A 114639-nucleotide genomic window follows, 5' to 3' on the forward strand; every position below is an offset into this window, starting at 1 on the left:
GAATTTACAGGGCCAGACAATTTCATACCACCTTACGTCCATGCCAATACCCCGCAGAATCAAGATCTGAGTTACCAAATAAAATCATAGAAATGTTGCAGAATTTAACAGGAAATTTCAGTTCAATTCGTTTGTGGTCATATTTTCGTCTTCTCATTACATGCGCGTTAGTTTATAACAACAATACTATTTTCATCGTATATCGCATTGTTTGAAACAATAATGATAATTATTTGAACATTACTCACTGCATTTTGATAATATTATACTTTTCAGATTTTAAGAGAAGCGATCGGAGCGAACAAGATGAAACTGCTAATATTGGGAATTAATTTTGTCCTGTTAATATGGGTTACTTCTGAAAGGGTTCAAATATGTTATTGTTCGTTTCAGTTAATTACTCATCTGTTTTGAAGTGTCAATGTTTACACATATTGGGTATTGTATATACAGTTTCACGAAAGGTTTGAATTTCAGTACAAGTAAAGACACTTACTCACGCAATTGATAATATCTTTTACAACAACTATACATGTCTGTTTTTCTTAAATGTTACACTCGAACTTACTTTAGTAATGTTTATATTTAGAAATACATTCTTACTTGATTATGTGATTTGTTTATCGTTTGTTATGATTACTGTACAATAGTGCAAAGTGCTTCATCATGAAATGCATCATTTGATATATTTTGTTTTCAGAAATAATAATTTTAATGATTTTTTTCATCATGTTAATACATTGTAAAATGTGTCTCTGTTACGAACACTTGTCAATATTGTGTTTTACTGTTCAAAGTGTTGCGACGATAAACAATTTTTCAATAAATATTTCTAGTGGAAACTCTTTTCAATGTGTGGCTAGTGAAATCACTTCATTAAAACATGTATTCGGTTGAGACATTTTTCTATGTGTCGTGATTATAAACACTTTACAAAATGTGTGTCTAGTAAAAGCACTTTGAAAAGTGTTGTGATAATAAGCACTTTTATACATGTTCCTGGTGGAAACACTTTAGGAATGTGTGACCAGTAAAAACACGTCTATATACATGTTTTTGGTGGAAACACTTTTAAAAACGTGTTTTAATGTGTTATGGGTAAAAACATCCCATGAAATGTCCGCTAAAAGTGTTTTCATAATATATATTCTCGCAATTATGCAGATTATAAACACTTTAAGTGTTTTTAAAGTGGGGACAAGCTTATAAACACTTTAAATGTTTTATCACAAAACAGTAAAGATGTTTTATTTTAAAACAGCAGTGTTGTTAATTAACTCATTTGCGATTTTGAGAAAACACTTAATGAGTTCAATTGCTAAATTATGTAAACGAGGAAAAGCTGAATGAAAGAAAGAACCGAGAGTCAATACATACAACAATGACTGGTGGCATAAAACGTATGATTTATATAGTTACATTAATATTCAAACAAGATGTAATGTGAGCCCATTTGATAGTACTGGGCAATAAGGATATACACGTGATTACATAATTATCATTTAATAATTTACTTGGTGAAATTATAACATTTGTCCGTACCGGCGCAATATCCCAGAAAAGTTGCCAAGTTGTTTTTTTGTTTCACTTTTTTTTAACGGTTAAAATATAAACAATTATTTTCAAAACGAAAGTTTCACTATGTTTGATGGGATGCTCAAATCTGAGATGAATGTTGTATATGTGTGATCAAATATTTTCTTGTGTTCACCACTAGATCTAAAATAACAAGTGATCTGAGATAAGAGAATTTGAATTTGGTCCAGCAAGGTCAATCTGTGTAGATGCTGCCCTCCTGAATCTGCAAAATGTACATGATCTATATAGATTTTGTTGAACTAAAATTTGTCAGATTTCTACGGTAAAAGGAAAATTGATATAGCGCTTTTCTTGATCAGTTTATTCTGGCGCCAGCTGTGATGTGTGTTACGATGTAAATGTTTGTGTGCAATCGCATTTCATTTGAATGCGGTCTTAACAATATGAATACATATACTAATGCATCGCCTTCTAAGCATCTGTGATACATCTTCTATTTATTGTGAGGCATAGCATGTCTTTTCCGTTTCTCACTTGTCAAAAACATGTGTATAGCTGATTAAGATATATTATTACTATATAATGGTCGTAGAACATGGGAAATTATAATTATATTATCAACACCTCTGACGACAGATCCGAAAAAAACTGTATATTCATATTAGTAGATTGTTTTGCCACAATTTAGCAATGAATACTACAATAGTGATAATCATTGTATATGTCACATTAATGTTGATTACTTTTGCTTGTGTCAAGTTTACCTTGACTACCTGGAAACAAGGAAGGTGGGAAAACTCTACACCAGGATGATCGTGGCCTCAGTCTTCAGATACAGATATAATAGAGATAATATTGATATATTCCATGCTTGCATAACAAATCACTCAATTTGCTTGAAAATATATGATCCACCTTGTTCAACATGAATACAAAATCTTTATTTTGATGAATATATTTCGTCGGTAATTGTTAACTTCACTGAAGACATACTTGAAGAACAGACTAATTTTTCAAGCATTATTGAAAACCTCTTAGTAAACGTTTATCGGTGAAAGGGGAATTATATAGTATTATCCCTCTCATTGCCTTCCTAATTAGACGTAAAAATACGTCAAGGAGCGTCATGTACATCTCTTTACTGTGCATTGACATGTAATTTTCAATTAGTGACGTCATGACAAGTATGTTACAGTTTATTTTAGTTTACCATTGCATAAAATATGTCCCGAACATGACAAACTGAAATTATAAGCGTTCCGCGGCAATGTGATATTTTTGAGTACAGAAAATCACGGTCGAAGAGAGTATGGAAAGATTAGTACGCTACACATGTGCATTCTCATGGACTGTGATCGTGTCTCGCCTGATGAAACACGACAGACATGTAAAAACAAGAATAAAGACGGCGAAGTAGTACAATAATGCGTTGATTATTTGCAGCCACAGGCTTTCGTCAAACAACATTATATGCGATTATCGTGTGTTCAATCGACAATGGTAAATATATTCTAATTAAACTGTTTTCAATTAAGACACGATCATAAATTGTCACGAAAGCACTGTTTCCAATTACTCTCGAGAGACAAATGAAATCAACAGTTGGCATTCGACTACATAACCACTAGTATAGACCATGTAATGTTTAGTTATTTTAGACGAAATCTGTATTGATGATTTGATAGTGCTCTATTACTTTACAAATACATGACAACCTAATTATATTCTGAATATACCTAATCGACTAGTAGGAAATATTGAATATATAGGTTACACATTTTATTTGCAAAATGGCATTCTACAATAATTATTTAAAATTAGTTTTAATGTTGTCTAAATAGTGCATTTTTTAAAAACCAGTAACCAGTACCAACCCCCTCTTTACCCCATCTATCGTGCTGACTTATTCGTTTTCGGAACCAATGCTGAAAGTGGAGACAGCGAACATTGATCTCTTTCGCCGTGCGGCTTAAAAAAAGTTATAATTATAGTATATTTTCAACCCGTTAGTATTTTATGTTGTATTTTGTTGCTACTAATTGTATATGGAGATTGCATTTGCTCGTTTTTACAGAATATTATGCGAATGTGTATATCTGGTTTATGTTTTTCACTGTCATCTGAGTTTGACGATCATACAAACAAACAGCGATACATAAATTCGTGTCCTATAATTAAATTATATCATCTTTTCTCGGAGTACGAAAATTATAAAAAAAAAACGGTTTGGCAGCTCAGTCGATGTTAATGGTTCATCCGACAAATAACCAGAATTTGGTTACTGACGATTGCACTTTACTAGTATTAAATGTGTGTTATGTCCTGTCACACGTTTTGCGAAATGCTTAATAGTTTTTTTTTTCTGTCTACAAAATAAATATACTGACACTCAAAGCTGCTGTCTGACTGAAATAAAATTAGGATTTTACGGATATGTTTTTCAAATATAAAAATACCTGTCAATTAAACTATTTGAAAACACATTTTATACTCAGACATTTTCAATTTCTGTATCGTCTTCTAAGATGCATATTACATCGTTATGACACACTGAACATAACATAGTTAAAAGGAACTGACATCTACAACGCTTAATGCCAAACAGCATCGTGAGAGGCAAGCACAAATACTATCTCGTGGTCGAAGTTCGTGGAACATTCCATGGATGGGGGCATGATATCATTTATGCTCCATTTAAAACAAACAATGCAATTTCAGTGATCATTACTGCTTATGATGTTTATTAAATAATGTTAATAACGAGTTTACATTGGCGGATTTAGAGGGGGCCGAGGGGGCCACCCCCCTATTTTTAACAACCATCAGGGCTTCGCTCCATCGGCGCTCGCGAACTTGGTTGATAAACAAATTATTACATTGATCTGCTATTATATTTGTAATATATTATAATACATTAATACTTTATTTCAAACCAAGAAAAACAATATTGTGATGTAAACCGTGTGTACGTCACTAAAACAAAGCAAACATTTGTACTTCAATTGCTAGTTTATTTATCAAATAAAAATAAATCTACACTAATATATATCTAACTTAATGTCGTTATTTATACACAACAAAATAAACAGGGTCCACACGGGTATAATCAATAGTATAACATCAAACTTAGTTTTCGTATATTTCTCTAGTATATTGAAATGATAAATTACATTACAAACATCTGATAGGAACTAAATTGGCCATCCAAGGCTACATCACATTGTTAACCTTGCCTGAAGGCGTTAATGCATTTTGAATGATTTGTGCCGAATATAACGAATGCTATATAACATTACAGCAAATACAATTGCCAAGGGTGATTAAGTTAGCAGGATTTCCTGAAATCCAAAGAGAGACTCGGTGAGTAGAACTATGCTGTTGCTATTTGGTTCTTCCGGATGTCGAGCATATTAGCTTTCAAGTCGTATTTTGATTTTGTGAGATGTACCCCTGTAGTCTCTATAACCTAGCCTGAAAAACAGACATGACCTTATTGTGATATTAAAAATGTTTTAAGAAACAGCTATCATTTTAGAAATGAAGGAAACATTAATTAGAAATATATACGCATTTATACTTCATGATGTATACTTTACAGTGATTTTGTTTGAGAACAAGAATAACAGTTGTTACGCCATTTGTGCTATCATTCATGTTATTTTCTTCATCGAATTTGTTTCATGACAAACAAACACAGTCTACTCGAAAAAGTGTTTTTCGAAGATTTCAGACTAAATGCTTCTTACAATAGTGTGATAGGTTTTAGACATTATTTTTCAATATTTTCTAGCAAAAATTCCATCCTGATAGTAACGTTTGATGTCAATTATTAGTCGTTACGGGAAAGGAACACACAAAGACCACTGTGTAAATATAATAATGTAGTATGCATAAAATATGAATTGACAAATCCATGTATGACAGACAATTATTGAGACTGAAAACTCACTGCTTCAGCAAATTTTCTAAATATTACAAGTTTGTATAATTACAATAGGCGGCTTTCAAAACTCTATATTCAGTATTATAGCTCTGTGAATTTACGGGTATTAACAATTGAAAACGGGTGGTTAGAAACTTGTGTGGTGTCATCGTATTTTACAATTCTATTACAATGATGTATATTTATGAACATTAATCAATTACACAAAATGATATTATCTGGTTCAATTTATTCGTTGTCTGCTTCGTCATCTATGACTTGTAATCGATTACTGTGGCCATCAGATGAATGCACGTATTGTTGGTTAACTGTGTCATCAGCTGCCGGCCGCTTTGAAGCATGTCGTGGTTTTCTTAGAAATGAAACTGCAGACGTAGTAAATGTACGTGTCTGTGTGATGCTCGACTGACTGCCGAGTCTCTGTGCTCGCACGTGTATGGTTCCACGGCGGTGTCGCAACATACACTTAGTACATCGTCGTACCAGGGCCTTTAAATCACTCTGAATTAGAAAATAACAAATAACAACAAAAGCATTTATTATGGAACTTAATTCGCCGAAAAATCATGAATGTTTTAATTTAGTGTTTCACTTACCCGGAAACTGTCATTGAGAAATCCATACACAAAGGGATTTACAAAACTATGTGCCATGGCAAACCATAATATGGCAGCATTGATGAGTCGCATCATGTCTTGGTACTCGTAGTCTGAATAAAGCCATGGGTAAAACAAAGTAATAACTTTGAATATGTGGACTGGAAGCCAGCATATGGCAAATATTAGCACGATGATCACCAGCATCTTAATAACCTACAATGAAAGGTCCTGTTTAGTTAGATAATAATATCACTGACGCAAATGGCAGCTGATGTCTCGTTCAGAGCGAGAGAACCACGCGGCTAGTTTTTTACCTCTAAAATAGCATTCCGTTTTCTCCCGTCGATCGCGTCTACTGGTTTATGTAGCGCAATGGAACACTAGCCTCTGTCGCTCTGAACAACATTTCGGAGTTTTCTGTTTGCACGTCTAATTTTTGTAAATGTCAATGTTAATACGTTAATTCATGACCTTATAACTCATATGTTTGTAGACAATGTGCGTCAACATAACTACGTCGAAATGTCGTATAATAGTGCTTGTCCATGGTAGAAATAAAAATATTGTCGAATTTGCTTAACAAAATTCGGCTTATGCACCACCTTCCCTGCTGTATCGAATTTACATATAAATTTCAATCAAACAAGATACATGGAGAGAGATATTGGTGTAAAGTTGAGATATTCAAGACATGTTGACAATTGAGGGACCTTGGGCAAAAATGGCCGCCGCGATCTCATTGACAGTAACAAGTGAACGCAATGACGAGATCTCGCTGACAGTAACAAGTGAACGCAATGACAAGATCTCACTGACAGTAACGACTGAGCGCAATGACGAGATCTTGCTGACAGTAACAAGTGAACGCAATGACGAGATCTCACTGACAGTAACGACTGAACGCAATGACGAGATCTTGTTGACAGTAACGACTGAACGCAATGACGAGATCTCACTGACAGTAACAACAGAACGCAATGACTAGATCTCGTTGACAGTAACAAGTGAACGCAATGACGAGATTTCGTTGACAGTAACGACTTAACGCAATGACGAGATCTCGCTGACAGTAACAAGTGAACGCAATGACAAGATCTCACTGACAGTAACGACTGAGCGCAATGACGAGATCTTGCTGACAGTAACAAGTGAACGCAATGACGAGATCTCACTGACAGTAACGACTGAACGCAATGACGAGATCTTGTTGACAGTAACGACTGAACGCAATGACGAGATCTCACTGACAGTAACGACAGAACGCAATGACTAGATCTCGTTGACAGTAACAAGTGAACGCAATGACGAGATTTCGTTGACAGTAACGACTTAACGCAATGACGAGATCTTGTTGACAGTAACAAGTGAACGCAATGACGAGATCTCGCTCTCGCTGACAGTAACAAGTGAACGCAATGACGAGATCTCACTGACAGTAACGACTGAACGCACTGACGAGATCTCCAGCTGACAGTAACAAGTGAACGCAATGATGAGATCTCGTTGATAGTAACGATTGAACGCAATGACGAGATCTCGTTGACAGTACCGAGTGAACACAATGACGATATCTCTTTGACAGTAACAAGTGAACGCATCGACGAGATCTCACTTACAGTAACGACTGAACACAATGACGAGATCTCGTTGACAGTAACAAGTGAACGCAATGACGAGATCTCACTGACAGTAACGACTGAATGCAATGACGAGATCTCATTGACAGTAACGACTGAACGCAATGACGAGATCTCGTTGATAGTAACGACTGAATGCAATGACGAGATCTCGTTGACAGTACCGAGTGAACGCAATGGCGAAATCTCCTTGACAGTAACGAGTAGACGCAATGACGAAATCTCACTGACAGTAACGACTGAACGCAATGATGAGATCTCACTGACAGTAACGACTGAACGCAATGACTAGATCTCGTTGACAGTAACGAGTGAATGCAATGACGAGATCTCGCTGACAGTAACAAGTGAACGCAATGACGAAATCTCACTGACAGTAACGACTGAACGCAATGACGAGCTCTCGTTGACAGTAACAAGTGAACGCAATGACGAGATCTCACTGACAGTAACGACTGAACGCAATGACGAAATCTCACTGACAGTAACGACTGAACGCAATGACGAGCTCTCGTTGACAGTAACAAGTGAACGCAATGACGAGATCTCACTGACAGTAACAACTGAACGCAATGAGATCTCGTTGACAGTAAAAAATGAACGCAATGGCGAGATTTCCTTGACCGTAACGAGTAGACGCAATGACGAGATCTCGTTGACAGTACCGAGTGAACGCAATGACGATATCTCGCTGACAGTAACAAGTGAACGCAATGACGAGATCTCGCTGACAGTAACAAATGAACGCAATGAGGAGATCTCGTTGACAGTAACGAGTAGACGCAATGACGAGATCTCGTTGACAGTAACGACTGAACGCAATGACGAGATATCGTTGACAGTAACGACTGAACGCAATGACGAGATCTCGTTGACAGTAACAAGTGAACGCAATGACGAGATCTCGTTGATAGTAACGACTGAATGCAATGACGAGATCTCGTTGACAGTACCAAGTGAACGCAATGACGAGATCTCCTTGACAGTAACGAGTAAACGCAATGACGAGATCTCACTGACAGTAACGACTGAATGCAATGACGAGATCTCACTGACATTAACGACTGAACGCAATGACTAGATCTCGTTGACAGTAACGAGTGAACGCAATGACGAGATCTCGCTGACAGTAACGAGTGAATGCAATGACGAAATCTCACTGACAGTAACGACTGAACGCAATGATGCGAACTCGTTGACAGTACCAAGAGAACGCAATGACGAGATCTCGCTGACAGTAACGAGTGAACGCAATGACGAGATCTCGCTGACAGTAACAAGTGAACGCAATGACGAGATCTCACTGACAGTAATGACTGAACGCAAAGACGAGATCTCGTTGACAGTAACAAGAGAACGCAATGACAAGATGTCACTGACAGTAACGACTGAGCGCAATGACGAGATCTTAGTAACAGTAACAAATGAACGCAATGACGAGATCTCACTGACAGTAACGACTGAACGCAATGATGAGATCTCGCTGACAGAAACAAGTGAACGCAATGACGAAATCTCACTGACAGTAACGACTGAACGCAATGATGAGATCTCGTTGACAGTAACGAGTAGACGCAATAACGAGATGTCACTAACAGTAACGACTGAACGCAATGACGAGATCTCACTGACAGTAACGACTGAACGCAATGACTAGATCTCGTTGACAGTAACGAGTGAACGCAATGACGAGATCTCGCTGACAGTAACAAGTGAACGCAATGACGAAATCTCACTGACAGTAACGACTGAACGCAATGAAGAGATCTCGTTGACAGTAACAAGAGAACGCAATGACGAGATCTCGCTGACAGTAACGAGTGAACGCAATGACGAGATCTCGCTGACAGTAACAAGTGAACGCAATGACGAGATCTCACTGACAGTAATGACTGAACGCAAAGACGAGATCTCGTTGACAGTAACAAGAGAACGCAATGACAAGATGTCACTGACAGTAACGACTGAGCGCAATGACGAGATCTTGCTGACAGTAACAAGTGAACGCAATGACGAGATCTCACTGACAGTAACGACTGAATGCAATGACGAGATCTTGACAGTACCAACTGAACGCAATGACGAGATCTCACTGACAGTAACAACAGAACACAATGACTAGATCTCGTTGACAGTAACGACTGAACGCAATGACGAGATCTCGCTGACAGTAAAAAGTGAACGCAATGATGAGATCTCGTTGACAGTACGGAGTGAACGCAATGACGAGATCTCGTTGACAGTAACAAGTGAACGCAATGAGATCTCGTTGACAGTAACAAATGAACGCAATGGCGAGATTTCCTTGAGAGTAACGAGTAGATGCAATGACGAGATCTCGTTGACATTACCGAGTGAACGCAACGACGATATCTCGCTGACAGTAACAAGTGAACGCAATGACGAGATCTCGCTGACAGTAACAAATGAACTCAATGACGAGATCTCGTTGACAGTAACGACTGAACGCAATGACGAGATCTCGTTGACAGTAACAAGTGAACGCAAAGGCGAGATTTCCTTGACAGTAACGACTGAACGCAATGACGAGATCTCGCTGACAGTAACAAGTGAACGCAAAGGCGAGATTTCCTTGACAGTAACGACTGAACGCAATGACGAAATCTCGCTGACAGTAACAAATGAATGCAATGAGGAGATCTCGTTGATAGTAACGAGTAGACGCTATGACGAGATCTCGTTGACAGTAATGACTGAACACAATGACGAGATATCGTTGACAGTAACAAGTGAACGCAATGATGAGATCTCGTTGATAGTAACGACTGAATGCAATGACGAGATCTCGTTGACAGTACCAAGTGAACGTAATGACAAGATCTCCTGGACAGTAACGACTGAACGCAATGACGAGATCTTGTTGACAGTAACGACTGAACGCAATGACGAGATCTCGCTGACAGTAAAAAGTGAACGCAATGACGTGTTCTCGTTGACAGTACCGAGTGAACGCAATGACGAGATCTCGTTGACAGTAACAAGTGAACGCAATGGCGAGATTTTTTCTGACAGTAACGACTGAACGCAATGACGAGATCTCGTTGACAGTAACAAGTGAACGCAATGACGAGATCTCACTGACAGTAACGACTGAACGCACTGACGAGATCTCCAGCTGACAGTAACAAGTGAACGCAATGATGAGATCTCGCTGACAGTAACGACTGAACGCAATGACGAGATCTCACTGACAATAACGACTGAACGCAATGACGAGATCTCGTTGACAGTAACGACTGAACACAATGACGAGATCTCGTTGACAGTAACAAGTGAACGCAATGACGAGATCTCGTTGATAGTAACGACTGAATGCAATGACGAGATCTCGTTGACAGTACCAAGTGAACGCAATGACGAGATCTCCTTGACAGTAACGAGTAGACGGAATGACGAGATCTCACTGACAGTAACGACTGAACGCAATGACGAGATCTCGTTGACAGTAACAAGTGAACGCAATGACGAGATCTCACTGACAGTAACGACTGAACGCAATGACGAGATCTCGTTGACAGTAACAAGTGAACGCAATGACGAGATCTCACTGACAGTAACGACTGAACGCAATGACGAGATCTCGCTGACAGTAACAAGTGAACGCAATGACGAGATCTTGTTGACAGTACCGTGTGAACACAATGACGATATCTCGCTGACAGTAACAAATGAACGCAATGAGGAGATCTCGTTGATAGTAACGAGTAGACGCAATGACGAGATCTCGTTGACAGTAACGACTGAACACAATGACGAGATCTCGTTGACAGTAACAAGCGAACGCAATGACGAGATCTCGTTGATAGTAACGACTGAATGCAATGACAAGATCTCGTTGACAGTACCAAGTGAACGCAATGACGAGATCTCCTTGACAGTAACGAGTAGATGCAATAACGAGATCTCACTGACAGTAACGACTGAACGCAATGACGAGATCTCACTGACATTAACGACTGAACGCAATGACTAGATCTCGTTGACAGTAACGAGTGAACGCAATGACGAGATCTCGCTGACAGTAACAAGTGAACGCAATGACGAAATCTCACTGACAGTAACGACTGAACGCAATGACGAGATCTCGTTGACAGTAACAAGAGAACGCAATGACGAGATCTCGCTGACAGTAACGACTGAACGCAATGACGAGATCTCACTGACATTAACGACTGAACGCAATGACGAGATCTCGTTGACTCTTACGACTGAACACAATGACGAGATCTCGTTGACAGTAACAAGTGAACGCAATGACGAGATCTCATTGATAGTAACGACTGAATGCAATGACGAGATCTCGTTGACAGTACCAAGTGAACGCAATGACGAAATCTCACTGACAGTAACGACTGAACGAAATGATGAGCTCTCGTTGACAGTAACAAGTGAACGCAATGACGAGATCTCACTGACAGTAACGACTGAACGCAATGACGAGATCTCACTGACAGTAACGAGTGAACGCAATGACGAGATCTCGCTGACAGTAACGAGTGAACGCAATGACGAGATCTCGCTGACAGTAACGACTGAACGCAATGACGAGATCTCACTGACATTATCGACTGAACGCAATGACGAGATCTCGCTGACAGTAACAAGTGAACGCAATGACGAGATCTTGTTGACAGTACCGAGTGAACACAATGACGATATCTCGCTAACAGTACTGATTGAACGCAATGGCGAGATCTCCTTGACAGTAACGAGTAGACGCAATGACGAGATCTTGTTGACAGTAACAAGTGAACGCAATGACGAGATCTCGCTCTCGCTGACAGTAACAAGTGAACGCAATGACGAGATCTCACTGACAGTAACGACTGAACGCAATGACGAGATCTCGCTGACAGTAACAAGTGAACGCAATGACGAGATCTCGTTGACAGTACCCTGTGAACACAATGACGATATCTCGCTGACAGTAACAAATGAACGCAATGAGGAGATCTCGTTGATAGTAACGAGTAGACGCAATGACGAGATCACGTTGACAGTAACGACTGAACACAATGACGAGATCTCGTTGACAGTAACAAGCGAACGCAATGACGAGATCTCGTTGATAGTAACGACTGAATGCAATGACGAGATCTCGTTGACAGTAGCAAGTGAACGCAATGACGAGATCTCCTTGACAGTAACGAGTAGATGCAATAACGAGATCTCACTGACAGTAACGACTGAACGCAATGACGAGATCTCACTGACATTAACGACTGAACGCAATGACTAGATCTCGTTGACAGTAACGAGTGAACGCAATGACGAGATCTCGCTGACAGTAACAAGTGAACGCAATGACGAAATCTCACTGACAGTAACGACTGAACGCAATGACGAGATCTCGTTGACAGTAACAAGAGAACGCAATGACGAGATCTCGCTGACAGTAACGACTGAACGCAATGACGAGATCTCACTGACATTAACAACTGAACGCAATGACGAGATCTCGTTGACTCTTACGACTGAACACAATGACGAGATCTCGTTGACAGTAACAAGTGAACGCAATGACGAGATCTCATTGATAGTAACGACTGAATGCAATGACGAGATCTCGTTGACAGTACCAAGTGAACGCAATGACGAAATCTCACTGACAGTAACGACTGAACGAAATGACGAGCTCTCGTTGACAGTAACAAGTGAACGCAATGACGAGATCTCACTGACAGTAACGACTGAACGCAATGACGAGATCTCACTGACAGTAACGAGTGAACGCAATGACGAGATCTCGCTGACAGTAACGACTGAACGCAATGACGAGATCTCACTGACATTATCGACTGAACGCAATGACGAGATCTCGCTGACAGTAACAAGTGAACGCAATGACGAGATCTCGTTGACAGTACCGAGTGAACACAATGACGATATCTCGCTAACAGTACTGAGTGAACGCAATGACGAGATCTCGTTGACAGTACCGAGTGAACACAATGACGATATCTCGCTAACAGTACTGAGTGAACGCAATGGCGAGATCTCCTTGACAGTAACGAGTAGACGCAATGACGAGATCTTGTTGACAGTAACAAGTGAACGCAATGACGAGATCTCGCTCTCGCTGACAGTAACAAGTGAACGCAATGACGAGATCTCACTGACAGTAACGACTGAACGCACTGACGAGATCTCGCTGACAGTAACAAGTGAACGCAATGCTGAGATCTCGTTGACAGTAACGAGTGAACGCAATGACGAGATCTCGTTGACAGTAACCAGTGAAGGCGATGACAAGGGAGAACAAATCACGACTCGAGGGTCTCGTGGTTTCCAAGTTTTGAAAGAAATCTGGGCGTCTATATGTGTCTAAGAAACATTACTTAGTATCTATTTGTCTGTTCTCTTACTTTCTTTTTAGCCTTGGCTTGACTTTGATCTCGTGACTTGTCTGCGTTTCCGGGTATTGTTCTTCCCCAGAGACGGACGCCAACACATGAGTATGTATAACATAGAATACATAACGGAATAGTATAGGTAGCCATCAAGAAGAATATTTCATATGCCTTAGCGAATTGGAATTCAGACAACCATTCACTGCAGAAGTATACTGTCTCGCCGTCGAAGTAGTTTTCTTCAACACGTACAAAGACTGTTTGCACCGTCGCCAGGGAGATAGCTATTAACCAGATGATGCTGAACACAATCTTTGTTCTATTCTTGGTGACCCTTACTTTCAGTGGATGCATTACTGCAAAGTATCTATCAATACCGATCGCTGTCAGAGTGCAGATACTTACGATGACGGAAATCTAGTGGGAAAAAAAACACAGAGACTTATGAAGCATGAATTTGCATATCATTATAACAATAATGAATGACACACAGCGCCATTTTGGATGAGAAGTCGATACAAGGCGAACATATATTTGAGCGCGGAATCTATTGTTATTATGATATCCCACCAATAAGTTAGAATATGTAGTGATATTGTTTATGTTGGCCTGCTTCACGACTCAAACCCGAATTATGTAGAACGTCGCAACCGCGCAATATGAACGCGAGTATCGCTCATGCAGACAGCACAATAAGTCGTTCCTAAACGAATGTTTGAAGTTGAAAAATGGTTTCCGTGAACCCTGACCTCTGGAAATACCTCATTCATAGAGTGCCATAGTACCAGAGGTCGCCGAGCACGGCCGTACAACGTAGTTTGCGACATCGCTACAGATGCATGCTAGCGGACAAGGGGGTTTCCGATTAAGGTAACCAAGATGGCATCGCAGAGTGCGTGATTTTACCGCGGTGTTTAAAAACAGCATCTCGTTGCCGATGTTTCTGTAATTTTCGGGGTATTTTTTATTTTTAATTAATCGAGCATTTTACGTTTGTGTATTTTGCCACTGAAAAGTTAGTTATCGATGACAGCACAGCAATGGTCTGAATGGTGTTTATCCACTACATCGCAATGCTATCAACACGGTGATCGTTACAGCGAAACGACAAATGTATAATTAGTCAGTTTTATAATGCCTTCGGAGAAAAAAAACGTGAAAACAAAAATATTTAACAGTACTCCACTGGAAGCTGCCAGGCTAGAAGTTGTCGACATGTTTGTAAGAAGTTTGCTAATGCTCATAATTAAAATGGCTGTAACAGTTTTAAATTTAAACCTATTATCGTTTTGTAAAAAGTTAAATACAGTGCATAATATGGAGATCCTGTCATTACTTTTTTTTTCACCATGTTTCTTTTTGATTATTTATGTACAGCCTTGATAAATCTTGCTAAGCATTCAAAAGAGAGAATGTTTGTACCTGTTTTCTATATTTTTAATCGTTTTTTGAGTATGTTCCACTATTCATAATGCTGTGAAATTTTAACAGTCTACAGCCAAGACTGTTTGGATAATAAAAAGCAAAAAAAAAAAAAAGAAAATTCACTCCTGAGTGCCCACGAACCTGCATCTATACCTTAAAGCGCATGTCCGAAATTCATGTAAATAAACAATGTATTTTACATGAGTTGTGTACGAGTCCCATTGAGAACAGGACGCGGCGCAACGACCACCGCTCTTTAAACTTGGTGATAGAAAACTATGCGAAATTTCAGGTGTTGCCTGGTTTGTGACTAAACATAAAAGCATATTTATAAAAAAAGGGAACTTAAACAAAGCACTGGAAACAAGCATCGAATTACAAGTCATGGAAGTGGTGGATTTGATATCAATATCATGACGTCATACGCATTTATAGCACGTATATATATATATATATATATATATATATATATATATATATATATATATATATATATATATATATATATATATATATATATGTCATCAGATACCGATGTTGTAATTGATCTCCTAGCATATTTGAGAACAGAAATTGTTTGATTGAAGTAATTTGATTGTAACTAAAGTCCCAGCTGTACAGCTGTAACGAGACATAACACCAACGCAATTGTCCCTGAATATCTCCCTATAATCCCAATATAACGACGGTACAAGAAAGATGACAGGTACGACTCAATAACGTGATTTGGAAAGAATTAAATGACATAAATGCCTGTAGGAATCAGTAATATAATCTACTGCATACTTGACAACATTCTGATTGTAATCCCTATCCCATAATAGCCTCAACGTCAAATCTTACAACTCATTGCGCGAATTGTAAAGATATTAAAAAGTTTAACTTCATTATTTCTTGCCGTTTATTATCGCGAGACTTTGAACGTCTACGAAAAATAGACTAACAAATTGGTATGAAGAGCTGTGGGCGTACGTACGGGTCAGTCTGCGCATGTCAGTTCCCTTGGTAATGTACTGAAGTCATGGAGGCAGCTAGTCAGTGATGACACATAATTTTGTGTCGTCTACGCATTTCTGTTTGTAATTCAGCATCTTGACGTATTTACATAGCGATTCGCCTGGCTATTATTGAGTGCACTGGTCAACTCTGAGTGACTGATTTGAAAGCTATGGTATAAAATAATGGCTACAACGGGCATGAATTATACTTATGGTAACGCGCCCATCCTTTGTTTCGTGCACATATAAATATATTATCTATAACACACCAACCAAACGAGCATGAGTAAAACATTTATCTGGAGTGATAACGGTATGTTCACTCAACCATAATAATTACATGCACTTATCTCTGAATGTGTCACCTAGATCAGTCAATGACAATCATATGGGATACAACAATCTACACTGAGCACCAACTAATTAAGACTATCTTTCTAACGTTCGAAAATGAAAATAAAGGTGATATGAACGATAATCATGTTGCGCTGAAAACTGTATTAATATTATTAAACGCCCATATTGGCAACGGGTGATCGCTGTAATTCAGCGTATGCTAAATAGTGAAACAAGCTAGGTTGTACGTTGCGTAAAAGCCACCTATTCTAGACATTGTCAAAATGTACCAGCCTTTTTCGCGTTCGTTTAATAGCCTGGGGGATGTACACTTTTGATTGTGTTGATATGTTCACCGGATATCAACACATCGAATGTTCAGCAGTATTGGAAATGCAAATCAAACCGATGGTCTGTTGATTTATGTGTGTGCACCTTCAAGTAAAATATTATAACAGTAGATGTATTTACATGCGAAATTGTTCTTTACTAATCAACATATTAATCTTTGACTTGAAACTTTACGAGATAATAATCAATAGAAGGCTGATTGACTTCCATGGATGTCTTACCAACACTATAAAAATTAAACACAAATTTACGCAATTCCCGCTATATAACGCCAGTTATATTGGTAATTAGGTTTGTTGGCAGTCATCCAACTTGTGTGATATTAATGTGTTTAGTCAAAGCCTCAAGTGACGTCAGCGGGTCTAAGCAGAAGCAGATTGTTTTATGACATGATAATGTGGATGGTGAGCATTTAAGGTCAAGGGTCAGTTTGCTATATGTTATGCAGTACAATCTATATCTTTGCACTGTGAAGTTATTACATTTAAACAAACACTACATAATACATCCAACATGGCGCCCGAATCTCGTGACTGATCCGCATAGTTTTATTTTGTACGCAGGACACATGAGACATATGTCCTACACAAGGAACAAATGTCAGAAATTGAGGTCATTTTTACCAGAAATCAAAGACGGCGCAAAACCATGTGACTTATCAAAATTATTTATATTTTTCTCGTAAGAAGCTTTGGTCACAAGTGTCACACACAAAATACTTCAGATTAAGTTACTCAGGAAAAACACTAATAAGTACCAAATACTATATGTTTAGATCAATCTTTTTCCAGAAATCCAAGATGGCGACTGAATGACTGATCAGGATTATGTTTCCTATAACAAGCTTCGGCCATACATGTCACGTGTCAGTTATGGAAAACGAAGACTGTAGTATAAAACTAATTTCAGTATAGATTAAATTCAAAATGAACTCCAAACAACGTGACCTATCATAAACTGCTTTTTATAGTCTACACATAGATGGCACAAATTCAAGATCAATTTGTTCGGTGGTTTTGAATAAGAAGATTTCCAGGCGTTTGCCATTTTTGAAAGAAAAAAGAAATGTCGTTAATAGTCGCGCGATCTCTAGATTATAGGTTGTCCCACTCACTTTTCTAAAAGTCGGGTGCAAAAGTTCACATTGGGGTGAAGAATTTAAGAATTTCAGATCATTACAATCAGCAATTTTCTAAAACGTCTTGGCAAAAAACGACAGAAGAAGAGAAGGGATAGTCTGAATGAATACAATAAGGCTCCAAGCTTGACTGGCCTTCAAGATATATAAATTAGTTCAAGTGCCACATACAGCTATGTGTCAATAAGTATGTAGTAGTTTTATGGCGCATATCAATCCTCATTGCTGTGATGACTAATTTGAACATCCTCGTGTATTTTAAATACTTACGCAGTATAGGAGTATAAAATAGTGTTAGAATTTCTTTAGAGGCTTACCTATCATGTACAATTTACTTGACGTCGAATCATTAGCCACAGAAGATTTCATAACGTAATATCACTAATCATCTATTGATATGCGAATAAATGGTCATATTTGTTTTAATTTACACATTAAAACAATCAATCAATTGTTCTTCCACTTTACTACCATCCTTATAATAGATATGGTACATATGATTATACCGCTTATATAAACAATAATCACACGGCGTATACCTATTGGTATGGAGATCGATTAATTATTAATAATGCAACGTTTACTAGTGTTCTGAAGATATACTTCAATTCACATTACATGTATCCAGTGTTCTAAAGATATACTTCAATTCACTTAACATATATCCAGTGCTCTAAAGATATACTTCAATTCACATTACATATAACCAGTGCTCTAAAGATATACTTCAATTCACATTACATATAACCAGTGTTCTAAAGATATACTTCATTTCACATTACATATATCCAGTGTTCTAAAGATATACTTCAATTCACATTACATATATCACGTGTTCTAAAGATATACTTCAATTCACATTACATATATCACGTGTTCTAAAGATACACTTCAATTCACATAACATATATCCAGTGCTCTAAAGATATACTTCAATTTACATTACACGTATCCAGTGTTCTATAGATATACTTCAATTCACATAACATATATCCAGTGCTCTAAAGATATACTTCATTTCACATTACATAAATCCAGTGTGCTAAAGATATACTTCAATTCACATTACATGTATCACGTGTTCTAAAGATATACTTCAATTCACATTACATATATCACGTGTTCTAAAGATATACTTCAATTCACATTACATATATCCAGTGTTCTAAAGATATACTTCAATTCACATTACATGTGTCCAGTGTTCTAAAGATATACTTCAATTCACATTACATGTGTCCAATGTTCTAAAGATATACTTCAATTCACATTACTTATATCCAGTGTTCTAAAGATATACTTCAATTCACATTACATATATCACGCGTTCTAAAGATATACTTCAATTCACATAACATATAACCAGTGCTCTAAAGATATCCTTCAATTCACATTACTTATATCCAGTGTTCTAAAAATATACTTCAATTCACTTTACATATATCACGTGTTCGAAAGATATACTTCAATTCACATTATTTATATCCAGTGTTCTAAAAATATACTTCAATTCACATTACATATATCCAGTGTTCTAAAGATATACTTCAATTCACATTACATATATCCAGTGTTCTAAAGATATACTTCAAATCACATTACATATATCCAGTGTTCTAAAGATATACTTCAATTCACATTACATATATCCAGTGTTCTAAAGATATACTTCAATTCACATTACTTATATCCAGAGTTCTAAAAATATACTTCAATTCACATTACATATATCACGTGTTCTAAAGATATACTTCAATTCACATTACATGTGTCCAGTGTTCTAAAGATATACCTCAATTCACAATACATATATCACGTGTTCTAAAGATGTACTTCAATTCACATAACATATATCCAGTGTTCTAAAGATATACTTCAATTCACATTACTTATATCCAGTGTTCTAAAAATATACTTCAATTCACATTACATATATCACGTGTTCTAAAGATATACTTCAATTCACATTACATATATCCAGTGTTCTAAAGATATACTTCAATTCACATTACATATATCACGTGTTCTAAAGATATCCTTCAATTCACATTACTTATATTCAGTGTTCTAAAAATATACTTCAATTCACATTACATATATCACGTGTTCTAAAGATATACTTCAATTCACATTACATATATCCAGTGTTCTAAAAATATACTTCAATTCACATTACATATATCCAGTGTTCTAAAGATATACTTCAATTCACATTACTTATATCCAGTGTTCTAAAAATATACTTCAATTCACATTACATATATCCAGTGTTCTAAAAATATACTTCAATTCACATTACATATATCCAGTGTTCTAAAGATATACTTCAATTCACATTACATATATCACGTGTGCTAAAGATATACTTCAATTCACATTACATATATCACGTGTTCGAAAGATATACTTCAATTCACATTATTTATATCCAGTGTTCTAAAAATATACTTCAATTCACATTACTTATATCCAGTGTTCTAAAAATATACTTCAATTCACATTACATATATCACGTGTTCTAAAGATATACTTCAATTCACATTACATATATCCAGTGTTCTAAAGATATACTTCAATTCACATTACATATATCACGTGTTCTAAAGATATCCTTCAATTCACATTACTTATATTCAGTGTTCTAAAAATATACTTCAATTCACATTACATATATCACGTGTTCTAAAGATATACTTCAATTCACATTACATATATCCAGTGTTCTAAAAATATACTTCAATTCACATTACATATATCCAGTGTTCTAAAGATATACTTCAATTCACATTACTTATATCCAGTGTTCTAAAAATATACTTCAATTCACATTACATATATCCAGTGTTCTAAAAATATACTTCAATTCACATTACATATATCCAGTGTTCTAAAGATATACTTCAATTCACATTACATATATCACGTGTGCTAAAGATATACTTCAATTCACATTACATATATCCAGTGTTCTAAAGATATACTTCAATTCACATTACATATATCCAGTGTTCTAAAGATATACTTCAATTCACATTACACGTATCCAGTGTTCTAAAGATAAACTTCAATTCACATTACTTATATCCAGTGTTCTAAAAATATACTTCAATTCAGATTACATATATGCAGTGTTCTAAAAATATACTTCAATTCACATAACATATATCCAGTGTTCTAAAGATATACTTCAATTCACATTACATATAACACGTTTTCTAAAGATATACTTCAATTCACATTATATATATCCAGTGTTCAAAAGATATACTTCAATTCACATTACATATATCCAGTGTTCTAAAAATATGCTTCAATTCACATTACATATATCCAGTGTTCTAAAGATATACTTCAATTCACATTACAGATATCACGTGTTCTAAAGATATACTTCAATTCACATTACATATATCCAGTGTTCTAAAAATATACTTCAATTCACATTACATATATCCAGTGTTCTAAAGATATACTTCAATTCACATTACTTATATCCAGTGTTCTAAAAATATACTTCAATTCACATTACATATATCCAGTGTTCTAAAAATATACTTCAATTCACATTACATATATCCAGTGTTCTAAAGATATACTTCAATTCACATTACATATATCACGTGTGCTAAAGATATACTTCAATTCACATTACATATATCCAGTGTTCTAAAGATATACTTCAATTCACATTACATATATCCAGTGTTCTAAAGATATACTTCAATTCACATTACACGTATCCAGTGTTCTAAAGATAAACTTCAATTCACATTACTTATATCCAGTGTTCTAAAAATATACTTCAATTCAGATTACATATATGCAGTGTTCTAAAAATATACTTCAATTCACATAACATATATCCAGTGTTCTAAAGATATACTTCAATTCACATTACATATATCACGTTTTCTAAAGATATACTTCAATTCACATTACATATATCCAGTGTTCTAAAGATATACTTCAATTCACATTACATATATCCAGTGTTCTAAAGATATGCTTCAATTCACATTACATATATCCAGTGTTCTAAAGATATACTTCAATTCACATTACAGATATCACGTGTTCTAAAGATATACTTCAATTCACATTACATATAACCAGTGCTCTAAAGATATACTTCAATACACATTACATATATCCAGTGTTCTAAAGATATACTTCAATTCACATTACTTATATCCAGTGTTCTAAATATATACTTCAATTCACATTACATATATCCAGTGTTCTAAAGATATGCTTCAATTCACATTACATGTATCACGTGTTCTAAAGATATACTTCAATTCAAATTACACGTATCCAGTGTTCTAAACATATACTTCAATTCACATTACATATATCCAGTGTTCTAAAGATATGCATCAATTCACATTACACGTATCCAGTGTTCTAAAGATATACATACTTCAATTCACATTACTTATATCCAGTTTTCTAAAAATATACTTCAATTCACATTACATATATCCAGTGTTCTAAAGATATACTTCAATTCACATTACGTAGATCCAGTGTTCTAAAGATATACTTAATTCACATTACTTATATCCAGTGCTCTAAAGATATACTGCAATTCACGTTACATATATCACGCGTTCTAAAGATATACTTCAATTCACATAACATATAAACAGTGCTCTGAATATATACTTCAATTCACATTACCTATATCCAGTGTTCTAAAAATATATTTCACTTCACATTACATATATCCAGTGTTCTAAAGATATACTTCAATTCACATTTTTTATATCCAGTGTTCTAAAAATATACTTCAATTCACATTACATATATCCAGTGTTCTAAAGATATACTTCAATTCACATTACATATATGCAGTGTTCTAAAAATATACTTCAATTCACATTACATATATCCAGTGTTATAACGATATACTTCAATTCACATTACATATATCCAGTGTTCTAAAAATATACTTCAATTCACATTACATATATCCAGTGTTCTAATGATATACTTCAATTCACATTACATATATCCAGTGTTCTAAAAATATACTTCAATTCACATTACATATATCCAGTGTTCTAACGATATACTTCAATTCACATTACATATATCCAGTGTTCTAAAGATATACTTCAATTCACATTACATATATGCAGTGTTCTAAAAATATACTTCAATTCACATTACATATATCCAGTGTTCTAACGATATACTTCAATTCACATTACATATATCCAGTGTTCTAAAAATATACTTCAATTCACATTACATATATCCAGTGTTCTAATGATATACTTCAATTCACATTACATATATCCAGTGTTCTAAAAATATACTTCAATTCACATTACATATATCCAGTGTTCTAACGATATACTTCAATTCACATTACATATATCCAGTGTTCTAAAAATATACTTCAATTCACATAACATATATCCAGTGGTCTAAAAATATGCTTCAATTCACATTACATATATCACGTGTTCTAAAGATATACTTCAATTCACATTACATATATCCAGTGTTCTAAAAATATACTTCAATTCACATTACATATATCTAGTGTTCTAAAGATATACTTCAATTCACATGATTTATATCCAGTGTTCTAAAAATATACTTCAATTCACATTACATATATCCAGTGTTCTAAAATATACTTCAATTCACATTACATATATCCAGTGTTCTAAATATATACTTCAATTCACATTATATATATCACGTGTTCTAAAGATATACTTCAATTCACATTACATATATCCAGTGTTCTAAAGATATACTTCAATTCACATTACATATATCCAGTGTTCTAAAGATATGCTTCAATTCACATTACATATTTCCAGTGTTCTAAAGATATACTTCATTTCACATTACATATATCACGTGTTCTAAATATATACTTCAATTCACATTACATTTATCACGTATTCAAAAGATATACTTCAATTCACATTACCTATATCACGTGTTCTAAAGATATACTTCAATTCACATTACCTATATCACGTGTTCTAAAGATATACTTCAATTCACATTACATATATCCAGTGTTCTAAAGATATACTTCAATTCATATTACATATAACCAGTGCTCTAAAGATATACTTCAATTCACATTACATATATCCAGTGTTCTAAAGATATACTTCAATTCACATTACATATATCCAGTGTTCTAAATATATACTTCAATTCACATTACATATATCCAGTGTTCAAAAGATATACTTCAATTCACATTACATGTATCACGTGTTCTAAAGATATACTTCAATTCACATTACACGTATCCAGTGTTCTAAAGATATACTTCAATTCACATTACATATATCCAGTGTTCTAAAAATATACTTCAATTCACATTACACGTATCCAGTGTTCTAAAGATATACTTCAATTCACATTATTTATATCCAGTGTTCTAAAAATATACTTCAATTCACATTACATATATCCAGTGTTCTAAAGATATACTTCAATTCACATTACTTATATCCAGTGTTCTAAAAATATACTTCAATTCACATTACATATATCCAGTGTTCTAACGATATACTTCAATTCACATTACATATATCCAGTGTTCTAAAAATATACTTCAATTCACATTACATATATCCAGTGTTCTAAGGTTATACTTCAATTCACATAAGAAATATCCAGTGGTCTAAAAATATGCGTCAATTCACATTACATATATCACGTATTCTAAAGATATACTTCAATTCACATTACATATATCCAGTGTTCTAAAAATATACTTCAATTCACATTACATATATCCAGTGTTCTAAAGATATACTTCAATTCACATTACATATATCCAGTGTTCTAAAGATATACTTCAATTCACATTACATATATCACGTGTTCTAAAGATATACTTCAATTCACATTACATATATCCAGTGTTCTAAAGATATACTTCAATTCACATTACATATATCCAGTGTTCTAAAGATATGCTTCAATTCACATTACATATTTCCAGTGTTCTAAAGATATACTTCAATTCACATTACATATATCACGTGTTCTAAATATATACTTCAATTCACATTACATTTATCACGTATTCAAAAGATATACTTCAATTCACATTACACGTATCCAGTGTTCTAAAGATATACTACAATTCACATTACCTATATCACGTGTTCTAAAAATATACTTCAATTCACATAACATATAACCAGTGCTCTAAAGATATACTTCAATTCACATAGCATATAACCAGTGCTCTAAAGATATACTTCAATTCACATTACATATATCCAGTGTTCTAAAGATATACTTCAATTCATATTACTTATATCCAGTGTTCTAAAAATATACTTCAATTCACATAACATATAACCAGTGCTCTAAAGATATACTTCAATTCACATTACATATATCCAGTGTTCTAAAGATATACGTCAATTCATATTACTTATATCCAGTGTTCTATAAATATACTTCAATTCACATTACATATATCCAGTGTTCTAAAGATATACTTCAATTCACATTACTTATATCCAGTGTTCTAAAAATATACTTCAATTCACATTACATATATCCAGTGTTCTAAAGATATACTTCAATTCACATAACATATAACCAGTGCTCTAAAGATAAACTTCAATTCACATTACATATATCCAGTGTTCTAAAGATATACTTCAATTCACATTACATAGGTCCAGTGTTCTAAAGGTATACTTCAATTCACATTACATATATCACGTGTTCTAAAGATATACTTCAATTCACATTACATATATCCAGTGTTCTAAAGATATACTTCAATTCACATTACATATATCACGTGTTCTAAATATATACTTCAATTCACATTACATGTATCACGTATTCAAAAGATATACTTCAATTCACATTACACGTATCCAGTGTTCTAAAGATATACTTCAATTCACATTACCTATATCACGTGTTCTAGAGATATACTTCAATTCACAATACATATGTCCAGTGTTCTAAAGATATACTTCAATTCACATAACATATAACCAGTGCTCTAAATATATACTTCAACTCACATTACATATATCCAGTGTTCTAAAGATATACTTCAATTCATATTACTTATATCCAGTGTTCTAAAAATATACTTCAATTCACATAACATATAACCAGTGCTCTAAAGATATACTTCAATTCACATAGCATATAACCAGTGCTCTAAAGATATACTTCAATTCACATTACATATATCCAGTGTTCTAAAGATATACTTCAATTCATATTACTTATATCCAGTGTTCTAAAAATATACTTCAATTCACATAACATATAACCAGTGCTCTAAAGATATACTTCAATTCACATTACATATATCCAGTGTTCTAAAGATATACGTCAATTCATATTACTTATATCCAGTGTTCTATAAATATACTTCAATTCACATTACATATATCCAGTGTTCTAAAGATATACTTCAATTCACATTACTTATATCCAGTGTTCTAAAAATATACTTCAATTCACATTACATATATCCAGTGTTCTAAAGATATACTTCAATTCACATAACATATAACCAGTGCTCTGAAGATATACTTCAATTCACATTACATATATCCAGTGTTCTAAAGATATACTTCAATTCATATTACTTATAACCAGTGTTCTAAAAATATGCTTCAATTCACATTACTTATATACAGTGTTCTAAAGATATACTTCAATTCACATTACATATATCCAGTGTTCTAAAAATATACTTCAATTCACATTACATATATCCAGTGCTCTAAAGATATACTTCAATTCACATAACATATAACCAGTGCTCTAAAGATATACTTCAATTCATATTACTTATATCCAGTGTTATAAAAATATACTTCAATTCACATTACATATATCCAGTGTTCTAAAGATATACTTCAATTCACATTACTTATATCCAGTGTTCTAAAGATATACTTCAATTCACATTACATATATCCAGTGTTATAAAGATATACTTCAATTCACATTACTTATATCCAGTGTTCTAAATATATACTTCAATTGACATTACATATATCCAGTGTTCTAAAAATGTACTTCAATTCACATTACATATATCCAGGGTTCTAAAGATATACTTCAATTCACATTACATATATCACATGTTCAAAAGATATACTTCAATTCACATTACACGTATCCAGTGTTCTAAATATATACTTCAATTCACATTACCTATATCACGTGTTCTAGAGATATACTTCAATTCACAATACATATATCCAGTGTTCTAAAGATATACTTCAATTCACATTACATATAACCAGTGCTCTAAAGATATACTTCAATTCACATTACATATATCCAGTGTTCTAAAGATATACTTCAATTCACATTACTTATATCCAGTGTTCTAAAAATAAACTTCAATTCACATTACATATATCCAGTGTTCTAAAGATATACTTCAATTCACATTACATATATCACGTTTTCTAAAGATATACTTCAATTCACATTACATATATCCAGTGTTCTAAAGATATACTTCAATTCACATTACATATATCCAGTGTTCTAAAGATATACTTCAATTCACATAACTTATATCCAGTGTTTTAAAAATATACTTCAATTCACATTACATATATCCAGTGTTCTAAAGATATACTTCAATTCACATTACATATATCACGTGTTCTAAAGATATACTTCAATTCACATTACATATATCACGTGTTCTAAAGATATACTTCAATTCACATTACATATATCCAGTGTTCTAAAGATATACTTCAATTCACATTACATGTGTCCAGTGTTCTAAAGATATACTTCAATTCACATTACATGTGTCCAATGTTCTAAAGATATACTTCAATTCACATTACTTATATCCAGTGTTCTAAAGATATACTTCAATTCACATTACATATATCACGCGTTCTAAAGATATACTTCAATTCACATAACATATAACCAGTGCTCTAAAGATATCCTTCAATCACATTACTTATATCCAGTGTTCTAAAAATATACTTCAATTCACATTACATATATTACGTGTTCGAAAGATATACTTCAATTCACATTATTTATATCCAGTGTTCTAAAAATATACTTCATTTCACATTACATATATCCAGTGTTCTAAAGATATACTTCAATTCACATTACATATATCCAGTGTTCTAAAGATATACTTCAAATCACATTACATATATCCAGTGTTCTAAAGATATACTTCAATTCACATTACATATATCCAGTGTTCTAAAGATATACTTCAATTCACATTACTTATATCCAGTGTTCTAAAAATATACTTCAATTCACATTACATATATCACGTGTTCTAAAGATATACTTCAATTCACATTACATGTGTCCAGTGTTCTAAAGATATACCTCAATTCACAATACATATATCACGTGTTCTAAAGATATACTTCAATTCACATAACATATATCCAGTGTTCTAAAGATATACTTCAATTCACATTACTTATATCCAGTGTTCTAAAAATATACTTCAATTCACATTACATATATCACGTGTTCTAAAGATATACTTCAATTCACATTACATATATCCAGTGTTCTAAAGATATACTTCAATTCACATTACATATATCACGTGTTCTAAAGATATCCTTCAATTCACATTACTTATATCCAGTGTTCTAAAAATATACTTCAATTCACATTACATATATCACGTGTTCTAAAGATATACTTCAATTCACATTAAATATATCCAGTGTTCTAAAAATATACTTCAATTCACATTACATATATCCAGTGTTCTAAAGATATACTTCAATTCACATTACTTATATCCAGTGTTCTAAAAATATACTTCAATTCACATTACATATATCCAGTGTTCTAAAAATATACTTCAATTCACATTACATATATCCAGTGTTCTAAAGATATACTTCAATTCACATTACATATATCACGTGTGCTAAAGATATACTTCAATTCACATTACATATATCCAGTGTTCTAAAGATATACTTCAATTCACATTACATATATCCAGTGTTCTAAAGATATACTTCAATTCACATTACACGTATCCAGTGTTCTAAAGATAAACTTCAATTCACATTACTTATATCCAGCGTTCTAAAAATATACTTCAATTCAGATTACATATATGCAGTGTTCTAAAAATATACTTCAATTCACATTACATGTATCACGTGTTCTAATGATATACTTCAATTCACATTACACGTATCCAGTGTTCTAAAGATATACTTCAATTCACATTACATATATCCAGTGTTCTAAAAATATACTTCAATTCACATTACACGTATCCAGTGTTCTAAAGATATACTTCAATTCACATTATTTATATCCAGTGTTCTAAAAATATACTTCAATTCACATTACATATATCCAGTGTTCTAAAGATATACTTCAATTCACATTACTTATATCCAGTGTTCTAAAAATATACTTCAATTCACATTACATATATCCAGTGTTCTAACGATATACTTCAATTCACATTACATATATCCAGTGTTCTAAAAATATACTTCAATTCACATTACATATATCCAGTGTTCTAAGGTTATACTTCAATTCACATAAGATATATCCAGTGGTCTAAAAATATGCTTCAATTCACATTACATATATCACGTATTCTAAAGATATACTTCAATTCACATTACATATATCCAGTGTTCTAAAAATATACTTCAATTCACATTACATATATCCAGTGTTCTAAAGATATACTTCAATTCACATTACATATATCCAGTGTTCTAAAGATATACTTCAATTCACATTACATATATCACGTGTTCTAAAGATATACTTCAATTCACATTACATATATCCAGTGTTCTAAAGATATACTTCAATTCACATTACATATATCCAGTGTTCTAAAGATATGCTTCAATTCACATTACATATTTCCAGTGTTCTAAAGATATACTTCAATTCACATTACATATATCACGTGTTCTAAATATATACTTCAATTCACATTACATTTATCACGTATTCAAAAGATATACTTCAATTCACATTACACGTATCCAGTGTTCTAAAGATATACTACAATTCACATTACCTATATCACGTGTTCTAAAGATATACTTCAATTCACATTACATATATCCAGTGTTCTAAAGATATACTTCAATTCACATTACATATAACCAGTGCTCTAAAGATATACTTCAATTCACATTACATATATCCAGTGTTCTAAAGATATACTTCAATTCACATTACTTATATCCTGTGTTCTAAATATATACTTCAATTCACATTACATATATCCAGTGTTCTAAAGATATACTTCAATTCACATTACATGTATCACGTGTTCTAAAGATATACTTCAATTCACATTACACGTATCCAGTGTTCTAAAGATATACTTCAATTCACATTACATATATCCAGTGTTCTAAAAATATACTTCAATTCACATTACACGTATCCAGTGTTCTAAAGATATACTTCAATTCACATTACTTATATCCTGTGTTCTAAAAATATACTTCAATTCACATTACATATATCCAGTGCTCTAAAGATATACTTCAATTCACATAACATATAACCAGTGCTCTAAAGATATACTTCAATTCATATTACTTATATCCAGTGTTCTAAAAATATACTTCAATTCACATTACATATATCCAGTGTTCTAAAGATATACTTCAATTCACATTACATATATCCAATGTTCTAAAGATATACTTCAATTCACATTACATATATCCAGTGTTCTAAAGATATACTTCAATTCACATTACTTATATCCAGTGTTCTAAATATATACTTCAATTCACATTACATATATCCAGTGTTCTAAAAATATACTTCAATTCACATTACATATATCCAGGGTTCTAAAGATATACTTCAATTCACATTACATATATCACATGTTCAAAAGATATACTTCAATTTACATTACACGTATCCAGTGTTCTAAAGATATACTTCAATTCACATTACCTATATCACGTGTTCTAGAGATATACTTCAATTCACAATACATATATCCAGTGTTTTAAAAATATACTTCAATTCACATTACATATATCCAGTGTTCTAAAGATATACTTCAATTCACATTACATATATCACGTGTTCTAAAGATATACTTCAATTCACATTACAAATATCCAGTGTTCTAAAGATATACTTCAATTCACATTACATATATCACGTGTTCTAAAAATATACTTCAATTCACATTACATATATCCAGTGTTCTAAAAATATACTTCAATTCACATTACATATATCCAGTGTTCTAAAGATATACTTCAATTCACATGATTTATATCCAGTGTTCTAAAAATATACTTCAATTCACATTACATATATCCAGTGTTCTAAAATATACTTCAATTCACATTACATATATCCAGTGTTCTAAATATATACTTCAATTCACATTATATATATCACGTGTTCTAAAGATATACTTCAATTCACATTACATATATCCAGTGTTCTAAAGATATACTTCAATTCACATTACATATATCCAGTGTTCTAAAGATATGCTTCAATTCACATTACATATTTCCAGTGTTCTAAAGATATACTTCATTTCACATTACATATATCACGTGTTCTAAATATATACTTCAATTCACATTACATTTATCACGTATTCAAAAGATATACTTCAATTCACATTACCTATATCACGTGTTCTAAAGATATACTTCAATTCACATTACCTATATCACGTGTTCTAAAGATATACTTCAATTCACATTACATATATCCAGTGTTCTAAAGATATACTTCAATTCATATTACATATAACCAGTGCTCTAAAGATATACTTCAATTCACATTACATATATCCAGTGTTCTAAAGATATACTTCAATTCACATTACTTATATCCAGTGTTCTAAATATATACTTCAATTCACATTACATATATCCAGTGTTCAAAAGATATACTTCAATTCACATTACATGTATCACGTGTTCTAAAGATATACTTCAATTCACATTACACGTATCCAGTGTTCTAAAGATATACTTCAATTCACATTACATATATCCAGTGTTCTAAAAATATACTTCAATTCACATTACACGTATCCAGTGTTCTAAAGATATACTTCAATTCACATTATTTATATCCAGTGTTCTAAAAATATACTTCAATTCACATTACATATATCCAGTGTTCTAAAGATATACTTCAATTCACATTACTTATATCCAGTGTTCTAAAAATATACTTCAATTCACATTACATATATCCAGTGTTCTAACGATATACTTCAATTCACATTACATATATCCAGTGTTCTAAAAATATACTTCAATTCACATTACATATATCCAGTGTTCTAAGGTTATACTTCAATTCACATAAGAAATATCCAGTGGTCTAAAAATATGCGTCAATTCACATTACATATATCACGTATTCTAAAGATATACTTCAATTCACATTACATATATCCAGTGTTCTAAAAATATACTTCAATTCACATTACATATATCCAGTGTTCTAAAGATATACTTCAATTCACATTACATATATCCAGTGTTCTAAAGATATACTTCAATTCACATTACATATATCACGTGTTCTAAAGATATACTTCAATTCACATTACATATATCCAGTGTTCTAAAGATATACTTCAATTCACATTACATATATCCAGTGTTCTAAAGATATGCTTCAATTCACATTACATATTTCCAGTGTTCTAAAGATATACTTCAATTCACATTACATATATCACGTGTTCTAAATATATACTTCAATTCACATTACATTTATCACGTATTCAAAAGATATACTTCAATTCACATTACACGTATCCAGTGTTCTAAAGATATACTACAATTCACATTACCTATATCACGTGTTCTAAAAATATACTTCAATTCACATAACATATAACCAGTGCTCTAAAGATATACTTCAATTCACATAGCATATAACCAGTGCTCTAAAGATATACTTCAATTCACATTACATATATCCAGTGTTCTAAAGATATACTTCAATTCATATTACTTATATCCAGTGTTCTAAAAATATACTTCAATTCACATAACATATAACCAGTGCTCTAAAGATATACTTCAATTCACATTACATATATCCAGTGTTCTAAAGATATACGTCAATTCATATTACTTATATCCAGTGTTCTATAAATATACTTCAATTCACATTACATATATCCAGTGTTCTAAAGATATACTTCAATTCACATTACTTATATCCAGTGTTCTAAAAATATACTTCAATTCACATTACATATATCCAGTGTTCTAAAGATATACTTCAATTCACATAACATATAACCAGTGCTCTAAAGATAAACTTCAATTCACATTACATATATCCAGTGTTCTAAAGATATACTTCAATTCACATTACATAGGTCCAGTGTTCTAAAGGTATACTTCAATTCACATTACATATATCACGTGTTCTAAAGATATACTTCAATTCACATTACATATATCCAGTGTTCTAAAGATATACTTCAATTCACATTACATATATCACGTGTTCTAAATATATACTTCAATTCACATTACATGTATCACGTATTCAAAAGATATACTTCAATTCACATTACACGTATCCAGTGTTCTAAAGATATACTTCAATTCACATTACCTATATCACGTGTTCTAGAGATATACTTCAATTCACAATACATATGTCCAGTGTTCTAAAGATATACTTCAATTCACATAACATATAACCAGTGCTCTAAATATATACTTCAACTCACATTACATATATCCAGTGTTCTAAAGATATACTTCAATTCATATTACTTATATCCAGTGTTCTAAAAATATACTTCAATTCACATAACATATAACCAGTGCTCTAAAGATATACTTCAATTCACATAGCATATAACCAGTGCTCTAAAGATATACTTCAATTCACATTACATATATCCAGTGTTCTAAAGATATACTTCAATTCATATTACTTATATCCAGTGTTCTAAAAATATACTTCAATTCACATAACATATAACCAGTGCTCTAAAGATATACTTCAATTCACATTACATATATCCAGTGTTCTAAAGATATACGTCAATTCATATTACTTATATCCAGTGTTCTATAAATATACTTCAATTCACATTACATATATCCAGTGTTCTAAAGATATACTTCAATTCACATTACTTATATCCAGTGTTCTAAAAATATACTTCAATTCACATTACATATATCCAGTGTTCTAAAGATATACTTCAATTCACATAACATATAACCAGTGCTCTGAAGATATACTTCAATTCACATTACATATATCCAGTGTTCTAAAGATATACTTCAATTCATATTACTTATAACCAGTGTTCTAAAAATATGCTTCAATTCACATTACTTATATACAGTGTTCTAAAGATATACTTCAATTCACATTACATATATCCAGTGTTCTAAAAATATACTTCAATTCACATTACATATATCCAGTGCTCTAAAGATATACTTCAATTCACATAACATATAACCAGTGCTCTAAAGATATACTTCAATTCATATTACTTATATCCAGTGTTATAAAAATATACTTCAATTCACATTACATATATCCAGTGTTCTAAAGATATACTTCAATTCACATTACTTATATCCAGTGTTCTAAAGATATACTTCAATTCACATTACATATATCCAGTGTTATAAAGATATACTTCAATTCACATTACTTATATCCAGTGTTCTAAATATATACTTCAATTGACATTACATATATCCAGTGTTCTAAAAATGTACTTCAATTCACATTACATATATCCAGGGTTCTAAAGATATACTTCAATTCACATTACATATATCACATGTTCAAAAGATATACTTCAATTCACATTACACGTATCCAGTGTTCTAAATATATACTTCAATTCACATTACCTATATCACGTGTTCTAGAGATATACTTCAATTCACAATACATATATCCAGTGTTCTAAAGATATACTTCAATTCACATTACATATAACCAGTGCTCTAAAGATATACTTCAATTCACATTACATATATCCAGTGTTCTAAAGATATACTTCAATTCACATTACTTATATCCAGTGTTCTAAAAATAAACTTCAATTCACATTACATATATCCAGTGTTCTAAAGATATACTTCAATTCACATTACATATATCACGTTTTCTAAAGATATACTTCAATTCACATTACATATATCCAGTGTTCTAAAGATATACTTCAATTCACATTACATATATCCAGTGTTCTAAAGATATACTTCAATTCACATAACTTATATCCAGTGTTTTAAAAATATACTTCAATTCACATTACATATATCCAGTGTTCTAAAGATATACTTCAATTCACATTACATATATCACGTGTTCTAAAGATATACTTCAATTCACATTACATATATCACGTGTTCTAAAGATATACTTCAATTCACATTACATATATCCAGTGTTCTAAAGATATACTTCAATTCACATTACATGTGTCCAGTGTTCTAAAGATATACTTCAATTCACATTACATGTGTCCAATGTTCTAAAGATATACTTCAATTCACATTACTTATATCCAGTGTTCTAAAGATATACTTCAATTCACATTACATATATCACGCGTTCTAAAGATATACTTCAATTCACATAACATATAACCAGTGCTCTAAAGATATCCTTCAATCACATTACTTATATCCAGTGTTCTAAAAATATACTTCAATTCACATTACATATATCACGTGTTCGAAAGATATACTTCAATTCACATTATTTATATCCAGTGTTCTAAAAATATACTTCATTTCACATTACATATATCCAGTGTTCTAAAGATATACTTCAATTCACATTACATATATCCAGTGTTCTAAAGATATACTTCAAATCACATTACATATATCCAGTGTTCTAAAGATATACTTCAATTCACATTACATATATCCAGTGTTCTAAAGATATACTTCAATTCACATTACTTATATCCAGTGTTCTAAAAATATACTTCAATTCACATTACATATATCACGTGTTCTAAAGATATACTTCAATTCACATTACATGTGTCCAGTGTTCTAAAGATATACCTCAATTCACAATACATATATCACGTGTTCTAAAGATATACTTCAATTCACATAACATATATCCAGTGTTCTAAAGATATACTTCAATTCACATTACTTATATCCAGTGTTCTAAAAATATACTTCAATTCACATTACATATATCACGTGTTCTAAAGATATACTTCAATTCACATTACATATATCCAGTGTTCTAAAGATATACTTCAATTCACATTACATATATCACGTGTTCTAAAGATATCCTTCAATTCACATTACTTATATCCAGTGTTCTAAAAATATACTTCAATTCACATTACATATATCACGTGTTCTAAAGATATACTTCAATTCACATTAAATATATCCAGTGTTCTAAAAATATACTTCAATTCACATTACATATATCCAGTGTTCTAAAGATATACTTCAATTCACATTACTTATATCCAGTGTTCTAAAAATATACTTCAATTCACATTACATATATCCAGTGTTCTAAAAATATACTTCAATTCACATTACATATATCCAGTGTTCTAAAGATATACTTCAATTCACATTACATATATCACGTGTGCTAAAGATATACTTCAATTCACATTACATATATCCAGTGTTCTAAAGATATACTTCAATTCACATTACATATATCCAGTGTTCTAAAGATATACTTCAATTCACATTACACGTATCCAGTGTTCTAAAGATAAACTTCAATTCACATTACTTATATCCAGCGTTCTAAAAATATACTTCAATTCAGATTACATATATGCAGTGTTCTAAAAATATACTTCAATTCACATTACATGTATCACGTGTTCTAATGATATACTTCAATTCACATTACACGTATCCAGTGTTCTAAAGATATACTTCAATTCACATTACATATATCCAGTGTTCTAAAAATATACTTCAATTCACATTACACGTATCCAGTGTTCTAAAGATATACTTCAATTCACATTATTTATATCCAGTGTTCTAAAAATATACTTCAATTCACATTACATATATCCAGTGTTCTAAAGATATACTTCAATTCACATTACTTATATCCAGTGTTCTAAAAATATACTTCAATTCACATTACATATATCCAGTGTTCTAACGATATACTTCAATTCACATTACATATATCCAGTGTTCTAAAAATATACTTCAATTCACATTACATATATCCAGTGTTCTAAGGTTATACTTCAATTCACATAAGATATATCCAGTGGTCTAAAAATATGCTTCAATTCACATTACATATATCACGTATTCTAAAGATATACTTCAATTCACATTACATATATCCAGTGTTCTAAAAATATACTTCAATTCACATTACATATATCCAGTGTTCTAAAGATATACTTCAATTCACATTACATATATCCAGTGTTCTAAAGATATACTTCAATTCACATTACATATATCACGTGTTCTAAAGATATACTTCAATTCACATTACATATATCCAGTGTTCTAAAGATATACTTCAATTCACATTACATATATCCAGTGTTCTAAAGATATGCTTCAATTCACATTACATATTTCCAGTGTTCTAAAGATATACTTCAATTCACATTACATATATCACGTGTTCTAAATATATACTTCAATTCACATTACATTTATCACGTATTCAAAAGATATACTTCAATTCACATTACACGTATCCAGTGTTCTAAAGATATACTACAATTCACATTACCTATATCACGTGTTCTAAAGATATACTTCAATTCACATTACATATATCCAGTGTTCTAAAGATATACTTCAATTCACATTACATATAACCAGTGCTCTAAAGATATACTTCAATTCACATTACATATATCCAGTGTTCTAAAGATATACTTCAATTCACATTACTTATATCCTGTGTTCTAAATATATACTTCAATTCACATTACATATATCCAGTGTTCTAAAGATATACTTCAATTCACATTACATGTATCACGTGTTCTAAAGATATACTTCAATTCACATTACACGTATCCAGTGTTCTAAAGATATACTTCAATTCACATTACATATATCCAGTGTTCTAAAAATATACTTCAATTCACATTACACGTATCCAGTGTTCTAAAGATATACTTCAATTCACATTACTTATATCCTGTGTTCTAAAAATATACTTCAATTCACATTACATATATCCAGTGCTCTAAAGATATACTTCAATTCACATAACATATAACCAGTGCTCTAAAGATATACTTCAATTCATATTACTTATATCCAGTGTTCTAAAAATATACTTCAATTCACATTACATATATCCAGTGTTCTAAAGATATACTTCAATTCACATTACATATATCCAATGTTCTAAAGATATACTTCAATTCACATTACATATATCCAGTGTTCTAAAGATATACTTCAATTCACATTACTTATATCCAGTGTTCTAAATATATACTTCAATTCACATTACATATATCCAGTGTTCTAAAAATATACTTCAATTCACATTACATATATCCAGGGTTCTAAAGATATACTTCAATTCACATTACATATATCACATGTTCAAAAGATATACTTCAATTTACATTACACGTATCCAGTGTTCTAAAGATATACTTCAATTCACATTACCTATATCACGTGTTCTAGAGATATACTTCAATTCACAATACATATATCCAGTGTTTTAAAAATATACTTCAATTCACATTACATATATCCAGTGTTCTAAAGATATACTTCAATTCACATTACATATATCACGTGTTCTAAAGATATACTTCAATTCACATTACAAATATCCAGTGTTCTAAAGATATACTTCAATTCACATTACATATATCACGTGTTCTAAAGATATACTTCAATTCACATTACATATATCCAGTGTTCTAAAAATATACTTCAATTCACATTACATATATCCAGGGTTCTAAAGATATACTTCAATTCACATTACATATATCACATGTTCTAAAGATATACTTCAATTCACATTACATAGGTCCAGTGTTCTAAAGGTATACTTCAATTCACATTACATATATCACGTGTTCTAAAGATATACTTCAATTCACATTACATATATCCAGTGTTCTAAAGATATACTTCAATTCACATTACATATATCACGTGTTCTAAATATATACTTCAATTCACATTACTTATATCCAGTGTTCTAAATATATACTTCAATTGACATTACATATATCCAGTGTTCTAAAAATATACTTCAATTCACATTACATATATCCAGGGTTCTAAAGATATACTTCAATTCACACTACATATATCACATGTTCAAAAGATATACTTCAATTCACATTACACGTATCCAGTGTTCTAAAGATATACTTCAATTCACATTACCTATATCACGTGTTCTAGAGATATAATTCAATTCACAATACATATATCCAGTGTTTTAAAAATATACTTCAATTCACATTATATATATCCAGTGTTCTAAAGATATACTTCAATTCACATTACATATATCACGTGTTCTAAAGATATACTTCAATTCACATTACAAATATCCAGTGTTCTAAAGATATACTTCAATTCACATTACATATATCACGTGTTCTAAAGATATACTTCAATTCACATTACATATATCCAGTGTTCTAAAAATATACTTCAATTCACATTACATATATCCAGGGTTCTAAAGATATACTTCAATTCACATTACATATATCACATGTTCTAAAGATATACTTCAATTCACATTACATAGGTCCAGTGTTCTAAAGGTATACTTCAATTCACATTACATATATCACGTGTTCTAAAGATATACTTCAATTCACATTACATATATCCAGTGTTTTAAAGATATACTTCAATTCACATTACATATATCACGTGTTCTAAATATATACTTCAATTCACATTACATGTATCACGTATTCAAAAGATATACTTCAATTCACATTACCTATATCACGTGTTCTAGAGATATACTTCAATTCACAATACATATGTCCAGTGTTCTAAAGATATACTTCAATTCACATAACATATAACCAGTGCTCTAAAGATATACTCAACTCACATTACATATATCCAGTGTTCTAAAGATATACTTCAATTCATATTACTTATATCCAGTGTTCTAAAAATATACTTCAATTCACATAACATATAACCAGTGCTCTAAAGATATACTTCAATTCACATAGCATATAACCAGTGCTCTAAAGATATACTTCAATTCACATTACATATATCCAGTGTTCTAAAGATATACTTCAATTCATATTACTTATATCCAGTGTTCTAAAAATATACTTCAATTCACATAACATATAACCAGTGCTCTAAAGATATACTTCAATTCACATTACATATATCCAGTGTTGTAAAGATATACGTCAATTCATATTACTTATATCCAGTGTTCTATAAATATACTTCAATTCACATTACATATATCCAGTGTTCTAAAGATATACTTCAATTCACATTACTTATATCCAGTGTTCTAAAAATATACTTCAATTCACATTACATATATCCAGTCTTCTAAAGATATACTTCAATTCACATAATATATAACCAGTGCTCTAAAGATATACTTCAATTCACATTACATATATCCAGTGTTCTAAAGATATACTTCAATTCACATTATATAGGTCCAGTGTTCTAAAGGTATACTTCAATTCACATTACATATATCACGTGTTCTAAAGATATACTTCAATTCACATTACATATATCCAGTGTTCTAAAGATATACTTCAATTCACATTACATATATCACGTGTTCTAAATATATACTTCAATTCACATTACATGTATCACGTATTCAAAAGATATACTTCAATTCACATTACATATATCCAGTGTTCTAAAGATATACTTCAATTCACATTACATATATCCAGTGTTCTAAAGATATACTTCAATTCACATTACTTATATCCAGTGTTCTAAAAATATACTTCAATTCACATTACATATATCCAGTGTTCTAAAGATATACTTCAATTCACATAACATATAACCAGTGCTCTAAAGATATACTTCAATTCACATTACATATATCCAGTGTTCTAAAGATATACTTCAATTCATATTACTTATATCCAGTGTTCTAAAAATATGCTTCAATTCACATTACTTATATACAGTGTTCTAAAGATATACTTCAATTCACATTACATATATCCAGTGTTCTAAAAATATGCTTCAATTCACATTACATATATCCAGTGCTCTAAAGATATACTTCAATTCACATAACATATAACCAGTGCTCTAAAGATATACTTCAATTCATATTACTTATATCCAGTGTTCTAAAAATATACTTCAATTCACATTACATATATCCAGTGTTCTAAAGATATACTTCAATTCACATTACTTATATCCAGTGTTCTAAAGATATACTTCAATTCACATTACATATATCCAGTGTTATAAAGATATACTTCAATTCACATTACTTATATCCAGTGTTCTAAATATATACTTCAATTGACATTACATATATCCAGTGTTCTAAAAATATACTTCAATTCACATTACATATATCCAGGGTTCTAAAGATATACTTCAATTCACATTACATATATCACATGTTCAAAAGATATACTTCAATTCACATTACACGTATCCAGTGTTCTAAAGATATACTTCAATTCACATTACCTATATCACGTGTTCTAGAGATATACTTCAATTCACAATACATATATCCAGTGTTCTAAAGATATACTTCAATTCACATTACATATAACCAGTGCTCTAAAGATATACTTCAATTCACATTACATATATCCAGTGTTCTAAAGATATACTTCAATTCACATTACTTATATCCAGTGTTCTAAAAATATACTTCAATTCACATTACATATATCCAGTGTTCTAAAGATATACTTCAATTCACATTACACATATCACGTTTTCTAAAGATATACTTCAATTCACATTACATATATCCAGTGTTCTAAAGATATACTTCAATTCACATTACATATATCCAGTGTTCTAAAGATATACTTCAATTCACATTACTTATATCCAGTGTTTTAAAAATATACTTCAATTCACATTACATATATCCAGTGTTCTAAAGATATACTTCAATTCACATTACATATATCACGTGTTCTAAAGATATACTTCAATTCACATTACAAATATCCAGTGTTCTAAAGATATACTTCAATTCACATTACATATATCACGTATTCTAAAGATATACTTCAATTCACATTACATATATCCAGTGTTCTAAAAATATACTTCAATTCACATTACATATATCCAGGGTTCTAAAGATATACTTCAATTCACATTACAAATATCACATGTTCTAAATATATACTTCAATTCACATTACATAGGTCCAGTGTTCTAAAGGTATACTTCAATTCACATTACATATATCACGTGTTCTAAAGATATACTTCAATTCACATTACATATATCCAGTGTTCTAAAGATATACTTCAATTCACATTACATATATCACGTGTTTTAAATATATACTTCAATTCACATTACATGTATCACGTATTCAAAAGATATACTTCAATTCACATTACACGTGTCCAGTGTTCTAAAGATATACTTCAATTCACATTACCTATATCACGTGTTCTAGAGATATACTTCAATTCACAATACATATGTCCAGTGTTCTAAAGATATACGTCAATTCACATAACATATAACCAGTGCTCTAAAGATATACTTCAACTCACATTACATATATCCAGTGTTCTAAAGATATACTTCAATTCATATTACTTATATGCAGTGTTCTAAAAATATACTTCAATTCACATAACATATAACCAGTGCTCTAAAGATATACTTCAATTCACATTACATTTTTCCAGTGTTCTAAAGATATACGTCAATTCATATTACTTATATCCAGTGTTCTAAAAATATACTTCAATTCACATTACATATATCCAGTGTTCTAAAGATATACTTCAATTCACATTACTTATATCCAGTGTTCTAAAAATATACTTCAATTCACATTACATATATCCAGTGTTCTAAAGATATACTTCAATTCACATAACATATAACCAGTGCTCTAAAGATATACTTCAATTCACATTACATATATCCAGTGTTCTAAAGATATACTTCAATTCATATTACTTATATCCAGTGTTCTAAAAATATGCTTCAATTCACATTACTTATATACAGTGTTCTAAAGATATACTTCAATTCACATTACATATATCCAGTGTTCTAAAAATATACTTCAATTCACATTACATATATCCAGTGCTCTAAAGATATACTTCAATTCACATAACATATAACCAGTGCTCTAAAGATATACTTCAATTCATATTACTTATATCCAGTGTTCTAAAAATATACTTCAATTCACATTACATATATCCAGTGTTCTAAAGATATACTTCAATTCACATTACTTATATCCAGTGTTCTAAAGATATACTTCAATTCACATTACATATATCCAGTGTTCTAAAGATATACTTCAATTCACATTACTTATATCCAGTGTTCTAAATATATACTTCAATTGACATTATATATATCCAGTGTTCTAAAGATCACTTCAATTCACATAACATATAACCAGTGCTCTAAAGATATACTTCAATTCACATTACTTATATCCAGTGTTCTAAAGATATACTTCAATTCATATAACATATAACCAGTGCTCTAAAGATATACTTCAATTCACATTACATATATCACGTGTTCTAAAGATATACTTCAATTCACTTTACATATATCCAGTGTTCTAAAGATATACTTCAATTCACATTACATATATCCAGTGTTCTAAAGATATACTTCAATTCACATTACTTATATCCAGTGTTCTAAAAATATACTTCAATTCACATTACATATATCACATGTTCTAAAGATACACATCAATTCACATTATATATATCCAGTGTTCTAAAGATATACTTCAATTCACATTACATGTGTCCAATGATCTAAAGATATACTTCAATTCACATTACATATATCACGCGTTCTAACGATATACTTCAATTCACATTACATATATCCAGTGTTCTAAAGATATACTTCAATTCACATTACTTATATCCAGTGTTCTAAATATATACTTCAATTCACATTACATATATCACGTGTTCTAAAGATATACTTCAATTCACATTACATATATAACGTGTTCAAAAAATATACTTCAATGCACATTACTTATATCCAGTGTTCTAAAAATATACTTCAATTCACATTACATATATCCAGTGTTCTAAAGATATACTTCAATTCACATTACATATATCCTGTGTTCTAAAGATATGCTTCAAATCACATTACATATATCCAGTGTTCTAAAGATATACTTCAATTCACATTACATATATCACGTGTTGTAAATATATACTTCAATTCACATTACATGTATCACGTATTCAAAAAATATACTTCAATTCACATTACACGTATCCAGTGTTCTAAATATATACTTCAATTCACATTACCTATATCACGTGTTCTAGAGATATACTTCAATTCACAATACATATATCCAGTATTCTAAAGATATACTTCAATTCACATAACATATAACCAGTGCTCTAAAGATATACTTCAATTCACATTACTTATATCCAGTGTTCTAAAGATATACTTCAATTCACATAACATATAACCAGTGCTCTAAAGATATACTTCAATTCACATTACATATATCCAGTGTTCTAAAGATATACTTCAATTCATATTACTTATATCCAGTGTTCTAAAAATATACTTCAATTCACATTACATATATCCAGTGTTCTAAAGATATACTTCAATTCAAATTACTTATATCCAGTGTTCTAAAAATATACTTCAATTCACATTACATATATCACGTTTTCTAAAGATATACTTCAATTCACATTACATATATCACGTTTTCTAAAGATATACTTCAATTCACATTACATATATCCAGTGTTCCAAAGATATACTTCAATTCACATTACATATATCCAGTGTTCTAAAGATATACTTCAATTCACATTACTTATATCCAGTGTTCTAAAAATATACTTCAATTCACATTACATATATCCAGTGTTCTAAAGATATACTTCAATTCACATTACATATATCACATGTTCTAAAGATATACTTCAATTCACATTACAAATATCCAGTGCTCTAAAGATATACTTCAATTCACATTACATATATCACGTGTTCTAAAGATATACTTCAATTCACATTACATATATCCAGTGTTCTAAAGATATACTTCAATTCATATTACTTATATCCAGTGTTCTAAAAATATGCTTCAATTCACATTACTTATATACAGTGTTCTAAAGATATACTTCAATTCACATTACATATATCCAGTGTTCTAAAAATATACTTCAATTCACATTACATATATCCAGTGCTCTAAAGATATACTTCAATTCACATAACATATAACCAGTGCTCTAAAGATATACTTCAATTCATATTACTTATATCCAGTGTTCTAAAAATATACTTCAATTCACATTACATATATCCAGTGTTCTAAAGATATACTTCAATTCACATTACTTATATCCAGTGTTCTAAAGATATACTTCAATTCACATTACATATATCCAGTGTTCTAAAGATATACTTCAATTCACATTACTTATATCCAGTGTTCTAAATATATACTTCAATTGACATTATATATATCCAGTGTTCTAAAGATCACTTCAATTCACATAACATATAACCAGTGCTCTAAAGATATACTTCAATTCACATTACTTATATCCAGTGTTCTAAAGATATACTTCAATTCATATAACATATAACCAGTGCTCTAAAGATATACTTCAATTCACATTACATATATCACGTGTTCTAAAGATATACTTCAATTCACTTTACATATATCCAGTGTTCTAAAGATATACTTCAATTCACATTACATATATCCAGTGTTCTAAAGATATACTTCAATTCACATTACTTATATCCAGTGTTCTAAAAATATACTTCAATTCACATTACATATATCACATGTGCTAAAGATACACATCAATTCACATTATATATATCCAGGGTTCTAAAGATATACTTCAATTCATATTACTTATATCCAGTGTTCTAAAAATATGCTTCAATTCACATTACTTATATCCAGTGTTCTAAAGATATACTTCAATTCACATAACATATAACCCGTGCTCTAAAGATATACTTCAATTCACATAACATATAACCAGTGCTCTAAAGATATACTTCAATTCACATAACATAACCAGTGCTCTAAAGATATACTTCAATTCACATTACATATATCCAGTGTTCTAAAGATATACTTCAATTCACATTACATATAACCAGTGCTCTAAAGATATACTTCAATTCACATTACATATATCCAGTGTTCTAAAGATATACTTCAATTCACATTACTTATATCCAGTGTTCTAAAAATATACTTCAATTTACATTACATATATCCAGTGTTCTAAAGATATACTTCAATTCACATTACATATATCACGTTTTCTAAAGATATACTTCAATTCCCATTACATATATCCAGTGTTCTAAAGATATACTTCAATTCACATTACATATATCACGTTTTCTAAAGATATACTTCAATTCACATTACATATATCCAGTGTTCTAAAGATATACTTCAATTCACATTACATATATCCAGTGTTCTAAAGATATACTTCAATTCACATTACTTATATCCAGTGTTCTAAAAATATACTTCAATTCACATTACATATATCCAGTGTTCTAAAGATATACTTCAATTCACATTACATATATCACGTGTTCTAAAAATATACTTCAATTCACATTACATATATCACGTTTTCTAAAGATATACTTCAATTCACATTACATATATCACGTTTTCTAAAGATATACTTCAATTCACATTACATATATCCAGTGTTCCAAAGATATACTTCAATTCACATTACATATATCCAGTGTTCTAAAGATATACTTCAATTCACATTACTTATATCCAGTGTTCTAAAAACATACTTCAATTCACATTACATATATCACGTGTTCTAAAGATATACTTCAATTCACTTTACATATATCCAGTGTTCTAAAGATATACTTCAATTCACATTACATATATCCAGTGTTCTAAAGATATACTTCAATTCACATTACTTATATCCAGTGTTCTAAAAATATACTTCAATTCACATTACATATATCACATGTTCTAAAGATACACATCAATTCACATTATATATATCCAGTGTTCTAAAGATATACTTCAATTCACATTACAAGTGTCCAATGATCTAAAGATATACTTCAATTCACATTACATATATCACGCGTTCTAACGATATACTTCAATTCACATTACATATATCCAGTGTTCTAAAGATATACTTCAATTCACATTACTTATATCCAGTGTTCTAAATATATACTTCAATTCACATTACATATATCACGTGTTCTAAAGATATACTTCAATTCACATTACATATATAACGTGTTCAAAAAATATACTTCAATGCACATTACTTATATCCAGTGTTCTAAAAATATACTTCAATTCACATTACATATATCCTGTGTTTTAAAGATATGCTTCAAATCACATTACATATATCCAGTGTTCTAAAGATATACTTCAATTCACATTACATATATCACGTGTTGTAAATATATACTTCAATTCACATTACATGTATCACGTATTCAAAAAATATACTTCAATTCACATTACACGTATCCAGTGTTCTAAATATATACTTCAATTCACATTACCTATATCACGTGTTCTAGAGATATACTTCAATTCACAATACATATATCCAGTATTCTAAAGATATACTTCAATTCACATAACATATAACCAGTGCTCTAAAGATATACTTCAATTCACATTACTTATATCCAGTGTTCTAAAGATATACTTCAATTCACATAACATATAACCAGTGCTCTAAAGATATACTTCAATTCACATTACATATATCCAGTGTTCTAAAGATATACTTCAATTCATATTACTTATATCCAGTGTTCTAAAAATATACTTCAATTCACATTACATATATCCAGTGTTCTAAAGATATACTTCAATTCAAATTACTTATATCCAGTGTTCTAAAAATATACTTCAATTCACATTACATATATCACGTTTTCTAAAGATATACTTCAATTCACATTACATATATCACGTTTTCTAAAGATATACTTCAATTCACATTACATATATCCAGTGTTCCAAATATATACTTCAATTAACATTACATATATCCAGTGTTCTAAAGATATACTTCAATTCACATTACTTATATCCAGTGTTCTAAAAATATACTTCAATTCACATTACATATATCCAGTGTTCTAAAGATATACTTCAATTCACATTACATATATCACATGTTCTAAAGATATACTTCAATTCACATTACAAATATCCAGTGCTCTAAAGATATACTTCAATTCACATTACATATATCACGTGTTCTAAAGATATACTTCAATTCACATTACATATATCCAGTGTTCTAAAAATATACTTCAATTCACATTACATATATCCAGTGTTCTAAAGATATACTTCAATTCACATTACATATATCACGTGTTCTAAAGATATGCATCAATTCACATTATATATATATCACGTGTTCTAAAGATATACTTCAATTCACATTACATATATCCAGTGTTCTAAAGATATACTTCAATTCATATTACTTATATCCAGTGTTCTAAAAATATGCTTCAATTCACATTACTTATATACAGTGTTCTAAAGATATACTTCAATTCACATTACATATATCCAGTGTTCTAAAAATATACTTCAATTCACATTACATATATCCAGTGCTCTAAAGATATACTTCAATTCACATAACATATAACCAGTGCTCTAAAGATATACTTCAATTCATATTACTTATATCCAGTGTTCTAAAAATATACTTCAATTCACATTACATATATCCAGTGTTCTAAAGATATACTTCAATTCACATTACTTATATCCAGTGTTCTAAAGATATACTTCAATTCACATTACATATATCCGGTGTTCTAAAGATATACTTCAATTCACATTACTTATATCCAGTGTTCTAAATATATACTTCAATTGACATTATATATATCCAGTGTTCTAAAGATCACTTCAATTCACATAACATATAACCAGTGCTCTAAAGATATACTTCAATTCACATTACTTATATCCAGTGTTCTAAAGATATACTTCAATTCATATAACATATAACCAGTGCTCTAAAGATATACTTCAATTCACATTACATATATCACGTGTTCTAAAGATATACTTCAATTCACTTTACATATATCCAGTGTTCTAAAGATATACTTCAATTCACATTACATATATCCAGTGTTCTAAAGATATACTTCAATTCACATTACTTATATCCAGTGTTCTAAAAATATACTTCAATTCACATTACATATATCACATGTTCTAAAGATACACATCAATTCACATTATATATATCCAGTGTTCTAAAGATATACTTCAATTCATATTACTTATATCCAGTGTTCTAAAAATATGCTTCAATTCACATTACTTATATCCAGTGTTCTAAAGATATACTTCAATTCACATAACATATAACCCGTGCGCTAAAGATATACTTCAATTCACATAACATATAACCAGTGCTCTAAAGATATACTTCAATTCACATAACATAACCAGTGCTCTAAAGATATACTTCAATTCACATTACATATATCCAGTGTTCTAAAGATATACTTCAATTCACATTACATATAACCAGTGCTCTAAAGATATACTTCAATTCACATTACATATATCCAGTGTTCTAAAGATATACTTCAATTCACATTACTTATATCCAGTGTTCTAAAAATATACTTCAATTTACATTACATATATCCAGTGTTCTAAAGATATACTTCAATTCACATTACATATATCACGTTTTCTAAAGATATACTTCAATTCCCATTACATATATCCAGTGTTCTAAAGATATACTTCAATTCACATTACATATATCACGTTTTCTAAAGATATACTTCAATTCACATTACATATATCCAGTGTTCTAAAGATATACTTCAATTCACATTACATATATCCAGTGTTCTAAAGATATACTTCAATTCACATTACTTATATCCAGTGTTCTAAAAATATACTTCAATTCACATTACATATATCCAGTGTTCTAAAGATATACTTCAATTCACATTACATATATCACGTGTTCTAAAAATATACTTCAATTCACATTACATATATCACGTTTTCTAAAGATATACTTCAATTCACATTACATATATCACGTTTTCTAAAGATATACTTCAATTCACATTACATATATCCAGTGTTCCAAAGATATACTTCAATTCACATTACATATATCCAGTGTTCTAAAGATATACTTCAATTCACATTACTTATATCCAGTGTTCTAAAAATATACTTCAATTCACATTACATATATCACGTGTTCTAAAGATATACTTCAATTCACTTTACATATATCCAGTGTTCTAAAGATATACTTCAATTCACATTACTTATATCACGTGTTCTAAAGATATACTTCAATTCACATTACAAATATCCAGTGTTCTAAAGATATACTTCAATTCACATTACATATATCACGTGTTTTAAAAATATACTTCAATTCACATTACATATATCCAGTGTTCTAAAGATATACTTCAATTCACATTACATATATCACGTGTTCTAAAGATATACTTCAATTCACATTACAAATATCCAGTGTTCTAAAGATATACTTCAATTCGCATTACATATATCACGTGTTCTAAAGATATACTTCAATTCACATTACATATATCCAGTGTTCTAAAAATATACTTCAATTCACATTACATATATCCAGGGTTCTAAAGATATACTTCAATTCACATTACATATATCACATGTTCTAAAGATATACTTCAATTCACATTACATAGGTCCAGTGTTCTAAAGGTATACTTCAATTCACATTACATATATCACGTGTTCTAAAGATATACTTCAATTCACATTACATATATCCAGTGTTCTAAAGATATACTTCAATTCACATTACATATATCACGTGTTCTAAATATATACTTCAATTCACATTACATGTATCACGTATTCAAAAGATATACTTCAATTCACATTACCTATATCACGTGTTCTAGAGATATACTTCAATTCACAATACATATGTCCAGTGTTCTAAAGATATACTTCAATTCACATAACATATAACCAGTGCTCTAAAGATATACTCAACTCACATTACATATATCCAGTGTTCTAAAGATATACTTCAATTCATATTACTTATATCCAGTGTTCTAAAAATATACTTCAATTCACATAACATATAACCAGTGCTCTAAAGATATACTTCAATTCACATAGCATATAACCAGTGCTCTAAAGATATACTTCAATTCACATTACATATATCCAGTGTTCTAAAGATATACTTCAATTCATATTACTTATATCCAGTGTTCTAAAAATATACTTCAATTCACATAACATATAACCAGTGCTCTAAAGATATACTTCAATTCACATTACATATATCCAGTGTTGTAAAGATATACGTCAATTCATATTACTTATATCCAGTGTTCTATAAATATACTTCAATTCACATTACATATATCCAGTGTTCTAAAGATATACTTCAATTCACATTACTTATATCCAGTGTTCTAAAAATATACTTCAATTCACATTACATATATCCAGTCTTCTAAAGATATACTTCAATTCACATAATATATAACCAGTGCTCTAAAGATATACTTCAATTCACATTACATATATCCAGTGTTCTAAAGATATACTTCAATTCACATTATATAGGTCCAGTGTTCTAAAGGTATACTTCAATTCACATTACATATATCACGTGTTCTAAAGATATACTTCAATTCACATTACATATATCCAGTGTTCTAAAGATATACTTCAATTCACATTACATATATCACGTGTTCTAAATATATACTTCAATTCACATTACATGTATCACGTATTCAAAAGATATACTTCAATTCACATTACACGTATCCAGTGTTCTAAAGATATATTTCAATTCACATTACCTTCAATTCACATAGCATATAACCAGTGCTCTAAAGATATACTTCAATTCACATTACATATATCCAGTGTTCTAAAAATATACTTCAATTCACATTACATATATCCAGTGTTCTAGAGATATACTTCAATTCACAATACTTATATCCAGTGTTCTAAAAATATACTTCAATTCACATTACATATATCCAGTGTTCTAGAGATATACTTCAATTCACAATACATATGTCCAGTGTTCTAAAGATATACTTCAATTCACATAACATATAACCAGTGCTCTAAAGATATACTTCAACTCACATTACATATATCCAGTGTTCTAAAGATATACTTCAATTCATATTACTTATATCCAGTGTTCTAAAAATATACTTCAATTCACATAACATATAACCAGTGCTCTAAAGATATACTTCAATTCACATAGCATATAACCAGTGCTCTAAAGATATACTTCAATTCACATTACATATATCCAGTGTTCTAAAGATATACTTCAATTCATATTACTCATATCCAGTGTTCTAAAAATATACTTCAATTCACATAACATAAAACCAGTGCTCTAAAGATATACTTCAATTCACATTACATATATCCAGTGTTCTAAAGATATACGTCAATTCATATTACTTATATCCAGTGTTCTATAAATATACTTCAATTCACATTACATATATCCAGTGTTCTAAAGATATACTTCAATTCACATTACTTATATCCAGTGTTCTAAAAATATACTTCAATTCACATTACATATATCCAGTGTTCTAAAGATATACTTCAATTCACATAACATATAACCAGTGCTCTAAAGATATACTTCAATTCACATTACATATATCCAGTGTTCTAAAGATATACTTCAATTCATATTACTTATATCCAGTGTTCTAAAAATATGCTTCAATTCACATTACTTATATACAGTGTTCTAAAGATATACTTCAATTCACATTACATATATCCAGTGTTCTAAAAATATGCTTCAATTCACATTACATATATCCAGTGCTCTAAAGATATACTTCAATTCACATAACATATAACCAGTGCTCTAAAGATATACTTCAATTCATATTACTTATATCCAGTGTTCTAAAAATATACTTCAATTCACATTACATATATCCAGTGTTCTAAAGATATACTTCAATTCACATTACTTATATCCAGTGTTCTAAAGATATACTTCAATTCACATTACATATATCCAGTGTTATAAAGATATACTTCAATTCACATTACTTATATCCAGTGTTCTAAATATATACTTCAATTGACATTACATATATCCAGTGTTCTAAAAATATACTTCAATTCACATTACATATATCCAGGGTTCTAAAGATATACTTCAATTCACATTACATATATCACATGTTCAAAAGATATACTTCAATTCACATTACACGTATCCAGTGTTCTAAAGATATACTTCAATTCACATTACCTATATCACGTGTTCTAGAGATATACTTCAATTCACAATACATATATCCAGTGTTCTAAAGATATACTTCAATTCACATTACATATAACCAGTGCTCTAAAGATATACTTCAATTCACATTACATATATCCAGTGTTCTAAAGATATACTTCAATTCACATTACTTATATCCAGTGTTCTAAAAATATACTTCAATTCACATTACATATATCCAGTGTTCTAAAGATATACTTCAATTCACATTACACATATCACGTTTTCTAAAGATATACTTCAATTCACATTACATATATCCAGTGTTCTAAAGATATACTTCAATTCACATTACATATATCCAGTGTTCTAAAGATATACTTCAATTCACATTACTTATATCCAGTGTTTTAAAAATATACTTCAATTCACATTACATATATCCAGTGTTCTAAAGATATACTTCAATTCACATTACATATATCACGTGTTCTAAAGATATACTTCAATTCACATTACAAATATCCAGTGTTCTAAAGATATACTTCAATTCACATTACATATATCACGTGTTCTAAAGATATACTTCAATTCACATTACATATATCCAGTGTTCTAAAGATATACTTCAATTCATATTACATATAACCAGTGCTCTAAAGATATACTTCAATTCACATTACATATATCCAGTGTTCTAACGATATACTTCAATTCACATTACATAGGTCCAGTGTTCTAAAGGTATACTTCAATTCACATTACATATATCACGTGTTCTAAAGATATACTTCAATTCACATTACATATATCCAGTGTTCTAAAGATATACTTCAATTCACATTACATATATCACGTGTTTTAAATATATACTTCAATTCACATTACATGTATCACGTATTCAAAAGATATACTTCAATTCACATTACACGTGTCCAGTGTTCTAAAGATATACTTCAATTCACATTACCTATATCACGTGTTCTAGAGATATACTTCAATTCACAATACATATGTCCAGTGTTCTAAAGATATACGTCAATTCACATAACATATAACCAGTGCTCTAAAGATATACTTCAACTCACATTACATATATCCAGTGTTCTAAAGATATACTTCAATTCATATTACTTATATGCAGTGTTCTAAAAATATACTTCAATTCACATAACATATAACCAGTGCTCTAAAGATATACTTCAATTCACATTACATTTTTCCAGTGTTCTAAAGATATACGTCAATTCATATTACTTATATCCAGTGTTCTAAAAATATACTTCAATTCACATTACATATATCCAGTGTTCTAAAGATATACTTCAATTCACATTACTTATATCCAGTGTTCTAAAAATATACTTCAATTCACATTACATATATCCAGTGTTCTAAAGATATACTTCAATTCACATAACATATAACCAGTGCTCTAAAGATATACTTCAATTCACATTACATATATCCAGTGTTCTAAAGATATACTTCAATTCATATTACTTATATCCAGTGTTCTAAAAATATGCTTCAATTCACATTACTTATATACAGTGTTCTAAAGATATACTTCAATTCACATTACATATATCCAGTGTTCTAAAAATATACTTCAATTCACATTACATATATCCAGTGCTCTAAAGATATACTTCAATTCACATAACATATAACCAGTGCTCTAAAGATATACTTCAATTCATATTACTTATATCCAGTGTTCTAAAAATATACTTCAATTCACATTACATATATCCAGTGTTCTAAAGATATACTTCAATTCACATTACTTATATCCAGTGTTCTAAAGATATACTTCAATTCACATTACATATATCCAGTGTTCTAAAGATATACTTCAATTCACATTACTTATATCCAGTGTTCTAAATATATACTTCAATTGACATTATATATATCCAGTGTTCTAAAGATCACTTCAATTCACATAACATATAACCAGTGCTCTAAAGATATACTTCAATTCACATTACTTATATCCAGTGTTCTAAAGATATACTTCAATTCATATAACATATAACCAGTGCTCTAAAGATATACTTCAATTCACATTACATATATCACGTGTTCTAAAGATATACTTCAATTCACTTTACATATATCCAGTGTTCTAAAGATATACTTCAATTCACATTACATATATCCAGTGTTCTAAAGATATACTTCAATTCACATTACTTATATCCAGTGTTCTAAAAATATACTTCAATTCACATTACATATATCACATGTTCTAAAGATACACATCAATTCACATTATATATATCCAGTGTTCTAAAGATATACTTCAATTCACATTACATGTGTCCAATGATCTAAAGATATACTTCAATTCACATTACATATATCACGCGTTCTAACGATATACTTCAATTCACATTACATATATCCAGTGTTCTAAAGATATACTTCAATTCACATTACTTATATCCAGTGTTCTAAATATATACTTCAATTCACATTACATATATCACGTGTTCTAAAGATATACTTCAATTCACATTACATATATAACGTGTTCAAAAAATATACTTCAATGCACATTACTTATATCCAGTGTTCTAAAAATATACTTCAATTCACATTACATATATCCAGTGTTCTAAAGATATACTTCAATTCACATTACATATATCCTGTGTTCTAAAGATATGCTTCAAATCACATTACATATATCCAGTGTTCTAAAGATATACTTCAATTCACATTACATATATCACGTGTTGTAAATATATACTTCAATTCACATTACATGTATCACGTATTCAAAAAATATACTTCAATTCACATTACACGTATCCAGTGTTCTAAATATATACTTCAATTCACATTACCTATATCACGTGTTCTAGAGATATACTTCAATTCACAATACATATATCCAGTATTCTAAAGATATACTTCAATTCACATAACATATAACCAGTGCTCTAAAGATATACTTCAATTCACATTACTTATATCCAGTGTTCTAAAGATATACTTCAATTCACATAACATATAACCAGTGCTCTAAAGATATACTTCAATTCACATTACATATATCCAGTGTTCTAAAGATATACTTCAATTCATATTACTTATATCCAGTGTTCTAAAAATATACTTCAATTCACATTACATATATCCAGTGTTCTAAAGATATACTTCAATTCAAATTACTTATATCCAGTGTTCTAAAAATATACTTCAATTCACATTACATATATCACGTTTTCTAAAGATATACTTCAATTCACATTACATATATCACGTTTTCTAAAGATATACTTCAATTCACATTACATATATCCAGTGTTCCAAAGATATACTTCAATTCACATTACATATATCCAGTGTTCTAAAGATATACTTCAATTCACATTACTTATATCCAGTGTTCTAAAAATATACTTCAATTCACATTACATATATCCAGTGTTCTAAAGATATACTTCAATTCACATTACATATATCACATGTTCTAAAGATATACTTCAATTCACATTACAAATATCCAGTGCTCTAAAGATATACTTCAATTCACATTACATATATCACGTGTTCTAAAGATATACTTCAATTCACATTACATATATCCAGTGTTCTAAAGATATACTTCAATTCATATTACTTATATCCAGTGTTCTAAAAATATGCTTCAATTCACATTACTTATATACAGTGTTCTAAAGATATACTTCAATTCACATTACATATATCCAGTGTTCTAAAAATATACTTCAATTCACATTACATATATCCAGTGCTCTAAAGATATACTTCAATTCACATAACATATAACCAGTGCTCTAAAGATATACTTCAATTCATATTACTTATATCCAGTGTTCTAAAAATATACTTCAATTCACATTACATATATCCAGTGTTCTAAAGATATACTTCAATTCACATTACTTATATCCAGTGTTCTAAAGATATACTTCAATTCACATTACATATATCCAGTGTTCTAAAGATATACTTCAATTCACATTACTTATATCCAGTGTTCTAAATATATACTTCAATTGACATTATATATATCCAGTGTTCTAAAGATCACTTCAATTCACATAACATATAACCAGTGCTCTAAAGATATACTTCAATTCACATTACTTATATCCAGTGTTCTAAAGATATACTTCAATTCATATAACATATAACCAGTGCTCTAAAGATATACTTCAATTCACATTACATATATCACGTGTTCTAAAGATATACTTCAATTCACTTTACATATATCCAGTGTTCTAAAGATATACTTCAATTCACATTACATATATCCAGTGTTCTAAAGATATACTTCAATTCACATTACTTATATCCAGTGTTCTAAAAATATACTTCAATTCACATTACATATATCACATGTTCTAAAGATACACATCAATTCACATTATATATATCCAGTGTTCTAAAGATATACTTCAATTCATATTACTTATATCCAGTGTTCTAAAAATATGCTTCAATTCACATTACTTATATCCAGTGTTCTAAAGATATACTTCAATTCACATAACATATAACCCGTGCTCTAAAGATATACTTCAATTCACATAACATATAACCAGTGCTCTAAAGATATACTTCAATTCACATAACATAACCAGTGCTCTAAAGATATACTTCAATTCACATTACATATATCCAGTGTTCTAAAGATATACTTCAATTCACATTACATATAACCAGTGCTCTAAAGATATACTTCAATTCACATTACATATATCCAGTGTTCTAAAGATATACTTCAATTCACATTACTTATATCCAGTGTTCTAAAAATATACTTCAATTTACATTACATATATCCAGTGTTCTAAAGATATACTTCAATTCACATTACATATATCACGTTTTCTAAAGATATACTTCAATTCCCATTACATATATCCAGTGTTCTAAAGATATACTTCAATTCACATTACATATATCACGTTTTCTAAAGATATACTTCAATTCACATTACATATATCCAGTGTTCTAAAGATATACTTCAATTCACATTACATATATCCAGTGTTCTAAAGATATACTTCAATTCACATTACTTATATCCAGTGTTCTAAAAATATACTTCAATTCACATTACATATATCCAGTGTTCTAAAGATATACTTCAATTCACATTACATATATCACGTGTTCTAAAAATATACTTCAATTCACATTACATATATCACGTTTTCTAAAGATATACTTCAATTCACATTACATATATCACGTTTTCTAAAGATATACTTCAATTCACATTACATATATCCAGTGTTCCAAAGATATACTTCAATTCACATTACATATATCCAGTGTTCTAAAGATATACTTCAATTCACATTACTTATATCCAGTGTTCTAAAAATATACTTCAATTCACATTACATATATCACGTGTTCTAAAGATATACTTCAATTCACTTTACATATATCCAGTGTTCTAAAGATATACTTCAATTCACATTACATATATCCAGTGTTCTAAAGATATACTTCAATTCACATTACTTATATCCAGTGTTCTAAAAATATACTTCAATTCACATTACATATATCACATGTTCTAAAGATACACATCAATTCACATTATATATATCCAGTGTTCTAAAGATATACTTCAATTCACATTACAAGTGTCCAATGATCTAAAGATATACTTCAATTCACATTACATATATCACGCGTTCTAACGATATACTTCAATTCACATTACATATATCCAGTGTTCTAAAGATATACTTCAATTCACATTACTTATATCCAGTGTTCTAAATATATACTTCAATTCACATTACATATATCACGTGTTCTAAAGATATACTTCAATTCACATTACATATATAACGTGTTCAAAAAATATACTTCAATGCACATTACTTATATCCAGTGTTCTAAAAATATACTTCAATTCACATTACATATATCCAGTGTTCTAAAGATATACTTCAATTCACATTACATATATCCTGTGTTCTAAAGATATGCTTCAAATCACATTACATATATCCAGTGTTCTAAAGATATACTTCAATTCACATTACATATATCACGTGTTGTAAATATATACTTCAATTCACATTACATGTATCACGTATTCAAAAAATATACTTCAATTCACATTACACGTATCCAGTGTTCTAAATATATACTTCAATTCACATTACCTATATCACGTGTTCTAGAGATATACTTCAATTCACAATACATATATCCAGTATTCTAAAGATATACTTCAATTCACATAACATATAACCAGTGCTCTAAAGATATACTTCAATTCACATTACTTATATCCAGTGTTCTAAAGATATACTTCAATTCACATAACATATAACCAGTGCTCTAAAGATATACTTCAATTCACATTACATATATCCAGTGTTCTAAAGATATACTTCAATTCATATTACTTATATCCAGTGTTCTAAAAATATACTTCAATTCACATTACATATATCCAGTGTTCTAAAGATATACTTCAATTCAAATTACTTATATCCAGTGTTCTAAAAATATACTTCAATTCACATTACATATATCACGTTTTCTAAAGATATACTTCAATTCACATTACATATATCACGTTTTCTAAAGATATACTTCAATTCACATTACATATATCCAGTGTTCCAAATATATACTTCAATTCACATTACATATATCCAGTGTTCTAAAGATATACTTCAATTCACATTACTTATATCCAGTGTTCTAAAAATATACTTCAATTCACATTACATATATCCAGTGTTCTAAAGATATACTTCAATTCACATTACATATATCACATGTTCTAAAGATATACTTCAATTCACATTACAAATATCCAGTGCTCTAAAGATATACTTCAATTCACATTACATATATCACGTGTTCTAAAGATATACTTCAATTCACATTACATATATCCAGTGTTCTAAAAATATACTTCAATTCACATTACATATATCCAGTGTTCTAAAGATATACTTCAATTCACATTACATATATCACGTGTTCTAAAGATATACTTCAATTCATATTACTTATATCCAGTGTTCTAAAAATATGCTTCAATTCACATTACTTATATACAGTGTTCTAAAGATATACTTCAATTCACATTACATATATCCAGTGTTCTAAAAATATACTTCAATTCACATTACATATATCCAGTGCTCTAAAGATATACTTCAATTCACATAACATATAACCAGTGCTCTAAAGATATACTTCAATTCATATTACTTATATCCAGTGTTCTAAAAATATACTTCAATTCACATTACATATATCCAGTGTTCTAAAGATATACTTCAATTCACATTACTTATATCCAGTGTTCTAAAGATATACTTCAATTCACATTACATATATCCAGTGTTCTAAAGATATACTTCAATTCACATTACTTATATCCAGTGTTCTAAATATATACTTCAATTGACATTATATATATCCAGTGTTCTAAAGATCACTTCAATTCACATAACATATAACCAGTGCTCTAAAGATATACTTCAATTCACATTACTTATATCCAGTGTTCTAAAGATATACTTCAATTCATATAACATATAACCAGTGCTCTAAAGATATACTTCAATTCACATTACATATATCACGTGTTCTAAAGATATACTTCAATTCACTTTACATATATCCAGTGTTCTAAAGATATACTTCAATTCACATTACATATATCCAGTGTTCTAAAGATATACTTCAATTCACATTACTTATATCCAGTGTTCTAAAAATATACTTCAATTCACATTACATATATCACATGTTCTAAAGATACACATCAATTCACATTATATATATCCAGTGTTCTAAAGATATACTTCAATTCATATTACTTATATCCAGTGTTCTAAAAATATGCTTCAATTCACATTACTTATATCCAGTGTTCTAAAGATATACTTCAATTCACATAACATATAACCCGTGCTCTAAAGATATACTTCAATTCACATAACATATAACCAGTGCTCTAAAGATATACTTCAATTCACATAACATAACCAGTGCTCTAAAGATATACTTCAATTCACATTACATATATCCAGTGTTCTAAAGATATACTTCAATTCACATTACATATAACCAGTGCTCTAAAGATATACTTCAATTCACATTACATATATCCAGTGTTCTAAAGATATACTTCAATTCACATTACTTATATCCAGTGTTCTAAAAATATACTTCAATTTACATTACATATATCCAGTGTTCTAAAGATATACTTCAATTCACATTACATATATCACGTTTTCTAAAGATATACTTCAATTCCCATTACATATATCCAGTGTTCTAAAGATATACTTCAATTCACATTACATATATCACGTTTTCTAAAGATATACTTCAATTCACATTACATATATCCAGTGTTCTAAAGATATACTTCAATTCACATTACATATATCCAGTGTTCTAAAGATATACTTCAATTCACATTACTTATATCCAGTGTTCTAAAAATATACTTCAATTCACATTACATATATCCAGTGTTCTAAAGATATACTTCAATTCACATTACATATATCACGTGTTCTAAAAATATACTTCAATTCACATTACATATATCACGTTTTCTAAAGATATACTTCAATTCACATTACATATATCACGTTTTCTAAAGATATACTTCAATTCACATTACATATATCCAGTGTTCCAAAGATATACTTCAATTCACATTACATATATCCAGTGTTCTAAAGATATACTTCAATTCACATTACTTATATCCAGTGTTCTAAAAATATACTTCAATTCACATTACATATATCACGTGTTCTAAAGATATACTTCAATTCACTTTACATATATCCAGTGTTCTAAAGATATACTTCAATTCACATTACATATATCCAGTGTTCTAAAGATATACTTCAATTCACATTACTTATATCCAGTGTTCTAAAAATATACTTCAATTCACATTACATATATCACATGTTCTAAAGATACACATCAATTCACATTATATATATCCAGTGTTCTAAAGATATACTTCAATTCACATTACATGTGTCCAATGATCTAAAGATATACTTCAATTCACATTACATATATCACGCGTTCTAACGATATACTTCAATTCACATTACATATATCCAGTGTTCTAAAGATATACTTCAATTCACATTACTTATATCCAGTGTTCTAAATATATACTTCAATTCACATTACATATATCACGTGTTCTAAAGATATACTTCAATTCACATTACATATATAACGTGTTCAAAAAATATACTTCAATGCACATTACTTATATCCAGTGTTCTAAAAATATACTTCAATTCACATTACATATATCCAGTGTTCTAAAGATATACTTCAATTCACATTACATATATCCTGTGTTCTAAAGATATGCTTCAAATCACATTACATATATCCAGTGTTCTAAAGATATACTTCAATTCACATTACATATATCACGTGTTGTAAATATATACTTCAATTCACATTACATGTATCACGTATTCAAAAAATATACTTCAATTCACATTACACGTATCCAGTGTTCTAAATATATACTTCAATTCACATTACCTGTATCACGTGTTCTAGAGATATACTTCAATTCACAATACATATATCCAGTATTCTAAAGATATACTTCAATTCACATAACATATAACCAGTGCTCTAAAGATATACTTCAATTCACATTACTTATATCCAGTGTTCTAAAGATATACTTCAATTCACATAACATATAACCAGTGCTCTAAAGATATACTTCAATTCACATTACATATATCCAGTGTTCTAAAGATATACTTCAATTCATATTACTTATATCCAGTGTTCTAAAAATATACTTCAATTCACATTACATATATCCAGTGTTCTAAAGATATACTTCAATTCAAATTACTTATATCCAGTGTTCTAAAAATATACTTCAATTCACATTACATATATCACGTTTTCTAAAGATATACTTCAATTCACATTACATATATCACGTTTTCTAAAGATATACTTCAATTCACATTACATATATCCAGTGTTCCAAAGATATACTTCAATTCACATTACATATATCCAGTGTTCTAAAGATATACTTCAATTCACATTACTTATATCCAGTGTTCTAAAAATATACTTCAATTCACATTACATATATCCAGTGTTCTAAAGATATACTTCAATTCACATTACATATATCACATGTTCTAAAGATATACTTCAATTCACATTACAAATATCCAGTGCTCTAAAGATATACTTCAATTCACATTACATATATCACGTGTTCTAAAGATATACTTCAATTCACATTACATATATCCAGTGTTCTAAAAATATACTTCAATTCACATTACATATATCCAGTGTTCTAAAGATATACTTCAATTCACATTACATATATCACGTGTTCTAAAGATATGCATCAATTCACATTATATATATATCACGTGTTCTAAAGATATACTTCAATTCACATTACATAGGTCCAGTGTTCTAAATGTATACTTCAATTCACATTACATATATCATGTGTTCTAAAGATATAGTTCAATTCACATTCCATATATCCAGTGTTCTAAAGATATACTTCAATTCACATTACATATATCACGTGTTCTAAATATATACTTCAATTCACATTACATGTATCACGTATTCAAAAGATATACTTCAATTCACATTACACGTATCCAGTGTTCTAAAGATATACTTCAATTCACATTACCTATATCACGTGTTCTAGAGATATACTTCAATTCACAATACATATATCCAGTGTTCTAAAGATATACTTCAATTCACATAACATATAACCAGTGCTCTAAAGATATACTTCAACTCACATTACATATATCCAGTGTTCTAAAGATATACTTCAATTCATATTACTTATATCCAGTGTTCTAAAAATATACTTCAATTCACATAACATATAACCAGTGCTCTAAAGATATACTTCAATTCACATAACATATAACCAGTGCTCTAAAGATATACTTCAATTCATATTACTTATATCCAGTGTTCTAAAAATATGCTTCAATTCACATTACTTATATCCAGTGTTCTAAAGATATACTTCAATTCACATAACATATAACCCGTGCTCTAAAGATATACTTCAATTCACATAACATATAACCAGTGCTCTAAAGATATACTTCAATTCACATAACATAACCAGTGCTCTAAAGATATACTTCAATTCACATTACATATATCCAGTGTTCTAAAGATATACTTCAATTCACATTACATATAACCAGTGCTCTAAAGATATACTTCAATTCACATTACATATATCCAGTGTTCTAAAGATATACTTCAATTCACATTACTTATATCCAGTGTTCTAAAAATATACTTCAATTTACATTACATATATCCAGTGTTCTAAAGATATACTTCAATTCACATTACATATATCACGTTTTCTAAAGATATACTTCAATTCCCATTACATATATCCAGTGTTCTAAAGATATACTTCAATTCACATTACATATATCCAGTGTTCTAAAGATATACTTCAATTCACATTACATATATCCAGTGTTCTAAAGATATACTTCAATTCACATTACTTATATCCAGTGTTCTAAAAATATACTTCAATTCACATTACATATATCCAGTGTTCTAAAGATATACTTCAATTCACATTACATATATCACGTGTTCTAAAAATATACTTCAATTCACATTACATATATCCAGTGTTCTAAAGATATACTTCAATTCACATTACATATATCCAGTGTTCTAAAAATATACTTCAATTCACATTACATATATCCAGTGTTCTAAAGATATACTTCAATTCACATTACAAATATCCAGTGTTCTAAAGATATACTTCAATTCACATTACGTATATCACGTGTTCTAAAGATATACTTCAATTCACATTACATATATCCAGTGTTCTAAAAATATACTTCAATTCACATTACATATATCCAGTGTTCTAAAGATATACTTCAATTCACATTACATATATCACGTGTTCTAAAGATATACATCAATTCACATTATATATATATATCACGTGTTCTAAAGATATACTTCAATTCACATTACATAGGTCCAGTGTTCTAAAGGTATACTTCAATTCACATTACATATATCACGTGTTCTAAAGATATACTTCAATTCACATTACATATATCCAGTGTTCTAAATATATGCTTCAGTTCACATTACACGTATCCAGTGTTCTAAAGATATACTTCAATTCACATAACATATATCCAGTACTCTAAAGATATACTTCAACTCACATTACATATACCCAGTGCACTAGAGACAGAACTTTTCACTTCGCAAGGTTTGTGTTCTAAATATACATAACTTCAATACTAATAGCATATAACCAATGTTCTAAATATAGACTGAAATTCAAATTACGTATATTCAGTTTTCGAAAAATATACTTTAATTCACAGGTTCTAATTTAGACAGATCAATGCAAATCACATGGGGTATAACTAATGGTCTTTTATTAACGTGCACTATATTCAGTGTTATATTATATAGTTATCTACACTCGCATGTTCTAAAATGTTTTAAAGTATTCGCAAAGCCATTATTCTATGCATAACTGTTATACGATATTGTGTCATCAAAAAATGCTTCTCCAAGATAAACTTGATGGGCTACATATTATTGTTCTCTAGTCGTTAATTACTCGGAATGTATTATTAGTTAAACTAAATTGAAGTCTTGAACATATGGAGTAAGATAAGCCATGAACTGGAATCAGTAGTTGAGGCGTTCATGAGTTATGCGTGATATAATCTGACGTCACTGCGTATCATGAATAAGTAATAGGATTGGTATGCTGCGGAATCGACCAGTGGTGGTTGTTTCGCGTCGGACCGCGATTTAAGAAAAACGAATATAACATTACAACGCCTTGGTCAGTCTATATTCCATATTCACTTGGATGCAGTTGCAAATAATATTATGCAATATCAAATAATAACATGTGTAAATTTAAAAAGGAAAGGGACAGGATAACTCTAATGGAAGTAGGTGTTCATCAAATAAATCCCTTGACTTGAATTTTATCACCGGTTTCGCGTGCAATTCGGTAGACTTATTGTTGTCCTAAGCTGTTGAAAATTCGATAACAGTCCAATCTCCATAAATGCTCGGCATTTTTTTGGCAATTTCTGACTCATATATCTTACGAATACTGTAATTGTTGCATTCTGTATACATATTACTTCATACGCCAAATGCCAAAAATTAAATATGTCAGCTTTGAAATTGCACTTTTTGCAATGTGTTTTTTTTATTTTCAAATTAACAGTTAAACTGTTGTAGGTAGACATACAAATTACGCTCGTTTTCCCCGAGTTTGTCATATTCGTTTTCAGAATCGCTGTTATACCTACAAGACATAATAATAACATGACAAATACATATATGTGAATTTATTCAAGCGAAATTTAACCATCTACTAGTTTTGCTGATTAGTTCATCAATATGATAATTCAATTAAGTTACAAATATTAATATCCAGACACTTATACACCAACACCCATTGCCTAATTTCTATCTCGTTACCGCCAATTTACGAATGATATACATGTCGTACACTAAAATACAAGAGCTCTGAAAGCCGGTACACCGTCACAAGCTTTATTTTGCACTTACCATAGCATACTACTAGAAATTATCGATTACCGGATTAGATGACACGACAGAAATCCCAATTATGGCACGTCATAACGAACCATTATTGATTCCCGTGATATTTCAAAGATACATATATAGTATAGATCTGTGTACATTTAACCATGTTTCCAGTTTCTATATTCCTATCCGTATTATTCACCCGTTAGTAATAAACATCAGTCACGGGTACGTTAATCGCATGATGACGAATGCGCACATTACATTTCTCACATTGATTAAGATGTGAATTATATCGTTACTGACTACGCAAATTCAGAAATCTGTCAACTATTAAATACGCTATTGTAGGACGTCGTATCTGCATTAATGAGTGTATGTGTAGTTTAAATTATTACGATATGCAGATAATTTACTGTTAGGCGAGATACGCGCAAATTATTGAACGTCTTAAAGCTGTGTTAGTCAGTGGAATCATGAACTGAATGTGGTAATTGTAATTAATCCAAGATTGCCCGGGAAGTAATTTGCTATCGAATAAATGTCGGTGTTTGATTTAGATAAACTGTTGCTTGTGGTTTGGCTGGCAAGAACACATATACACATCGGTGCACGTAACCTTGCATTACAATCGTGAGCAATCGATTATAGACATGCAAGATTTATTGAATTTTACTTTCCACTATCAATCGTATGCCAATTAATGTGTCACATTGCAGGTCCCACTGGATACACGTACATGTTATTCTAGTACCAGTGTGATTAAAGATGCGGTATCCTCCTTTTACTGAACGTTCAACATACCGAGACATCGGTTCAATTCAATTTCTACTGTAGCAATATCTAGGCGCATTGAAGCCATCATTAGTTGTTTTAACTATTAACTAGTTTATTGTAACTGTAGTTGTGATCACGTATATCGCGAAATACATCTCCTTAAAACATAGAAATGATATTGGTTTGTGATATGCTCCATCAGTGCGTGTCTATAATTGAGTCTAAAATAGGACATACCTAAGGTAAGTATGCCTTAATATAATGTGCTTCTTCAAATTACACCACGAGAGAAACTGCAGATTAATCTAAATGTTGTTCGTTTGATACTTACCATCTAATGAAATACATGAAAATATTTATCCAATTAAATAAAACGTCATAAACGTTTGATATTGAAATGCATCACGTTCTTACAACAATTCATTCGTTGTGCATTGCAAAAATATAGATTGCTATAAGCAATACATTTCTAGATGTACAAAACAAATGAATTCCTGGAAACTAATTTGAAATAAATTTTATTTACGTGAACCAAAGACAAACATGTGTTATGTTTCCTATACAATTGCTTTTGAAATTTTAGTGAATGTAGAAAACACGGTATGAAATACTTTGTATTGTTCAATTAATAAAAGACGAGGTATAATATAGTAATCACAAAGAAAGAAGACATGTATACTCAATGTATCTGTCTATGGTTTATACATAAACGTACAACTATGTATAAGAGACCGAAATAACGAACCAGACATATAAATTATATTAAACTGACAACATGGTGTTATTACCATGACTCAGGGCTCCCTCTGCGTCATGCATGCGTGCTTTCAAAATTAAAATTTTGTTTTACCATACACTGGGAAAGTGCTTGAACGAATTAACTTGTTCATAGTTCTATAAATTCGATAGTAATATCAACGGATTTGCCAACAGCGTTGTACGAATAATACACAATATAATTAAAATTACAATTGTAACAGAGGCTTATTTCCAAGATTACGTTCCAAAAGAAACTTTTTTAATTTTGTAATGTCTCGAATCAGACATAGTATTGAAACCATTAGAATGCCGAAATCTAGATTGATAGTAACAGTGAACGGACGGTGGTTGCGCAGAAGATAGTTAGCAAATAGAATCAACACTGGGAAGGTACGTGAAAACACTCTATTGACTATGTCTTGCTAGTAGTCACCGAGGTAATATGCAAGGGAAAAGTCAAAACTATTATTTCCGATCGACACAGCTTTCCAAATGCAACTGCTAACGGAAGGTTAAAACGAAGGAATGGCGTGCCTAATTCGCGTAAGTAATAAAAGTGGCTTATGGTTCCCCGGGGAAAGGTTGAAACTTTGAATGCTTTGCATATAAGCATTTTAAGACATTTCGAACTGTATCGATTTTCCCTGATTACTTTGCATAATTATTCACTAAATCCAGGTCACTCAATATGTTAAATATATGAGGAAATATGGTTAATTTCATATATAAAGGTGAAATGTTTATTCGCTATAGTATACCTTCCACATCGCACGTACATATATAAACGTGTTTCCATCTTGACGCATTAGGTTACATTGGTATTGTCATGGTAACCACGAGAAATACAGTAACACAAGAAAGCTAAACCTAAAATAAAATGTTAACTATGTGGAATGTCATCGATTTGACCATTTATTACGTACATAAAAATAGGATATATGTATATTTACATTACACTACAAATGACACCATGGTTTATGCTACAGTGTGTACTGCTTTGGTACTATGTATTAAAACAAACGTAGTCGTTGATGAGCACACATGTTTTTTATGTCCGTGGATACGAGTAACACGGTGCTTCTATGATATGTTCACAATTCCGTGATTTCCCCCAATATTCTATTCTATATATATTGAACAATTGTTTCAAGGCAAACTTAGTTTAAGAACACAAAAGTAAATCAATAAGCTGAATTGAATAATGCATGTTGGTATTCACATAAAAACATCCATTTGTGTATCATTAGTTATCAAGCAGTTATATGCGCACAAACCGCTATGAAATCATTACCCATATGTGCATGTTAATATCAGAAACACGGGGATTAGGCACGCAGTAGTATTTTTTACATGCTATGTTGAAATGTACACAATGTCTGACAGCTCGATTCCGCCTAATAACTGCATTATCGTGGTGTATTTATGTTCATCACGTCGTATAGTGTCCCTCATTTGACAGTAATACGACGTGAAGTAAAACTCGGTACGAGGTAATCAAGCAGCAAATAACATCGATATCCACTATTGCACGTTATTACATTGCTTAGACGTTTGACATTTTTCAAGCAGGTACATTTTCCTGTATGTTATTCGTATCGCGTACGCTTGTATAGTATAGAGTATGCTAGAGACATAACAGTGAACTCGAAATTCTTCGACAATTTCAGAAAAGGGAATATATTTAGAGGTGAAAACCAGTGTGTCAAAGATTATTCATAGTAACTTAATATTTTATGGAAACTTTTCTTTGCAGTAACATATAAGAATATTTTTTTTAAATATTATACTTACCTGCTGCAAAAAGATGACTGTTGGACACATACCCTTTCCGAAAATCCAACGGCCTAACATAATAGTTGGAAAGGTGAACGGCATACAGAATATAGCCATGAATAGATCTGCCACTGCTAGGTTGACGAGGAAAGCGCTGAGTCCCGTTCTAGACGATTTCCCTAAGATAAGTACACATAACACTATGACGTTACCTAGTATTGACAACACCATGTTACAAGTAAACGTTAAACTAAGTATAATCTGATACTGCAACGGCAATTCCATGTCTAGGTATTCATATTCACTCGTGTTAGTGGTTGAATTGCTGCCCACAAAACCATCTTCGACGTCGTAGTCGTTATCTCGTAGTTCAGACATTTTGTTGTTAGAAACGCTCGCGCCGACACAAGATCTATTCGAATTCTTGTGAAACAGAACATAAGATCATAGCTTTTCGGGTGTTATTTGTAGAGTATAGGATAACACTGTCACATGAGTTCTGTTAATGTTGATGATGATATTCTGGTACTGTTGCACAAATTATTTTAAACAACTTGTGTAAATTCGGTAGATTCATCTGAATACTTAATTATCATAGCCGACACGCTTTCATCAGGCTGATAATGCTTTGTGATTGGTTGTTCATTCACGTGACTGTGCGTGGGAGGGTTTGCTACATAGCAATGGTTACTATCCTATTGCTCGGCAAAGCATTCCGTCACACATGGATAGATCGATGCATACGGTAATAAACACATGTTCAATAAGCGTAACGAATAGCAAAAATAGTTTGTAAAATGCAATTTGCGATCATATTAAAAACCATTGGGTGTTGCTTTTTAACTTATTTCTTGTTTGTTATTTACTGGATGCGATATTAATCGAATGTGGAAATAACTATTTTTTTACTTCCCAATAAGTTAAATGTGAAGTCCAATGAATCGTAAGTTTTGTCTAGAGGTCCTAACATCATCTGGTAAATGAATGTAGCATGAGGCAAATTAACACGTGATCTTTGTTGAGAAGACTTCTCAAATGTCGATTACCCCAAGCAATACAACATAAAAGTACAGTTTGTCACATCACTAGCATTTACACACAAGGTTATACAAGTTTGGTCAGCAAAAACACAAAAATTTCAACAAATATTCATATGAACTGAGATACACACCGCAGCGTGCGTCTATTTACCTTCATTAACTATGGTATTAAATAAGAGATACATGTAATACATTATGGTTTAATTTTGAATACATATAATATTAAAACCCTTCACGAAATTACGATTTGCCTGAATATATAATTTAAAACAACGTTATTATTTTGACATATATATATATAGAGTATCGATTGACGACTTTTTGGTCAGTATTGAAATTTATTTGATATGTATTTTTACGCCTTAGAAAGACTCTCTGATAACACTCTGCAAACCTTTTGGGATATGCTATCTTTGACTCCTGGAGGACGCTATGTGTTGTTCTTTTATATACATTTTGCTCTGAACTCAATGTAACTATAATGTTAGTAGCTATTTCATACCAATATAACCATGGCAACAATGATGTTGAATGATAACAACTAAATATTTCACGGCTAGGGCACTAGACGTTCGAGATAAATTCGTGTGCCACTGGGTTGGCAAAAGCATGTTGTAGTCTTTCCCAATGGACGTGAACGTGTTCAGACAAGTGTTGTGCTTCGTATGTGCTTCGTAATTACAATTACATATAAATTGACGAATCTCCGTTCTTCAGACTAATAAGTTATCATACATAAGTCTAATATGCCAAAGAAGTATAAGAAGGAGACTGTCTCGTTGTGTCCTATGTGTCCTGTTCTACAACTTAAACAAGTCACACATTTTCTACCTATCTGTCTATCGATCAATATCCGTGAATGGATCGATATTCTTTGTTGGTTTCTTTAACATAATTATAAATCAAGCTGCCATCGATCATTCTAGAGAAAAGCAATTTATATTTGTTTTGATTTTCCAGAAACATTTTTTATTATAATATAAATTATTATTATTGGCGATAAGTTATATTCAACAATGATGTTTTAAAAACCGTATACATATTTAACTTTCACTATCAGGTATCTCGAATCTCTCTTATATCTGTTCGCGGTATCTCCGCTGTGTACTTCTTTATAATATGTACTCAATACACATATGCATGAACGGTTGAATTTGTTGAGATATGTAGTTAGCGTGCATAGGCCAGCCTCTCGCTCATTTTTTAACTCTGAGCACGAAATGTAGCGGATTTCCTGTTTTTTAAACATGGCCAACGTCTTACCAGTATAATACATGAGAAGATTTTCAAGTTTGGATTCAATGCTCAATTAGCTTTAAATACTTTATATGTAGACACCAATTATTTGGACTTAATCTATAATATATAATCTAGAGATTTGGGGTAGATTAAAAGGTTTTATACATATAGACAATAATAAAAATGAGATCTTATAAGTATGGCTGATACTTCATTTCACAAGAGCTATGTACGCGATGCTTGTGTTTTGTGGCTGTATTATATTTTGGTTCTAATTAAAGGTAGACTCCTAATCATAAATAAAAATACCCAGAATGTATTCATTTTCTAATAAATTGTGCTTCCGGGCAATATAAGAATATTGAGTTAAAAAAAAGGCGGGTCACCAGCTTAATTTTTGAAAAAATGATGGTTAAATTTTAGTGGATAGTGGCCATTTTGACAGTAATATAACGCTTTTACCAATGGTCCCTATGGCACAGATAATATACTATATCTCAAATTGTAGTATTAGATATTTTTCTAAATTATTTCAAAAATCTGGGTTTTAAAAAGTGCCAAAAATGCAATTTTTTCTCAACACTGTGCTCTATGGAATTATTCTAAAAATGGCGATTTTTGCCATGAGACAATAACTTCATGATTTTACATAATAAACCACTGTCGTGCGATTTATGACCATTTCTTATAGAACATTTCAGCGTCCGTCGGTTTGTTGAACACCTTACAATATTTATGACAATACGTCCTTACAATGTGATACTAGTATTTTTACAGGATGTGTATTTCGGTCTAGCAATGCCAATTAACACAATTTACAAGTAAATACAATATAACGACGTATTTATTTCTGCCATTGTCGTGTGAGTTATTTTGGGTGTTTGTTTTTTGGTAATTTTCGTTTTAACGTTTTACCAAAATAATACAATGTTCAATCGATATATCATGCTTAACACAATTGTTAAGGTACTTGTTTTCTGAAGTCTATCCAGAATAGCAGATTAAAAAAACATAATGTTAGGTACAAATTGTATTTATAATATCTTTGTCTTTGTATTCATTGTGCGTTCATGTTGGAGAGAAAATATACGTTTTCCTTGATATTAACTGAATAGCCATCCATAATGATATGGTTTTAAATAGTATTGTGATGTTGCATTCCATTAGTGATTAATATAATGCGACGAAAAGACAATATAACGCTTAAGGCGCGTAAGAACCATTTGGAATTCATTTAAATCCGACACCGGTATACAGAAACGTGTTGCACTGTCCGCATTCCCATACACATGCACCAGTTTTAATCACGTAGCAATCTCGAGACTAGAAATGCTGCTTTATGGTATGCACAGCAATATGGCGCTAGCAATATACGAGTGCAATCTATGTCATATACAACAACACACGTATATAATATAATATAATACATTTCTTTGATCTTTCCCGCTTTTTAGCATACACAATGAATGCGAACGAAAAGCTCAACATTATTATTGACCCACAAACTCAGGCAGCCACAAATGAAGGAAGCAGGACGTCTGGAGACCTGTGTGACGTTCATATGTCGTTATGCTTTGTAACCTAGGTTACACGAGATCGAATTCTCCATTATCAATACCTGGGGAATCTTTCTCGAGGATAACAGCTCGTTCACTCCAATAAATATACACATCATGACATGTTTAGTATAATGTTTGTCTATGAGCAGAGCGGTGGTAGAAGCCAGCATCCAACCAACGCAAACACTAATATTTAAGTTCTCAGAAAAACATATAATATGATATATTTCTGACATAACCCGCTCCCACTGAAAATGCATATTAATGTTTCTTCATATTTTTTAAGAATAACCCAATTATAGACGTACTGGAATGTTATTGAAGTATCGTAATCCAGGGAGGTTACTTTCCTATTATGGATATTAATGGTGAGCAATTACCAAGTTAGTTGGATGCGTTCATTCTCAAACTACCATTTAGATACAATTTGATACGTGAAAGTAACAATCGTTATTGTCATTATATTTACTGCGTTCACACGAATACACTTGCCACGTGCTCGGTGTCAGGTAACTACTTGCACGTTCCTAAAACCTCGTCTGAACGTTCTGACACGCGTCGAAAATGAACCAGCTGCCAAGTTATGTTGGTCTGAACGCTCGGCTTGGCTTGGCTCAAAATAATTGCATATAAACTTGAAAAAAAAATCCGTGTTTTCTGTCGAATTGTACAAGACACAATCTACTGTAACGGCACAGATGAGTTATGTTATGATCTTTGTTATTTGTTCACAATACAATAGTGGGTAACCAAAACCCTGGGAAAGAAGACACTTATGTGAGAGTAGATTAGAATTACAAACAAGGAAATAGGTACCATATATGGGTTAAAATCGATCAAAAGCAAATGCCGCGGCGTAAACGTACTCTTGTGCATGATATCGCATTTGTCTCACTTGCGATATTTTTCGAGATGACTTCGCATTAATCGAAGCATGCCAATCATATTACGTGAACTGGGATTGGGTACACTACTAAAATATCCAGATTTGAAAAAATCAAACGGCAAATAGTACCTGGCAACATACAATTGTCTTTACTACCAAACAAAATAGTAGTATTCTGTTTTATCTTTTTTAAATGATCTCAACTGAGCAAAGTGAATGCATTCTTACATTCTTCCACTGAGCTTGGGATATTACATGGTCTATTATATGGATGACTTCGTTAAAACTATTGTAAACTACCAATGACAGCATCACAGCGCAGATCAGGTCAGGTTAAAGATCAGATAAATTGCCGATTATTAAAGAATTTGTAATATGAAACCTGTATTACCTCATTTTTTCATGTAATATAAGCGTTTTAATTAGCTAATTAGCATAACAATTACCAGTTTCAGTATGTTCTTTGTGTATTTTTGCAGCGATTTTTCCAAAGACTAGCAATTAGCTAACTGATTTCAATTCAACTTGATACCCTCTCAAGCGACGGTGACTAAGTATAAAAAGTTTAAGATGACTTAAACGTTCATAGAAGGTTTTTTTTTTCAAATTTGAAATCTGTTTAGTTTTCAACGTTCCACGCAGGCATACCATACCCAGAATTGGACTAACTATCCCTTTATATAAATGTAACAGTGGATATTGATCTAAATATCTAAGAGCTTTTCTGACGACACCAAAATTGAAAAGGTGATTACTACACCTAAATCCTTTTCAAAATAAGCACATTTTATACTGTGCCCAGAAATTGAATACGAGAAATCAGAGTATCCTTTCCCAATACTTGTTCGGGTGAAAACAAATTTCCTATAGACCAGTTCCGAATATTGTTACAGACGTTCCAGGCACTGATTAGACGCTGAAGTGCTGCTAGATGTTGATAACATTTACAGAATACAAATAATGCTGACAGCATGTCTGCAATTAGAAACGCCATAGAGAGAAGCTCAATTTGTGGCACGTGTTATTTAAGTGAGAGGGGCACATAAAGTCTATTAGAGTTATTGTACAGAACCAGCAGACTGACTGATCGTGGTTGAAATGTTGAGCAACGGTTTTGCATGTATATAAGATTGCAGAATATCACGGGGAGCTAAAAATCTTAATAAATCAATCAGACATTTTTTTTATTAATTTGTAAATTTCCGGTTTTTCATCGCTATCATGTAATGATACCAATCAGAGAGCAGTGTATTTGTTTTTGACGCATAACATTTTGCATTGTTTATTTCAAGGTCCATTTCTCACCTTAAATTGAGCTATGGCTAACATTATGCAGTATACATACTATGCGAAGATGCATCATAGGACTTTGCATTATAGTAATTTCTTAAGCTATAATGCATCGTATTGTCAGATATAGGTATCGTGACTAACAGTGGGTGTTTGGTACTGCAGAACTTTATGCAGAAATTGACGGATACATGGCACAGAATACACACTTTCACTCTGGCAGTCGGGCTAAAATAACAAAGTATTAGGAACACGACAAAGTGTGTATCTTTATCTGTTTCAGTATTCAAGTACAAGTCATCATATAAGGTAAATCACCTGACTTGACATTATTTAGACACCTACCTACATGGATCGTAAACAATAATTTAAATAAAAGTATTATGTTGAATCTAACACCTTCACTGGTTTTGAATGTCCACACCAAAGGTGATACGGTGTCAGCACAGATCACTGAAGACTCATTTCGTGGTCTGAGGTGTCAGGTGTCAACGGATGACACCTGCCGACGTATCATGCTGGTGCATTCTGTGATCCAAACTAGTTTCGTAACAATATCATGTATCGAGTATTAAATATGAGTGTTGATGTGCATGGTATGGCATTACAGGAAATAAGATTACAATGCATGCACGGCAAGCCATAATGCAACACGATAACAGGTAATAGGGAATAGAGTGATATTGTCTAACACGATGACATTGTAGGGACCTTACAGTGATCGTCATGATGGCACGTTATAGGGAATCGCGCAACATGAACGGTCAGAATGCCATGTGTGATAATCATGTTAGAGTACATAGAATCATCTTGACGATAGCGTACTGTGGTGAACCATAATTAGTATTATTTTGTGTGTTATCGTGACGTATTTCGTTGAACTTGTCTCAATATTTAAAAAAAAATTGTGTTTTTAGAACAATTCAATAGAGCACAATGTTAAAGAAAAATTGCACTTTTTTGGCACTTTTTAAAATCAAAATTTTTGCAATAATTGAGGTCACGGAAATATACCCTATCATTCACAATATATATTTTTGTTTAGCCTATTTTACCAGACTAAACGCGTTATAATGGCAGCCATCCACGGAAATACAACAATTATTTTCTCAAAAATTAGTCCAGTGACTCCTAACTGAATGCCTGTCATAGAATAGAATAGAATAGAATAGAATAGATTTATTCCACCAGAAAAAAGAGACAATTGTACAGGGAACTTTATCTGAATGAATAATAATAATATATATATTATTCCTGGTGGGGACCAGAGAGGTAGTTCTAGCAGAACTAATCTAGTTCCTGGCCCCAAAAGCATACTCAACTGTTAAAATATACGTTGTTGTGAATAGTGATACACAAAAAAAATTATATTGTTAAGTTAAAAATAAATAAATAAATACATAATTAAGTAAGTAAAGAGACTACAAACTGTCATAATCAATAATAATGAATTACCACTCACCATCATGTTATGGCGAATGCCTATCATGTAATGGTGAATGCCTTTCATGTAATGGTGAATGCCTATCATGTAATGGTGAATTCATATCATGTAATGGCGAATGCCTTTCATGTAATGGCGAATACCTCTCTGTAATGGTGAATGATTATCATGTAATGGTGAATGCATATCATGTAATGGTGAATGCATATTATGTTATGGTGAATGCATATCATGTAATGGCGAATGCCTTTCATGTAATGGCGAATGCCTATCATGTTATGGCGAATGCCTTTCATGTAATGGTGAATGCCTATCATGTTATGGTGAATGCCTATCATGTAATGGTGAATGCCTTTCATGTAATGGTGAATGCCTATCATGTAATGATGAATGCCTATCATGTAATGGTGAATGCATATCATGTAATGGCGAATGGCTTTCATGTAATGGCGAATGCCTATCATGTTATGGCGAATGCCTATCATGTAATGGTGAATGCCTTTCATGTAATGGTGAATGCCTATCATGTAATGGTGAATGCATATCATGTAATGGTGAATGCATATTATGTTATGGTGAATGCCTATCATGTAATGGTGAATGCATATCATGTAATGGTGAATGCATATTATGTTATGGTGAATGCCTATCATGTAATGGTGAATGCCTATCATGTAATGGTGAATGCCTATCATGTAATGGTGAATGCCTATCATGTAATGGTGAATGCCTATCATGTAATGGTGAATGATTATCATGTAATGGTGAATGCCTATCATATAATGGTGAATGCCTATCATGTAATGATGAATGCCTATCATGTAATGGTGAATGCATATCATGTAATGGCGAATAGCTTTCATGTAATGGCGAATGCCTATCATGTTATGGCGAATGCCTATCATGTAATGGTGAATGCCTTTCATGTAATGGTGAATGCCTATCATGTAATGATGAATGCCTATCATGTAATGGTGAATGCATATCATGTAATGGCGAATGGCTTTCATGTAATGGCGAATGCCTATCATGTTATGGCGAATGCCTATCATGTAATGGTGAAAGCCTTTCATGTTATGGTGAATGCCTATCATGTAATGGTGAATGCATATCATGTAATGGTGAATGCATATTATGTTATGGTGAATGCCTATCATGTAATGGTGAATGCATATCATGTAATGGTGAATGCATATTATGTTATGGTGAATGCCTATCATGTAATGGTGAATGCCTATCATGTAATGGTGAATGCCTATCATGTAATGGTGAATGCCTATAATGTAATGGTGAATGCCTATCATGTAATGGTGAATGCCTATCATGTAAAGGTGAATGATTATCATGTAATGGTGAATGCCTATCATATAATGGTGAATGCATATTATGTTATGGTGAATGCCTATCATGTAATGGTGAATGCCTATAATGTAATGGTGAATGTATATCATGTTATGGCGTATGCCTATTATGTTATGGTGAATGCCTATCATGTAATGGTGAATGCATATCATGTAATGGTGAATGCATATTATGTTATGGTGAATGCCTATCATGTAATGGTGAATGCATATCATGTAATGGTGAATGCATATTATGTTATGGTGAATGCCTATCATGTAATGGTGAATGCCTATCATGTAATGGTGAATGCCTATCATGTAATGGTGAATGCCTATAATGTAATGGTGAATGCCTATCATGTAATGGTGAATGCCTATCATGTAAAGGTGAATGATTATCATGTAATGGTGAATGCCTATCATATAATGGTGAATGCATATTATGTTATGGCGAATGCCTATCATGTAATGGTGAATGCCTATCATGTTATGGCGAATGCTTTTCATATAATGGTTAATGCCTATCATGTAGGTGTGAATGCCTATCATGTGATGGTGAATGCCTCTCTGTAATGGTGAATGATTACCATGTAATGGTGAATGCATATCATGTAATGGCGAATGCCTTTCATGTAATGGTGAATGCCTATCATGTTATGGTGAATGCCTATCATGTAATGGTGAATGCCTTTCATGTAATGGTGAATGACTATCATGTAATGATGAATGCCTATCATGTAATGGTGAAAGCATATCATGTAATGGCTAATGCCTTTCATGTAATGGCGAATGCCTATCATGTTATGGCGAATGCCTATCACGTAATGGTGAATGCCTTTCATGTAATGGTGAATGCCTATAATGTGATGGTGAATGCCTATCATGTAATGGTGAATGCCTATCATGTAATGGTGAATGCATATTATGTTATGGTGAATGCCTTTCATGTAATGGTGAATGCCTATCATGTAATGGTGAATGCATATCATGTAATGGTGAATGCATATTATGTTATGGTGAATGCCTATCATGTAATGGTGAATGCATATCATGTAATGGTGAATGCATATTATGTTATGGTGAATGCCTATCATGTAATGGTGAATGCCTATAATGTAATGGTGAATGTCTATCATGTTATGGCGTATGCCTATTATGTTATGGTGAACACCTATCATGTTATGGCGAATGCCTATCATGTAATGGTGAATGCCTATCATGTTATGGCGAATGCTTTTCATATAATGGTTAATGCCTATCATGTAGGTGTGAATGCCTATCATGTGATGGTGAATGCCTATCATGTAAAGGTGAATGCCTATCATCTAATGGTGAATGATTATCATGTAATGGTGAATACCTATCATGTGATGGTGACTACCTATCTTGTAATGGTGAATGCCTATCATGTTATGGCGAATGCTTTTCATGTAATGGTTAATGCCTATCATGTAGGTGTGAATGCCTATCATGTGATGGTGAATGCCTATCATGTAAAGGTGAATGCCTATCATGTAATGGTGAGTGTCTGTCATGTAATGCCGAATGCCTATCATCTAATGGTGAATGATTATCATGTAATGGTGAATGCCTATCGTGTTATGGTGAATGCTATCATGTAATGGTGAATGCCTATTATGTTATGGTGAATGCCTATCATGTAATGGTTAATGCCTTTCATGTAATGGTCAATGTCTGTCATGTAATGGTGAATGCCTATAATGTGATGGTGAATGCCTATCATGTCACACGCAACATAATATTACCGTAATTGGTATAGTACGGGGGTGATGGTTCAAATACCAAAATGGCAACAGTAACATAAAGACGTCCCTGGCGCAGATGATAACATACAAACACGGAGCCAACAGATGAAGTTTCAACTGGTACTGGTATTATTATACTCTGCAAACATGTAATGGTGAATGCATATCATGTAATGGCGAATGCCTTTCATGTAATGGCGAATACCTCTCTGTAATGGTGAATGATTATCATGTAATGGTGAATGCATATCATGTAATGGTGAATGCATATTATGTTATGGTGAATGCATATCATGTAATGGCGAATGCCTTTTATGTAATGGCGAATGCCTATCATGTTATGGCGAATGCCTTTCATGTAATGGTGAATGCCTATCATGTTATGGTGAATGCCTATCATGTAATGGTGAATGCCTTTCATGTAATGGTGAATGCCTATCATGTAATGATGAATGCCTATCATGTAATGGTGAATGCATATCATGTAATGGCGAATGGCTTTCATGTAATGGCGAATGCCTATCATGTTATGGCGAATGCCTATCATGTAATGGTGAATGCCTTTCATGTAATGGTGAATGCCTATCATGTAATGGTGAATGCATATCATGTAATGGTGAATGCCTATCATGTAATGGTGAATGCATATCATGTAATGGTGAATGCATATTATGTTATGGTGAATGCCTATCATGTAATGGTGAATGCATATCATGTAATGGTGAATGCATATTATGTTATGGTGAATGCCTATCATGTAATGGTGAATGCCTATCATGTAATGGTGAATGCCTATCATGTAATGGTGAATGCCTATAATGTAATGGTGAATGCCTATCATGTAATGGTGAATGCCTATCATGTAATGGTGAATGATTATCATGTAATGGTGAATGCCTATCATATAATGGTGAATGCCTATCATGTAATGACGAATGCCTATCATGTAATGGTGAATGCATATCATGTAATGGCGAATGGCTTTCATGTAATGGCGAATGCCTATTATGTTATGGCGAATGCCTATCATGTAATGGTGAATGCCTTTCATGTAATGGTGAATGCCTATCATGTAATGATGAATGCCTATCATGTAATGGTGAATGCATATCATGTAATGGCGAATGGCTTTCATGTAATGGCGAATGCCTATCATGTTATGGCGAATGCCTATCATGTAATGGTGAAAGCCTTTCATGTTATGGTGAATGCCTATCATGTAATGGAGAATGCATATCATGTAATGGTGAATGCATATTATGTTATGGTGAATGCCTATCATGTAATGGTGAATACATATCATGTAATGGTGAATGCATATTATGTAATGGTGAATGCCTATCATGTAATGGTGAATGCCTATCATGTAATGGTGAATGCCTATCATGTAATGGTGAATGCCTATAATGTAATGGTGAATGCCTATCATGTAATGGTGAATGCCTATCATGTAAAGGTGAATGATTATCATGTAATGGTGAATGCCTATCATATAATGGTGAACGCATATTATGTTATGGTGAATGCCTATCATGTAATGGTGAATGCCTATAATGTAATGGTGAATGTCTATCATGTTATGGCGTATGCCTATTATGTTATGGTGAACACCTATCATGTTATGGCGAATGCCTATCATGTAGGTGTGAATGCCTATCATGTGATGGTGAATGCCTCTCTGTAATGGTGAATGATTACCATGTAATGGTGAATGCATATCATGTAATGGCGAATGCCTTTCATGTAATGGTGAATGCCTATCATGTTATGGTGAATGCCTATCATGTAATGGTGAATGCCTTTCATGTAATGGTGAATGACTATCATGTAATGATGAATGCCTATCATGTAATGGTGAAAGCATATCATGTAATGGCTAATGCCTTTCATGTAATGGCGAATGCCTATCATGTTATGGCGAATGCCTATCACGTAATGGTGAATGCCTTTCATGTAATGGTGAATGCCTATAATGTGATGGTGAATGCCTATCATGTAATGGTGAATGCCTATCATGTAATGGTGAATGCATATTATGTTATGGTGAATGCCTTTCATGTAATGGTGAATGCCTATCATGTAATGGTGAATGCATATCATGTAATGGTGAATGCATATTATGTTATGGTGAATGCCTATCATGTAATGGTGAATGCCTATAATGTAATGGTGAATGTCTATCATGTTATGGCGTATGTCTATTATGTTATGGTGAACACCTATCATGTTATGGCGAATGCCTATCATGTAATGGTGAATGCCTATCATGTTATGGCGAATGCTTTTCATATAATGGTTAATGCCTATCATGTAGGTGTGAATGCCTATCATGTGATGGTGAATGCCTATCATGTAAAGGTGAATGCCTATCATCTAATGGTGAATGATTATCATGTAATGGTGAATTCCTGTCATGTGATGGTGACTACCTATCTTGTAATGGTGAATGCCTATCATGTTATGGTGAATGTGTATCATGTAATGGTGAATGCCTATCATGTAATGGTGAATACATATTATTTTATGGTGAATACCTATCATGTAATGGTGAATGCCTATCATGTTATGGCGAATGCTTTTCATGTAATGGTTAATGCCTATCATGTAGGTGTGAATGCCTATCATGTGATGGTGAATGCTATCATGTAATGGTGAATGCCTATCATGTTATGGTGAATGCCTATCATGTAATGGTTAATGCCTTTCATGTAATGGTCAATGTCTGTCATGTAATGGTGAATGCCTATAATGTGATGGTGAATGCCTATCATGTCACACGCAACATAATATTACCGTAATTGGTATAGTACGGGGGTGATGGTTCAAATACCAAAATGGCAACAGTAACATAAAGACATCCCTGGCGCAGATGATAACATACAAACACGGAGCCAACAGATGAAGTTTCAACTGGTACTGGTATTATTATACTCTGCAAACATGTAATGGTGAATGCATATCATTTAATTGCGAATGCCTTTCATGTAATGGCGAATGCCTATCATGTTATGGCGAATGCCTATCATGTAATGGTGAATGCCTTTCATGTAATGGTGAATGTCTATCATGTAATGGTGAATGCATATCATGTAATGGTGAATGCATATTATGTTATGGTGAATGCCTATCATGTAATGGTGAATGCATATCATGTAATGGTGAATGCATATTATGTTATGGTGAATGCCTATCATGTTATGGTGAATGCCTATCATGTAATGGTGAATGCATTTCATGTAATGGTGAATGCCTATCATGTAATGATGAATGCCTATCATGTAATGGTGAATGCATATCATGTAATGGCGAATGCCTTTCATGTAATGGCGAATGCCTATCATGTTATGGCGAATGCCTATCATGTAATGGTGAATGCCTTTCATGTAATGGTGAATGCCTATAATGTGATGGTGAATGCCTATCATGTAATAGTGAATGCCTATCATGTAATGGTGAATGCATATTATGTTATGGTGAATGCCTATCATGTAATGGTGAATGCCTATCATGTTATGGTGTATGCCTATCATGTAATGGTGAATGCCTATCATGTAATGGTGAATCCATATTATGTTATGGTGAATGCCTATCATGTAATGGTGAATGCCTATCATGTTATGGCGAATGCCTTTCATGTAATGGTTAATGCATATCATGTAGGTGTGAATGCATATCATGTGATAGTGAATGCCTGGCATGTAATGGTGAATGCATATCATGTAATGGTGATTGTCTATCATGTACTGGTGAATGCCTATCATCTAATGGTGAATGATTATCATGTAATGGTGAAATCCTATCATGTGATGGTGACTACCTATCTTGTAATGGTGAATGCCTATCATGTTATGGTGAATGCCTATCATGTAATGGTTAATGCCTTTCATGTAATGGTTAATGTCTGTCATGTAATGGCGAATGCCTATAATGTGATGGTGAATGCCTATCATGTAATGGTGAGTGTCTGTCATGTAATGGCGAATGCCTATCATCTAATGGTGAATGATTATCATGTAATGGTGAATGCCTATCGTGTGATGGTGAATGCTATCATGTAATGGTGAATGCCTATCATGTTATGGTGAATGCCTATCATGTAATGGTTAATGCCTTTCATGTAATGGTCAATGTCTGTCATGTAATGGTGAATGCCTATAATGTGATGGTGAATGCCTATCATGTCACACGCAACATAATATTACCGTAATTGGTATAGTACGGGTGTGATGGTTCAAATACCAAAATGGCAGCAGTAACATAAAGACGTCCCTGGCGGCGATGATAACATACAAACACGGAGCCAACAGATGAAGTTTCAACTGGTACTGGTATTATTATACTCTGCAAACATGTAATGGTGAATGCATATCATGTAATGGCGAATGCCTTTCATGTAATGGCGAATGCCTATCATGTTATGGCGAATGCCTATAATGTAATGGTGAATGCCTTTCATGTAATGGTGAATGCCTATCATGTAATGGTGAATGCATATCATGTAATGGTGAATGCATATTATGTTATGGTGAATGCCTATCATGTAATGGTGAATGCATATCATGTAATGGTGATTGCATATTATGTTATGGTGAATGCCTATCATGTAATGGTGAATGCCTATAATGTAATGGTGAATGCCTGTCATGTAATGGTGAATGCCTATCATGTAATGGTGAATGCCTATCATGTTTTGATGAATGTCTATCATGTTATGGCGTATGCCTATTATGTTATGGTGAACACCTATCATGTTATGGCGAATGCCTATCATGTAATGGTGAATGCCTATCATGTAATGGTGAATGCCTATCATGTAATGGTGAATGCCTGTCATGTAATGGTGAATACTTATCATGTTATGGTATATGCCTATCATGTATTGGTGAATGCCTATCATGTAATGGCGAATGACTATCATGTAATGGTGAATGCCTATCATGTAATGGTGAATGCATATCATGTAATGGTGAATGTCTATCGTATTATTGGGTATGCCTCTCTTGTTATGGTGAATACCTATCATGTAATGGTGAATGCCTATCATGTAATGGTGAATGCCTGTCATGTAATGGTGAATACTTATCATGTTATGGTATATGCCTATCATGTATTGTTGAATGCCTATCATGTAATAGTGAGTGTTTATCATGTAATAGTGAATGCCTATCATGTTATGGCGTATGCCTATTATGTATTGGTGAATGTCTATCATGTTATGGTATATGCCTGTCATGTATTCGTGAATGCCTATCATGTAATAGTGAATGCCTATCATGTAATGGTGAATGCATATCATGTAATGGTGAATGTCTATCATATTATTGGGTATGTATCTCTTGTTATGGTGAATACCTATCATGTAATGGTGAATGCCTATCATGTTATGGCGTATGCCTATTATGTATTGGTGAATGTCTATCATGTTATGGTATATGCCTGTCATGTATTGGTGAATGCATATCATGTAATAGTGAATGCCTATCATGTTATGGTATATGCCTATCATGTAATGGCGAATGCCTATCATGTAATGATGAATGCTTATCATGTAATGGTGAGTGTCTATCATGTAATGGTGAATGCATATCATGTAATGATGAATGCCTATCATGTAATGGTCAATGATTATCATGTTATGATGAATGTCTATCATGTTATGGCGTATGCCTATTATGTTATGGTAAATACATATCATGTTATGGCGAATGCCTATCATGTAATAGTAAATGCCTATCATGTAATGTTGAATGTATATCATGTTATGGTGTATGCCTATCATGTAATGGTATATGCCTATTATGTTTTGGTGATTGCATATCATGTTATGGTGAATGTCTATCATGATATGGTATATGCCTATCATGTATTGGTGAATGCCTATCATGTAATGGTGAATGCCTATCATGTAATGGTGAATGCATATCATGTTATGGTGAATGTCTATCATGTTATGGTATATGCCTATCATGTATTGGTGAATGCCTATCATGTAATAGTGAGTGTTTATAATGTAATGGTGAATACGTATGTTATAGTGAATGCCTATCATGTAATGGGGAATGCGTATCATGTTATGATGAATGTCTATCATGTAATAGTGAATGCCTATCATGTTATGGCGTATGCCTATTATGTATTGGTGAATGTCTATCATGTTATGGTATATGACTATCACGTATTGGTGAATGCCTATCATGTAATGGTGAGTGTTTATCATGTAATGGCGAATGCCTATCATGTAATGATGAATGTTTATCATGTAATGGTGAGTGTCTATCGTGTAATGGTGAATGCCTATCATGTAATGGTTAATGCCTTTCATGTAATGGTTAATGTCTGTCATGTAATGGCGAATGCCTATAATGTGATGGTGAATGCCTATCATGTAATGGTGAATGCCTATCATGTAATGGTGAATACATATTATGTTATGGTGAATACCTATCATGTAATGGTGAATGCCTATCATGTTATGGCGAATGCTTTTCATGTAATGGTTAATGCCTATCATGTAGGTGTGAATGCCTATCATGTGATGGTGAATGCCTATCATGTAAAGGTGAATGCCTATCATGTAATGGTGAGTGTCTGTCATGTAATGCCGAATGCCTATCATCTAATGGTGAATGATTATCATGTAATGGTGAATGCCTATCGTGTGATGGTGAATGCTATCATGTAATGGTGAATGCCTATCATGTTATGGTGAATGCCTATCATGTAATGGTTAATGCATATCATGTAGGTGTGAATGCATATCATGTGATAGTGAATGCCTGGCATGTAATGGTGTATGCCTATCATGTAATGGTGAATGCCTATCATGTAATGGTGAATCCATATTATGTTATGGTGAATGCCTATCATGTAATGGTGAATGCCTATCATGTTATGGCGAATGCCTTTCATGTAATGGTTAATGCATATCATGTAGGTGTGAATGCATATCATGTGATAGTGAATGCCTGGCATGTAATGGTGAATGCATATCATGTAATGGTGAGTGTCTATCATGTACTGGTGAATGCCTATCATCTAATGGTGAATGATTATCATGTAATGGTGAATTCCTATCATGTGATGGTGACTACCTATCTTGTAATGGTGAATGCCTATCATGTTATGGTGAATGCCTATCATGTAATGGTTAATGCCTTTCATGTAATGGTTAATGTCTGTCATGTAATGGCGAATGCCTATAATGTGATGGTGAATGCCTATCATGTAATGGTGAGTGTCTGTCATGTAATGGCGAATGCCTATCATCTAATGGTGAATGATTATCATGTAATGGTGAATGCCTATCGTGTGATGGTGAATGCTATCATGTAATGGTGAATGCCTATCATGTTATGGTGAATGCCTATCATGTAATGGTTAATGCCTTTCATGTAATGGTCAATGTCTGTCATGTAATGGTGAATGCCTATAATGTGATGGTGAATGCCTATCATGTCACACGCAACATAATATTACCGTAATTGGTATAGTACGGGTGTGATGGTTCAAATACCAAAATGGCAGCAGTAACATAAAGACGTCCCTGGCGGCGATGATAACATACAAACACGGAGCCAACAGATGAAGTTTCAACTGGTACTGGTATTATTATACTCTGCAAACATGTAATGGTGAATGCATATCATGTAATGGCGAATGCCTTTCATGTAATGGCGAATGCCTATCATGTTATGGCGAATGCCTATAATGTAATGGTGAATGCCTTTCATGTAATGGTGAATGCCTATCATGTAATGGTGAAAGCATATCATGTAATGGTGAATGCATATTATGTTATGGTGAATGCCTATCATGTAATGGTGAATGCATATCATGTAATGGTGAATGCATATTATGTTATGGTGAATGCCTATCATGTAATGGTGAATGCCTATAATGTAATGGTGAATGCCTGTCATGTAATGGTGAATGCCTATCATGTAATGGTGAATGCCTATCATGTTTTGATGAATGTCTATCATGTTATGGCGTATGCCTATTATGTTATGGTGAACACCTATCATGTTATGGCGAATGCCTATCATGTAATGGTGAATGCCTATCATGTAATGGTGAATGCCTATCATGTAATGGTGAATGCCTGTCATGTAATGGTGAATACTTATCATGTTATGGTATATGCCTATCATGTATTGGTGAATGCCTATCATGTAATGGCGAATGACTATCATGTAATGGTGAATGCCTATCATGTAATGGTGAATGCATATCATGTAATGGTGAATGTCTATCGTATTATTGGGTATGCCTCTCTTGTTATGGTGAATACCTATCATGTAATGGTGAATGCCTATCATGTAATGGTGAATGCCTGTCATGCAATGGTGAATACTTATCATGTTATGGTATATGCCTATCATGTATTGTTGAATGCCTATCATGTAATAGTGAGTGTTTATCATGTAATAGTGAATGCCAATCATGTTATGGCGTATGCCTATTATGTATTGGTGAATGTCTATCATGTTATGGTATATGCCTGTCATGTATTCGTGAATGCCTATCATGTAATAGTGAATGCCTATCATGTAATGGTGAATGCATATCATGTAATGGTGAATGTCTATCATATTATTGGGTATGTATCTCTTTTTATGGTGAATACCTATCATGTAATGGTGAATGCCTATCATGTTATGGCGTATGCCTATTATGTATTGGTGAATGTCTATCATGTTATGGTATATGCCTGTCATGTATTGGTGAATGCATATCATGTAATAGTGAATGCCTATCATGTTATGGTATATGCCTATCATGTAATGGCGAATGCCTATCATGTAATGATGAATGCTTATCATGTAATGGTGAGTGTCTATCATGTAATGGTGAATGCATATCATGTAATGATGAATGCCTATCATGTAATGGTGAATGATTATCATGTTATGATGAATGTCTATCATGTTATGGCGTATGCCTATTATGTTATGGTAAATACATATCATGTTATGGCGAATGCCTATCATGTAATAGTAAATGCCTATCATGTAATGTTGAATGTATATCATGTTATGGTGTATGCCTATCATGTAATGGTATATGCCTGTCATGTTTTGGTGATTGCATATCATGTTATGGTGAATGTCTATCATGATATGGTATATGCCTATCATGTATTGGTGAATGCCTATCATGTAATGGTGAATGCCTATCATGTAATGGTGAATGCATATCATGTTATGGTGAATGTCTATCATGTTATGGTATATGCCTATCATTTATTGGTGAATGCCTATCATGTAATAGTGAGTGTTTATAATGTAATGGTGAATACGTATGTTATAGTGAATGCCTATCATGTAATGGGGAATGCGTATCATGTTATGATGAATGTCTATCATGTAATAGTGAATGCCTATCATGTTATGGCGTATGCCTATTATGTATTGGTGAATGTCTATCATGTTATGGTATATGACTATCACGTATTGGTGAATGCCTATCATGTAATGGTGAGTGTTTATCATGTAATGGCGAATGCCTATCATGTAATGATGAATGTTTATCATGTAATGGTGAGTGTCTATCGTGTAATGGTGAATGCATATCATGTAATGATGAATGCCTATCTTGTAATGGTGAATGCCTATCATGTTATGGTGAATGCCTATCATGTAATGGTTAATGCCTTTCATGTAATGGTTAATGTCTGTCGTGTAATGGCGAATGCCTATAATGTGATGGTGAATGCCTATCATGTAATGGTGAATGCCTATCATGTAATGGTGAATACATATTATGTTATGGTGAATACCTATCATGTAATGGTGAATGCCTATCATGTTATGGCGAATGCTTTTCATGTAATGGTTAATGCCTATCATGTAGGTGTGAATGCCTATCATGTGATGGTGAATGCCTATCATGTAAAGGTGAATGCCTATCATGTAATGGTGAGTGTCTGTCATGTAATGCCGAATGCCTATCATCTAATGGTGAATGATTATCATGTAATGGTGAATGCCTATCGTGTGATGGTGAATGCTATCATGTAATGGTGAATGCCTATCATGTTATGGTGAATGCCTATCATGTAATGGTTAATGCCTTTCATGTAATGGTCAATGTCTGTCATGTAATGGTGAATGCCTATAATGTGATGGTGAATGCCTATCATGTCACACGCAACATAATATTACCGTAATTGGTATAGTACGGGTGTGATGGTTCAAATACCAAAATGGCAACAGTAACATAAAGACGTCCCTGGCGGCGATGATAACATACAAACACGGAGCCAACAGATGAAGTTTCAACTGGTACTGGTATTATTATACTCTGCAAACATGTAATGGTGAATGCATATCATGTAATGGCGAATGCCTTTCATGTAATGGCGAAATCCTATCATGTTATGGCGAATTCCTATCATGTAATGGTGAATGCCTTTCATGTAATGGTGAATGCCTATCATGTAATGGTGAATGCATATCATGTAATGGTGAATGCATATTATGTTATGGTGAATGCCTATCATGTAATGGTGAATGCATATCATGTAATGGTGAATGCATATTATGTTATGGTGAATGTCTATCATGTAATGGTGAATGCCTATAATGTAATGGTGAATGCCTGTCATGTAATGGTGAATGCCTATCATGTAATGGTGAATGCCTATCATGTTATGATGAATGTCTATCATGTTATGGCGTATGCCTATTATGTTATGGTGAACACCTATCATGTTATGGCGAATGCCTATCATGTAATGGTGAATGCCTATCATGTAATGGTGAATGCCTATCATGTAATGGTGAATGCCTGTCATGTAATGGTGAATACTTAACATGTTATGGTATATGCCTATCATGTATTGGTGAATGCCTATCATGTAATGGCGAATGAATATCATGTAATGGTGAATGCCTATCTTGTAATGGTGAATGTCTATTATATTATTGGGTATGTATCTCTTGTTATGGTGAATACCTATCATGTAATGGTGAATGCCTATCATGTAATTGTGAATGCCTGTCATGTAATGGTGAATACTTATCATGTTATGGTATATGCCTATCATGTATTGGTGAATGTCTATCGTATTATTGGGTATGCCTCTCTTGTCATGGTGAATACCTATCATGTAATGGTGAATGCCTATCATGTAATGGTGAATGCCTGTCATGTAATGGTGAATACTTATCATGTTATGGTATATGCCTATCATGTATTGTTGAATGCCTATCATGTAATAGTGAGTGTTTATCATGTAATAGTGAATGCCTATCATGTTATGGCGTATGCCTATTATGTATTGGTGAATACCTATCATGTTATGGTGAATGCCTATCATGTAATGGTGAACACCTATCATGTTATGGTGTATGCCTATCATGTAATGGTGAATACCTATCATGTAATTGTGAATGCCTATCATGTAATGGCGAATGCCTATCATGTAATGGTGAATACCTATCATGTTATTGGGTATGCCTCTCTTGTAATGGTGAATACCTATCATGTTATGGTGAATGCCTATCATGTAATGGTGAATACCTATCATGTTATGGTGAATGCCTATCATGTAATGGTGAACACCTATCATGTTATGGTGTATGCCTATCATGTAATGGTGAATACCTATCATGTAATTGTGAATGCCTATCATGTAATGGCGAATGCCTATCATGTAATGGTGAATACCTATCATGTAATTGTGAATGCCTATCATGTAATGGCGAATGCCCATCATGTTATTGGGTATGCCTCTCTTGTAATGGTGAATACCTATCATGTTATGGTGTATGCCTATCATGTAATGGTGAATACCTATCATGTAATGGTGAATGCCTATCATGTAATTGTGAATGCCTATCATGTAATGGTGAATGCCTATCATGTAATGGTGAATGCCCATCATGTTATTGGGTATGCCTCTCTTGTAATGGTGAATACCTATCATGTTATGGTGAATGCCTATCATGTAATGGTGAATGGCTATCATGTAATGGTGAATGATTATCATGTTATGATGAATGTCTATCATGTTATGGCGTATGCCTATTATGTTATGGTAAATACCTATCATGTTATGGCGAATGTCTATCATAATGTGGTATATGCCTATCAAGTATTGGTGAATGCCTATCATGTAATAGTGAATGCCTATCATGTAATGGTGAATGCATATCATGTTATGGTGAATGACTATCATGTAATGGTGTATGCCTATCATGTAATGGTGAATACCTACCATGAAATGGTGAATGCCTATCATGTATTGGGCATGCCTCTCTTGTAATGGTGAATACCTATCATGTTATGGCGAATGCCTATCATGTAATGGTGAATGCCTATCATGTAATGGTGAATGTCTATCATGTAATGGTGAACGCATATCATGTAATGACGAATGCCCATCATGTTATTGGGTATACCTCTCTTGTAATGGTGAATACCTATCATGTTATGGTGAATGCCTATCATGTAATGGTGAATACCTATCATGTAATGGTGAATGCCTATCATGTAATGGCGAATGCCCATCATGTTATTGGGTATGCCTCTCTTGTAATGGTGATTACCTATCATGTTATGGTGAATGCCTATCATGTTATGGTGAATGCCTATCATGTTATGGTGTATGCCTATCATGTAATGGTGAATACCTATCATGTAATGGTGAATGCCTATCATGTAATGGCGAATGCCCATCATGTTATAGTGAATGCTTCTCTTGTAATGGTGAATACCTATCATGTTATGGCGAATGCCTATCATGTAATGGTGAATGCCTATCATGTAATGGAGAATGCCCATCATGTTATTGGGTATGCCTCTCTTGTAATGGTGACTACCTATCATATTATGGCGAATGCCTATCATGTAATGGTGAATGCCTATCGTGTAATGGTGAATGCCTATCATGTAATGGTGACTTCATATTATGTTATAGTGAAAGTCTATCATGTTATGGTGAATGCCTATCATGTAATGGTGAATGTTTATCATGTAATGGTGAATGCCTATCATGTAATAGTGAATGCCTATCATGTAATGGTGAATGCATATCATGTTATGGTGTAAGCCTACCATGTTATGGTATATGCCTATCATGTAATTGCTAATGCTTATCGTGTAATGGTGAATGCCTATCATGTAATGGCGAATGCCTATCATGTTATTGGGTATACCTCTCTTGGAATTGTGAATACCTATCATGTTATGGCGAATGCCTATCATGTAATGGTGATGCCTATCATGTTATGGTGAATGCCTATCATGTAATGATGAGTGTTTATCGTGTAATGGTGAATGCCTATCATGTAATGGTGAATGCCTATCATGTAATGGCGAATGCCCATCTTGTTATTGGGTATGCCTCTCTTGTAATGGTGAATACCTATCATGTTATGGCGAATGCCTATCATTTAATAGTGAATGCCTATCATGTAATGGTGAATGCCTATCATGTAATGGTGAATGCCTATCATGTAATGGTGAATGCATATAATGTTACGGTGAATGCATATCATGTAATGGTGAATGTCTATCATGTAATGGTGAATGCCTATCATGTAATGGTGAACGCATATCATGCAATGGTGAATGTCTATCATATTATTGGGTATGCCTCTCTTGTTATGGTGAATACCTATCATGTAATGGTGAATGCCTATCATGTAATGGTGAATGCCTGTCATGTAATTTTGAATACTTATCATGTTATGGTATATGCCTATCATGTATTGGTGAATGCCTATCATGTAATAGTGAGTGTTTATCATGTAATAGTGAATGCCTATCATGTTATGGCGTATGCCTATTATGTATTGGTGAATGTCTATCATGTTATGGTATATGCCTATCATGTATTGGTGAATGCCTATCATGTAATGGTGAATGCCTATCATGTAATGGTGAATGCATATCATGTTATGGTGTATGCCTATCATGTAATGGTTTATGCCTGTCATGTAATGATGAATGCCTATCATGTAATGTTGAATGATTATCTTGTTATGATGAATGTCTATCATGTTATGGCATATGCCTATTATGTTATGGTAAATACCTATCATGTTATGGCGAATGCCTATCATGTAATGGTGAATGCCTATCATGTAATGGTGAATGCATATCATGTTATGGTGTATGCCTATCATATAATGGTATATGCCTATCATGTATTTATGTATGCCTATCATGTAGTGGTGAATACTTATCATGTTATAGTGAATGCCTCTCATGTAATTGCCAATGCCTATCAGGTAATGGTGAATGGCTATCATATAATGGTGAATGTCTATCATGTAATGGTGAATGCCTATCATGTATTGGCGAATGCCCATCATGTTATTGGGCATGCCTCTCTTGTAATGGTGAATACCTATCATGTTATGGCGAATGCCAATCATGTAATGGTGAATACCTATCATGTAATTGTGAATGCCTATCATGTAATGGTGAATGCATATCATGCAATGGCGAATGCCCATCATGTTATTGGGTATGCCTCTCTTGTAATGGTGAATACCTCTCATGTTATGGTGAATACCTATCATGTAATGGTGAATGCCTATCATGTAATGGCGAATGCCCATCATGTTATTGGGTATGCCTCTCTTGTAATGGTGATTACCTATCATGTTATGGTGAATGCCTATCATGTTATGGTGAATGCCTATCATGTTATGGTGTATGCCTATCATGTAATGGTGAATGCCTATCATGTAATGGTGAATGCATATCATGTTATGGTGTATGCCTATCATATAATGGTATATGCCTATCATGTATGTATGTATGCCTATCATGTAATGGTGAATACTTATCATGTTATGGTGAATGCCTCTCATGTAAATGCCAATGCCTATCATGTAATGGTGAATGGCTATCATGTTATGGTGTATGCCTATCATGTAATGGTGAACGCATATCATGTAATGGCGAATGCCCATCATGTTATAGTGAATGCTTCTCTTGTAATGGTGAATACCTATCATGTTATGGCGAATGCCTATCATGTAATGGTGAATGCCTATCATGTAATGGAGAATGCCCATCATGTTATTGGGTATGCCTCTCTTGTAATGGTGACTACCTATCATATTATGGCGAATGCCTATCATGTAATGATGAATGCCTATCGTGTAATGGTGAATGCCTATCATGTAATGGTGACTTCATATTATGTTATAGTGAAAGTCTATCATGTTATGGTGAATGCCTATCATGTAATGGTGAGTGTTTATCATGTAATGGTGAATGCCTATCATGTAATAGTGAATGCCTATCATGTAATGGTGAATGCATATCATGTTATGGTGTAAGCCTACCATGTTATGGTATATGCCTATCATGTAATTGCTAATGCTTATCGTGTAATGGTGAATGCCTATCATGTAATGGCGAATGCCTATCATGTTATTGGGTATGCCTCTCTTGGAATTGTGAATACATATCATGTTATGGCGAATGCCTATCATGTAATGGTGATGCCTATCATGTTATGGTGAATGCCTATCATGTAATGATGAGTGTTTATCATGTAATGGTGAATGCCTATCATGTAATGGTGAATGCCTATCATGTAATGGCGAATGCCCATCTTGTTATTGGTTATGCCTCTCATGTAATGGTGAATACCTATCATGTTATGGCGAATGCCTATCATTTAATAGTGAATGCCTATCATGTAATGGTGAATGCCTATCATGTAATGGTGAATGCCTATCATGTAATGGTGAATGCATATAATGTTACGGTGAATGCATATCATGTAATGGTGAATGTCTATCATGTAATGGTGAATGCCTATCATGTAATGGTGAATGCATATCATGCAATGGTGAATGTCTATCATATTATTGGGTATGCCTCTCTTGTTATGGTGAATACCTATCATGTAATGGTGAATGCCTATCATGTAATGGTGAATGCCTGTCATGTAATTTTGAATACTTATCATGTTATGGTATATGCCTATCATGTATTGGTGAATGCCTATCATGTAATAGTGAGTGTTTATCATGTAATAGTGAATGCCTATCATGTTATGGCGTATGCCTATTATGTATTGGTGAATGTCTATCATGTTATGGTATATGCCTATCATGTATTGGTGAATGCCTATCATGTAATGGTGAATGCCTATCATGTAATGGTGAATGCATATCATGTTATGGTGTATGCCTATCATGTAATGGTTTATGCCTGTCATGTAATGATGAATGCCTATCATGTAATGTTGAATGATTATCTTGTTATGATGAATGTCTATCATGTTATGGCGTATGCCTATTATGTTATGGTAAATACCTATCATGTTATGGCGAATGCCTATCATGTAATGGTGAATGCCTATCATGTAATGGTGAATGCATATCATGTTATGGTGTATGCCTATCATATAATGGTATATGCCTATCATGTATTTATGTATGCCTATCATGTAGTGGTGAATACTTATCATGTTATAGTGAATGCCTCTCATGTAATTGCCAATGCCTATCAGGTAATGGTGAATGGCTATCATATAATGGTGAATGTCTATCATGTAATGGTGAATGCCTATCATGTATTGGCGAATGCCCATCATGTTATTGGGCATGCCTCTCTTGTAATGGTGAATACCTATCATGTTATGGCGAATGCCAATCATGTAATGGTGAATACCTATCATGTAATTGTGAATGCCTATCATGTAATGGTGAATGCATATCATGCAATGGCGAATGCCCATCATGTTATTGGGTATGCCTCTCTTGTAATGGTGAATACCTCTCATGTTATGGTGAATACCTATCATGTAATGGTGAATGCCTATCATGTAATGGCGAATGCCCATCATGTTATTGGGTATGCCTCTCTTGTAATGGTGATTACCTATCATGTTATGGTGAATGCCTATCATGTTATGGTGAATGCCTATCATGTTATGGTGTATGCCTATCATGTAATGGTGAATGCCTATCATGTAATGGTGAATGCATATCATGTTATGGTGTATGCCTATCATATAATGGTATATGCCTATCATGTATGTATGTATGCCTATCATGTAATGGTGAATACTTATCATGTCATGGTGAATGCCTCTCATGTAATTGCCAATGCCTATCATGTAATGGTGAATGGCTATCATATAATGGTGAATGTCTATCATGTAATGGTGAATGCCTATCATGTATTGGCGAATGCCAATCATGTTATTGGGCATGCCTCTCTTGTAATGGTGAATACCTATCATGTTATGGCGAATGCCTATCATGTAATGGTGAATGTCTATCATGTAATGGTGAATGTCTATCATGTAATGGTGAACGCATATCCTGTAATGGCGAATGCCCATCATGTTATTGGGTATGCCTCTCTTGTAACGGTGAATACCTATCATGTTATGGTGCATGCCTATCATGTAATGGTGAATACCTATCATGTAATTGTGAATGCCTATCATGTAATGGTGAATGCATATCATGTAATGGCGAATGCCCATCATGTTATTGGGTATGCCTCTCTTGTAATGGTGTATACCTATCATGTTATGGCGAATGCCTATCATGTAATGGTGAATGCCTATCATGTAATGGTGAATGCCTATCATTTAATTGTGAATGTCTATCATGTAATGGTGAACGCATATCATGTAATGGTGAATACCTATCATGTTATTGGGTATGCCTCTCTTGTAATGGTGAATACCTATCATGTTATGGCGAATGCCTATCATTTAATAGTGAATGCCTATCATGTAATGGTGAATGCCTATCATGTAATGGTGAATGCCTATCATGTAATGGTGAATGCATATAATGTTACGGTGAATGCATATCATGTAATGGTGAATGTCTATCATGTAATGGTGAATGCCTATCATGTAATGGTGAACGCATATCATGCAATGGTGAATGTCTATCATATTATTGGGTATGCCTCTCTTGTTATGGTGAATACCTATCATGTAATGGTGAATGCCTATCATGTAATGGTGAATGCCTGTCATGTAATTTTGAATACTTATCATGTTATGATATATGCCTATCATGTATTGGTGAATGCCTATCATGTAATAGTGAGTGTTTATCATGTAATAGTGAATGCCTATCATGTTATGGCGTATGCCTATTATGTATTGGTGAATGTCTATCATGTTATGGTATATGCCTATCATGTATTGGTGAATGCCTATCATGTAATGGTGAATGCCTATCATGTAATGGTGAATGCATATCATGTTATGGTGTATGCCTATCATGTAATGGTTTATGCCTGTCATGTAATGATGAATGCCTATCATGTAATGTTGAATGATTATCTTGTTATGATGAATGTCTATCATGTTATGGCGTATGCCTATTATGTTATGGTAAATACCTATCATGTTATGGCGAATGCCTATCATGTAATGGTGAATGCCTATCATGTAATGGTGAATGCATATCATGTTATGGTGTATGCCTATCATATAATGGTATATGCCTATCATGTATTTATGTATGCCTATCATGTAGTGGTGAATACTTATCATGTTATAGTGAATGCCTCTCATGTAATTGCCAATGCCTATCAGGTAATGGTGAATGGCTATCATATAATGGTGAATGTCTATCATGTAATGGTGAATGCCTATCATGTATTGGCGAATGCCCATCATGTTATTGGGCATGCCTCTCTTGTAATGGTGAATACCTATCATGTTATGGCGAATGCCAATCATGTAATGGTGAATACCTATCATGTAATTGTGAATGCCTATCATGTAATGGTGAATGCATATCATGCAATGGCGAATGCCCATCATGTTATTGGGTATGCCTCTCTTGTAATGGTGAATACCTCTCATGTTATGGTGAATACCTATCATGTAATGGTGAATGCCTATCATGTAATGGCGAATGCCCATCATGTTATTGGGTATGCCTCTCTTGTAATGGTGATTACCTATCATGTTATGGTGAATGCCTATCATGTTATGGTGAATGCCTATCATGTTATGGTGTATGCCTATCATGTAATGGTGAATGCCTATCATGTAATGGTGAATGCATATCATGTTATGGTGTATGCCTATCATATAATGGTATATGCCTATCATGTATGTATGTATGCCTATCATGTAATGGTGAATACTTATCATGTTATGGTGAATGCCTCTCATGTAAATGCCAATGCCTATCATGTAATGGTGAATGGCTATCATGTTATGGTGTATGCCTATCATGTAATGGTGAACGCATATCATGTAATGGCGAATGCCCATCATGTTATAGTGAATGCTTCTCTTGTAATGGTGAATACCTATCATGTTATGGCGAATGCCTATCATGTAATGGTGAATGCCTATCATGTAATGGAGAATGCCCATCATGTTATTGGGTATGCCTGTCTTGTAATGGTGACTACCTATCATATTATGGCGAATGCCTATCATGTAATGATGAATGCCTATCGTGTAATGGTGAATGCCTATCATGTAATGGTGACTTCATATTATGTTATAGTGAAAGTCTATCATGTTATGGTGAATGCCTATCATGTAATGGTGAGTGTTTATCATGTAATGGTGAATGCCTATCATGTAATAGTGAATGCCTATCATGTAATGGTGAATGCATATCATGTTATGGTGTAAGCCTACCATGTTATGGTATATGCCTATCATGTAATTGCTAATGCTTATCGTGTAATGGTGAATGCCTATCATGTAATGGCGAATGCCTATCATGTTATTGGGTATGCCTCTCTTGGAATTGTGAATACCTATCATGTTATGGCGAATGCCTATCATGTAATGGTGATGCCTATCATGTTATGGTGAATGCCTATCATGTAATGATGAGTGTTTATCATGTAATGGTGAATGCCTATCATGTAATGGTGAATGCCTATCATGTAATGGCGAATGCCCATCTTGTTATTGGTTATGCCTCTCATGTAATGGTGAATACCTATCATGTTATGGCGAATGCCTATCATTTAATAGTGAATGCCTATCATGTAATGGTGAATGCCTATCATGTAATGGTGAATGCCTATCATGTAATGGTGAATGCATATAATGTTACGGTGAATGCATATCATGTAATGGTGAATGTCTATCATGTAATGGTGAATGCCTATCATGTAATGGTGAATGCATATCATGCAATGGTGAATGTCTATCATATTATTGGGTATGCCTCTCTTGTTATGGTGAATACCTATCATGTAATGGTGAATGCCTATCATGTAATGGTGAATGCCTGTCATTTAATTTTGAATACTTATCATGTTATGGTATATGCCTATCATGTATTGGTGAATGCCTATCATGTAATAGTGAGTGTTTATCATGTAATAGTGAATGCCTATCATGTTATGGCGTATGCCTATTATGTATTGGTGAATGTCTATCATGTTATGGTATATGCCTATCATGTATTGGTGAATGCCTATCATGTAATGGTGAATGCCTATCATGTAATGGTGAATGCATATCATGTTATGGTGTATGCCTATCATGTAATGGTTTATGCCTGTCATGTAATGATGAATGCCTATCATGTAATGTTGAATGATTATCTTGTTATGATGAATGTCTATCATGTTATGGCGTATGCCTATTATGTTATGGTAAATACCTATCATGTTATGGCGAATGCCTATCATGTAATGGTGAATGCCTATCATGTAATGGTGAATGCATATCATGTTATGGTGTATGCCTATCATATAATGGTATATGCCTATCATGTATTTATGTATGCCTATCATGTAGTGGTGAATACTTATCATGTTATAGTGAATGCCTCTCATGTAATTGCCAATGCCTATCAGGTAATGGTGAATGGCTATCATATAATGGTGAATGTCTATCATGTAATGGTGAATGCCTATCATGTATTGGCGAATGCCCATCATGTTATTGGGCATGCCTCTCTTGTAATGGTGAATACCTATCATGTTATGGCGAATGCCAATCATGTAATGGTGAATACCTATCATGTAATTGTGAATGCCTATCATGTAATGGTGAATGCATATCATGCAATGGCGAATGCCCATCATGTTATTGGGTATGCCTCTCTTGTAATGGTGAATACCTCTCATGTTATGGTGAATACCTATCATGTAATGGTGAATGCCTATCATGTAATGGCGAATGCCCATCATGTTATTGGGTATGCCTCTCTTGTAATGGTGATTACCTATCATGTTATGGTGAATGCCTATCATGTTATGGTGAATGCCTATCATGTTATGGTGTATGCCTATCATGTAATGGTGAATGCCTATCATGTAATGGTGAATGCATATCATGTTATGGTGTATGCCTATCATATAATGGTATATGCCTATCATGTATGTATGTATGCCTATCATGTAATGGTGAATACTTATCATGTTATGGTGAATGCCTCTCGTGTAATTGCCAATGCCTATCATGTTATGGTGAATGGCTATCATATAATGGTGAATGTCTATCATGTAATGGTGAATGCCTATCATGTATTGGCGAATGCCAATCATGTTATTGGGCATGCCTCTCTTGTAATGGTGAATACCTATCATGTTATGGCGAATGCCTATCATGTAATGGTGAATGTCTATCATGTAATGGTGAATGTCTATCATGTAATGGTGAACGCATATCCTGTAATGGCGAATGCCCATCATGTTATTGGGTATGCCTCTCTTGTAACGGTGAATACCTATCATGTTATGGTGCATGCCTATCATGTAATGGTGAATACCTATCATGTAATTGTGAATGCCTATCATGTAATGGTGAATGCATATCATGTAATGGCGAATGCCCATCATGTTATTGGGTATGCCTCTCTTGTAATGGTGTATACCTATCATGTTATGGCGAATGCCTATCATGTAATGGTGAATGCCTATCATGTAATGGTGAATGCCTATCATTTAATTGTGAATGTCTATCATGTAATGGTGAACGCATATCATGTAATGGTGAATACCTATCATGTTATTGGGTATGCCTCTCTTGTAATGGTGAATACCTATCATGTTATGGTGAATGCCTATCATGTAATGGTGAATACCTATCATGTTATGGTGAATGCCTATCATATAATGGTGAACACCTATCATGTTATGGTGTATGCCTATCATGTAATGGTGAATACCTATCATGTAATTGTGAATGCCTATCATGTAATGGCGAATGCCTATCATGTAATGGTGAATACCTATCATGTAATTGTGAATGCCTATCATGTAATGGCGAATGCCCATCATGTTATTGGGTATGCCTCTCTTGTAATGGTGAATACCTATCATGTTATGGTGTATGCCTATCATGTAATTGTGAATACCTATCATGTTATGGTGAATGCCTATCATATAATGGTGAACACCTATCATGTTATGGTGTATGCCTATCATGTAATGGTGAATACGTATCATGTAATTGTGAATGCCTATCATGTAATGGCGAATGCCTATCATGTAATGGTGAATGCCAATCATGTAATTGTGAATGCCTATCATGTAATGGCGAATGCCCATCATGTTATTGGGTATGCCTCTCTTGTAATGGTGAATACCTATCATGTAATGGTGAATGCCTATCATGCAATTGTGAATGCCTATCATGTAATGGTGAATGCCTATCATGTAATGGTGAATGCCCATCATGTTATTGGGTATGCCTCTCTTGTAATGGTGAATACCTATCATGTTATGGTGAATGCCTATCATGTAATGGTGAATGGCTATCATGTAATGGTGAGTGTGTATCATGTAATGGTTAGTGTCTATCGTATAATGGTGAATGCATATCATGTAATGATGAATGCCTATCATGTAATGGTGAATGATTATCATGTTATGATGAATGTCTATCATGTTATGGCGTATGCCTATTATGTTATGGTAAATACATATCATGTTATGGCGAATGCCTATCATGTAATGGTGAATGCCTATCATGTAATGGTGAATGCCTATCATGTAATAGTGAATGTATATCATGTTATGGTGTATGCCTATCATGTAATGGTATATGCCTATCATGTATTGGTGAATGCATATCATGTTATGGTGAATGTCTATCATGATTTGGTATATGCCTATCATGTATTGGTGAATGCCTATCATGTAATGGTGAATGCCTATCATGTAATGGTGAATGCATATCATGTTATGGTGTATGCCTATCATGTAATGGTTTATGCCTGTCATGTAATGGTGAATGCATATCATGTTATGGTTAATGTCTATCATGTTATGGTATATGCCTATCATGTATTGGTGAATGCCTATCATGTAATAGTGAGTGTTTATAATGTAATGGTGAATACTTATGTTATAGTGAATGCCTATCATGTAGTGGGGAATGCGTATCATGTTATGATGAATGTATATCATGTAATAGTGAATGCCTATCATGTTATGGCGGATGCCTATTATGTATTGGTGAATGTCTATCATGTTATGGTATATGACTATCATGTATTGGTGAATGCCTATCATGTAATGGTGAGTGTTTATCATGTAATGGCGAATGCCTATCATGTAATGATGAATGTTTATCCTGTAATGGTGAGTGTCTATCGTGTAATGGTGAATGCATATCATGTAATGATGAATGCCTATCATGTAATGTTGAATGATTATCTTGTTATGATGAATGTCTATCATGTTATGGCGTATGCCTATTATGTTATGGTAAATACCTATCATGTTATGGCGAATGCCTATCATGTAATGGTGAATGCCTATCATGTAATGGTGAATGCATATCATGTTATGGTGTATGCCTATCATATAATGGTATATGCCTATCATGTATTTATGTATGCCTATCATGTAGTGGTGAATACTTATCATGTTATGGTGAATGCCTCTCTTGTAATTGCCAATGCCTATCAGGTAATGGTGAATGGCTATCATATAATGGTGAATGTCTATCATGTAATGGTGAATGCCTATCATGTATTGGCGAATGCCCATCATGTTATTGGGCATGCCTCTCTTGTAATGGTGAATACCTATCATGTTATGGCGAAAGCCTATCATGTAATGGTGAATGCCTACATGTAATGGTGAATGTCTATCATGTCATGGTGAACGCATATCATGTAATGGCGAATGCCCATCATGTTATTGGGTATGCCTCTCTTGTAATGGTGAATACTTATCATGTTATGGTGTATGCCTAGCATGTAATGGTGAATACCTATCATGTAATTGTGAATGCCTATCATGTAATGGTGAATGCATATCATGTAATGGCGAATGCCCATCATGTTATTGGGTATGCCTCTCTTGTAATGGTGAATACCAATCATGTTATGGCGAATGCCTATCATGTAATGGTGAATGCCTATCATGTAATTGTGAATGTCTATCATGTAATGGTGAACGCATATCATGTAATGGTGAACACCTATCATGTTATGGTGTATGCCTATCATGTAATGGTGAATACCTATCATGTAATGGTGAATGCCTATCATGTAATGGCGAATGCCTATCATGTAATGGTGAATACCTATCATGTAATTGTGAATGCCTATCATGTAATGGCGAATGCCCATCATGTTATTGGGTATGCCTCTCTTGTAATGGTGAATATCTATCATGTTATGGTGTATGCCTATCATGTAATGGTGAATACCTATCATGTAATAGTGAATGCCTATCATGTAATGGTGAATGCCTATCATGTAATGGCAAATGCCCATCATGTTATTGGGTATGCCTATCATGTAATGGTGAATACCTATCATGTAATTGTGAATCCCTATCATGTAATGGCGAATGCCCATCATGTTATTGGGTATGCCTCTCTTGTAATGGTGAATACCTATCATGTTATGGTGTATGCCTATTATGTTATGGTAAATACCTATCATGTTATGGTGAATGCATATCATGTCATGGTGAATGTCTATCATGTAATGGTGTATGCCTATCATGTAATGGTGAATACCTACCATGAAATGGTGAATGCCTATCATGTATTGGGCATGCCTCTCTTGTAATGGCGAATACCTATTATGTTATGGCGAATGCCTATCATGTAATGGTGAATGCCTATCATGTAATGGTGAATGTCTATCATGTAATGGTGAATGCCTATCATGTAATGGCAAATGCCCATCATGTTATTGGGTATGCCTCTCTTGTAATGGTGAATACCTATCATGTTATGGTGTATGCCTATCATGTAATGGTGAATACCTATCATGTAATGGTGAATGCCTATCATGTAATGGTGAATACCTATCATGTAATGGCAAATGCCCATCATGTTATTGGGTATGCCTCTCTTGTAATGGTGAATACCTATCATATTATGGCGAATGCCTGTCATGTAATGGTGAATGCCTATCGTGTAATGGCAAATGCCTGTCATGTAATGGTCAATGCCTATCATGTAATGGTGAGTGTTTATCATGTAATGGTGAATGCCTATCATGTATTGGTGATTGCCTATCATGTAATAGTGAGTGTTTATCATGTAATAGTGAATGCCTATCATGTTATGGTATATGCCTATCATGTATTGGTGAATGCCTATCATGTAATGGTGAGTGTTTATCATGTAATGGTGAATGCCTATCATGTAATGGTGAGTGTTTATCATGTAATGGTGAGTGTATATCGTGTAATGGTGAATGCATATCATGTAATGATGAATGCCTATCATGTAATGGTGAATGCCTATCATGTAATGGTGACTGCATATTATGTTATAGTGAATGTCTATCATGTTATGGTATATGCCTATCATGTATTGGTGAATGCCTATCATGTAATAGTGAATGCCTATCATGTAATGGTGAATGCATATCATGTTATGGTGTGAGCCTACCATGTTATGGTATATGCCTATCATGTAATTGCTAATGCTTATCGTGTAATGGCGAATGCCTATCATGTAATGGCGAATGCCCATCATGTTATTGGGTATGCCTCTCTTGGAATGGTGAATACCTATCATGTTATGGCGAATGCCTATCATGTAATGGTGAATGCCTATCATGTAATGGTGAATGCCTATCATGTAATGATGAGTGTTTATCATGTAATGGTGAATGCCTATCATGTAATGGTGAATGCCTATCATGTAATGGCGAATGCCCATCTTGTTATTGGGTATGCCTCTCTTGTAATGGTGAATACCTATCATGTTATGGCGAATGCCTATCATTTAATAGTGAATGTCTATCATGTAATGGTGAATGCCTATCATGTAATGGTGAATGCCTATCATGTAATGGTGAGTGTTTATCTTGTTATGGTGAATGCATATCATGTAATGGTGAATGCCTATCATGTAATGGTGAATGCCTATCATGTAATGGTGAATGCCTATCATGTAATGGTGAATGCCTATCATGTAATGGTGAATGCATATCATGTTACGGTGAATGCATATCATGTAATGGTGAATGTCTATCATGTAATGGTGAATGCCTATCATGTAATGGTGAATGCATATCATGTTACGGTGAATGCATATCATGTAATGGTGAATGCCTATCATGTAATGGTGAATGCCTATCATGTTATTGTATATGCCTATCATGTAATTGTGAATGCATATCAGGTAATTGCGAATGCCTATCATGTTACGGTGAATGCATATCATGTAATGGTGAATGCCTATCATGTAATGGTGAATGCCTATCATGTTATTGTATATGCCTATCATGTAATTGTGAATGCATATCAGGTAATTGCGAATGCCTATCATGTAACGGTGAATGCCTGTCATGTAATGGTGATTGTCTATCAGATAATGGTGAAGGCATATCATGTAATGGTGAATGCCTATCATGTAATGTTGAATGCCTGTCATGTAATGGTGAATGCATATCATGTTATGATCAATGTCTATCATGTTATCGTGTGTGCCTATCATGTAATGTGAATGCCTATCATGTAATGGCAAATGCCTATCATGTAATAGTGAGTGCCTATCATGTAATGGTGAATGGCTATCATGTAATGGTGAATGCCTATCATGTAATGGTGAATGCATATCATGTTACGGTGAATGCGTATCATGTAATGGTGAATGTCTATCATGTAATGGTGAATGCCTATCATGTAATGGTGAATGCCTATCATGTAATGGTGAATGTATATCATGTTATGGTGAATGCCTATCATGTAATAGTGAGTGCCTATCATGTAATGGTGAATGCCTATCATGTAATGGTGAATGCCTATCATGTAATGGTGAATGCCTATCATGTAATGGTGAATGCCTATCATGTAATGGTAAATACCTATCATGTTATGGCGAATGCCTATCATGTAATAGTGGGTGCCTATCATGTAATGGTGAGTGCCAATCATGTAATGGGGAATGGCTATCATGTAATGATGAATGCCTATCATGTAATGGTGAATGCATATCATGTTATTGTGAATGCCAATCGTGTAATGGTGAATGGCTATCATGTAATGGTGAATGCCTATCATGTAATGGTGAATGCCTATCATGTAATGGTGAATGGCTATCATGTAATGGTGAATGCATATCATGTTATGGTGAATGGCTATCATGTAATGGTGAATGCCTATCATGTAATGGTGAATGCATATCATGTTATGGTGAATGCATATCATGTAATGGTGAATGCCTATCATGTAATGGTGAATGCCTATCATGTAATGGTGAATGCCTATCATGTAATGGTGACTGCATATTATGTTATAGTGAATGTCTATCATGTTATGGTATATGCCTATCATGTATTGGTGAATGCCTATCATGTAATAGTGAATGCCTATCATGTAATGGTGAATGCATATCATGTTATGGTGTAAGCCTACCATGTTATGGTATATGCCTATCATGTAATTGCTAATGCTTATCGTGTAATGGTGAATGCCTATCATGTAATGGCGAATGCCCATCATGTTATTGGGTATGCCTCTCTGGGAATGGTGAATACCTATCATGTTATGGCGAATGCCTATCATGTAATGGTGAATGCCTATCATGTAATGGTGAATGCCTATCATGTAATGATGAGTGTTTATCATGTAATGGTGAATGCCTATCATGTAATGGTGAATGCCTATCATGTAATGGCGAATGCCCATCTTGTTATTGGGTATGCCTCTCTTGTAATGGTGAATACCTATCATGTTATGGCGAATGCCTATCATTTAATAGTGAATGTCTATCATGTAATGGTGAATGCCTATCATGTAATGGTGAATGCCTATCATGTAATGGTGAGTGTTTATCTTGTTATGGTGAATGCCTATCATGTAATGGTGAATGCATATCATGTAATGGTGAATGCCTATCATGTAATGGTGAATGCATATCATGTAATGGTGAATGCCTATCATGTAATGGTGAATGCATATCATGTTACGGTGAATGCATATCATGTAATGGTGAATGTCTATCATGTAATGGTGAATGCCTATCATGTAATGGTGAATGCATATCATGTTACGGTGAATGCATATCATGTAATGGTGAATGCCTATCATGTAATGGTGAATGCCTATCATGTTATTGTATATGCCTATCATGTAATTGTGAATGCCTATCAGGTAATTGCGAATGCCTATCATGTAACGGTGAATGCCTGTCATGTAATGGTGATTGTCTATCAGATAATGGTGAAGGCATATCATGTAATGGTGAATGCCTATCATGTAATGTTGAATGCCTGTCATGTAATGGTGAATGCATATCATGTTATGATCAATGTCTATCATGTTATCGTGTATGCCTATCATGTAATGGTGAATGCCTATCATGTAATGGCAAATGCCTATCATGTAATAGTGAGTGCCTATCATGTAATGGTGAATGGCTATCATGTAATGGTGAATGCCTATCATGTTATGATCAATGTCTATCATGTTATCGTGTATGCCTATCATGTAATGTGAATGCCTATCATGTAATGGCAAATGCCTATCATGTAATAGTGAGTGCCTATCATGTAATGGTGAATGGCTATCATGTAATGGTGAATGCCTATCATGTAATGGTGAATGCATATCATGTTACGGTGAATGCGTATCATGTAATGGTGAATGTCTATTATGTAATGGTGAATGCCTATCATGTAATGGTGAATGCCTATCATGTAATGGTGAATGTATATCATGTTATGGTGAATGCCTATCATGTAATAGTGAGTGCCTATCATGTAATGGTGAATGCCTATCATGTAATGGTGAATGCCTATCATGTAATGGTGAATGCCTATCATGTAATGGTGAATGCCTATCATGTAATGGTAAATACCTATCATGTTATGGCGAATGCCTATCATGTAATAGTGGGTGCCTATCATGTAATGGTGAGTGCCAATCATGTAATGGGGAATGGCTATCATGTAATGATGAATGCCTATCATGTAATGGTGAATGCATATCATGTTATGGTGAATGCCATTCTTGTAATGGTGAATGGCTATCATGTAATGGTGAATGCCTATCATGTAATGGTGAATGCATATCATGTTATGGTGAATGCATATCATGTAATGGTGAATGCCTATCATGTAATGGTGAATGGCTATCATGTAATGGTGAATGCATATCATGTTATGGTGAATGGCTATCATGTAATGGTGAATGCCTATCATGTAATGGTGAATGCATATCATGTTATGGTGAATGCATATCATGTAATGGTGAATGGCTATCATGTAATGGGGAATGCCTATCATGTAATGGTGAATGCATATCATGTTATGGTGAATGCATATCATGTAATGGTGAATGCCTATCATGTTATGGTGAATGCATATCATGTAATGGTGAATGCATATCATGTAATGGTGAATGCCTATCCTGTTATGGTGAATGCATATTATGTAATGGTGAATGCATATCATGTTATGGTGAATGCATATCATGTAATGGTGAATGGCTATCATGTAATGGTGAATGCATATCATGTTATGGTGAATGCATATCATGTAATGGTGAATGGCTATCATGTAATGGGGAATGCCTATCATGTAATGGTGAATGCATATCATGTTATGGTGAATGCATATCATGTAATGGTGAATGCCTATCATGTTATGGTGAATGCATATCATGTAATGGTGAATGCATATCATGTAATGGTGAATGCCTATCATGTTATGGTGAATGCATATCATGTAATGGTGAATGCATATCATGTAATGGTGAATGCCTATCCTGTTATGGTGAATGCATATTATGTAATGGTGTATGCCTATCATGCCTATCCAACGGTGCCCTCCAGAATACCGGCGTTCCTCTTCAAGCAAGACTCTTCTATTCCTTCGTTGTTGTGTTCCAGAAGCCATTGACTGTCGTACATTAATACATCCTGAAAATGTGAGTTATCACCAATGCACACGTCCCTAATCAATTCCTTATTTTAGTGACTTTATTCGTTGTATTTTTCTGTGCTTTATTTCTTGTAATTATTTTGAGAGGTATTAAAGCCAGGAGCTTTAACTCAATATTTTAGAGTATGTGTACTTCATTTCCAGTAGTATTGTCTTGTCTACCCCATTCTAGCAGTGAAAGAACCCCCTGTCCGGTGTGAGTTCTGTGGGTGGCCCTCTCATTAGCGATAAACAGGCATTACACTGTGACACCTATCATGTAATGGTGAATGCCTATCATGTAATAGTGAATGCCTATCATGTAATAGTGAATGCCTATCATGTAATAGTGAATGCCTATCATGTAATGGTGAACGCCTATCATGTAGATGTGAATTCATATCATGTTGTGGTGAATGCCTATCATGTAGATGTGAATTCATATCATGTTGTGGTGAATGCCTATCATGTAGATGTGAATTCATATCATGTAATGGTGAATGCCTATCATGTAGATGTGAATTCATATCATGTTGTGGTGAATGCCTATCATGTAGATGTGAATTCATATCATGTAATGGTGAATGCCTATCGTGTAATAGTGTGAATGCATTTCGTTGAATAACGTTTCAGATGGTCTAAATTTCACATCTCGCCCCCTCATGCAAAATTTCGTCCCGCCGCTCTGCCGTAAGCTCACAACAACATCCGGGTAACGCAAACGCATGGCTGCCTCCGTCAAGAGAAACAATAACTTTCTAAGATTCCACTGCGGGTACGGTCTATACTTCAACACTGCAGTGCACGCTGACAGACGAAGCCTAAGACTTATTCAGATCCAGAATGACGCGAAACCACGGTGAAAACCTGTTGGGTCTGAAAATTGAGTAACCAGCAGGATGGATCGTCGCACAAAGGTACATTTACAGGGCACTTCACTTGGCTTAGCAAAGCACCAAATACGAGTTGGCCCTTGCCGCCATGTTGAAACCTACAATTTGAATTCACGCGTTCGATAACGAAGAGCGCCATTTGGGTTAATTATTTCGCATATGCAGACAATTCTGCATGGTTGTTGTAGGACGGTTAATAATCTTATGCCTTGTTGATTCCATAAATCTCCAAGGTTTTGGTCGACAAGACGATCGTGGTGAAATGGGCAGGTGTGTGACATTCGGTGCTAAATTTTGACAACAGCTTCATGAAAAAATATAAGAGGTTATATCCGTTTGATGACCCTTTAATTACATCTACGTAATCTATACAAAACATTCTGACTGATGAATTCGTTTTAAAAATTGCATTTAAACCGGAAAAACAGGCGAAAAGAATGTCAAATGGAATCAATAAAAAATATCAGCTTGAAGAACATTAGTTGCTCTTTCAAATTTCTCCAAAATCTTTATTTTAAATCATATTTAATAAAGTTATTGTTCATACATGAGTTGTTGAACACACTACATAGTTTGTAATTTCATTCAGCTTATTTCAGCCATAATTCAAGACAAATAAAAGGCAAAATGATGCAATATTCTTCTTAATCGGTAATTATAAAAAAATATTTATGGGTGCATAGGGAATACATTTCGTTATGGATTACTATATATAAATGTTATTATTACATTTATTTTGTCAAAAAAGATAGGATCTCAAAATGTCGAAAACGGGAAGTCTTTATCGCAGTATCTACTCCTATCATCATTTAGTATACATGACAATCTTCAATATGAAGATGTGCAATGCATGATATGAATTCGTATGAATGGGCGTAGCTTGTTCCCTCTTCAAAAAAAACGGAGGACCAAGACTATCTTCAATTGGATCAATGAACATAAGGACAAGAGTTTTTGCTAACTAAAACAGTACTTTGTTCCTCTGGAAAATTCTTGAATGCATATTACCAGGCCCTGGAGTTTAGACTATATTGAGCACGGTTAGCTTCATTCTAATTGGCTTCTCGGTGACGTTAATATTTTCCTAGGGATTAAGGAATGGCAATTGATTCATTACAGGAAAGATGTGTAACGAATCAGTTGTTACACTGTCTTTCAGCAAGTCAGAATTTTCACTGTCACTTGATGAAATTTAACGAGTAGCTTCATTTAAAAAAAGGAATCAGTTGTCTTTTAATGTTCAGTCGTTTGCTCACCTTCAAAATGACTTAGAATTACGTTTATCATATTTTGTATTTTCTACCTAAACTATGATTGCACTTCTGGGAGCTTGTCTTGCTTGATTTCTAAAACTAGCAGTCGTTTTATGATACGATGGTATGAAGATATGTGCTCTAGTTGTTTTGTTTTTTTTATATTTTGCTTTAACTTATTTAAGGGAAGCAGTAATCATTCACAGATTTCTTATATATCTGTAGTTGTCACAGTATGGTTTATGAATATTCTGAATATGGTCACACCTATAAACTGTATCAATAGAAAATATATCATGCTTACTTGACTTAGGTACTGCTTAACACCCCCCCCCCTCCACTGAATTCTTATTAGATGCGATGATGAGGTCCATCATACTTGATATATAACCGAGTCTATGACGATTTGGCCGATGTTGGTGGTGAGTGCCAAGAAAACGTTAGGGCATGTTAGCAATCGTTCCTCCGTTGAATTTAACGGGCTACGATAAATGCACCACACATACATGTACTATCTCTGAGTCCAATATCATGAATAAATAGATTTATTAAATGTAGAAGAAATACAAATTTCCAATGTTCCAAGTAATTAATGAATATAAAGCAGTACTCCTCTCCCGGAGTATGACAAGTTAGGATAAACAACATAATTGTCAAGTTTGAACCTGGAGGCTGACCTTCCCTGGATCGTACTTTTAAGTCATCTCGATCAGGTTTTGATGACAGAAAAATATATCATGATTACAGTCTGGAAAAACATATGCACAGAAGGTATGAATGACAGAAAAATAT

General features: G+C 32.6%; 1 protein-coding gene across 1 annotated transcript; it reads right to left on the reverse strand.

Annotated features, from left to right (window-relative positions):
- Positions 1-5710: 5710 nt before the first annotated feature.
- On the reverse strand, positions 5711-71234 carry LOC100375277 (RYamide receptor-like). The gene is made up of 4 exons (XM_085494060.1): positions 70875-71234; positions 14105-14506; positions 6079-6294; positions 5711-5983 (listed from the first exon to the last, which is right to left on the reverse strand). The coding sequence occupies exons 1-4, from the start codon at positions 71232-71234 to the stop codon at positions 5711-5713; spliced, it is 1251 nt and encodes a 416-aa protein (XP_085350186.1).
- Between the last annotated feature and the right edge of the window lie 43405 nt (positions 71235-114639).

The sequence above is a fragment of the Saccoglossus kowalevskii genome, chromosome 19 (genome assembly GCF_978046115.1).
Source record: "Saccoglossus kowalevskii chromosome 19, keSacKowa6.1, whole genome shotgun sequence".
NCBI lineage: Eukaryota > Metazoa > Hemichordata > Enteropneusta > Harrimaniidae > Saccoglossus > Saccoglossus kowalevskii.

Bases quoted from the DNA above. Each gene is read 5' to 3' on its own strand.
- LOC100375277 (XM_085494060.1), bottom strand. From the start codon at position 71,234: ATGTCTGAACTACGAGATAACGACTACGACGTCGAAGATGGTTTTGTG. The intron at 6,295-14,104 runs GTAAGAGAACAG...CTTTCATTGTAG, and splicing joins AAGCCAAGGCTAAAAAGAAA to GTTATTAAGATGCTGGTGAT. The intron at 5,984-6,078 runs GTAAGTGAAACA...TTTCTAATTCAG, and splicing joins TTCTCAATGACAGTTTCCGG to AGTGATTTAAAGGCCCTGGT.